General features: G+C 45.4%; 2 protein-coding genes across 12 annotated transcripts; both read right to left on the bottom strand.

The window, feature by feature from the left end:
* Positions 1–24,676: 24,676 nt before the first annotated feature.
* On the bottom strand, positions 24,677–76,109 carry IPO8 (importin 8). 4 transcript variants are annotated; one of them, XM_037514088.2, is made up of 25 exons: positions 75,942–76,109; positions 71,675–71,756; positions 68,034–68,190; positions 66,089–66,247; positions 64,412–64,568; positions 63,085–63,174; positions 62,400–62,494; positions 61,735–61,819; positions 59,147–59,281; positions 56,887–56,986; positions 55,252–55,328; positions 54,856–54,972; positions 54,378–54,467; positions 52,772–52,937; positions 51,761–51,921; positions 50,765–50,890; positions 47,318–47,384; positions 46,143–46,268; positions 45,476–45,573; positions 42,373–42,468; positions 34,957–35,177; positions 32,939–33,144; positions 30,618–30,818; positions 28,250–28,366; positions 24,677–26,882 (listed from the first exon to the last, which is right to left on the bottom strand). In XM_037514088.2, the coding sequence occupies exons 1-25, from the start codon at positions 76,023–76,025 to the stop codon at positions 26,785–26,787; spliced, it is 3,111 nt and encodes a 1,036-aa protein (XP_037369985.1). In that variant the 5' UTR covers positions 76,026–76,109; the 3' UTR covers positions 24,677–26,784. The 4 variants fall into 4 exon arrangements, with proteins under 4 accessions (XP_037369985.1, XP_037369988.1, XP_037369986.1 ...); XM_037514091.2 differs by lacking the exon at positions 75,942–76,109 and adding an exon at positions 74,006–74,059; XM_037514089.2 differs by lacking the exon at positions 75,942–76,109 and adding an exon at positions 73,888–73,993.
* A 9,494-nt stretch (positions 76,110–85,603) lies between these two features.
* On the bottom strand, positions 85,604–132,297 carry CAPRIN2 (caprin family member 2). Of its 8 annotated transcripts, none has more exons than XM_037514085.2 (21): positions 132,222–132,297; positions 131,300–131,544; positions 128,862–128,924; positions 119,232–119,318; positions 112,565–112,803; positions 110,797–110,879; positions 108,746–108,913; positions 108,604–108,648; positions 107,674–107,717; positions 106,160–106,816; positions 102,540–102,659; positions 101,038–101,119; positions 99,569–99,624; positions 97,238–97,342; positions 96,215–96,277; positions 95,863–96,009; positions 92,816–92,987; positions 90,705–90,884; positions 89,904–90,004; positions 87,667–87,730; positions 85,604–86,557 (listed from the first exon to the last, which is right to left on the bottom strand). In XM_037514085.2, the coding sequence occupies exons 2-21, from the start codon at positions 131,528–131,530 to the stop codon at positions 85,992–85,994; spliced, it is 3,273 nt and encodes a 1,090-aa protein (XP_037369982.1). In that variant the 5' UTR covers positions 131,531–131,544; positions 132,222–132,297; the 3' UTR covers positions 85,604–85,991. The 8 variants fall into 8 exon arrangements, with proteins under 8 accessions (XP_037369982.1, XP_037369978.1, XP_037369981.1 ...); XM_037514081.2 differs by having other exon boundaries at positions 97,238–97,285; positions 132,222–132,254; XM_037514084.2 differs by having other exon boundaries at positions 106,160–106,561; positions 132,222–132,254.
* Between the last annotated feature and the right edge of the window lie 11,882 nt (positions 132,298–144,179).

Below are 144,179 nucleotides of genomic sequence, written 5' to 3'. Positions count from 1 at the left end.
GCCACTGCAGCACGGGTTTGATCCCCAGCCAGGGAGCTACCCACATGGCACAGCAGACCTCTCCTGACTTGCCTACTGTTCCCCTCAGCAGTGTATTTCAGTCAGTCTGCCTGTTCTGTTCGCCACTCTGCTCTGGTGAATCCTCTCATCCCCCATACCTCTGGCCTGTACCCCAGTTCTTGTATGCACAAGTAAATAAATCTTTAAAAAAAAAAGAAAGAAATACAATGGGGCCTCCCTGGTGGCCTACGGGTTGAGTCTCAGCGCTGTCACCACTATGGCCTGAGTTCGGTCCCGACCAGGGAGCTGACCCACATGGCGCAGCAGAACTCTCCCGTCTCGCCCACTGTTCCCCTCAGCAGTGCATTTCAGTTCATCTGCCTGCTCTGTTTCCTACTCTGTCTCTGGTGAATCCTCTCACCCCTCCCACACACACACACCTCTGGCCTACACCCCATTCTTCTACGCATAAATAAATTTTTTTTAAAAAATAGAAATGCAATGAAAGTTTTCTTACAAACACATTATGTGAAATACACAAAAAAGTTATTCAGCTCTGACTCTAGGTCATGATCCAATATAGATAACTTTTTATTTGTGTGGGTTTCTCTTGGCTATCCTTACTAAGACACACACATACACACACACATGCCCATAATCTGTGGTACATACCACCCAAGCTGCATGCTACTAAGTTGATGCTAAACATTTTTGTCAGAAGAATGAATATAAAGTACCACATATACATGAATATATGTATATACACACACACACGTAGTATTATAATGTAATATGGTGCTCTGAAGGTATTTTTCCAATGCCTCTCTTCCAGGACACCTTATTCTAAGAGAAAATAACAAACTGTCTTCTAAGCCAAGGTCAGTGTGGTTTGCAGGCCCAAGTTCTGGCTGTGATGGGTCAGACACAGGAAGCCAAGAAACAGTGTCCAAGATGGCAGGTGCCTCGAGTGCTACCGCCTGCTACCTGCCATCCACAGCCAGCGCCAGCAGCACGAGAAAGCCACTCTGCAGTTGTGTTTACACTCGAAAGTAGGAAAAGGTGTGTGAATAATTCATAAATTTGCACTCTGAAAATACAGAGCAATCGTGAATCCTGTCAATTGACATTATTCCCTCTTGTGGATGCTTTTCACAGATCAGCTATCAATCCCAGATTTTCTTTTGAAATACTGAGGTTTTGCCTTGGCTCACCTTTGGGCTAGAGATTCTGTGGGACGACATCTCGTCTTGCCCTCAACAACCCCTATGGTACTGAGAGAACAACTCTGCACAATGTGGTTTGTCATCCTCCTGATGACCAAACATTTAATCTTGATAACAACCCTTCCTAGCAGATGGACCACCTTCCGAAGAAATTATTATTTATCTCTCTTTAAAAGCCACATAACAGTTTATTCATGAATAAACTCAGCAAATATTTTTTTAATATCTGTTGTGTAATAAATACTCTGTGGGTACTAGAAATTGAATGAGAAGAAATGCCTCTAAGAATAGTGAAGACAAATGCCTTTGTCCTTATAGTCCTTATAGACAAATGCCTTTGACATTTATAGTCCAGAGGAGGAGACAGTTACTAAGTGGGCACAAAGCCAGTGGAGTAGATGCCAGGCTCACTGGTCCCTACAGTTCAGTGGTCTCAAGTCCACAAAGCTGTGCCTGCTGGGCCTCCTCCCAGCTCTAGAAAGTCTTCCTCCCCCGACCTGTTGCTGTCTCTAAGGAACACCAGCTCCCCATTCTCCTTGCCCCAGGCCCCGGAACCCCTCCTCTGCTTCCTGTCCCTGTGAATTTGCCTGTGCTGGTCACCGCATGGACGTGGAATCAGATGCCATTTGTCCTTTCATGTCTGCACATTCTCTTAGCCTGGTGTTTTCAGGGTTCTTCCATATTGTAGTGTGTGCCAGGAGCTATTCCACTGTAAGGTTGAACAGTGTTCCTTGACACGTATGGCGTGTGAGGTACAACATGGTGTCCATAGAAAGTAACATGGTCCCTACGAGCACTTCAGAGATGTGAGTGGTCACAAAATGGGGTTTTCCTAGGGAATAAAACTTCATAGGTGTTTCAGAGAAAACAGTACATGCAAAGGCTCTCTGGCCACAGCAAGTAGCTATGAGGGTGACTGTGAAATTATCACCACAGTTAACATCCATTGTCTCATCTAGACACCAAAAAAAGGGAAATATTCTTTTTTTTTCCTTGTAATGAGAATTTTCAGGGTATACTCTTTCACTAATTTACAATAATCCCATACAGTGGTGAGAAGCTATGGACACCATGTTGAACCTCACACGCCATACGTGCCAAGGAACACTGTTCAACCTTACAGTGGAATAGCTCCTGACACACACTACAATATGGAAGAACCCTGAAAACACCAGGCTAAGAGAATGCGCAGACATGAAAGGACAAATGGCATCTGATTCCACGTCCATGCGGTGCCCAGCACAGGCAAATTCACAGGGACAGGAAGCAGAGGAGGGGTTCCGGGGCCTGGGGCAAGGAGAGTGGGGAGCTGGTGTTCCTTAGAGACAGCAACAGGTCGGGGGAGGAAGACATTCTAGAGCTGGGAGGAGGCCCAGCAGGCACAGCTTTGTGGACTTGAGACCACTGAACTGTACCCTGTAAGAGGGTCAAAACTGTGATGCCATATGGATTTTGCCACTACAAAATATTATTTAAAAACTGTTCCTTTTTTCTCTCTATTAATTTCAACCTCAATACAATCTTTCACTTAACAGGCCACACAATGTGGTAAATTTTTTATTGTGAAAGTAGAGTTGCAAGCACCTTTCACTGATGCTGACTATGTCAGCTTTTCCTGGCAGTTTGAGAGAGGTCAGAACACGCACCCTAATAAGAAGAGAGCTGCAGGAGAAGAACTCCAGCTGCAGCTAACAGTTAATGATGCACCCCTGGCTTCATGAACAGAGAAGGGCCTTCCAAAGGGCCCGGGAGTCCTCACCTTTGCATTCAGGGGTCTGGGACACAGCGGGAGCATGGGGGACAGCCCACAGGTAGATGTGGGACCCAGGGACTCTAGAGGAGGCAGGAAGACAGGAGGACCAGATTAAGGTGGGGAAGGGAAGCAGAAGGCAGGATGGAGATGCAAGTTGGGAGCACTAGTCAGAAATGGGACTCCTGGGCACTGAGCTTTCTTGATAACATCTAAGCAGAGGAAAGCGTGAGCCACAGACTCCTGCATCCCCATGGGAGGAGTGTCAGCAGGGCATTTCATCTAAGGGCCATGATGACAGAGATGCTCCTTAGGGCAGACAATTAAGTGCCCATCTTTTTCTAGTTTATATTTTAAATTCTGCAAATAATCCCAGAGGCCTAGTGACAGATATGTTTATAAATACAAAAATGTCAAACAACAGGCTCACAAGGACCAGCCTGTGGAAGACACCCAGACCCTCCACAGTTAACTAGTTGGATTTTTTTTTTTTTTTTTAAAGACAATTGTGTTTGGAATTTTAAACTTGGAGTTAATCAGCCTAAGGAAAAACAGGAGTTCTCCTTTTATTTCCTGCCATTTACAAGGCCGTGGATGGACCTAAAAGGTATTATGCTTAGTGAAATAAGCCAGACTGAGAAAAACAAACACTGCATGATTTCACTGGTGTATAGAGAAACCAAACAGATGAACTAAATAAAATGAAAGTAAACATTTAGACTTTAAAACAGAGTGTGCTCCAGTGACACTGCAAAAGTGCCTTCCCTCAACCCTGATTTCTACTGCATTAGCGTGCAGGGGACATGCTCACATCACTAGAAAGGGAAGGAGCCACCCCCAGTGCAGGCACAGCCAGAGGGGGTATCTGCAGAGAGACCCAAATTCCACCCAGCCTTGGTCCCTTCTCAGTGGCAGCTTGTCACCCAAGGAGTTAACCTCTGTCTGGAGCAGCAGCTGGATGGGGCAGCTGGACTCCTGAGGCTTCAGAGCCCTTCTGCTCCCTCTCTGCTGGGGGCTGCTAGCAGTGGGATGATGAAACCCAGTACCCACCCGTGGCATTGCCCTGAAGACTGAGCAAGTCAGCTCACTGACACACCTAAAGTGTCTGACACCTGTCACCCCCAAGCTCAATATGGAGGTGCTTGCAATTTTCTTTACAGTTAAAAGCGGGACACGCTCCTTCAGAGGGCACTTGTGACTGAGACGGGGAGACAGGCAAGAGATTTTACATTTCCTAAAATCCTGGCCTTCCACCAGGATTCCATCCCAAGACAGGGAGCACAGCCTTCCATCCCAAGACAAGGGAGCACAGCAGGCATGGGCCACGCGTGTGCCACACCAGCAATAGGGCTGTGTTCTCTGTCCTGCTCATTCTCACCACAGGACACTTTGCCCTATGGAGGAAAGTCCCTCTGGTCTGATGGAGTCCATTCAGGGTGGTCTCCAGAGGAGGGATGTCATGCACTGAATTGTACCCCCAAAATTCCTGGTGCCAAGACCTAAGTCCTACTACCTTAGATTGTAACCTCAGATTGTAACTGAGTAAAATGAGACTATTAGGTGGGCCTTCAGAGGGAAATTTGAGGAAATCAGGACACAGACACAAAGCCATGTGTGTGCACTGAGGAAAGACCACGTGAGGACACAGTAGGGGGACCTTCTGCAAGTCGGGGAGAGGGGAGTCAGGAGAAACCAACCCTGCCAGCACCTTCCTCACGGATGTACAGCCTCCAGGACTGTGAGAAGGCAGGTTTCTATTGTGGGGTTTTGCCTTGGTAGGCCTAGATAATAAACACAAGGGTATCAGTATCCTGCACATTTTCAGAAAAATACACTCCCACATTTTCAAAGTCCAAAGTGGGTGTTGACTTATCCTGCAAATCTCTGTTGGCCACCTGATGGGCCAGGTGCTGCTCTGGCACAGGAAGCCCCTCAGGCACCACTGTGCATTCTCAGGGAGTTCACAATCGTGGGGTGACCCAAAGAGGTAGAGGGGGAATTGCAACTCAGGGTGATAGATGGTATGACAGAGCCATAGAGAAGGTAAGAAACTGCTGCAAAGGGAAAGCCCACACCTCTGCCTGGAGGCAAGGCTTTTGCAGGCAGGGCTGTGGGGACCAGGGACAGGAGCCTTCACTCACTCCACTTCTGGTCTGTGTGCTGCCCAGCACAAGAGTCTACTCATCTAATGTTACCAAGACAATGATGCTGAACAAAATTTACTTAGAAACGTCAGTGGTGTCACCAGGCTGCCTCGTATCTGTGGCCCAGCAGCTCGGCCTAACTGAGCTAGGGGACTCCAGACACAGTGCTCCATCCTGGTGCAGCTACAGCTTCTCATCTTCCTGAGATTAGCAATCACGTGGCACACTCCTGTCACGGTGACAGGCAGGAGCTGAGGTGGGCAAGCCCAAACGTGCAAGCACGCTCCGAGTCTTCAGGGCCACTCACTGGCCTACTGGCTAAAGCCACTCAAGTACTAAGTCCAAAGCCACAGTCAGGGTGAGGGCAGCAGAGACAGCACCCACAGAGGTGGGGGGAGTGAGTACAGGAAATTTGCTGCACAGTAATCTTCTGTCCATCCTGATGAACAGAGATTCTGAAATAGAAAACAAGAAATGTGTGACCCACATAGAAATTACCAAGCTGTAACTGAAAGCCTTGTAGACTGTTGCTGGTAGCTCTGGGTCTGCGCTTGGCTGCAAACTCAGCATCCCCGCATGTCACACAGGATCACACCCCCTTGTGTTCAACTCACAAGGAAAGAGTCGTCATTCTTTCCCACAGACTCCACTTCCCTGTGGGATGACGTGGCACCTCATTTCATGACAAATAAGCACTTTCTGCCACCTGGCCCACCTTCCGGGCTTTGTCGAGTGTTTGGACATGGACACTGCTGCCCCAAGACGGCCATAAAAGACAAGAGGATGCAGAAGTGGTGGCCCAGAAAGACAAGGGCTGGAATCTGGTGCGCTAGCCACTTCTGCAGTGCTGACCCTTCATCTCACAGGCATCTGCTTTCCTGGTAACGCTGGGCACATAGTGAATCCTCCATAACTTCTAGGTCAATTTCCTGACTTCCCTGCCTTTTCAAAAAGACTGATGGAAGAGAGGGTGGTAATGCGATCAGTCAGCAGAACCCCCACAACCCCTGTTCGCAAATCACGTGCAAATTTGCTAGACCTGATGTGGCCAGACCTCCCTAGAGTGGGTTCTGTTTTGTGCAATTTCCTACATTTCTGGGATCCGTATTCAGTTGCATGCTGCCCTGATGCTTCTTCTGGTCCAGGATAAGGGTTGGTGCCAAAGGGCACTACTGAGGCCTGGGACATAACACAGCCAATATCCTTGGTTAAAAATATAATACAAACCTCACTGCCCCCTCAGTTACTAAATACCCAGCTCAGCACTTTCCTCCTCAATTCCAAAACCTTCTATTTCAATACTACCCATGCAGAAGCAGCCAATTTCCTCAGAATAGAACAAAGGGATGACGGATCAGCAAATGGCAGCTTCTGGCCCAAAATGCTAAGTTTCAAATCCACTCAGGTATAGTGAGACAGATGCCAAATGTTTATGCTTTAGTTCAATCAAATTCACTTACACAAAGATGAAATTCTCTTCTGTTTACCAGAAACCAAGCAGAATTTCTTTATTCTAATTTATACATCACTGTTGGGCATCCCTGATGATGCAGGGGTTAAAGACACAGCACTAACAAGCTGTCACCAGCCACTGCAACATGAGTTGAACCCCAGCCAGAGAGCTGACCCACATGGTGCAGCAGACCTCTTCTGTCTCACCCGCTGCTCCTCTCAGCAGTGGATTTCAGTCAATCCACCTGTTCTGCTCCCCATTTTGTCTCTGGTGAATCCTCTCACTGACCCCCCCCCCACCAGTTCTTGTATGCATAAATAAATGCATCTTTTAAAAAGAAAAGTCGCTATTGCAAACATCATCAAGATCCACAGACACCAAATCATTTTGATCTTGGTGACTCTGCCACACCCTTGCCAACAGATGGTACAGATGTGTGTTAAGCTTGCTAGGGATGCCTTAACAAAGTACCACAAGCTGAACAGAATCAACAACTGAATGTTACTGTCCCTTAGTTCTAGAGGACAGAAGTCTGAGATGGAGGTGTTAGCAAGGCTAGTGTCTTTTAGGTCTGAGGAAGAATCTGTTCAGCGTCTCTTCCAGTACTTTGCTGGCTTATTGGGCATTCCTTGGCTTTAGATGCATCACCTCAATTTCTGGCTTGGGGCCACAGGGAATTTTTCCTGTCTATCTCTATCTGTCCCCAGGTCTCCTCTCTTTATAAGGACACCAGTTGCACTGCATTAGACCCAACTCAATCATCTCATTTTAAGTAAATCACCTCTATAGTGACCCTATATCCAAATAATAAATCACTTTCTGAGGTGTTGAGTATTTGAGTTGGTGATGGAGGGAAGAGGTGACCCAACTCAGCCTATAACAGAAAGTGAGACTTAGGTAAAGATTTCCCACAAACTACAGAAGAAAATTAGTACCATCAAAAGTAAACACTATTACACTTTAAAAACACTATTAAAAAGGGCCTCCCTCGTGGCACAAGGCTTAAAGTCTTAGTGCTATCAATCTATCACCAGCCACATCAACCTGAATTCAATCCCTGGCCAGGGAGCTGACCCACCTCTCCCATCTCCATGCTGCTCCCCTCAGAAGTGTATTTCAGTAGATCCACCTGCTCTGCTTCCTACTCTGTCTCTGATGAGTCCTCTCACTCCCCGCACCTCTGGCCTGTACCCCAGTTCTTATATGCACAAATAAATAAAAATAAATCTTGAAAAAAAAAACACAATTAAGAAAATGAAAAGACAAGGCAGTCATGGACTAAGTAAAAATACCTGCAAAACACTTACTGATAAAACACCTATACCTAGGCTATCTAAAGAAAGCCCAACAGAGGATAAATAAGTAGGATAAATTGACACCAGCACACACCTAGACACATCATATTCAAACTGCCAACAGATGAGAAGCAAGTGTGAGAGAAACTGTTATACCACAAAGGAGCCTCATGAGATAAGAGCTGACTGCAGTTGGAACAGAGGAGGAGGCCAGGAGGCAGGGCCAGGGCGATGCTGAGAGAACTGGTCACTAGCACATCTTCCCCTAAAATAAATCCTGAAAGAAGTATTTCAGGTGAAAAGAAAGACACTAGACAATAACTTGAATCCACATGAAGAAAACACATGCAGATAAAAGTAATTACAAAGTCATTTCCTATGGCGGCTGTAGCAAATTACCAGGGACTTGGTAGCTTCCAGCAATGACAATGGATTATCTCAGGGTTCTGAAGTTTAGAAAATCAACATGGGTCTCACCGGGTTAAAATCAAGGTGTCACCAGGTCTGCATTCTCTTCTGAGGAAAACCTACTTATTTCTCTTTTCTAGCCTTAGAAGCTATCTGCATCACCTGATTCAAGGTTCCTCTCCTACATCTTCAGAGTCAGAATATTCTGAATTGAGTCCTCACATCATACCAGTCTAACCTCCCTCTTCTACCTGAAGAGACACTGTGATTACAATGTGTCTTTCTGGCTAATCCAAGGTCCCCTCCCCTATTTTAAAATCAAATGATTAGGGGCCTCCCCAGTGGCGCAGCGGTTGAGCGCTGGGTTGCAAAGCTGCCCGCAGCCTCTGCAGCACTGGTTCGATCCCTGGCTGCTCCCGGCCACCGGAGGAGGGTCCCACATGGCGCGCAGACCTCTCCTGCCGCCCGCTGCTCCCCTCAGCAGTGTACTTCGGTCCTTCTGCCTGCTCTGCTCCCCGCTCTGACTCTGGTGAATTCTCTCACCCTCCCACGCTTCTGACTGTACCCAGTGCTTGTATAAACAAAACAAAAACAAAACAAAACAAACAAATAAATAAATAATACATGCCTCTTATAAAAAAAAAGAAACTATAAAAAAAATAAAATAAAATGATTAGCAGCTTTTATATATATACATATATATATGATTCCAGTTCCCCACACCTAGTAAATACTTTCCAATCAAAAAAGAAAATCCACTGAAAAGAGTTCTCACAGAGCAAATAAAAATATATTCAAATAAAATCACAATTAGGAAGGAAGACAGCAAAGCAGAAATAGAAAAACTGAGGAGAGAAAGAAAGAGACAGTAGATGTGGCACTGAGAGCAGAAAGAAAAAAAAAAAAGAGGAACTAGTAGGACGTAGGTAATAAAGAAGGGGAAAAAAATCACATGAAGAATGAAAAATCACATGAAGAATAAAGTAAGGCACAAGGGAAAACAGATATTATGGAGAGAACAGGAAAGGAAAGAAATGAGGAAGGCAAGCAAAATAAAAGCAAAATAGAGAAGAGATCAAAGGAATTAGAGACAAAATCACAGGCACAGATGATTGGCCAAGGGTATCCCACAGAAGCGCACGTTACAATATAATGACATAGAAAGTGTAATTCAAGCCACAAAAAGCGGTTTTATAACCTAGCCACTTTATGGTGCCCATGCAGACACACCAAAATGAAGACGTCCTTCTAAACAACACAGGAGAAACAGATGGAAACAAGAGGGAGTGAGATCGGATGGGCAAAGATAAGGATGAATCCACATCTAGACATGATGGCATACATGGCAGGAAACACTGAAAACAGCCAAAAGCTCTAGGTACACACATACATCTAGATGCTCTTAAAATGTCTTTCCTGAGGCATTAGAGAGCTGCAAAAACAAACAGGACGAGAGGGACAGCATTCCAGGCGATAAGGAGAGAACCTTGTGTAAAAGCGCTGCCCGTCTGCAGCTGCCTCCTCCGGTATTGGCCAAGTCCACGCCCAGGGAAGCAGCTGAGGATCTGGGCAGGACGCAGACTTAGGGTCTCTACTGGGAGAGAGAGTCGCACAGCTTCTCCTGGGCTCCCAGGACTGGAAAGACCAAATCAGAAACCTGTGAGGCTCTAGCCCCGCTCACAGTCCTCCAAGGCAGTGCCAAAGACGTGCATGGTGGGAGAGCAAAGGCAGACTGAGACCCCTGAAGCAGGGCTCTAGGAGACGAGGATAGACAGTTTTTGACACTAAATGACACAGCAGAAAAACACCAAGAATTAAGACAATTCTTTCACAAAACGATAGACTCCTGTCTATGAGGGCACAATTCTCTGAGGCAACCGAGTCTCCTGCAAATCCCTGCTCTCTGGATAAAGAAACTCCATGCTAGCCAGTGTGAAAGCCAGAGAACTCGGGTTTCCTAATCTCTTTGTGAAAAAGTACCTTCTCCCGCCTGACAAGTTTGGAATATCTAATTAGTAGTGCTAACAGAAATATTAAAAACAACAAAGGGCCTCCCTGGTGGCACAAGGGGTTAAGACGCAACCTATGAGGCTATCCACAGCTCCCTGGCCAGGGAACTACCCACATGGCACAGCAGACCTCGCCTGTCTCGCTGTTGCTCCCCTCAGCAGTATATTTCGGTCAATCACCTGTTCTGTTCCCCATTCTGTCTCTGGTGAGTCCTATCACCCCACTCTCCCCCCACACACACACACACCTCTGGCCTGTACCCCAGTTCTTGTGTGCATAAATAAATAATTTTTTTTAAAAATAAAAATTAAAAAAAGATTCTGTAAAACAAATCATTCAATTACTAGCCACTGCTCCAACTGGAGGCCGTGAAACTGCTCCTTGATAAGATACGACTATGGCACTTTAGCTTAATCTCTAGGACCAAAACATGGTTGTTTCTTTCCTCCTTTGACCAGCCACATTCTGAGAGTGCCAAGCCACAAAGCTCATAGCAATTCTGGAAACAGCAAGTAGAGATAACCAGATGGTGGGTGCATACAAGTTGTTCTCTTGAGCTGCTATCAAATCAGTTTTCTAATACCGGATGTCTAAAATACTGAAATAATTTCAAGCCATCATGCAGTAATCGAGGACAGACCCCTGCACGCGTCTCCCTCCACTTCCCACTCCTAACAGTGAGATGCATCAACCAACAGCTTGGTGATGCGTTTTACCCATGAGCCTTGCAGGGCCATTCGGTGCCCAGATACCTGGATAAACAGTATATCTGAGGATGTCTGTGAGGGTGGGTAGGATCTGATTCTGGCAGATTTGAGTAAAGCAGATGTGAGTGGGCATTCTCCAATCTTCTGAGAGTCTGACTGGAACAAGAGGTGGAGCACAGGAGAACTCATGGGTGTTGTCCTACACTGACTGGAACCTATGGCCTCAGCTCTCCCAGCTTCAGATGGCAGATCATGGATGTCTCAGCTTCCACAATCTGGCGAACCAATTCCTTGTGCAGATGGATGGATGGGTGGATCAATCGATCGATCTCCTATTTCTATTTCTCAGGAAAATCTAATACAAGATGATTAAATTAACTTAAAATGAACAATAGAAAGTACATGAATACCTCAATAGATGCAGAAAAATATTTCACAAGATTTAACATCCTTTCATGTTAAAACTCTCAATGAGTGCCTCCCCGGTGGCACAGAGGGTTGAGCGCCGCATTGTGAAGCTGTCCGCAGCCTCTGCAGTGCGGATTCGATCCCAGCAGGCCGGCGAGAATCCCATGTGGTGCAGCAGACCTCTCCTGCCGCCCGCTGCTCCCCTCAGCAGTGTATTTCGGTCCTTCTGCCTGTTCTGCTTCCCGCTCCGCCTTTGGTGAATCCTCTCACCCTCCCGCGCCTCTGACCTGTACCCCAGCTCTTGTATAAAAATAAATAAATCTTGGGGCCTCCCCGGTGGCGCAGTGGTTGAGCGCTGGGTTGCGAAGCTGCCCGTGGCCTCTGCCGTGCCGGTTCGATCCCCAGCTGCTCCCCGGCCACCAGAGGAGGGTCCCATATGGCGCACAGACCTCCCCTGCCGCCCGCTGCTCCCCTCAGCAGTGTACTTCAGTCCTTCTGCCTGCTCTGCTCCCCGCTCTGGCTCTGGTGAATTCTCTCACCCTCCCGCGCTTCTGGCTGTACCCAGTGCATGTATAAACAAAACAAACAAACAAATAAATAAAACATGCCTCTATAAATAAAAACAAATAAATAAATAAATCTTTTAAAAAAAAAGGGGCAAAAAATTCTCAATGAAATGTAATATCAAAGGCCATGTACATCAAGCCCACAGCTAACATCATACTTGATGGTAAAAAGTCGAATGCTTTTCCTCAAAGATTAGGAACAAGACAAGGTTCAACAATAAGACAAGCTCCATCATTTGTATTAACAGTGTGAGAAGTCTTAGTGTAGTTCCTTGAACATTCTAGGCACTTATTTTATTTGCTAAAATAAAATGGGGCACACTGACCTACTTCCAGTATTATATGTAAATGGCTTCCCTACTGATGAAATCAATACACAATTATAGCCTTTAAATCTTTCTGTTTGGATTACATTCACTTTAATATTAAGTATATTAGCTTTCATATGAAAATTGATAATTCTGTATTATAAATATCAAAATTTTTAGTTTATTGATGTGACTAACCATAACAGCACATTACTGACTCTTAAACAAGGTATCAACTGAGTGTACTTTTTTCCTTCAGCATACAATGCATTTTATTTGTCAATAAATTAAGTTCACTTCTAGTGTTTATTTCTCTTGTATGTTTCACTTGCTTTTTAGTAAGCAAAGCCCTATAAGGGTTGCTTCTTCTAGTCCTCACATTAAGATCCATCTTCATCTTGACTAATCTGAAAGTAATGAAATTTGTAAGTTTCCTTGCAACCACAATCACAAAGATTATTCTTAAGATGTTTCTTGGGAAAATATTTCAAATACTTTTTAGAGGATTATTTCTCAGAGGAAAAAAAAAAACTGTGATTTTTATTCTTGAAGCACTCAATGTTGAACATTCTTAGAAGTTCCAGTTTTCCCATTAACTTCAACCTTTCCTGTAGAAACTGTTCCTATATTCAAACAGAAAAGATATAAAATAAATATAAAATATATAAAAGAAAAGATATAAAAAAGAAAATCCCAGATAGTCACTAGGGGAGGCACCAAAATTTCCAGAATCAAAAGTTCCATCTATTGGATAAGCATAGTCCAAACTAAACTTCCAGGCCCCCTTTAGGCTTCTTGTCTTACTGCAGCTCCATAGTGAAAGGCCACCATGGAATAAGTAAATGTATTTTGACTTTATCAGCAGCTGGGTGGGCACAATTTTTTTTTTAAAGATTTATTTATTTATACATACAAGAGCTAGGGTATAGGCCAGAGATGAGGAGGGTGAGAGGACTCACCAGAGACAGAGTGGGGAACAAAACAGGCAGATTGACTGAAATACACTGCTGAGGAGAGCAGCGGGCAAGACAGGAGAGGTCTGCTGCGCAATGTGGATTGCTCCCTGGCCGGCCAGAACTCGTGCTGCAGAGGCTGTGGATTGCTTCATAGTGTGGTACTTAACCCCTTGCGCCACCAGGGAGGCCCTGGATGGGCACAATTTAAATGTCTGAAAATCACTCACTGCTCCATTAAAATGCACGCACAATCAAGGATATTGCCAACAACATGCTAAATCATTCCCATGACTAGCCTACCTTAGGCCACATATACTAGTGTATTAACTGAAATGCTGGTTATGAAAGTGAGTGGTAAAGAAGAATGTACCATGACTCGCTTGCCCCTTGTTTATAATTGCATATAATTACACTGAGATTTTGAGTGCTCTCATTCATTAACAGAGATATACAGCAAAATAAATAATCAAACTCTGGCAGGTATTTAATGAGCTCACCATGGACACTAGGTAGGTGTCTGCTACAAACTCAATTTTCAGTTAGAGTGAGATGAAGAAGAAGCTTGAGAGAAATTAGAAATCACAGGGGAAAATAAATGAGGATGATAAAACATAACAGCTTGGTAAAAATAACCTTCAGGAGGCATACTGGCCCATAATTGTTCTTTATGAAGGCAAGAAAGGGTGTGCCAAGAACTCTGTATGAGCAAAAATAGTTTTTCCTAATTATCTCTAGAAGTTCTAGGGCTAAGAGATGTCAGCTGTCTGCTGACTTTTTTACATACACATACATACGTAAGTAAACGCTTTTAACCTCCAAACTTTGCTTTGAAAATGTCATGAATTAAAAGTAATTATAACCCCTAAGTTGTAAATTACACATTTGCAATCTTATGAAAGATTGTAGTGGGAAGAAACATACTTTATACTCTATTTACTAAGGCATACTGCAAATTACAGTTAGTGTAACTGGACCATGTTGATTACATTCCATTGCAAAATCTCATGGAGGTTCTGTCAAATCCGGCTCCTAATGTAATCTGTAACTCTAGTATATTCGTTCTCTGCATGACAGAATTAACAGTGTCACCAAATAGCCATCATCAAGTGACAGCTCATCAAAAGGCCTTGGAAGGCAAGCGCCAGTGTAATGTTCCATGAGCAACCCTGCTGGAGGCTTAAACCCCACACTCCATTCTAAACCCAGATGTCTCTGAAGTCAGATTTCCAAGTTGAATCTGAACATGAGATGGTCAAAATAGAGTGTGAGGGCCGAGAGACATGTTCAGGCTTGTGAATAAGAGTCTGAGAGAGAACTTTATAGCAATTCAAGTTCATCATACATTTTAAACTGATCTACCTAAGAACTGAATTGCCTGAATGAGCAGAGCTGATGTGGGTATAACTTGAGAGAACGCTTGCAAATGTGCAACATTAATTCAATATGGTTGCAAATGGAGTTTTATGCCCATACAAACACAGCCTATAAATGAGATCATACCTTTGCATTTGTAAGAAGTTTTGCATATTAAAAAACTAAGCTTACTAAAAATTACTGATAGTGCCCGAGAACAAATGCCTAACATTGATAAATAGTTGTAGAGCTTCTAAGCTATGGATATTGTCAGATATGTCTGCACAAACAACTTGGTTGGAAAGACAATCTATATCAATTTAGGAAAATCTGTGTTTATTCCTCAGTTGCAATATATTGTAGAATCCTGCAGTAGAGAGCAGTTTGGAGCTACATGATCCCATCTCCTCTCAAGATGCCAGTTTTCCTCTCTGTATTCCCATATGGGAACTATCTGATCATTATGCTAGCAATTTAGGGTGTATTATCTGTATTCATATTGCAAAGTGTGGGAGGGTTTTTGTGAGCGGTTTATTAGTTATCTACAGCAGCATAACAAATTATCCCCAAAGTTAGCAGTTAAAAACAATTATTATCTTAGACCATTTCTGAGAGCGAGAAACACGGGTGTGACTTAGTTAGATGATTATGACTTAATGTTTTAAGAATTCTCTCTAAGGGGCCTCCCCTGGTGGCACAGCAGTTGTGCGCTGGGCTGCGAAGCTGTCTGCAGCCTCTGCAGCGCCAGTTCGATCCCTGGCCACCGGCAAGGGTCCCACATGGCGCAGCAGACCTCTCCTGTCTCGCCTGCTGCTCCCCTCAGCAGTGTTTCATTACTCTGCCTGCTCTGCTCCCCACTCTGGCTCTGGTGAATTCTCCAATCTCCCGCGCTTCTGACTGTACCCAGTGCTTGCATAAATAAATAAATAAATCTTTAAAAAAAAAAAAAAAAAGAATTCTCTCTAAGATTTGAATGCCCCCTTTGCCATGTAAGATTACGTATGCCATATAACACACACGATTCTGGGAAGAAGAACTTAGAGTTTGTTGTCAAACTGCTAGTCAGGCCTGCAGGCTCTGAGACATAAAAGGTTGAGGAGTCCCCCTCAACCTTTATATTTCATCTCCCTAGACTCCTACATCTAGAGGAAGGTGAGGGCAGTTCCTCCCCTTGACCTCTCCCTAGGGCTCTAGGGCTTTCCATGTCCATTATTGGGCCATGGCCAAGATGTCAGTCAGAGTTTTCATAACCTAATCTTAGAATGGCAATCCGTCACTTCATCCATATGCATACTGAAACTTTCATGTCCCTTTGCCACCTCAGGTTACACATGTGCAAGTCCTGGGGATTGCAAGAGCCTGACAATGCATCTGGCTCAGGCTAACCAGATTCTTCAGATCTGGATTGAAGGTGCTGAGAGCTGGTCAGATGCAGGCACTCCAGAGGCCAGCCCACCTGCTTGGTTAACTTCGGAGACTCGGCTACTGCTAACCACACCCTTCACAAGGGCTGGTCAGCAGAGGCAGGTCATAGAAGCCCCTGGACAGAAGTATGCAGGGTGAAGACCACCCCCAAAGAGCTGACCACCCCCTAAGGAGCTGACCACGTGGAGGTGCTGTGTTCCCTCCCAGGCAGATCCCCTTCTCAAGGAAACACACACTCCCCATGGTGTCCACCCAGGCTGCAAAGCCAGCTCCGTATGAAAACACACCAAACCCGACACCACCCAAGGCGTGTGACCACATGCCATGGAGGGGAGCCCTGCCCACTGGGCTGTGGCATCACTACTGGCAATGATGTGGCCCTGGCTCCTGGTTTGGGCAGGACCCATATGTCATCAATCCCACCCAAAATGTCCCATTTTCAATGCAAATGGCCGACAGGCAGATGAAAAAATGTTCAACATCACTTGTAATCAGGGAAATGCAAATCAAAACTACCATGAGATAGCATCTTACACCAGTGAGAATGGCACATATTAAAAAAACTAGCAACAACAAATGCTGGCAAGGATGTGGGGGAAAAGGAACTCTCCTGCACTGCTAGTGAGGATACAAATTGGCCCAGCCACTATGGAAAGCTGTGTAGAACATCCTCATGAGGGAATAGAGAGCTAGCTGGCTAGGGAGCTGGCTGGCAAGGGCTGGCTGCAAGCTGGCTGGCATGGGCTGATTTTAAGATAGCAGGCTGAGGTTGGGTGCTGGGGGGAGCAGAAAGCTGACAGGCAAAGGCTGCCTGCCACTGAGTTAGCAGACAGAGGCTAGTGACCACCAGAGGCATATAGAGACACCCAGTTGCTTGTGGTACTTCACACTTCCAGGTGGCAAAGTGGGACAATGAGGCAAAGGGGGGTAGTGGAAAAGCACCAGAATGGGGAAGACCCAATGAGAAATTATAAAAGTAGACCTACCCCCAACAGCAACGGGCTCCTCCCTTGAACCCCCTCCTGCTGTGAGGAGCTTTTCTTGCAATAAACCTGAGCTTGCTGACCTCAGTGTGTCGGTGACTCTTTCTGAATCTCTTGAACACAGGAGCCCAGCCGACTGGCACACTCAGAACACTAAAAAATGGAGCTACCATATGACCCAGTGATTCCACTGCTAGGAATCTACAAGAACACTAATTCAAAAAAGAACCTGCAACCTTATGTTTACTGCAGCACTACTTATAATAGCAAAGATATGGAAACAACCCAAATGCCCCAAAACAGATGACTGGATCAAGAAGATGTGGTTTAGGGGCCTCCCTGGTGGAGCAAGCAACCTATGAAGCTGACCACAGCCACTGCAGCACGAGTTCAATCCCCAGCCAGGGAGCAACCTACATGGTGCAGCAGACCTCTCCTGTCTCGCCCACTGCTCCCCTCAGCAGTGGATTTCAGTCAATCTGTCTGTTCTGCTCTCCACTCTGTCTCTGGGGAATCCACTCACCCCCTGCACCTCTGGCCTATACCCCTGTTCTTGTCTGCATAAATAAATAAATCTTTTTTTTAAAAAAAAAAGAAAATTGTAAAAAAAAAAATGTGGTTTATACACAATGGAATACTCAGCAATCAAAAAGATAAACTCATGCCATTTGTAGCAGTGTGGATGGAGCTGGAAAGGATGATGCTCAGTGAAATAAGCCAGAAGGAAAAAGAAAAATATCGGAAGGTATCACTTATAGGAGGAATATAGGGAAACCAAACAAAGGATCAGGAAAAAAAAAAACTTGCAGACAAACCATAGATCTGAGGCATCCAGCAGGGGTGGGGTAGGGGTGAGAAGAGGGGCAGGAAGAGTGTGGGGGGCTGTGGTGATGGTCACCAGTGACGTGGCGGTGGGCAAACTCCAGGGACGACACCTGAAGGGGAAAAACCACTTTCCAAAAATGAACAACGATGTAAGAAAACAAACATAAACAAATTTTTCGTAGAAAAAAATTTGAAAGTTCCTCCTTCAAAACAGAAGCACACAACTGCTAGAGTGACGAGGCCGCTTCTCCCCAACTCCACCAAGTGCGCAGCCAATAAATATTTAAATACCCCTTGATGGGCCTCCCCGGTGGCGCAGCGGTTGAGCGCTGGGCCCGCGGCCTCTGCGGTGCCGGTTCGATCCCCGGCTGCTCCCCGGCCATCGGAGGAGGGTCCCACATGGCGCGCAGACCTCTCCTGCCGCCCGCTGCTCCCCTCAGCAGTGTCCTTCGGTCCTTCTGCCTGCTCTGCTCCCCGCTCTGGCTCTGGTGAATTCTCTCACCCTCCCGCGCTTCTGACTGTACCCAGTGCATGTATAAACAAACAAACAAACAAATAAATAAATAAAAAACATGCCTCTATAAAAATAAATAAATAAATAAACAAATACCCCTTGATGAGAAGAGAGATCGAATTATTGGCCTCTGGCTCTTGGTTTGAGCCAAGTGGCCAGCCTGCTCCTCAGAAACCTCTCCTCAGCCAGAGCGGCACGAAACAGCTGAGCAGCACAGCCCACGGGCCGATGGGCAAACACCTGCAGGTGCCCTGACCCCTCAAAAAACCCACCAGCTCCTACCAGGTACCACACGCACCGCAGCTGAGGCGCCCTCCCAGGAGAGTCCGAAGGAGAGACAGGCCTGCCGAGCTAAAGCGCGGGAGGACTCCGGGCAAGGCAGGGCGCGCACAGACGGGGAACCTGGGCACAAGCTGACTGGGGGAACGCGCGCGAGGTGCGCAGAGGTGGTGGCCTGGGCGGGGAGCACGCTTAGGGCCTGCGAAGAGGGTGGGATGGGGAGGACCTAATGCGCCTGCGCAGAGGAGTGGTTTTTAGGAGGGGAGGTCGCGCAGAGCCTACCTGTGTGCGCGCCCTCCCAGGTGAGCAGGAGCCCAGTGTCACCCACGAGGGCCTCGGCCCCCTTTGCCAGCGTGACCCATGTAGGTCCACCTGTCGTGAAAGCCCAGTGGGCTAAGGACCACCTTAGAAATCAGGGTGAGACCTGTGAACCTTAAAAGCCACTGCCAGGCCTCAAGCTTTAAGGTTAGGGATAAAATCAAGATTTGCATTTTTATTTTAAAGATTTATTATATTTACTTATGCATACAAGAACTGAGGTGCAGGCCAGAGGTAGGGAGGGGGTGTGTGTGAGAGAGGATTGACCAGAGACAGAGTGGGGAGCAGAACAGGCGCATCTACTGAAAAAGCCAGCTGAGGGGAGCAGCGGGGGAGACAGGAGATGTTTGCTGCGCCATGTGGGTTAGCTCCCTAGCGGGTGATCAAACTCATGGCTGACTATAGCTTGAAAGAACTGAGAGCTGAGACTTAACCCCTGAGCTGCCAGGGAGGCCCAAGATTTCTATTCTATAAGTCGCTCTGACCTACATCAGAAAGACTGGAAACAACAAATGTTGGTGACAGCTTGGAGAAATGGGAACTCGCATCCACTATGGGTGGGAATGTAAAGTGGTGTGGCTTCTATAGAAAACTGTATGGAGGGGCTACCAAAAATTAAAAATGGAAATGCCGTATGATTCAGCAAGACAGGCTCTAGGTGTTCGCCAACGACTATGAGAACACTGATACAAGAAGATTTATGCAGCCCTGTGTTCATAGCAGCCTTATCCACCATGAAAATCAAGACAGGGAAACAACCAAAGGTCCATCGACAGATGACTAGATAAGGCTGATGCAGCAGCAAGGGCTCTCACAACTGACTCTGCTGCAGACCCTGGTCCTATTCTCTTTCTATCTGTCCCCTCCATCACTCCAACTTAGGAGCCTAATGAACGCCAATTCCTGAGTCCGCTCTTCTTCCACCCCTCCTTGAGTGCAAAAGTCTGGCAGATAATGTTCCTGTCATCAAACCCATGCTTGCGTATCACCTCAAGGGGGAGTTCGCCCACCTTCTTCTTTTGCAGCTCACCAACTATGTGGACACTTACCCGGACAGGATTGGCAGGTTGATTTTACTCACCTCCCTACTCACAAAAAGGTTAAATATCTGCTAACAATGGTTGATACAATAACAGGTTGGGTCGAGGTCTTCCTTGCAGCTAGAGAAATGGCTCAGGTAGTAACTGAGGCCCTTCTTAACCACATTATCCTGCACTTTGGCCTCCCCACCTCTCTCCAATCTGACAATGGTCCAGCTTTTATCTCAAATTTACTCAGCAGGTCTCCATGGCTCTGGGTATCACCTGAAAACTTCACATTCCCCACCACCCACAATCCTCAGGGAAAGTGGAGCGCGCCAATGAGCTAATCAAGGATCACCTGACTAAACTCTCGTTAGAGCTCCGCAGCTGCTCTGGGAACACACAGACCAGTACTTATCCAGTCCTGCCTCGGATCTTGACCTCCTCAGCTGACCTTCCCCACCACTGCATCTGGGAAACCAAGTCCTGCTCAAATCGCTCCATCCAAAGCCATTGCAGCCTCCATGGACCGGTCCACACACGATCATTCTCACCACACCTATGGCAGTAAAACTTCTGGGACACCCCTCCTGGCACCATCTATCACGGGTCAAACGTAGCCAAGAAGACAAACAGTATGTATGTCATATCCTGGGTCCTACTAGAATGTGCATTTCTTGTCAAAAATCTCCCCTAGCTCAGTGTTGTGTATGGAAATTCAAAGTTAGGGAGATCTTTGTCTCAAGATCCACCGAGACTACCCACTTGGTGGGTACTGCGGAGTGTCCACAGGCCGGATGCACAGCACCTATCACTCTCACCCTAACTCTTTCGTCGATTACTAACCCTGTGAACACCTTGTTTTATTTCATTTACCATCAAACCTTAGATCACTGCAAAAATACCTACAAAGAATATGGGGGGGTACCTGCCTGTTCCTCAGGGAAGAATGTTATTACTAGTAAAAGCGGGGGCTCCAACTCTCTGCTGACATGGTTTCAAAATCCTATAGTGTCATGGCTCATCCCACTCTTGGGGGTCAATATTAATGATAACCTTATTTTTTCTTTTCGCTCCTTGCCTCCTAAAATTCATAGTGTAACAGGGTGGTCCCCAGGAAAGGGGGAGGTTCCAGGTTTCCTGCCCCACCCAAGGGAGAGTGGAGCTGAGCAGGGAGAGAAGAAGCTGCAGAGGAGACTGAGAGAGGAAGCAGGATGGAGCCAGAAGGAGACCTGGAGGAGGCACATGGAGCAGAGAGACACGTGAAGAAACTGTGCTTGTCTTTTGGTCATGGACTGGGTGACACAGATGTGGGTGAGACCCGTGGGGAGGTGACAATGGCAGCTTTTATCTTGATTTTGATTTTGCTCTTTTCCTTCCAGGTTTGTCTGGTTGTTTCTGACCCTTTTCTGTGGGTCCCCACTGGAAGATGCTTTAGACTTGTGGCAGGCTTTGGGGCCTTGTTCTGGGCCAATCCCATATGGATGGACTTTTACCCACGAGGGGACGGGTAACTTTGGGTGCTTCATTTAGAAACTAGATTCTCTGCCTTTCCTGTATTGTTTCCTAGTTTTATTAAAGTTCCTTCCCATTAAAGTCTCATATGTTTTTGTGCTGATGCGGCGGATGGCAGAACCCATTTAGAATAGGCAGGTTTGCAGGGTTTGGGCTGCCCCTCTCCCTGCCCTGTAACACTACCACCTTTAACAAACTCCTTCTCCACCCACATTCTCGCATCCCTGCAGAAGACCCTCATAACCAGGCCTGAGCCACCCCCTTGGTCTTCACCCTCTTCCAGCAGGAAGTAGCCAAAGAAAGAACCCTCGCCCTTTTTCCTACCAACAAAAGGCTGGTATGAAAGGTCCATGCAGGAGGCCAGAATGCAAAAACCCACCAGGTAGCCTACCTGGGAACAGGAATGCGGAAGCCTGCCTAGAGAATTCAGACAAAGAAGCTTCCCCCTCCCTAGGAATCTTTTCTCAGACAAAGAAACTCCCCCCCACCTACAAACTTTTCCTGCCGTAGGAACCCAGCTTCCTACCTGACCTCTCCTCACCCTATAAAAAGCCTGCCTCCCCCTGGCAACGTGCGAGGCTTCACTGACCCCCACCTTGAGTCCGTGAGTTCCGCCCGGGGCGCTTTAAGGGGCACAATAAATTTTCCCTTTGAGAAATTTAGCCGGGCTCTCCTTTTCTTTACCGGCCGAACCTTTCACACTACTCAGCTATTTAAAAAGACAAAATAGTGCCATTTGGGACGAAATGGAATAATTTTGAGGCAATTATATAAGTGAAATAAGTAAGAAAATACAAGATGATTACCAAATGGTTTCTCTCATTTCTGGAATATAAATAACCAAAGAGCATAAACTGCAAAAATGACAAAAATAACTTAGATTCTGTGAAAATGTTGTAGTTCCCTGGGGAGGTGGGAGAGCGGAGAGGAGAGGTGATGGGACACCGGCACAGGAACTTCGGTGGAGAGTGAGTGAGGTGTGTGCAGACATGGTGGGGGGGAGAGAAAGGTCCATGCAGGAGGCCTGAATGCAAAAACCCACCAGGAAGCCCACCTGGGAACAGGAATGCGCCTGCCTAGAGAATTCAGATAATGAACCTCCCCCCCCACGCCCTACAAATCTTCTCCCCCCTGCCAACCCAGTTTTCCTGCCTGACCTCTCCTCACCCTATAAAAGGGACATCTCTCCTCACAACAGGCGCGGCTTCACGGTCCCCCACCTTGGGTCCGTTTATTGCTACCCAGGGCGCAATAAAATTTCCCTTCTTTTGAGAAATTTAGCCTGGCTCTCCTTTTCTTTACCGCGCCGAACCTTTCAGGGAGGTTATACTGGTGAATTACATATGGTAAGTAAACACAAGGGAAATCAATGATATTTGATTGCAGAAACATTTTCACATCAAAAAAAGAGAAAAACCATCCTGCCCACTATGCTGGTGGAGTCTGAGATACCTGTGACGTGAAGAAGCAGCTATTGACTCTGAATCTGAATCTGAGAAGTCAGACAGGAGAGAGGGCCTAGGGCCAAGCTGGAAGAACCAGGTACAATAAGTACCTGATGAAAGAATGAACAGGCTCTTAAAAACTAAGAAGAGGCGAATGAAGCCATAAGGAGAAAGGAACAGCCCAGTGTTAGGAGAAAGATGTGCTTTGTCATGGAAGTGAAAGGAAGAAAGGCCAGGGCTTGAGGCCTGGATGGATTTAGAAAGAGGAAGATCAGCAGGGCCCACGGTGACCCACAGATGACCCCTTACCTTCTGCAGCATATGTCTGCTGCAGTCTCTACAAATTTCTCTCTTCCGGAAGCCAGGTGCCTCCACAGGAACTCTCTACCTATCAGAGGTTTTCCAGCTCCAAGCTCGTTGGCAGAACCTCAAATGTCCATTCATTCATTTGTTCATGTTAACCCTGCTTGGCACCCAGAGGCAGGGTTTATAAAGAAGACATGTAGGGCCTCCCCGGTGGCGCAGCGGTTGAACGCTGGGTTGCAAGGCTGCCGGCAGCCTCTGCAGTGCCGGTTCAATCCCCGGCCACCGGCGAGGGTCTCACATGGCGCGCAGACCTCTCCTGCTGCCCTGCTGCTCCCCTCAGCAGTATATTTTGTCAGTCTAACCTGTTCTGTTTCCTGCTCTGGTGAATTCTCTCACCCTCCCGTGCTTCTGACTGTACCCAGTGCTTGTATAAATAAATAAATCTTAAAAGAAAAAAAAAAGGACATGTACAGAATACTATGAGAGCAAAGTCTCTGCCCCCAAACTTAAACCCAAAGGCATGAACAATTAGAGGCAAAACAGAACAAGCAAATGTGCTGTGGAAGAGAGGGGAGAAGTGAACTCCTGGCCAGAGATGACACACTTTGCAGGAATTCTAACTCACTGCACGTGCGTGCGTGTATGTTGTAAGGAGAGGCCCAGGGGTGCCAGCTTGTCTGGAATCAGGGAGCCAGGAGCTGCAGATGTTCCCAGGAGAGGGGGACTGCAAAGGAAGAGAAACCAAGGGCACTGGCCTCGCTCTGAACTGGAAGAACGGAGCTGGGAGCCAGGGCCACAGCTGAGAGGTGCCCAGGAGCCTTGCCATCCTCCCAGTGTTTCCTTCATGCCCAAGGAGATCCTTAGGAGACGTTGTTGGTCATTCCTACTCCTGGTGTCCCTAAGGCTTTGAGAAAACTCCAATTTCTATGAAATCTTGTTTTCAAGTTGGCTCCCTGCTATGTGCTTACTCACTGCCCCTTGAACAGCAGACCACCCCACACATACCCCTCTAGAGTGCACGGCCCCTCTGTCCTCTGTCCCCATGGCTGTCTGGCCTGGCCTCCCTGCTGACCAGCCACTGGCTCCTGTCACACACAGGCCTGTCTCCTACAGTTACCCTTAAGTCTGTGCTTCTCCTAAAGCATGATCCAACCCATCCAAACCTCTGTGTTCCAACTGTGTGGCCATAACCACTAGCACACTGACCATAGGGTTCCAAGGCACCCAGTCGGCACGTCCACACCAATCTCAATGGAGAGAGAAGTGAAGACAGCAAGAATTACAATTTAAGGCTCGTCTGGAGTTATTCTACAGAGGAGATGCATGTTTGCATGCCTACTGGGAGTCTCAGGCCTCACTGACCTCCCCCAGGACCTTATTACAGTTCTCCATCTCCTTGGCTGAACAGAAAACTGGGCTGTAAGTCAATATTTACTTAAATGGCACCAGTTCAAATGATTTTTAATCTTGGGAATTTTTGCTGTTAACAATTTGCTGACTCGGTATGGTCTCAACATAAATTAGTAGTGGGGAGAAGTAGCTTACTGTCCTGTTAGGTGAGTATTTGAGATTCAAAAAGCTGGCTTTACAGTCCAGAGACTGGGCTGACTTGATGGTAGGTCATCAGGAAGCCTCCACTGCAGCCCCCAGTCTGTCCTTTCCAGTGCTGATGTGCTTCTGTCGCTCTCCTCTGCACCTCCAGGCCTGTGGACAGGCCCCCGCAGCCCTGCCTTGGGCTGCTCCTCACAGCGGGATTCAGTCACCTCTCAGGAAACATTCCACACAGAAGAGTCCCAGGTTTTGGAGTCAGTCCGCATTTATTTTACAGTACATTCATGTAAGTTCCTGCATTTCCAAGGTAACCAGATCACAATTGGGTTAGCACTGCTGGTAACAAAATGATATGACTACCCTGGCTTCAAAAATAAGACAGGATGATGCCCCTTCACACTTCTTTCCCTTTCGTGCTATAGGAGACAGCCATTGTGAAGGCATGTTGGGTGTATTAAAATCAAACCCTTTGGAACATGGAGAGGATAAAAAGAGTCTCGAAGCTCGAAATATTTAAAACTCCCCCCAGTACCATCCTTCTCACCGCCTTTGGCACATTCAGCGTTGTTGCCCTGGGCAAAGGTGAGTCAGGGTCGTGTGACTCTGAAACTCATGGCTTCTGAGGCTACCACTGAAAGGACAGCTTGAATTACCTAGAATTCTAAAAACAGTTTGTATCCACAAGGGAGGGTTCTGGAAGAAGCACCTGGAGAAAATTCCTCCAGTCGCTGATGGAGAATATAAGCTGCAGACATTTCACAAAAATGGAAAACTCTATCACATCCAGTTATGTGTTAAGTCATGAAAACACGCTCTCACTTTACTGAATGAAAAAGCTAGATCCGTGTTTTGGTCTTGAACAGGTTCAGAAAACAGCCAAAACTTCCATCTACAACAGGTCCTAAAGGTCCTCTTACATCACTACCATCTAAGACGGCTGATGACCAGTGTCCCCAGCCCTTGAGAAACCCAAGAGCCACACCAGTCTGTAAGAAAGACTGGTCCTCTCTAGGTAGAAAATGTAGGTGTGTGAGAAAGCCAGAAGCTACATCTATTTGGGTCTTTTCCCTACATTAAAAAATAGATATATTAGAAAATGCTTTGGACCTGGGCCCAACCGAGCTGGAATGGTAAGTTGTTGACCAGCATGCCCCTGCAGCACCTCTCTTACCGCTTCCCATGCTTTAGTGTCATCCAGTCAACCGCATATATAAGTACATGATTCAGAATATGCTCGGACTCGTTAATTCCGGTGACTAGAGAGCCCCCGCCACCTGTTGCCAACCCATGTTTGAGTCCTGAGCTTATGGGGCCATGCGTGAAATCAGTCTGCAGATTTGCAGACCCCCTTCAGGAGGTAAACAATACTATGGGAGAGAGAATAAGACCCTACTTGGGAAAGCCATGCAACAGCTTATAGAAAACCAGAGCCAGTGCATATTTTCTAAACCCTGAAGAACGTCCCCAGCAGCACGGGGCACCAAGGGGAGTGGGGATGTTTTTGAAACCAGAGTGATTTGTCATAACTGCCTAACAGTAAACTCACATAGTAAAATGCAGAATAGGTCAACATATAGCCAAGGTTTTCATTATATCTAGAAATATGTTTTATGCTTTAAAAAAAATTCCAATGCACTCCAAAAAAATGTTTCAGATAATTCATGTACAACAGAAGGCACTGTTATCCGCATAAATCCATGATTCTGCATGGCCAAACCTGAGACGTGCTTGTCAGTCCAGCCCTCCGGAACCCTCGTCAGTCTTTGGAACACATGGTTTGTTCTCTGCAGTCCAATGATCTTCTTTTTCTTTAATTTCAACCATTACAGTAGCTGCTTAAAATATATAGTTCAGGGTGAGAAGGGCCCAAAGGAAAGGGAAGAGTGGGGTAAAAGTGTCGCCTCCAGCCTGGCAGGCACTGGCACAGTGGGAGGGCCCTGAACAGCATCCCCAGTGCTCCCCTTGACCCACACCCGTGCGGTGCGAAGGAGCAGTGACTTGGCCGTCCAAGGTTCCTTCCTCAGTTGTCGCTGGGCAGAGTCCCGAAGTTAAATGCTGAGAGAACGCCTTTGTTTTCAAACGTGAAGCCTCCCTGTTGTTCAATCTTCTTCTTTGCCTCTAGAATTTGCCAAAAGAAGCGGGGTGGCGGGGGAGAGACGTATTTAAGGTGACAATGTTGGAAATAACCTCTAAGGAGTCAGCTCCTTATTTGGGGCACTAGGAGGGCACAGGATGGGTGGCATTAATTATCCTGCTGGATTGAACATCAGCCTCTAACAGACCCATGTCAGTGAGGAGTTATGTCCTCTACCTCGGAAAAGAATAAGGAAATAGTTCAGGGTGAGAAGGGCCCAAAGGGAAGGGGAGAGTGGGTAAAAGTGTCGCCTCCAGCCTGGCTGGCACTGGCACAGTGGGAGGGCCCTGAACAGCATCCTCAGTGCTCCCCTTGACCCACACCCATGCGGTGCGAAGGAGCAGTGATGGCCGTCCAAGGTTCCTTCCTCAGTTGTCGCTGGGCAGAGTCCAGCTCACTAAGAATAAGGAAAATGAGGGCCTCCCCTGGTGGCACAGGAGGTTGAGCGCCATGCTGTGAAGCTGTCTGCAGCCTCTGCAGTGCCAGTTCGATCCTGGCCAGCCAGCGAGGGTCCCACATGGCACGGCAGACCTCTCCTGTCTCGCCCTCCGCTCCCCTCAGCAGTGTATTTCATCACTCTGCCTGTTCTGTTCCCTGCTCTCTCTCTGGTGAATCCTCTCACCCTCCCGTGCATCTGGCCTGTACCCCAGTTCTTGTATAAAATAAATAAATAAATCTTTAAAAAAAAAAAGAATAAGGAAAATGAAAACAAGTCTCAAAGTCAGTTTCACTGGCCCAGTGGCCTTCCTGGGAGGCCGCTGCAGAGCCGGTGCAGGGCTGCAGTCTGAGTCCACACATAAGGACCTGGGTTTTGGCCTCCAGGTGTCTGTCCCAGGGTGTTTCCCACATTGTTATTACTCTCTCTTTGCAACTGATTTTCCAGGAGTGACCATTATAATGTGTGCATAAAATAATTTCTCCAATTCGAAAGGTGCCATCAGTGAGCATCGTATTTCATCTCTAGGAATACAAGTTGCTTGGAAAAAATCACAGGGGCCTGCAGTTCATCACAGTTAAGAGCAGCTGACTTGCTCTCCCTCAGCCAGATGCCTTCCAGACCTGCGGCTCCACGTGAGGAAGAGCACCACTGCAGACAGAGGCACCATGATATCACAAAGGCCTCGCGAGGGATGAAATGATCAGACATGGGGCCGAAACTTTGGGGGTGAGCAGACCATAGAACACACAGATGCTGATGCATAAGGCTGCACATCTATGTCAGTGCTACATCTATTTTTAAAATAGCTAAAAAATCATTAAGTGACGGTAATTTCTTACTATCTTGAAAGTCTGGCCTGTAACAATTTAGGGGACAGTGCGTGGCTGGGCCTCTGGGATGCCAGCGGCTGACCTGCCACGGTCCTGCGGTGCTCCGCCAGCGTGTACACCTCCTGCAGCGCCCGCCGCTGGTCCTCACTGAGCGGTGCCGTCAGCAGCTGGTACCACGCAGCGTCCCGATTCTGCACAGCTGTGGCAGCGCCAGGCGGTGCAGGGAGAGGAAGGACAGATAAGGGCGACAGTTATTATTTCAGAGATCTGCTCATGAGCATAGACAGCAAGAGACCAGGAGGACAGCATGGTGACAAGCACCGGCTAAGGTCCATGTGAGTCAGGGAGGCCCGAGCATCACTTGTCAGTGCCACTCTTGGAGTACCCTGAGGACGGGATCTGAGAGTCTCTGCTTGGCCTCCCTCTGCCCATCACTATCTCCCCTTCTTCCTGGAGAGCTACCGTGACCAGTCCCTAAAGCCCAGGCCTGGGAAGACACCTGGAGTCGTGACCACTCTCATCTGGACCTCCTGAGCTGCCTAAGCTTCAGCACCTCCCTGGGCCAAGAGCCCACAGGTACTCCTTTGGGCAAAACTGTTCCCTGGATGATTCCATTTACAAACTTGTCTCCCAACCAAATTCAGCATTTTGCCTCTTGATCTCCCCATAGCCAGCGTGTCCTACCAGTCTCCCCGTGGCCACTGTGGCACCCTCACCTCGCTAACCATGTCCTGCCACATCAGAGCCCCCAGCTATCTGCACCTGCAGTCTGCCCCCCACCAACAGCCACCCTTCCACTTGGGGCCTGTTACTCTTGAATTAATGGTGTCATCTCCCAACGCCAGGTTCCTAGGTCCAGCCCCCTTCAGCTCTTTTTGCACAAGTCACCTGGTAAGTCCTCTGAAGGAGACAAACACATCCCAGTGTCACCAGCTAACAGCAAAACACCCAGTGGGCGATGGGACAAAGGCCACCTCAGTCCAAAAGTCCATCTGGTCCTATCTGGTCACTTGACAGGCTTAAAATAGTAGTTACCTGACAGGCTTAAAACATGTGCATCCAAGGCCAGAAGCCGAACTATCACCTGAGCAGTATCTCACATCCTGAGATCCCACCTAAGACCCACAAGCTTCCCTGCTGGTTATGACAACACCGATTCTGGAGGCCTCGCCTGGGGCATTGCAGCTCCACAGTCAGGCTCTTGTACTCCCTGTGCGGAAGTCCCACAGGATGTGGGGCCCACTGTACCAGTGGTATTTTGGGGGATACTAGATAATGCCAGCACATTAAACGAGCTCTACTGTGCAGGGACAGCGCTTTACATGCAAGGACGTCCACTTTAATATCGCTTGTAATAGCAAAAAAAACAAGAAATACCCATATGTCCATCAGTGGAAATAAGTTATATTTTGATGCAACCAGAGAAATACTATGTAACTTTGAAAACAACAACTGATATAAAGGAGACTTTTGGGGAGTTATAATTTCTTTATAATAATTTTCTAGATGGGCCTCCCCGGTGGCGCAGCGGTTGAGCGCTGGGTTGCGAAGCTGCCCGCGGCCTCTGCGGCGCCGGTTCGATTCCTGGCTGCTCCCTAGCCACCACCAGAGGAGGGTCCCACATGGCACGCAGACCTCTCCTGATGCCCGCTGCTCTCCTCAGCAGTGTACTTTGGTCCTTCTGCCTGCTCTGCTCCCCACTCTGGCTCTGGTGAATTCTCTCACCCTCCCGTGCTTCTGACTGTACCCAGTGCATGTATAAACAAACAAACAAATAAATAAATAAATAAAAACATGCCTCTATAAAAAAAATAATAATAATAATTTTCTAGATATCTTCATTGGTTTCTTTATTTTTAATTCTGTAAATTTCTCACTTATCTTTCCATTTTTATACTGGGTAGCTGGCATTCATTGGCAGAGGTCTTGTTAACTATGGATCTTAATTTAAATCTGTGGTGTTTGTATAGCCAATATTTCCCCCAATCTCTGTGAGTCCTTGAACCATATTGATAGTGTCTGCAAGGTGGTAATTGCTCATATGGTTAAAGCTCCTGGACCTGCCACTTCCTGTGGGTACTGTGAATACTATTAAGTTTATGGCCACAATTTTTAAGCAACATATGCCTGAGACACTTCATCTTTTCTGCTAAAAGGGTGCCCATCCAAGGACTGCATGAGCATTCCAGGACGGACACCAGCTGAGGTCACCTTTGGGAGGTACCCTGCTGCCTGGCCTGCCTCTTTACAGTCTTGGAGGTTGTGGGGCTGGGTGATTCACCATGCCATTCTCTACAGTTTTGTGTATTTTGGAGAAACTCTATAATAAAAATAAATTTTTAGGAAGAATCTAAAGCACACCGGGCAGATCCCAAAACAACTTCTAATGGGAAGAAATGAAGACAAGAGTCTAGAAAACACATCTAAAGATTCAGGGAGCAAAGACATACTCAGCAGAGCCTGCGTGAAGAACTGATACTCATCCACGCTGTTGTCCAGGTCGAGCGGGGTGCTGAAGCCCTCCAGGGCCGTTTCCTCCAGCACCTCTTCATCCCAGTCCTCCTCCTGCTCCTCCTCCTCACCCCTCCCGGGGTTGGACTGCATGGCCTGGGGGGTCACATTTGTGTCCTCCTCATCACTTGAAATCTCCTCTGTGAACCCATGGAAGAATTGAAAGAAGTCAAAACACATGGGAAAATATGAAATTTCATAAAGAAAACCAAAATCATACAATGACAGTCAGGAGATAGAAAAACTACCCCGTAATTTTACATAAAGTCATAAGTCTTATCCACAGTGCAGTTTGCTAAACTAGAAATGACTTTGTTCTCCTGCATCTCCTGCTGCATTCCAGCCGAGCCTGTGCCTGGGGCCCGGGTGAGCTGACCTCTGCTATGCTGCAGCTGCCTGCTGCTAACATAAAAGTACTATTTAGCCACAGATTCCAAGATGAACATTTTTGTTGAAAAAGACAAAATGATTGTGCGGTCAGCACATGTGCTTTAAACACCAACAACTCCCACTGAGAATTCAGGCCTCTTTACAATAGGGCTGATAATGAAATGCTCAGAAGTGGTCAGGTGAAGAGGTCATTTCTGCTAATAGGAAGAAAAAATATACAGAAATGTAAAGGAGAAATAAACCGGCTGCAACAAGTGGGCTCAAAAGCTAAGAGCTAAGCTGTGCAGCGCCCTGGATTTTGTATCTATTTAAAGTGCTGCTCCAGGCCAAGCAGTTAAGTTAGTGCTGTCGATAACCAGCAGGTGGCAAATGCAGAGCCCAGCTACAAGGAAAAGCCTAGAGTGAAGCCACACTGGGCAATACTCATGCAAAACTGGTCTGTAAAACATAGATTGATTTTCACGTTGTGCCTGGATTAAAATGCTAGGTCATTTTAGGGATAAGTCTAGAAACCATAGTTTTTACCACTTAGATGAGTGAGTGTGTGTATCACAAAGGTATAATCACAAAGTCAGCAAGAAATACCTTTGCGAGTCAATCATTCTGTACTTTAGTAAGAAATACAAGGCAGTCTGGGACATTACCAGAAAAATTTCCCCCAAGTCATATAAGTTATAAGGCAGTAAAGAACGAGCAAAGTAAAAAGTTAGAAATATTATAAGACACTGAGAAAGGAATTCTAATTGTCGGCACATACATAGCCAAACAAACAAACAAACCCTCCAGTTACATGGAATTCAAACACAAACAAGCCACAATGAGGTGGGGCTTGGGGATAAGCAGCCCATGTGTTGGATAAACTGGGGTGAGGCTGCACGGCCTGACACCACACACGTTGAGGTCATAGAATTTAGTATTGAAAATATACTTTCCAGGCAAAGTTCTGATTTTTCTCAGTTAAGGAAGTCTCTGTTTTTAACCAAACAAGAAAAAAACTCCCCTTAGAGTTGGATAATGTTATTTCCTCGGCCCTACAAGGAAATTTTGCATCATTAAATAAAAGAGAGATCTAGGGGCCTCCCTGGTGGCATAAGGGGTTAAGCATCACACTATGAAGCAATCTGCAGCCTCTGCAACACGAGTTCGATTCCCGGCAGGCCAGGGAGCTACCCACATGGCGCAGGCTAGACCTCGCCTATCTCGCCCGCTGCTCCCCTCAGCAGTGTATTTCAGTCAGTCTGCCTGTTCTGTTCCCCACTCTGTCACTGGTGAATCCTGTCACCCCCCCCCCACCCCCACATCTCTGGCCTGTACCCTACCTCTTGTATGCATAAATAAATCCTTAAAAAAAAATGAAAGAGAGATCTAATAGGCTTGACGCTGACTGTCTTAACTTTAGCACTCAATGTAGCAAATCTCATTAACCACAACTGTCTTCCAATTCACATTTCTGATGAAGAGTCACTAAGAACCATTTTTCAAATACCAGGCTCTCCTAGTAACCTGCTCTCCCGACTCTTTCATCTTAACCTGATGGGTGACTTCACTCACAGCTTTGGTCTGCCCAGAACATGAAATACTGGGCCATGCATCATCAAGGCCACTCGATTCCATTAAAAATGTACTTCCTGGGGTGCCACAACATGCATTAGACTCAAAAAGGTATCATTTAAGTGTCAAATGGTTAACAAATCTAAATTTACCCCATGTGATATAATTAACGCAGCTAAACCCAAAATATTTGTTAAATGTGCAACATGTGAAAAAGAACACAAATCTGTCTACTAACTGCAAATAGACTGAGATTCAAAGATAATGTTTTTTCACATCAAGATCAGTGCTAGCACCCATCGCAAGCAGGTGGCGTTACCATTTTCTTCCACGTCGGCTTTCTCTGCCTTGGCGCGATCTTCCCGAGACCCCAGTTGTCTGGTAGCACAGACCTGCTTAAGGCCAAGAAAGAGGAAGAGGACAGAGGGCACGATCTGCCCTGCCACGGCGTCGACTGCGGGAGGGCGGTTCTGTAGTCCCAAGAGGATGCTCAGGCCTATGATGCACATCTTCCGGTCGTGATGCCTGCCCATCCCAAAGGAGACAAGATGTGCAGTGAGAAAGAGGACACGTGTGGGGGGAACTATAGAAAGAAGCATCGGGGCACCCCAAGGTTGGAGCGTGGCGGTTCTGCCGAGGTGCCCCTGATGCTGCGTGAAGTCCACGCCAACCAAGTTTTGGAAACCAGTTATCAGAGATCAACGAAGTCTGCAATTATGATAAACTTTGATACAGCATCAAATTATGTTTAATAAAAATGGTATCTCTGGTATTGGCACAAGGAGTCTTACTAAAACAGGAATACATATATTTGACAGCATAAAATTCCTATCCGGCAGAAGAAGGAAAAGTCCCTTCAACTCTGGCTCTGTTCACTTGATTTACAAGGTTAGTGGGCGCAGAGACTCCACATTAACCCCCCACCCTACTTGAAAAACTCAGCATAAGCTGAGCATGTGGCTTACAAGTAAACCTGTGAGACATCCTCTGCCATAGCAGGATAAGGAAAATTCCATTCTGAAGACGAAAAATTGGACAAAGAGATCAATACATGACACACATTTTCTGCTAAGTGTTTCTTCTAAGTCATTCACAACTAAACAGATCGAAGAATGAAAAAACTGCTGTATTGGTATCAAGGCTCTTAAAATTGCAGGAATGAACAAAACATTCAGGCAGTCAATCTATATACATAAGAGCAACACACGGCACAGGCAGTGAAAACATGTGACCGGTTGCTGCTGTTTCTTGCTGGGTGGCTCGAGCCGCAGATGTGCAGGGGGTAAGTGGGCTGAGGCTGTATGGGGGAGTCCGGCACCAGGACCTGGCTGAGGTCAGCCAGGAGGGTGATGGCAGGAGAGGTAGGAAAAGGGCTATGGGGGGGGGGGGGCGGGCTCCACGAGGCTGCTCCAGGCGTGCTCAGCCTAGCAATGGCTGCCCACCTTCAGAAAATTGCTCAGAGATACTAATGAAGAGACACCTGCGAAGGCCCCAGCCTATACTCACTGGCCCATCCTCTTTGTCACAGATAATGTTAGGCACAATATAAAATATGTTGTTCCCTTCAAGGCTTTAATGAGAAATCTACATCAGGATAAACTCCAGTCCCCTACAAGCAGGATGAGAGAGTGCCACATATCTGAAGACCCTCCGCTGTACCCACCCCACCACCCTCCCGATACTTAGCAGTGTCCCACTGATAGCTTTTCCAAACGCCACCTTGCAAATCTGTAAAAGAGCACTAGCTCCTTCTGGTGTTTCCAGCAAGTCAATCAGCAGTCGAGCTCAAGTGCTAGCATGACGCAGTCTCTAGTTTGTGTGGGGTTGCTCAAGGGCAGCACGAGCCTGCCAGGTGAACTCCCACCTCCCTAAGTTTGAAAACAAGGAGAGAGCTTCCCACAAGGCCAGGCTCTCCTCCCAGGGGGCACCTGGGCCACAATGACGACCTCCTCACTCGCCTTTGACCATCAGTTCCCCAAGATCTGTTGGGAGTTTACTATCCTGAGACGGTATGCTGGCCTTCACCAGCACTTTCCTGACAAAGGGGCCCATTTAGAATGTTTCCACCCAGAGAAATGTAATGACCTGGACGGACACTTCAAGTGGAACCTGGACAGACATTTTATCCTAGAGATGAAACCAAAACTGTAAGTCAAAAACAGCCTGTCCCTCGCACTAGCTCACACCAGCTCTCACCACACACAGCCCCAACGCCCCCCATGTGGTGTGACCAGCACACCAGGTATGAAAGCCCCTGCCACTTGCTCTGACGTGCACACGTCCAGCAGTCCACTCTCATGAAACAGAAAGGCAGTGTTAAAGCCAAAAGTCACATACCCAAGAAAACAGTCGGTGTCATTCATCCACTGGTTTATGAACTGTGCAGTCACGGGCCCTGGGTTGTGGGGCAGATGGATGCTCTCCAGCGTGTGCAGAAGCAGGTCAGGGTTGTAGTAGAGGGCAGCAATCGCCACCTGCAGACACATGGTGCGCAGCTCGCTGGTGTTTACCCCGCGGGTCAGCCTCTCCAGGGCCAGCTGGACGAAGAGTGGGATGCACTGAAGGGACGAGGACAGAGAGTCAGCCAGGCTTGGGGAGAATGGGGGTGGGGAGGAGTAGGGGCTTTGCTAGAAAGACGCATGTTGGCAAAAAGCATCATCAATGAATGAAACACACCCTGACAGAACTTCTGCTTATTTAAGTCATTTCCTGAGTTAACAGATTTCACGTTCTCATAAAATCTCAGAAGTACATGGGCAGGAAAAGGCCTTGGAGTAGTCCTGCAAGTCTCTCCCTCTCCCCACTCCCCACTATATACAGGTCCCACTAGCTGAAGATGGCCCCCCAAGAGCTTCTGCTGCAGCAACAGCAACAAGCCAAATGTGGATCAGCCACTGCCACATGCAAGGTGAAGGTCAAAGGCAATGATAAAGGAACAGTTCTGAGAATAAGCATGCCGGGATCAGGATTTCTCTTGAGAAAGAAAATTGCTATTGGTAAGCGAGAAAGAGAGAGAGAAAACAGCAGACTTGGTACATTAAAAGCTTATCTGACTCCAATTCTAGAACACAATATGGATAAATGAAATGCACTAGAAGTATTTCCTAACAGTTATACTCAAGTAAAAGCAACAGCTTGAAATTATTTGTGTAAAAAAAAAAAAAATTTTGAGGTTTTAATACAAGCTCATTTTAAAATTAAAAAAATCAAATTTCAAGGGAAGGAGGGACAAATAGGTAGAACAGAGGACTGCTGGGGCAGAAACTACTCTGTAGGATATCAGGATAATGGACACCTGAGATCAGAGTGCTTTCTCTGTACTTTCCACTCAAGTTTGTTTTGAACCTAAAACATACAAAAATCTTTAAAGTATCTATTAAAAGTAAATTTAACATCGATGTTCCATGTGGAAGTTTAAAAGTTCACTTTATTGTTTCCTTTAGTAGGAAGAATCACAAACACATTAGGATCAGAGGACCACTATACTAGCCGTGTTTAGGGTGATACATTAAATTCAACACACGGTTATGTATGGTGCTCCAAGACGGAGTCTTCCTAAAGAGAGGCCTAAGTTAACTCTGGATTTCTTCTCCTAGTCATCAGAGCATTCAGAGCAGACAGCATAACGCATATAGGACAGAGGTTACATTAAAAGTTATTACTATCATCAAATAAGTGCTGTGAATCAATGAAGTCATAAGAAAACGCAAACTAAGTTCAAAAAGCTCTTTTTCAGATCTCTTAAAAATAAAGTTTCATTTAACAAGTATTCACTACTACATGCAAAGTCAGCAAAATTATAAAGCAGCCTTGTGGTTTTAAAACTAGGAAAAATAAAATAATCCCACATGTTGTAAGAAAACAAAACTTAAGATGGGATCTTTGAACATGAGATGTGAACCCACAGAGACCCGTGGGGCCTCAGGAAGGCTGCAGCGTCTCTGCTGGCCAGTGTAAACACAGGATCACATTACTGGGGAGGGCCGTGCATGTGCTGCCACCTAAGAAGCTGAGGAGAGAATGAATATAGATCTATGTACCGTTTTTTTTTTTGTTTGTTTGTTTGTTTTTAATGAAAGAGTAACTAAAAACATGGGGAAGAATGGGAATGGAGAGTAAGAGTAGAGAGGACATGGATGGAAACTAGAATTTCCTAATTAAGCATTGTTTTGTGAATCAGAGTTTGGAATTATGTATATTTTATATACTCCTTTTAAAAAACCTCTTAAGCAATTCCTAGATATCAAAATTAATAAATGAGGGGCCTCCCTGGTTGCACAAGGGGTTAAGACGCAATCTGTGAAGCTATCCACATTCACTGCAACACAAGTTCGATCCCCAGCCAGGGAGCTACCCACATGACACAGCAGACCTCTCCTGTCTTGCCCGCTGCTCTCCTCAGCAGTGTATTTCAGTCCTGCCTGTTCTGCTCCCTGCTTTGTCCCTGGTGAATTCTCTCATCCTCCTGCACCTCTGGTCTGTACCCCAGTGCTTGTATAAATAAACAAATCTTTTTTAAAAAAATTAATAAATTAACCATACAGGAATTATTTTACTTGACTTGATATATAATGATTCGCCTGTTTTTTCACAGTACTTGTCCTGAGAGTACATGGCTATGTCCTGAAGATGGAAAGAGCTACTGCTTTTTCCATCTTCAGGACACAGCCATGTACTCTTGGGCTGTTCACACTGATGGCAGGTTGGTGATGGTGTTGGCAGTGTCATGGCAGGTACATGTTAGTGGGTGAAGCAAGTGAGTAACAATGATGACAACCAGGACTCTGGGTATGGGAGATATAGATTAAGATCAATTAGTTAAGTTGTAATAAGGTGGCCCTGTATTTTAATGGAAAGTATCTGCATGTTAATCTTAAAAAGGGTGCAATATGTATTTCCTGGTTCTTATGCAGAAACAATGACCAAGTCATCAGCAATGAACAGGCCCGGGCTGCAGACTCGGAAAGCCACTTCCCAGGGCAGGGCAGGAAATGTGCTGGAGGAAGCTGCCTCCAGAGGACAAGGAAGGGGCCAAGCACCAGAGTCCAGTCAAAAGCACTTGCAACAAATCCAAGGGGCCCCCACAGCAAAGCAGAAACAAGTCTGTAAGCCTGAAATAGACTGAATGACATCAAATCAATTTGAACCTAAAAGTAACACTACCAAAAAAAACAAAACAACAGAATAGCTCACAGGTCACTTCTCGAGGATGCCAGGGAATGAACTTATTTTGGATAACAGTACATAAAGGGAAACATTCAAGCTCTTCTTCAGAGTAACCAGATACCATGAGAAAGCTTTTCACAGAAATGTGCCAGCAAGTATATGAATGACAGAACTAGAATATCATCACCAACAGTACTATCATAAAATGAGAGACAACCAAACATTCTGTGCCTCCCGGAGAAATAAAAACCAACACCTATAAAGCATTCACTCCAAATGAATCACATGTGAATGTCCCCAAATCTCTAGCTCCAACCACCAGTTGACAGGAAACAGAGGAAGGGAATGCCAGGTAACCCCATCCTTCTGCTGCACTTGAGGGCACCCTAAGATGACCCCACTGACACCAGAGGTCCCTAAGCGGCTTGACTTTCGGGCATGTCATATGACTGTTCAATCCCTCTGCGATTCCACTGAAGGAGCAGAAACCCACCGTGTTACCTTAGGAGCCCTTATGTGCTCACCTCAAATGGGTCTAGCGGGGGAAGGCGATTCAGTCACTCGACCCTCCTCTGTTAGCCACAGTGCAGCTGCTAGACTCCTCCAGCCTCGACTCCTGAAGCCCTGACTCCTCCAGCCTTGACTCCTCCAGCCTAGACTCCTATAGCCTCAAGCTGCACCCTTTCCCACTTCCTGCACTATTTCACTGGGGAGGTAAGACACCAGACTTGGCTTCCAGGTGCCTTCTTTCCATTTCAAGGAAGGGCTGATGACAATGTCCCTTAAACATAAAGTATAAATAAAGACATCCGAATTATAAAGTAGACTCAAATGGAAATGCAGGAATTAAAAGGCATAATAAACAGAATAAGAACTTCACTAATAGGACTCAAGGTCAGATGTGAACTGTCAGAAGAGTGAACTGACAAACTTGAAGATAGAGGCAAAAGATAACACTGCAGGCCTCCCTGGTGGCGCAGCGGTTGAGCGCTGGGTTGCGAAGCTGCCCGCAGCCTCTGCAGTGCTGGTTCGATCCCCGGCTGCTCCCCGGCTGCTCCCCGGCTGCTCCCCAGCCACTGGAGGAGGGTCCCACAAGGCGCGCAGACCTCTCCTGCCGCCCGCTGCTCCCCTCAGCAGTGTGCTTCAGTCCTTCTGCCTGCTCTGCTCCCCGCTCTGGCTCTGGTGAATTCTCTCACCCTCCCGCGCTTCTGACTGTACCCAGTGCTTGTATAAATAAATAATAAAAAAAAAAATTTTTAAATTTAAAAAAAAAAAGATAACACTGCCTGTGTAAAGTCCAGAGCCAAGAAAGAATGAAGAATAATGACCAGAGGCTCAAAGAGTCATGGAAGCCGCAAAGACGGGGTGCCATTGAGTCCATCAACACATGTGCAACAAGAGGGCCAGAGAGAGAGAGAAGGGGGAGATGAGATGAAGAAACATTTTAAGAAATAACAGCTGGAAAATTCACAACTTAAACAAAAAACAAGGTAAACACCCAAGAAACTCAACAAATTCTGAGGAAGAGAATCACAAAGAAGTCCACAGAGAGACATGTCAAGAAAATTATGACAACAGCAGCAAGGGATAAATATGCACTGACACCACTCGGGGCAGGCCAGCAGAACAGGGGCCGCTCAAGGTCAGGACAGTCACCGCTTGGGTTAGGCCCCCCATGTCAGGGGCACTCAAGGTCAAGACCATTGCCACTGGGGCAGGCCAGCATGTCAGCACCGCACAAGGTTATATCTGGGCAGAACAGCAAGGCCTGAAAACTGGGGTAAGATGGTCAGGAGAAAACAAACATCAGCCAAGAAATCAAAATGGAGGTTTGAAACTTCATTCAAAAGTGAAGTAAAATAAAGACACCCCAAACAAATAAGCACAGGACTCTAGCGGGGCTTCCAATTGCCTCCCACTGTCTGCAAGCTGAAGGCAGGTGTCCTGGAAGGTGACACGAACCACACACAAGCCCACACACAACATGCACACCAGAGAGGGTGACTACATATCTATAAAAATGGTACACATATTATTTCTTGGATTTTTTTCTCTCAACTGAAGAGATGAAACAAAAACACATGATAACTGCCTTGTTGAGCCTGCAGATGTATAAAAGCAACATGTTGGACACTAACAACACAAAGAGTAGGGCTGACTGGAGAGAGGCAGTGATGCCAAATGGTAAGTCCCACCCACAGGAACAAATGAAGAAAGTGAGAAGTAAAATAAGGTTAACAAAACAAACTCGATAAATACAAACTCAGTGGATTTTCTCAGCTTTTTTTAAAAAAAGATTTAATTTATTTATTTATGCATATAAGAGCTGGGGTGTAGGCCAGAGGTGCAGAATGGGGGGAGGGGGATGAGAGGATTCCCCAGAGACAGAGTGGGGAGCAGAACAGGTGGGCTGACTGAAATACACCACTGAAGGGAGCAGCAGGTGAGACAGGAGAGGTCTGTTGAGCCATGTGGGTAGCTCCCTGGCCAGGGATGGAATTCATGCTGCAGCAGCTGCCGATAGCTTCATAGTGCTGAGACTTAACCCCTTGTGCCACCAGAGAGGCCCTTTTTTCAGTTTTTTTAATAGACATCAAATTATAAAAGTCATAATCAGGGACAGTGCACTGTGGGGTCTGTCACATACAAGGATACAGCACATGTGACAAGACTGCAGAGTGGGGAAAGGCCAGAGCCGTAGGAGTCCCTTGTCTCCCTGAAGGATATTCTGGAAAGGGAGGATGTGTGCAGTGAGCGCCAGGGCAACCACTAGGAAAATAAAAATGTATAGTGAGGCAAAAAGCTTTAAAGAGATAAAAATGTGATATTAGAAGATATTTAATTCAAAAGAAAGTAGTCAAAGGAGAATAAGGAACAAAATGACAGACACATGTAAAATCAGAAATAAAATGGCAGACTCATCCCCATGGAGCAGTAGCAACATTAATGTGAGTGGACAACAGGAAGGCAGAGAACATGGGAGCAGGTAAGAAATAAAACCAGCTCTGACTACATGCTTTCCACAGAGTCAGACACAAAGGCTGGCTGCAAAGGGGTGGGAAGGCTCACGTGAGAGCTGGCAGACCCTACCTCACATCCATAAGGGTAGTCAGACAAAAAGACAAATGAGGGGCCTCCCTGGTGGCCTAGGGGTTAAGTCTCAGCGCTATGACTGCTACGACCTAAGTTCAATCCCTGGTCAGGATGCTGACCCACATGGCGCAGCAGACCTCTCCTGTCTTGCCCACTGCTCCCCTCAGCAGTGGATTTCAGTAGATCCACCTGTTCTGCAGCCCACTCTGTGTCTGGGGAATCCTCTCACCAACCCATACCTCTGGCCTACACCCCAGTTCTTCTACACAATAGATAAATAAACAAAAGACAAAAAGACAAATGAAACAGGTGCCAGCAAGGATCTGAGGAAAGCAGAGCCTTCACTCTACGCTGGCAGCTGAGAAGCATCCAGGTAATTCCTTAGATGTTTGACGATGGAGTCACCACCACCAAGCATGTGACAGGAGACATGAAAACATGTCCACAAAAAAATTCAAACACAAGTGTTCACACGTTATTCACAGTACCCAAGAAGTGGAAACAGCGCATGTGTCCATCGACTGACAGACGGACAGACAGAAGTGACAGGTCCACACAGTGGAACCCCTGGCACCAAGAGCAGAGAAGCAGGGATGCAGTTCCCTGCATGACAAAGAGTGGGGAGTCATTCAGGAGAAACCCATACGACCCCACAAGTAGGAAAGGTCTAGAATAGGCAGATCCAAGAGAAGGAAATAGGCCAGGATGTGCTAAGGGGAGATAAGGTGTGACTACTCAGGACCAGGACTGCTGGGGGGCGGTGACAAATGTCCTGGGTGGATGGTAGGGACAGCTGTACTCTCTGTGTATGTGCTGAAAGCTCCAGAGCATGTGTCCCAAATGCGTAATTGGACAGTAGGTGAGTAAGACCTCAGTAAAGCTACTGTTAGGAAAACATGAAGCAAAATCACAGAATGGTAAGAAAGAGAGAGAACTCCAGTTTGGCATGAACACGTGACCTGTTTTCCTCAGAAGTTAAACATCATACCGCAACAGTATCAAAACTTGTCTTGAAAATTTGGAATATATTTTAAATTAGTAGAGAAACTTTTCTTTTTTGCAAGAAATGTGGGAGCACTTAACTAGCAAAACAAAGAGAAAACACAGAACAATGGAAACCCAGCTGAGCAGCAGCTGCATATCTATGTATACTTTCAGGATAGACTTGCTAGCTTCTTAAATCACTGCAGAATTTTCCATGTACATCTTTCTCAGCTAGAATTTATGATAGATCTCCAATTCGCGAATCGTGTGGGGGTTTTCTTTGTCATTTAAATACAATGTGCACCGGCAAGCACAAAGTATTTCTTTATTTTCCATCACCTTATAAATAAAATGTTGTTCATGTTCTTTTTTTTTAACATACAAAAGGGCAGGATTATTATACAAACACCTCAGAGAAGACAACTGCGTAGACACAGGTGGGCAGGAGAGCTGCCCAGAAATGCAAATGCATGATGGGGTGTCAAGCGCAAGGCTGCTATACACACGCACCTGATCGATGCCCCTGCCCTTGCACTGGAGAATGATGACTTCAAGGAGCTTGGCCGCATGACACTCTGCGTCTTCACCCGCGTCTCCACACAGGACCTGCAGTGATTACAGTCAGTTTAGTAGTGAGTGGCCCAGCAGAGAATTCAAATGAGTCCACAGGAGGCAAATAGCCATAAAAATCAGGCCATTAGAATCACAGCTTTGCTTGCTGTCTAAATTTACTTTGCCAACCCAGCAGAGGAAGGTGAAATTAAAGCCCATTTATCCTCCCTAGCCAGTGTCATTTCTTAGAAGGAGGAGTAATTCACTTACTTCACTTTGGATTAACAAGAGGGCTATGTGAGTTCATTGCCCAGATAAACAAAGCATCCCCAGACAACAAAACAACAAAATGAAATCAAAAGAAAACAAACCGGTCTTCTGATTAAACAATGAAGAAAACTCTGTGTTATTCTGTTCCTTCTGTTTTCTTGTTCATAAACATCCATTTCTCATAATAATAACAACCATAATTTGATACTATACACACTTTCGTTTCCCCACATGGACATTACAGCCATTTAGGACTGTGCAGATACAACAAAGGCCAAACTGTTCCCCTGTTGACAATTCTGTGTTTTCACTATTATAGCTCTACAATATGCGTGTGTTCAGACATAAAATCTGGTTGCCCCTTAGGACGGTTCCCAAGAGGCTCACAGAATCATGTCTGTATTAGAAGTTAAGATGAAAAAATTACTAAGTTAAAGAACCAAACACAAGACATAAGAATAAGAACAGAATTAACCCAAAGAAGATGAGAGAAATGAAAACTAAAGACAACAAAAGGTAAAAGAGAAAAATAAAAAATAGATTCATTGAGAAAAGGTTTAATGAAGAAGGCAGTTTTTGCCAAAATTATTCTAAAAAGCAAAGAAAGTAAAATTTTAAAAAAATACTAAGAACAGAAGAGACATAACTACAGATCAAGACAAGATTAAAAATAAGCGAAAAGGGCCTCCCTGGTGGCGCAGCAGGTTGAATGCAGCGCTGTGAAGCTCTCTGCAGCCTCTGCAGTGCCAGTTTGATTCCCGGCGGGCCAGAGAGATGCCCACATGGCGGGGCAGACCTCTCCTGTCTTGCCCACTGCTCCCCTCAGCAGTGTTTTCGGTCCTTCTGCCTGTTCTGCTTCCTGCTCTGTCACTGGTGAATTCTCTCACCCTCCCGTGCCTCTGGCCTGTACCCCAGTGCTTGCATAAATAAATGAATCTCTAAAAAAAATAATAATAAGAGAACACCAGGCCTCCCTGGTGGCCTACGGGGTTAGGACACAGCCTGTGAAGCTATCCACAGCCACTGCTGCACAAGCTCGCTCCCTGACCTGGGAGCTACACAAATGGTGCGGCAGACCCCTCCTGTCTCATCCGCTACTCCCCTCAGCAGTGGGTTTCAGTCAATCTGCCTATTCTGTTCCCCACTCTGTCTCTAGTGAATCTCTCATCCCCCACCCCTCTGGCCTATACCCCAGTTCTTGTATGTATAAATAAATAAATCTTTTAAAAAAAGAAAAAAAAAGAAGAGAACACCATGGAGACTATAATCCTTTTATATTTGAAAACTTACATGAATTGAATAATTTCATAGAAAAACAGAACTTAAGGAAAAATTACTTCAAAGGAAGTTCCCAATAAAGATGACACATTGAACACTCTCATTTAATTCTAGTCCTTTCCACAGGGACATTAAAGTGGTAAAATGAGACTGTGGAGGGGAACACCTGAAAGCAGAGAAGACTGAAGAGGGATGGTCACACAACCGTGGGGCCACGGCAGCTGGGCGGCGCATCGGCGCATCGCTCACCCAGGGCCCCTGGCTCAGCTCTGACTCGACACATAGTAGCTGAGACAGAGGGTGATACACTAAACACAAGGCACCAGACAATAGACTGTGCCCCTGACTCCCTTCTGACTAAAAGGTGGTCCTTCTTCAAGACGTCGTCAAGTCTAAATAACACGTACTAAGTGCTGTGGAGACACCTGGTATTAGGCGAGAGTTTAACACACACTAGTCGTTAACAAAAGTAAGAAGAAACAGATTTAACTACTTGATAAATACTAGGACATCACTCTCACTCTGCCCCCCATAATGCAGAGCGGCAGTGCGTGACCAAGGGACTTGGGCCATGAGGCTTTCCACTGCACTTTCCCTCACTGGCAGCTATCTCTGACGGGAAGGGGGCTGGAGAGGCGGGTGGCCAAGACCACCAGGTGGTTAGGCTTTATTTAACAAGCTGGGTTATCACAGACCCAAGTGAGTGGATAAATACTGATTCCGTCCTTCCCTTTACACATCAGGAAAGTCTCCCAGGCACAGAGACCTGAAGGGGAACCACTCCAGACTGAGTAGGGCAGACACAGAGGGGCTGCTGCATGTCCCTTCCCAGACAGGCTGCACACCTGCTCTCGCTCCCAGCTCCAAGGGTTTCTGGTTTCCATTTATCAGAAATTTCAACTCTGCCAGCTTTAGGTAATCATTTATATTTATAGTGTATGTATCTATGCATGGAAAGAAGAAAAACACTAGTCATCAATGATACCAAGGTCCAACCAAGGAAAAACCAAGAGCTTGTGACAAAGGTGACACAGCATATGACACTGTCTGCATCCACCACTGTGCAGCTTATAAATGACCTAGCATTGAGCTAAATTATGTTGTTTTTCCAATGATTCCAACTTTGTCTTACTTGGGTTCAACTCACCTGCACCTGGAGACTACTACTATATATGTTCAATCAAAACAAAAATTGTAAAAGACAAACTGTGTGTTAACTTCCCTAGCACTTTTCCTATTCACACAAGCAAACATGCATCTTTTTAAAGAATAATTACTGACCCTGAACATCATAAAGTACAGTGACCAAAGTGGGAAACATTCTTAAGCACAAAGCATTACATAAAATTTTCAAATCACAATCCCAAGCTGGATTTGAAAATATAAAGCAAAAAGTATGTGTGGATGAAGGTAACACAGAACTGAACACTTACACAAACTGGAGACATGCCCTCAAGTCAGACCCTAAAACTTTGCGGAGAGCCACAAGGATGACAGCTGAGGACACACTCACCTTTCTGCACATTGTGAAGAGTATTTCCAGGTGCTTTGGGCTGGAGAGCAGCGTGTTGGTGTCTATTGTCACGTAATTATGCAGGAGAGGCATCATGTCTGGGCAGAAAGTCAAAATTCCAAAAAGACTTGAATAACACAGATAGAAATAAATTATTCCCACTGAAGCACTCACACGCCACTATCTCCCCTCACAACCACAAAGTGCTACAGACCAGAGAGCACCCCAATTTACAGGAGGAGAGATGAAAACATAGCTCGCTGCAGCGATCGGTCTGAGTTTTCTTCTCTTTCTCCGCAGCATGCCACCTGACACACAGCAAGTTTTCCTGGTCTTCTGTGGCTCCCTCCCCAGAAAGGAAGAGTGGAAACGACATGGGTTGTCTACTTTGTCCCCATCCTAGTATGGAGCTGCTACAGAGCCTGGAACGCAGTTAGCTCTCAGCAAGTAGGAGCTGAATTTGGAGTGAAAACTGGCTCTGCTGGCACAAAGGAGGCCACAGTAGGCCGCTATGGCCCCTGATCTGTGTGCCCAGGGCGGAAAGAGCAGCTTCACTCCATAGGGGTAAGAACAACTATTTTCTGGTGAGTGCTGGAATCATGCACTTTGAGAGAATCACAGAAAATGCTGTCCAGATAAGGTACAGGTGTGCCTGTCGGGGCCACACCTGTGAAGTACTCAAAGCAGTCCTGCTGGAAGACCTCATACAGGATGCCCAGTAGTTGCCACATCTGAGGGGAAACGCCGTGGCAGGTCAGACTGTATGCCAGCGAGAGGATTTCCTCATAGAATTCTGGAAAGACGAGAACCCACAGTTAGAGCTCCAGCCAACACCAATGTGGAAAGACATACGAAGAAGGGCCAGGCCAGCCACACACACCAGGCCTCTCAGCACTGACTTCCTCAGCATTCTGGTTCAGTGATATGGGCCTGCCCCCTGTCCCCCCATAAGACAAGGCAAAGATCTGCTGTGACTCACCTTACTGGGAAAACTGAGAGAAAAATGTCTTTGTCATGATGTGGAAAATAGTGTTCACACTTACAAAACTATATCAGAAATGGATAAGACTATCCTGCTTCTCTCAGACAAGGACTTTAAATTTATAAAGGACTTTTTTTTTAAATTTATATAGGAACTGGGGTACAGACCAGAGGTGTGGGAGGGTGAGAGAATTCACCAGAGACAGAGCGGGGAGCAGAACAGGCAGATGGACTGAAGACACTGCTGAAGGGAGCAGTGGGAGAGGCAGGAGAGGTCTGCCACACCATGTGGGTTTTTTCCCCTGGCTGGCCAGGAATCGAACCTGTGCTGCAGAGGCTGAGGGCAACCTCACAGCGTGGCGCTCAACCCGCTGTGCCACCAGTGAGGCCCTATAAAGGACTTAAAAATTATAAAATAATTAATATTCTTTGGAGAGTTTAATGAAGCCAGGCTGAAATATCTACCTGACTCACTTATTTTCACAATCTAAAGGCTGTACAGTATTTTATCAATTTGTGAAACTTATAAAATATGTACAGCAGTGTAGTTCATTAGTCTGCCTGTTCTGTTCTCCGCTCTATCTCTAGTGAATCCTCTCACCCTCCCGCACATCTGGCCTGTACCCTGGTTCTTGTATAAATAAATCTTAAAAAAAATTTTTTTATTGGATATATTAAGTTTATGTATAAATAGAAATAGCATCTAATTATAGAAAGTATATCCAAAACATGAAGAGAATGCAAACTTCTCTTTCTCAACACTGTCCGGCTTGTTTAACTGAGGGGCTGAAAACACACTTGAAGTTCATGAAATGTTTAAAAAATTCTCAGTTTACCTTTATACTCAGCCTTTGAACTTACCAATTACATGTTTCTGTAAAACAAGATCGATGATGCGTAGACAGATATTTTCTAACTGCTGAGTAACCTAAAGACAAATTTCGAACATTTAATTTAAAATTCATCATGATGACCCCTAAATTAATCTATATATTTAATTATCCCAATAAAGATATCAATAGGATCTTTGAGAGAAGCTGATAATTCTAAACTTCATGTAAAAGTTAACACGTGCAAATACACCAGAAAATTCTGCAACGTGGACTAATGATGGAAATGTAAATTAAATGTACAATAAAATTACCAATTAAATTAGTTCCTTAACTTATGTTTTCTACCAAAATAAATTCCCAATAGATCAAAGATTTCAACGTGAAGGCCAAAACAAACCATTAAAAATACTAGAAGATTTTAAACGAATTCATATATATTCCCAAAAAAGGAAAATGGCTCAGAGTCCAGCAACCAGAAATAAATGTAGTGAGCCATGTGATTTCAAAAATTAAAAATCTCTACACAGAACAGGAGAAAGTCAAAGATACATGAAAAATTGAGTGAAACATTTTCAAGCAGTATTACAAAGATCAAATTCCCTTTTGTTGATGAAATCCAGTTGACAATAAAAAAGGCAAAGGTTACTAAAAAAAGAAACATAAACAGAACTTAAGCTTATAAAAAGGTGTTCATCCTAAGACATAACGAGTACAAAATAGAACACCCTTCAGCGATCAGTAAAGTGACAGCAACCGTTAGAAAGCAGGGTGCTGGGCAGAGACGTTTGGAGAGTGGACGCTGGTTGCACCTCAAAGGACGAGTAAGGAGTAGCCTTCTAACTGGCTCCTGGATATTTCCTTCAATTCAGCAATTCCACCTCAAGGAGCATGCCCTCCAGATTGTCACTATGGAAAGACCATCCATTGCAGCAAAGCTTGTCATCAGCAACAACCAAATGCACATGTAATAAGAGGCAGTCAAATTATATCCATGAAAGAGGCTTAAATAAATCTGACACAGGGATACCAGGCTGCTATTAAAAATATGTGACTTTGGGGCCTCCCGGGTGGCGCAGAGGTTGAGCGCTGGGTTGAGAAGCTGCCCACAGCCTCTGCAGCGCTGGTTCAATCCCCAGCTGCTCCCCAGCCACCGGAGGAGGGTCCCACATGGCACGCAGACCTCTCTTGCCGCCCGCTGCTCCCCTCAGCAGTGTACTTCGGTCCTTCTGCCTGCTCTGCTCCCTGCTCTGGCTCTGGTGAATTCTCTCACCCTCCTGCACTTCTGACTGTACCCAGTGCTTGCATGAATAAATAAATAAATCTTTAAAAAAAAAAAAAAGTGACCTTGGGCCTCCCCTGGTGGCACAGCGATTGAGCGCTGGGCTACAAGGCTGCTCGCAGCCGCTGCAGCGCCGGTTCATTCCCTAGCCGCAGGCGAGGGTCCCACGAAATAAATAAATAAATAAATAAATAGTAAAATAAATAAAAATATATGACCTCATTGACTTCATAAAAGGATCATTAAAGATACATTAAGTTAAAAAGCGCAGATGAAAACTGCCACAGTTTTCAGAAAACTAAAATATGTACTCTCACTTTTTGATCATATGTTTCAGTAGAAAAATCTCGGGGAGAATGTAAAAAACCTCCTCAAAGAGCTGAGTGAGAAGGTAGAATTTCACTGAATACTTCATTCCTTTTCAATTTTTCAATGTGTTCATACCAAATATTTCTTAAATCATCCTGAGTTATGTTTTTCATCTAAGTATTCTACTTCAATCTCAAGCATATTATTTTAAAATTCAGATAAACTTTATCTTAAAAAGCTTAGATGATCCAAAATCCCCCAGTTTAAAACCACAAGCAGGGCCTCCCCGGTGGCGCAGCGGTTGAGCGCTGGGTTGCGAAGCTGCCCGCAGCCTCTGCGGCGCCGGTTCGATCCCCGGCTGCTCCCCGGCCACCGGAGGAGGGTCCCACATGGCGCGCAGACCTCTCCTGCCGCCCGCTGCTCCCCTCAGCAGTGTACTTCGGTCCTTCTGCCTGCTCTGCTCCCCGCTCTGGCTCTGGTGAATTCTCTCACCCTCCCGCGCTTCTGACTGTACCCAGTGCATGTGTAAACAAGCAAACAAACAAACAAATAAATAAATAATGCATGCCTCTTTAAAAAAATAAATAAATAAAATAAAACCACAAGCAAAATTGCATGTGCCTGAGCTTTCGTGATGATTTCTGACTTTGCTTTTCATACTTAAGTGTTTGTGTAGATATGCAAATATGTGCAATGTTTCCTTGTAAGGAAAAGCTGTTATTAAAATTTGCTTCTAATAATTCAAAGCTCAGAATCACAGGGCATGTCGTCAGGAGACCTGGAACCCATTTTGTCTCCGGCTACTGATGACCTTCGTAAAGCCATCCAGCTGAAGGTTTTAAGCTTTCTATCTGTCAGTAAGGAAGCTTCTGGATTTTACCTGGGTCCCCTCCCTTGCTCACCACAGCAAGTTCACACACTCCTCTGTGAGACACAAAGCAGATCCAGCGTCAGGAGTGCAGTGTGGGCACAGGCACCTGAGCAGCCATGACCCTGTGCCATGGGTAGGGGGAGAACTACAGGGACCACACCCAAGGGGAGAAATCACAGACTGTCAAAAAGTTAACAAAAATGTAAGAAAAAAGTACTATATTTAAAAACTTCAAAAATAAAATAAAACACAAGTTCTAATATAAGGCGAAAGAATTCTCGATAAGCACATGTGCTGTCATTTAATTTGGACATTTCCATTGCACCACAAAGCAATGGAAATGGCAATGAAATAATGAATATGGCAATGAAAGCTCACATCAAGTCTTTTAGTTGAAGACAGGCCTGCTGGGAGGTGACCGGGTGGCCACCACCGCTGCACCACAAGCACAAGGTGACCTGCAGCCATGGGCTACACATGCTATTCAGAGAACGGCCACCTGCTCTGTGTCCCCATTGCACAGACAGCATGGCGTCTGCCACACAGAGCCTGACAGGGCCTCATCTCCCTCCTCTGCAGCCCTGCAGCCACATGCACATGAGCCACCCCTCAGTGGAGAAGCATGTGGTAAATGCCTGCATAGATTCTACCCCAAAACTGTTCTGGGATTTGCTCTAGGAAAGATGGTGTTTTAAGCTCTTCTGCTCATCCATTCCCAGGTCTGCAATGACAAGAGTTTTGCCCCATTACTCTACACAAGCCACTGAGACTGGAGGACTCACCTCTGACCAGGTACGGGTCTTATTACCCAACCCTGGCCTGCAGGCAGTGAGGAATGGACTGTATCAATGCTCCCACCCAGACCACCAAGTGACTTTCCCCTAGAATTTCACATGATTTTAAAAACCGAGCAACATAACTAAATAGAAATTTAAAAGTCAAGACATTAAATTCGCTGACCATAGTATTGTGGGTCAATGTCACTATAACGACCTTCTAAGACTTCAGAGTCCTACCTCTTTATGATCCTCTACAACAGTCAAGATGGTGTCGATGGTGTGCAGAATTCCCATGGCCATTACTGTTTTGTCTTCAATTTCTTCATATTCATCACTCTGAAGAACTTTGCCAAATATCTCTGCCTGCAAAAAGAAGCACACTCAACAATGAAGACTGTCACACCCACCCTTCATGCTCAGTCTGCAAAGGGCCGCGCATGTAAACCAGCTTCACTAAGTCATGCACCTGGAAGCCTGGACGCCTGGAGACAGGACAGCCCTGTCTCAACACAGTCATCCTTTCCTCCTAGTCACCAGGCGGGACGTGGATTAGCCACCACAGAGAGCAAATATCGACCCTCTTGGGTCATTAGGAAAAGCCCAGAAAACTGAAATCGAGTAAGACCGAAACAACAAACTTGGTAAAATGTTTAGAAGACAAAGTACAAGAATCACTTAGAAAATGAAACAAAGATAGACATGGAAAAGAGAGACTCAGTCCTGGCCCAATATTCCGCATCAGGACGATAGAGAAAAAAATGGTAGGGAGAAAGTCAAAGAAGTAACACAAACAATTGCCCAAATCTGAAGGGAATCCAGTTCCAGATTCAAAGCCCAGAAAAGGAGACTCCAGAAGGCTCACATGCAGCATCACCCTTGTGAAATCTCAGAAAATGAGGGATTTCAGTCTAACTATAGAAACTGCTAACTCAGAATTATCAGAGCAAATATTGTCATACCAGCATTTCAGTCACATAAAATTGAGCTCCAAATTCTGAATTTCATTTATTGAGGTAAGTCAAGGGTTTTCCACCAAAGGGACACAACCTCTCCAAGGGCCCCCCCACTCCTCAAGCAGGGCCATACCCCCTCCAGTGCCCCCAGGTGCCGGGTCATGACCCCTCCAGGCCATGCCCACTCCTAACCACGCCCACTCCTCCAGTCCCCTACATCCTAGGCTATGCCCTCTCCCGGGGGCAGCAGGTGCCAGACCACACCCGCTCCCAGACTTACCAGGTGCTGGGTCATGTCCACTGCGATGGAGGCCACCTCCTGGCTGTACTCGCAGATCATCTTCTGGATGACGTTCGTCACATCGTCATTCTCTGTCTCCCTGACAATATGCAGCAGCTCCTGCATCACAGGCCTCACGTGTGGCTTCATGTACTCCTTAGCTAACAGTAAGACAAGGCGAATAAAAGGAAAGACGTCCGCCACCCAGTAGTGGTAAGAGGTCAGGTAGCCGAGGGCACTGGCCAGGGACACACACTTGCCCTGTGGGAGTCACACAGCTGCAGTGTGTCACGCCTGGGGCATCAACTTGCCCTTGAGTGACAGTGGAGTCATCAGCCCACCTGACTGCACATGGAGCCATGCGTGTGCCCCCAGGCAGCAGAACACGCGTGTCGAAGTTCTGGATGCAAAGGCTGGGCCAACCTGGTGCCCACGGACCCCACATCCTGCTGCCCACCTTCCTGATGCCCAATGACCCAATGCCCACCCTCCTGCCCACACATCGTCACGCCACGTCTAGTCATCCAGTGAAAAGCTGCTGAACAAGGGAAATTGGGCTCACGTTCCCCACAAAGTTATATTTATTGTCAGAGGTTTATTTGAACTTTGACTCCCAATCTAAGGGTTCTCTGCACATCACTAGAAAGGCCTCCGCTGCTTTCAGAATCCGCAGAGCCATGGAAAGAGGGGGAGTCTTGCAGTGCCCAATCCAGCCCGCTATGCAGGAGCATGTAGGCCTCGGCAGGGTGTAGTGGTCAGGACCGGACCCCAAGTCTATCCTGTCTGCACTAGCGCCCTTGTAATTATCAAGTTGCTTCCTTGTCTAAAATTTTCAAGAAACTACACTCCTGAAAAGAGCTAGAAGAAGCTCCTATAAATTTCTGGTGGGCAATACCTCAAAAATCCGAACCCTGAACCCTAAGACCCAGAGCACCATCTTTGTAAGGAGAGGGGGTGAAAGAAACTCTGAGGAGACCATGCTGACAGCAAAGACATTGGAGCCACCCTCACCTTGCGCCTGGTTAGAAACCAGTGACTGTAGGGCAAGCGCCGCCTCCACCTTGACCGGCATCTCCTTGTCGTCAATCAGGCTCTTCTTGGCCAGCTCCACCGCGTTCCTCAGGTTGAGCTCGTTGTGAAATTTCAGGGAACTGAATGCGTGGAGCACCCAGCAGGACTGCGGTGGGGAGACAAGGGCAGGGCCCTGCTCGGTGAGCCTTGCAGCAGTCACACACAGTGCCCCTCCGCCAGCCCTCACTGCCTCAAGCAAGGGCTCTCACTGTGTTTTGGGGGACAGCTTATGAGCCCTCCTAGTCTCTTACTTCCAGATTCCCCACCTTGCTTAAGGAGGAGTCTTTCTAATTCTAAGTTAGCTAGGGACAACCACATTTTCCACAACAAGAAGAAAACAGCCAAATCTAAGTGGGTCTGAAAAAAGAAATCCTATTTATGCTTTTAATGTGATGATTCATTACTCATTGATCATTTATAAGTAAAAGCTGCTACCAACCAGTGCTTGAAATCCAGTTGCCAGTCTTCAGAGCAAATAAACAGAATATTCTTTCCCGTACACTGACTGGCCTCAAAAATTTCGTTTTTCCACTCACATGAGGAGTGAGGATTTTCTTTTTTAATCCTTGCTTATTTTTTCACAGTACAGGATTTCTCCCTCAGGCACAGGAGAAATAGTTTCCAGCCAGCCGAGAGCCCACAGTCCTCACCTCCCTCCACTACGCCTGCCTCCCCAGTTCTCCACTCTCCCCTGGAATGAGGAACTTCAAATCTGATATAGATTACCAAATTTTAAACTATTAAACCACAGAATTACACCATTACTGTACTTTTTAATTTTTCTACATGCACAAAACAATCAACTGTAATTTATCTGAATTCCTAAGGACTTTTAGCAAAAGAACCTCGATTCCTGCAGCTACAGAGGCGGCAGCCCACCTCCAGCACGTTCCCACAGCACCTCCATCTCCAATCTGACCAGATGGTTCTCCGGAGACTGTGATCTCCTGTTTACTCCATGCTTTTGAAGGCACAGGCATTGTTAACATACGTTGTTTTTTTAGCAAGACTTTTTGTGTTGACGTTGCTATGAAAATAAACACGAGGCCCTTGAATTAAAGTTCTATTTTTACTTCTCTATAAAACATATTGGTTCTTGAAATAATATACACTTGGGAAACAAATAGCATTGACATGGATTGGTACTTTCTCCCTTTCACTAAGGCATAGCTACATGCTGGAAATCAGGGTAAAGTTTTCAGACAAACCGGAACGTCACCCTGTCCTGAACACTGAAGGAGAATCCATCTGTGAATCTACACTGTATGCTACTGTGGCATCACTGCCCTCTGCAAAGGTAGCACATGAGACCAGGGTGCAAAGTGAAAACAATGGAAATTAAAAACCACACTTTCCTTATTTACAAGTTAGTTCTCTACTCAGCTTACATGACCGGAAGGGATATTCTGATAGACTTCATTTCACCACGGTATGTGGTAAAAGTGAATTTACCCAAGAAATGTGAATTTTTGCAAAAACATCTAGTTGAATGATTACCTTACAGATGAAACTTCGATGATACATAATGGAAATATGAAAAACTCACTCTCGCACGAAGATATCCCAGGTTGGACAACAATAACGGGAACACATGATTCTGCAGCAACAGCTCCATCTGGTCCTTGAATAAACTCTTCTGTTAGGAAACAGAAATTGAGCTTCACTGACTTGTCCATAACAAAGGTTACTTCTTAATTTACGTCTAGTCTGACTTCCATTGAACATACTTCTATTCATAATTCTGTGAAATTATTTGACCTCTATATTATATGCTTTAAAATAAGAAATAATGCCTTAGATATAATGTGGCATTAATTTTTGTAGAGATCAGAAATAGCACTAAAGTCACTTTGTATTCTTTTTTATATAGCAATAGATTCATACAAAAAAATGACAAAGTTAATTTTAATCAAAGAAACAGGTGACAGAAAGAAGGCTATTTACAGTCAGCTCAACTTTCATATTCTCTCATTTGCCTATGCTTCACATTTTTATTAAGTAAATTAAATTTTGAGTAGCTTAACCTTCAATAAAATATCAGCTAGGGAACCAATCACATGCAGGGCTCCATCTTTCTTCCTAGGGTCAAAGTTCGGGTCTGTTAGAATTTGATAACAGAATGCCATCATTTTTGGCAACACCTAAAGAAATAGAAGAATCCATTTTAGTCTACATGAGCTTTTACTGGCTTACTATAGTATTAACTATGGCGCATTAACTTTCAAAAGTAAAGCCATTTGATTGTTTTACCAAGCAATTATAATTAAGAAAATAAAATAACCCTTCTCCCTTATTAAGACAGAAAAACAGTCTTAAAGTGGCAGGTTAATGACAAAACACCTTTTCAAACAAATACTAGTGGTATCTGTCCAATAAGCACCAGTCGCCTTGCAGATCGGGATTTACAGAGACAACTGTACCTCTTTCCTTTTCTTTGCAGCGGTATATAAGAGGGTCTGCGCTGCTGTGGTGGGAGAAGCATAATCTTCAAAAATATCTAAGATGTTAAAAGGTTAAACCATGTTAGTAAAGACATCGTGACTTATTCTAGATCTTAAACCACTATTCCAAAACGAAGATGTACAACAGGGTGAAGATGACTTACAGCAAGAGCAGATGCAGAACTATGGCTTTAGCACCTCATTTATCCAATCCTTTACGTTGTCCTTTTGAATATTCATATTAAAATAAGCAATACATGTCAGGTAGAACTGTTACCCTGAGGACAGGAAAAGTGCTTTATCCAAGCACAACAAAAACTTGGGCGCTTGCTGTGTGCTCGGCACGGACCCAGGTTCCAAGAGGGGGCTGACTTAGTGGGAGGAGGACACACTCAGGCACACCCCGGGACGCAGTGGCAGCGACACAATGAGAGAGCTTGGGCACTAGTTTAAACAGGGAGTCATAGAGCCCACCCTGCCCCTCACTGCCCTGACACACAGGCAGGCATCAAACCAGTGGGGAGAAGGCCCATGTGAGAACTGAAGTGACACTCTCCCAGCAGAGAAACAGTTCAGTTTGATAGGTGTTCACTAGACATAGACTGATTTAAAATACATCACTTCATGTCACACAAGTTTTCAAATTCCAGAGTAGGCAATTCTATATGAGAAGTATCTGATATGTCCATATTTTAGTGTTTTTAAAAAAATTCTAAGTGTTCATCTCAAAAAATAAAATAAGAGTAGTACGGCTAATTAACATGTACTTGGTGCTTGCTCTGAGCCAGGTGCAGCAGTAAAGCCTTTACCAGCGGGTAGAACCTGCACTAAGCAACTCGTGCATGTTACCCCACCAAACCCCCGTTATCCCACCAAACCCCCCCAGAACCATCACCACTGAAAGCAGAAAGCACTGCACATCAGAGAGGCTCAGTGACTTGCCACAGTCACACGCTGGTGGGACTAACACCCAAGACTCATCTCCTATAGCTTTCACCAAATCTAAAAACACTATTATTAAATATCAGTTAAAATACAGGATTATTTTGTTCATATAAATAAATACAAGTGACAAAAATATAAAAAGAGAAGACTACAAGTCAAACCCACAGTGGGGTGCCCCCTCACCCCTGCAATAATGACCTATATTGAAAAGACTGGAAATAACAAATGTTGACAAGGACGTGGGAAAAAGAGGACAGTCACCCCTGCGTAGAATGCAACTTGATGCAGACTCTATGGAGTAGCACGGAGGCCCCAAGTGACAGGCCCGTTGGGGCTGAGCGATCAGACATGGGGCCCCCGCAGCTCTTCACTCCCTTAAAGAATATCTAGTCCCTAAAACGAGGTCAGCGACATGCAGAGATGAGAGGACCTCCTGACTGAGAAGAACCCAACCTACAAACAGCACCCCAAAAGGCCCAGGAAGGGACGCCAAGGGGTGAGTAGGCACTTTCCCTCCCACACCCAGGGCCTCAAGCCCATGGTCAGCTTCAGAGTTTGCCACGCAGAGCAGACTTGGGGAGTCTGACAAAAGTAATAAATCCGTTTAGAAACAGGAATCGTGGTATGTGACTTTATGTACCCAGGAAGGAATGAAAACATCCCTATTACCAAATTTCATCCTTATGTACTCATATGGGTCTTCTTGCCACAGCTCTTCATCCTCATCTTTATAGCACATCACAGAAAAAATCACATCTTCAGAGATATTCTGAGAAGGCAGAAGACAAGGCAAAACAAAACGACACATTAGCATGGGCAACTCCGGTTTTGTGATGTGCTGCTCATGGACCGCCTGGGGTGGGGAGGGAGGGGGGGTCTGTTCTGACTGTTTCCATCTTCCCATTAAGCTGGCATTGGGGAAAGCAGGGGAGCAGGCGGGCTAGGGTGTGCTAAAGGACAGAAGACGTCCTGACAAAGGCTCAGAGGCAGGGACATGCATGTGATCCAGTGCAGCAGCCAAGGGGACATGAAGGCTGCTAACAAATCACCTTAAACATGCCTTGACTCTTTCAAGAAGAGACTTAAAAAGCCACGGTCATGACTACTGCTTTATTTCTTATTGTGAACATTTTTACATTTCTGTGTCGGCACTGAAATGTCAAGGTATCAACAATGTAAAAATGTTACCTTTTACCATCTTCTAAAGCCTAGTTCCCTATCCTGAAAAACTGAGCTTCACAAGAAGAGAGCCCATCCCAGAGTCTCTGTAACCTGATGCCAATGCCCCACTGAGTCCACTTGAATTCCAACAACTACATATGTGAGAACAGGATTGTCTCTTATCCCTTATTCACATTTAATGATGCTAAGAGGAAAAGCTCAACCTAAAGACCACAGTGTTCTTGTCCACACACTACAGCAACGTGAAAATAAGGACAAAGATATCTAGCAGAGAAAAAATACTGTCATAACTTGCCCTAACTTCACAGGAATACATAAAGGGAACTTCATACTTTTATTAATTGTAAAGAAATGATCACTATTTGATCAAGGGGACTGGGCAGATATTATCAAAATGCTCACATAAAACAGTGGAAAGATAGTGTATTTTTTTTTTAAGATTTATTTATTTATGCATACAAGAACTGGGGTATAGGCCAGAGGTGCGGGGGATTCACCAGACAGAATGGGGAGCAGAACAGGCAGATCCACTGAGATACACTACTGAGAGCAGCAGCAGGCGAGATAGGAGAGGTCTGCTGCACTATGTGGGTCAGCAACCTGGCTGGCTGGGGTTCGAACTCGTGCTGCAGTGGTTGGTGATAGCTGGATAGTGCTGTGTCGTTAACCCCTACACCACCAGGGAGGCCCAAGATACTATATTTTAGATAACACTAAATAAAATCTATTTTGGGTACCAAGTACAAAGTAAAAGAATTTATTTTTCCTTTTTGATACCACCTTAGAGGTTACAGGATTTAAAACTCATCGTTTGAAAGAAAAAAAATTCAGTTCTTAACACCCTTGAATTATCAAAATGACCTGTATGCTAGTAAGAATTTATTAATGGCTCATAATTTTCACACTCATCCCCTCTTTAATTAAATAACAATGTTGAATTCTACTGTTTAGGTAAATTATTGATTTAAAAAAAGACAGAGGGCCTCCCTGGTGGCTCAAGGGGTTAAGTCTCATTACTATCAAGCTACTGCCAGCCATTGCAGCATGAGTTCAATCCCCAGCCAGGGAGATGACCCACATGGTGCAGCAGACCTCTCCTATCTTCCCATTGCTCCCCTTAGCAGTTTATTTGAGTCAATCCACCTGTTCTGCTCCCCACTCTGTCTCTGGGGAATCCTCTCACCACCACCCCCCACCCCGCACCTCTGGCCTACACCCTGGCTCTTATATGCATAAATAAATAAAATATTTTTTTTAATTAAAAATAAATAAAAGACAAAGAATGTGAACTTCTACTATAGCACTTAACAACCAAAAAAAAAAAAAAAGTAATAAAGAATTTGTTTGCTCATACTGACAAAAGAAAATAGTTATTTCCTGCAAAATAACACTATCTTAATACAGTAGTGGTGGCTGTTTTCAACATACTTCCGCACAAGATACCTCACCTGAGCTGAGCGACCTTTAGAGAAAAAAGAAGGGTAGAACACATCAGCTGACTCAACAGAGGAGAAACTGAGGCTATAGGGAGCCCAAGCAAGATGAACAGAATCAACCCCCAAACCAGAAAACCCGAAGGTCCCCTCTTCTCCAAGTCTAAAATAGCCAGGCCTTTTCCAGAAGACAGAGGATGACACGTGTTTGAAACTATGAGTGGAAAGAGAGATAGATGAAATCCAGATACAGGACTAGCCACAGCCCTGTATCTTTCGCCCAAGAGCACAGTGCAGAGCCATCCCACGCCCACCTGTATGTGAGGCTTCAGCTGCTTCCAGGTGACGGAGTGAACAACGCCTTGGTTGAGATAGTTGAACGCCTGCTGAAGAACACGGGGGGCTACATATTCTTTCTGTCTGTACTGGTCTAAAATTTTAAGTAGTACCTATTGGAAAATAGGAAGAGAAAATGTAGAATGTAAACAATCCTACAGTTTCAGGGGAGCTCATTCGAGGAATGACCTAAAACCCAGAATCCATGGAGATTAACGCTGGCAGGGTTTTAGGGGACCTTGGGGGGTCAGTACACTGCTCGTGGCAGAGAGCTCCATGGAGGCGTGTCCACCCACTGCTCAGTCCCTGTTCTGTTTCTGACTGGGGGGGCTACTCAGGACAAGTCCACGGTCTACTTCACGGACAAGCTCCTCAAATAAACTGACCTCTGCCGAAAATAACTACAACAGATTGGACTGACATGGGCATCAAAAACCCCATACATCAGGGCCTCCCCTGGTGGCGCAGCGGTTGAGTGCTGGGCTGCAAAGCTGCCCGCAGCCTCTGAAGTGCCAGTTCGATCCCGGCCGCTGGGCGAGGGTCCCACATGGCGCGCAGACCTCTCCTGCCGCCCGCTGCTCCCCTCAGCAGTGTACTACGTCAGTCTGCCCGTTCTGTTCCCCGCTCTGGCTCCAGTGAATTCTCTCACCCTCCCGTGCTTCTGATTGTACCCAGTGCTTGTATAAATAAATAAATAAATCTTTAAAAAAAAATACATCAGAGAAACTACAGACAGGCCCCAGCGCTCAATAAAGAGGAGTACTTCAAACCTGGGGTGGGCACTGGAGTAGGTAAATGTCAGTCCAGCTCAGGAGAAAAATTGCAAGTTCTCCAAAAATTAGTATAAATAAAACAGTCTAGAGGAAACCAATCAGCACCCAGAAAACAGTCAAGTCAGCTCCCGAACTAAATCTCAGAGCAAAATAAATTCCAGATGGGAAAATATGTCAAAAAAAAAAAAAAAAAAAAGCAAGCATAGAATTACTAGAAATAGGGAAGAATTTTATTTTATGACCTCAGACCACAGAAAGTGTAAATGCAACACAAAACTATAAAGTTCTTTCTTAAAAGTTTTTTTAAAGTGGTTGTTTGTAAGGACAGAACCACACCCACAGTCACTGTAACCCACCAGACCACAGTTGGGGGCCCCGGAAACCCCTGATCTGCAGAGCCTGCCCCTACGGCTGCTCAGAACCAACAGCTGATACATAAGGTACATTCTTTCAAAACATGGGGGGAAATTCATAAATTCACAATGTGAATTCCCTTCAAGTTTGTTAAACCTGTCAGACATCCTTCCACCGCCTGGAAGCCCCACTGGCAAGCTAAACACAGGCTGAGCACGCTCGTCCCAACCGAGCCGCTTCACACAGAGAGGAGGGGGTGGAGGCAAGACAAACAGGAAAGGAGAGAACCGTTGTTGATTAGAAAACTGTTTTTAAGTACCAGAAATGTACACCTTAACCAAGGTGCACACACTATGGCACAGATGCCATGGAAGGAAGTATAAATGTGTATGTGTATGCATCTGTATATGTACATACACAAACAGGTGCGCACACACACACACAGGTGTCTGGTGACACTAGAGAAACTTCACTGACCATTGAGCACAGTTCTCGAGGGCACTAACTTGGGGGTGGGCGGTGGGACTCAGGCATGCTGGGAAGGGCAGCAGGCAGTGCTGGCCAGCTCCTAACTGTCCCAGGAGTAACAGCAGTTGCTGAGTCAATAGTCTGATTCATGATTCTGTAATTTTGCCAAGAGACTATCTCATGGGACAACACAGTGATCGGCAAGATCTTTATCACCATGCTTTCTATAACTGTTGCAAAGCACTTTTTAGAAAAGAGAACCCATAAAATAATACTAGACCAAAAGGAAATGTTCCATGAAAGGAAGCAATCTACCTATGATGACAGGTTTGGAGTATTTTATGGCACTGACACTGAAAACAATAAGTCTGCATAGATCTGCAAAGATCCAGAAACGCCTGCTAGACCAATAAAGGCTTTCACTGCATCTGCTGAGTCTTCACTGCAGGGCGGGCCTGCTGCCCCTGGCTGCCTCATCACCATGTCATCGCACATGCTCTGGGTCCCAGCAGCAGCCCCGTAGACAGCTTGCCTTCTACGAGAACAGGTAAGTCCTGGGCAGAATGTCTTAACACCTGAGCTCACGTCCTCTTGAGATGGATCCATTTGTATTCTGTAAGTCTTCAGATATAAAGCTTATGATAAAACAGTGAGCACCTAAGAACCCAAGAGCGAGACACTCAAAAGAGGTCGCAGGGAGGCAGTAACAGCTGCCATCCTAGCACCGTTCCTGCGTGTCACCAGACGTGAGAGGTGTGAGCAGAACCAGGCATCCAGGGGCAATCCTGACCAGGGAGCCCCTGGGACATTCGCTTCTAAATTGACTGCACATAAGAGATTCGCGGAGCTGCTACTTTATCATCTATAAACACACAATGTACTAAAATGCATTTATAACGTGCTTTTAAATGGATGGAAATCACCACTTTTGGCAGTGAAGACCCTCTATTCAAAAAGCGCAAGTTTATTACCTGCTGGATTCCAACAGCATAGGTTTTCAAGAAGAATTCAGAAAATTCAAAGTATTCTTTTGTGACATTCCCTGGGCTTCCATATCTTAAAATACAAAGAGAAAACGTTTAAACACTGTGAATTTTAAAAACAAAGCATGCTCACTAGTTGAAATACAGACCCTGGTGGAAAAGGCTACTCTACTAGCGCTGAAAACTCACACTTTTCCCCACTTTCACAAACCCCAAAATGAAAAAATGAGTAGTGTACTTAGCCTCTGGCCCACATGTACATTTCAAACAGAAGCCTTCGCCTAGAGCTTTGACCAAGAGCAACTAATGGACAAATAGTACAAATAAAAATACATTATAGCTGATATCATGGTTGTTTCTTTCAACAAATGCTTCTAAGATTAGACCTAAGTTAGGCTCCTAGGGGGCTGAGTGCCAAGCATCTACCTGCACAACTCCTGGCCTTTGCCAATGTGCTAAACAATGTCACCTGCCCATCTTTCCACAGAAGAATAGACAAGATCCTCCCCCCAACCCAGGATCATCCTAGAGCACCCTCCCGCCCCCAGCCCCCAACGCACACTTGCAGGCCTTGGGGCAGCAGGGCTGTCAGGCCCAGAGAGCCAGCACCACTATCCTGACCACCAGGCCAAGAAGGGGTGCAGCAGAGTTACCGTTCAAAGAGCCGGGCCACAATATGCAGTGCCCACTTCTTGCACTTCCACCAAACCAGCTCAGGCCTGTCATCCTGGTCAATCTGCAGCGTCTCCTGGAGGACAGAACAGCCAGGTGAAGCCTCTCGGGAGGAGCAGCAGAGAGACCAAACCTTGGTACAAACTAAGTCAGATTGAAATGTGAATTAAGGTGGCCAAGCGCTTGCCTTATGGGTCACAGGTAGGAGATAAGTAAGCAAAGCAGATATCAATTAAGCAACACTATCGGTCACACCTATCTTTAAAAAATCCAAGGCCTCCCTGGTGGCCTAGGGATTGAGTCTCAGCATTATCATTGCCGTGGCCTGAGTCTGATCTCCAGCCAGGGAGCTAACCCATATAGAGCACGACAGACTTCTCCTGTCTCCCCCACTGTTCCCCTCAGCAGTGGATTTCAGTGGATCCACCTATTCTGCTCCCCACTCTGTCTCTGGGGAATCCTCTCACCCCCATATCTCAAGCCTAAACCCCAGTTCTATGCAAAAAAATAAATAAACGATACAAATAAATGGGAAACAAGATACAAAACATCATCTCCCTTGAGGAAACTCTGGGGTGACAGGAGTTTCTATGTCCCGATCTGGGTGACACTATCACACCTAACCCAGACGCTCTGGCATTTCTGAGGACCAGAAAGAACTCTTACTGGGGGAACTGTCCGGTCAATGATGGTCCGGAAGATCTCCATCCACGCAGTCATGGTTTGGTTGTTCACCAGCTGAAGAGGCAATGCGTACTGGAAACAAAAGAACAGCATCAAGCACCGCTCCTCCCCTCCAAAGCAGCCACAGCTTTCTCTACTTTGGGAGACAAAAGGGCCTAAGAGGGCACTGGGTGACATAGAAAGTGATTATGATTCTGTGAGCATGATGAACATAAAGGATGTTTTCAAAACCTATAAATGTCTGTGCTATGAATTGCTTCTCTGGGCTCTTCTTTTTAATGAAAAAAATTAATAAATTCTCTTTCATTTGGCATGAAATTATAGGTAAGGAATATTAACCACTTACCCCCATACCAATTTCCCCATTTTATTGAGCTCTGTTCAACATGTAACGCTGTGAAAGACTAAGATATGTCGTGACTCCATGCAGACATTGAAAGTGATGCCCACTGTGAGGTTACTTAGCAGTCCCCCACTTCCCAGAATTACCTATTTCCATGGTGAGAACTTACTCCTGCCACCCTTTTCTTTATATTTTATTTTATTTTACATAATTCTTAGATCATTTTTCATTTTTGCACAGTGTATGCATTTTCATTTTGTTTATATTCCCCGTACAATACCCACTACTCTTGCCACTTTAATGGAAATCTTTTCAGTGACTTTGTGTCTGTCAGTGCCCTGCTGCACTTCGAGGTGCAAGAGAAGGCACAGTACCCCAGTACCCCGACTTCCAAACCTGCCACCTGCTGTGCCCCTAGGAAGCCAAAAGAGGCCCTGCCCTCTGAGGTGGGGAAGGGGTGGGGTGACAGTGGAATGACACACAGCAGGGATAAAGGAGGCACACAGGAGTATCCAGGATGCCTTCTTAGAGGAAGGGACGTGTAGGCTGAGGCTCGGGGCAAGCACAAGCTGAGCAGGGCATATAGGGAAGGCATGCTTGAGCCAGAAGAGAGCACTTTAAAGGCTCAGAAGTGAGAGAGGGTGGACCAGGAACCAGTTCATGAGGCCAAGAGGATTTCCTCACAGCCAGGTGAGAATGACAAGGGGCAAGGTGGAGAGACAAAGGGTGTTTTTAGACATGGAGCGAAGGCCATGTGGATACTGAACCTCAGCCTGCCCTGCACATAACCTGGACGAGTCAGTGAGATTCTGTGGCCTGCTTCCTCATAAGGATTTTTTTTTTTTTTAAAAGAAATACATGTGAGGACATGTGATCGTTTCTTCACGGTGACTAACGTTCACTGAGCCATTGCTGCAACCCAGGCAGAGGTGTGAGGCCCCAGTCTGTGAGGGCAGCAGAGACTACCTGGACAAGGGCGTAAAAGATCTTCAGGATCTGCTTCTGCAACAGCACCGAGTAATGCGAGGGGTCTGGGAGCAGCTGCAGGGCCCGCTGCTGCACACGGGGCAGGAAGATGTGCATGGCGGCCACCAGGGGCTCTCTCTCCTCCGCCTTCTTGTACCTACAGAGCCAAGCAGAGAGAGGGGTCACTTCTCCCCGCCAAAGAGTAGCCCACACTGACTGAGAAAAACATTCTTTAAAAACCAGAATAAGCTAGCAAAATAAAAACATTCCAACTGTTCCATATAGAGAGTAAATTAAACTTTGAGCGTAGATCCCTATTTTCAGCAAATAATTAAAATCTCCCTAGAAAGAGACTAGTTTTAAAGACTCTAACTTCCCTACATAGATTTTTTTTTAGTATATAAATTACTTTTTATACCACAATTCTTCCTCTAAAATACAAGCTGACATGCCAATTAAATATCCCTATCACACAACAAATAATGTTTTCCTCTCCCATCTTCTTATATTATCCTAAATTAAGCCAGTTTGCTAAAAAGTTTGTGGGCCTCCCTGGTGGTGCAGGGGTTAAAGTCTCAGTGCTATCGTGCTAACGCCAGCCACAGCAGCATGAGTTCAATCCCCTGACAGGGGGCTGACCCACATGGCGCAGCAGACCTCTACTCTCTTGCCTGCTGCACTACTTTGAGCAGTGTATTTCAGTGGATCTGCCTGCTCTGCTACCCACTCTGTCTCTGGTGAATCCTCTCAAACCCCCCCACCTCTGACCTATACCCCATTTCTTGTATGTATAAATAAATCTTTATAAAAAGTTTGTGAATAGTTTACAAACTACTGAAACACTGTAACAGGTCTAAAATGTTCTCTAAAGGGGCCTCCCTGATGGCGCAAGGGGTTAAGTCACAGCACTATTAAACTAAAGGCAGCCATTGTAGCATGAGTTCAATCCCCCGCCAGGGAGCTGATTCACATGGTGAGGCAGACCTCTCCTGTCTGGCCCACTGCTCCCCCCTGAGTGGATTTCAGTCAATCTGGCTGTTCTGTTCACCACTCTGTCTCTAGTGAATCCTCTCAAAAACCCCCTCTCTCCCCCTGCATTTCTGGCCTGTACCCCAGTTCTTATATGCATAATAAATCTTTAAAAATAAACAAATAAAATGTTATCTAAAGATTTTGCAGCATGGGGGAAGTCTGTGGAACCAACTCTGCTCTCATTCACAAAGGAAATGTCTGGGCATTCCCTACACCAGCAGGACCCTCTAGTTTGAGCCCTGGATCCCCCAGCTCCCAGCAAGTGGGAAAAAGCATCACTTGCCAGGAAACTAACATTTTCTACCTCATGTTCAAAAATGGTAACGTCCAGCCCATTTAACAACATGCTCACATCTATGTGACATCCAAAGGGAAATGTGGGGGCGCCTTTGCCTTAGTGCGCCCAGGACAGCCGATGGTCAGGCTTGACACAGTGCAGGGGGCCGGAAGGCCCACCCAGAGGGTCCAGGCTGCAGAGACTGCAGAAGCACAGAGGAGGGGCCAAGGAGAGGCTGAGGGGCTGTGTGTGTGGATGTACCCAATCGAATGTGACCCACATTTCCCAATCGCTGGGCTCTGCAGAGCCACCCACAGGTAGCACCTCTGTGCAAGCTGCTGGTCCGGGAGCCTGGCGGGGCCACTTACTCATAGGTCTTCACCAGCTGGTAGAGACAAAGCAAGCTGCCGAGCCAGCTGCTACTGCTCTGGGACCGCAGGTAGTGGTCTATTCGGTCCACGACGGTGGGCCAGTGGCCAGGGAAGTCGTACTTAATGATGGCACGTAGGCACATTGTCAGCTGGACCCTGGAAGGCAGGCAAAGTCCAGAAACTGAGTGGTGGCTGCAGCAGCATGCAAGGACCATAGGCGCCAGCCATACACATGGGCGTGGTAGAAGAGCAGCCCGGAGAGGGCCCCCCTCAACTCAGCTCTTTGAAAACACAGAATCCTGGCTTCCTAAAGAGTGAAACCTTTCAACAGTCTTTCCTCAATACAGCTTTAAAAAAAAAAAAAAAAAAAACAAATTTACAAATAAGTTCATTCCCAAATTTAAAAAAAATAGGCCTCTCTGGTGGTGCAGGGGTTAAAGTCTCAGCACTATCAAGCTAAGGCCAGGCACTATGGCCTAAGTTCAATCCCCAGCCAGGGAGCTAACCCACGTGCAGCAGACCTCTCCAGTCTCACACTCTACGCCCCTCAGCAGTGTATGCCAGTGGATCCGCCTGTTCTGGTCCCCACTCTGTCTCTGGTGAGTCCTCTCACCCCCCACACCTCTGGCCTACACCCCAGTTCTTCTAAAAACAATTATCAAAAAAAAAAAAAAAAAAAAAAAAAAGAAGACAGTGAATCAATCAAATCCTACAGGGAAACAAAAAAAAAACCCAAACAGATAGCCGTACTGGACCATTTCAATAGAACAAACAGCCTAAATATGATCAAAGTGAAACTTTGGGCTGTTTAATGCAGGAAGCTCTCTTTGAGCCAAAATCTCAAGCCATTGTTACTAGCCAGCGGCTAGCCCCAAAGCGGCGCCTCAAAGCTGCCCACAGACTGATGCCTGCGCTTTAACAGCTGCACTCTCCGTGTAGGGAGAGAAAGGCCGAGCAGGATGCATGTGAAGCAGCCTGCTATCGCACTCTCCAGATGCGTCGCGCAGCTCCCAGAGGCTTGACAAGTCACAAAGCTCTTGACAAGAGGTGGACATACTTCAAGAACGCAAAGACTTCTCCTTAGCAAGGAAGCAGATTTCCACAGGAATGGCACCACAGGGGCGCCAGTGCCAGGCTGGCATTCAAGCCACCAGTGAGGAAAACGGGACTTTAATGAGCATACCTGCTGCTCCTCTGCACCCCAGGACACCCCACATGGAGGAGTTCGGCCTGTTCTCCTCGTTCACCCTGGTCTCGCAGCTTCCTTTCCTCCCACTCCTGCATCTGCTGCTGTGGTACAGCCTGACCGGCCCTGACGTCCCCCTCTCCCCAATCTCACCACCTGCCCCCTCCACTTCAGAAAGGAAGCAAATGACTAGCTCATGTCCAAGAGAGTTTGTTAATTTGTTTCCCGTTTTAGGGCCACAAAGTGTAGTGGCTCTAGTCCCGCCGGCCCCCAGCGATCCTCCATGCTGGCAGCACCCACAGGGCCCTTGGCTGGGCCAAGGAGCGTCCCTTGGCAGGAAGCTCCTGCAGTGGCCACTCAGCTCCCCTCTGGATCTGACCAACTGGAGACCATTCCAGGGGGTTATACCTGCTCTGTCTGGCTTCCCCAAAGGAAAACACACCCAGGAGGCATAAATTAATAAAAAGATAAGTAAATGGTCAAAACTACCAGAAGTGGATTTCCCTGCATGGGAGCAAGAAAAGCAGGAGGCCAAAGTCAAAAGATGGTAACACAGTGCAGCACTGACGCTGTGAATCCAGCCATAGGGGGCAAGTCTGACTTTTGCAAAGAATTACATGTGCAAAGACAAATAACTAGCGCAGTGTCTGCTGAGCACCCACCTTTATTACTTTGCCTCTTTTGAACCAACCGCCATTCAGGGGACCATCCTGTGTGACGGGCTCCCACCGGTTCTCCCCCCAACACGGGGCGTACCTCACTAAGTCAGGAGACCGGACGATCCCTTCCACAATGTTGTCACGGATTTGCTGGCGGTCGTTCTCATGAATGTTGAATGGAAATATCACTTCCCCCGGGGGAGGCTCGCGGTCTGGCCAGTACTGTGTCACCATGTTCTTCAGGTAGATGGCGGCTGAGTGAGAGAGGGAGGACACCCAGCAGGGCCACCGCTCACACCAGCACCCAAGGCAGAGCCTTCCATGCCCAACCCAAGCAGGAAAGGGCTCGCTTTTCGCTTTGGGGCATTTTTATTTAACCCCTTTGAAGTACTTACTACTTGGTGATCACAGGGAAAAGGACATCAGACTCCAGACATTTTTTAGAAAACTGTTAAATTTGTTTCTTTCAGTCCAAACATATAATCAATGATTTTGTTCTATTCTTACTAAGCAGCTTCAACATGTAACAAAAAACTTATCAAGCAGACCTCTCCTATCTTACCTGCTGCTCTCCTCATCAGCGGATTTCAGTAGATCCACTTGTTCTGCTCCCCATTCTGTTTGTCTCCCCATTCTGTCTCACCCCCTGTACCTCTGACCTGCACCCCAGTTCTACACACACACACATGCACACACAAACACAGATTTAAAAAAAAAAGAAGAAACATCAACCATATTATGCACACAATTGTTTAATCCCCATAGGACTAGACTTCAAAGTAAAAAGCTACCTTCAGATAGCAAAGAAACAGAGGTGGTGAACCACAGACCTACTTATTCAGGCACAAATGCATGGCACACTGACTAATTTGTTTATGCTGAAATAAATCTGCAATTAGTTGAAATGAAATGGAACTTAATGTAATAATCTGAAAAGAGAATATTAATTACTCTTTTATATAAGCACAAGTTACTAAGTATAATATAGGATTTCACACCATGTACTTCAGATCTCTGATAGAACGGTGCAAGAAAGTTTTCTTAACAAATTAGACATGATCAACCACCAACATAAACTTGTCTTTTGGCTAACAGATTTGACATCTACAACAATTGTGATGGGGAAACATGCCTTTAAATGCTGCTTCCATTTTATATCAAAATCTAACTACGTAAATTAGTAAAAAGCAAAGTAGTATCAAGTCAGCAGGAATGGGGAGCCCAGCATTGGAATGCACTATTGATCAAGAAGTAAGCACAAGTGACTTGGAGGTAAGAGTCAAAGTTCCACTGATTGAGCACTGTCATTACTTATGATTTATTCTATTAAAAGCTTCCCACGAACATCCAGGGATAGATTCCAGGATTCCAAGGACGCTCATTTTAGTATTGCTTCTACCCATGACTGAAAGGGTCAATGCAGGAAAAGCCCATCAATATCAAGTTGTTTAAATAAATGATGTCGTTCTGCACAAGGAGATACTGATGGCTGGTATAAAGCACAGGTCTGGGGGCCTCTCTGGTGGTGCAAGTGGTCAAGTCACAGCACTGTGAGGCTGTTCACTGCCACTGCAGCACGAGTTCGATCCCCGGCCTGGGAACTGACCCATATGGCACAGTAGACCTCGTCTGTCCGGTCCGCTTGCTGCTTCCCTCAGCAGTGTGTTTCAGTAGGTCTGCCTGTTCTGCTCCCCACTCCATCTTTGGTGAATACTCTCACCCCCTGCACCTCTGGCCTACACCCCGGCTCTTGTATGCATAAATAAATAAACCTTTAAAAATAAAAAAACACAGGTTTTTGTGTGGGCCCTGACATGAATAATTCCTGAGTACATGGGTGGGGAGGATTGTAAACTAAGATTTCTTTTTTTTTTTTTACCGACTCTACAGAAAAAAAGGAAGAACTGAAGAGCCATGCACCACAGTACACTGCAACTACCTTTGAGAATGGAGTTACAGGCACTCTAGCATGTAAAATCTGTGCTTCGGTAAAGTTTATGTCATATGGAGAAAATGTTAATTAAAAAATTAAGATGTTGGGCCTCCCCGGTGGCGCAGCGGGTTGAGCGCAGCACTGTGAAGCTGTCCGCAGCCTCTGCAGTGCCGGTTGGATTCCCGGCCAGCCAGGGAGCTACCCATATGGTGCGGCAGACCTCTCCTGTCTCACCCGCTGCTCCCCTCAGCAATGTATTTTGGTCCTTCTGCTTGTTCTGCTCCCTGCTCTGTCTGGGGTGAATTGTCTCACCTTCCCGCACCTCTGGCTTCTACCCCAGTGCTTGTATAAATAAATAAACCTTAAAAAAAAAAAAAAAGAAAATTCCTTAAAATAAAAAAAAATTAAGATCTTTTAAAATATGATTTCTAAAAGATTTCATAGGAACTTTGCAAAGGCAGGAAAACATAGGCACTGAACTTATATTCCATTTAATAAAATGTGATTCTCAGAACTGCCCTCTCTCACAGGCCAGTGAGCACACACGAACCTCGTAAAGTAGAAAGTCAAGCTTTGTAAGCCTTACTTAACTTAAAACATGTTTCCCCATAGGTTTTTCTTCTCTTAACCACAAAGGGAGCTTTCAGAAATTAGATGCAGTTAATTTAAAATACAAAGTTAAAAAAACTTTCCCAAATCTTAGGGGATTCCTACTTTTTCACTTAGTTATGTTCAAGCAAAATTCCTCTCGTCAGCATGCCGAGCTCCTCTGTCCTGCCTGAGCACCCGCAAAGGCAGGACAAATGCAAAAGTTGAAGCTTTCCTCGCGTTAACAAGGCCACTTCACAGCCACTGGGGCTGGGCAATTTTTTAGTTCTTTGCAGTCTCCCACATTTATTTGTAATGAGTGTATTGCCCACATTTATTTGTAATGAGTGTGTTTCCCATAAGTCCCTTAGAGTGTGCGCTTTCAGCCACTGTTGCCATGGTACCCGGGTCTCATCACGTCCTTTTAGGAGACGGATCACCAGGCCCTAAGAAAAGGCAGGTCACGAAGAACAGGCCTCACTGTGGAGCCTCAACCAGGTCAGCATCCTGTTTAAGACTAGGAGGGCTGCCCACACTCATGGGCAGTTAGGGGTATCTGTTAGCACAGCGCCTCCGTGTTCTCACAGGGTGAGAACTGCATTTACAGCTCATGGGGTTCGCTGATGTCCTCCAAAAGTGAGGCCACCAGGAATCAGAAAAAATTGGGGCCATGAAGTCCTGAGAATTAGGAAAGCTAAGGGGGAAGATGGCAAAGGTGCCAAGGTAAGGAATCAACAGGTGGGAGGTAGAGACGGAAAGGAGCTAACTAGCTATCTCCAGGTCTCTGGGGAAAAGACAGCAAGTGTGTAAGCCATTCAAGATATTTCATGTTTGCTTCCGATCTTTTTAAAAAATCACAGATATTTAGAAATGAAATAAAACTGAGGGGCCTCCCCGGTGGCGCAGCGGTTGAGCGCTGGCTTGAGAAGCTGCCTGCAGCCTCTGCAGCGCCGGTTCGATCCCCGGTCACCGGGTGAGGGTCCCACATGGTGCGCAGACCTCTCCTGCCACCCGCTGTTCCCCTCAGCAGTGTACTTCCTCACTCTGCCTGTTCTACTCTCCGCTCTGGTGAATTCTCTCGCCCTCCCACGCTTCTGACTGTACCCAGTGCTTGTATGAATAAATAAATAAATCTTTAAAAAAAAAAAAGAAAGAAAGAAAACTGAGTTCTACTTTCCCCTATAAAGATACTTCCAAAGAACAAAGCAGCAACTCACCGGCCTGGCGCACAGGGAACTCCACGTGGTCAGAGACTATGATCCGGAGTAAGCTGGGGGCAAAGTTGATGATCTTGTAGGACTGAAATCACAAAGAAATGTCTGACAAATTTGGCCATATAAACTAAAAATCCTTCGCACATGTGACTGAACATGATGCCATCTAAGTAACAACTTTTTTCCTTGAATTTGTAAAAATTTATTTATATATATGTATTTATATAAATATATACATCTTGCATCATTGTTCATTTTTGTACAATGTTTGCTTTCTCCTCTCAGGTGTAGGCCCTGTAAAATTCCCACCACCAAGTCACCCGTGCACCATCACCATAGTCCCTTGTGCTCTTTCCTCCCCGTTTTGATCCCTCCCTCCCCTCCCCCTTCCTTGCAGAATGTCTCTGATTTACAGTTGTCTGTTAGTTTAGTTTTCTTATTTATTTTTTTTCCTGACCCCTTGTATGGTTTCCCTCTATATTCCTCCTATAAGTGAAACCATCTGATATTTTTCTTTCTCCTTCTGATTTATTTCACAGAGCATCACCCCTTCCAGCTCCATCCATGTTACTATGAATGGCATGAGTTTATCTTTTTCAATGGCTGAATAGTATTCCATTGTGTATACAGACCATATCTTCTTGATCCAGTTAATCCATTTTGGGGCATTTGGAGAAATAACAGAAAAGCTTTTTAAGTCAGAGAACCCTGTGAGGCCTAAAGATTACTAAATAACCTGCAGTCAAAAAAAAAAAAACTGACTAGGAAAAAAAATGAGTGACTAAAACAATATGCCTCTCTGACCAATGCTGTGAAAATGCTGCTCAGAAAGCCCACAGCAATTCCTACTCTCCAAGCGTGGGCCTGTGTCCCTGTTCTGACACAGGGGTTGACATTACCACCCCTTCGAAACTTTGTGATCTCATTCACATTTCAGTCACATCTCTCGGGAACCCCAGGACTTGCTCTCCTGTCCTGCTAGCCTGAGGCCTCTCCTGCAACCACACTCCTCCAGGTCCTCCATCAGGCCAAGCACTCCAGCTTGGCAACCCTCTGTGTATTTATTGGAGCTGCAGGGACTGGACCAGCTCTGTTTGTCACACGTCTGGCTTTGCTCCATCCTGATGCAGTTGGGACACAAAGAATCACCCAGAACTCTGGAACAGACTGGGTTCCCATGACAGACACAAGTCCTGCTCCCTGAATGTCAGTGTGAGCAAACTGTTGAAATGAAGAAGTTTCATTATAAAGTGGCCTCAATGGAGGCCTTCAGAAGCCACCTGCATAACTCCCCACCGACCAGCTACTTCTGTTAAAAATCTTATTGTGTGTAAATACAAATTCACCTTTATGCCAGAACAAGGCATACCTACTGCAAGCACTGTTCCAGAGACCACTTTGACATCAACACGGCTGACCACATCTTTGAAACTCCTCTTTCTGCAACTGTTTGCCATTTCTAAGACCTCGGGCCACCTTCCATCTCATTCTCCCAGCCTTCTACCTAGCCAGCCCCACCGTCAGGCAACCTAGCCAGCCCCACCGTCAGGCACATCCTCCTCCTGCTCTCCCACAAATGTTTCTCCAATTTTACTTTTCCAGTTTCTAAGAAATAAATGAATAAGACATTCCTTGCTGAATTCCTGAGCCTATTTACATGGGAGAAGTTTTCTGAAAATACAGAATTGACCTGCTTAGCTAAATTCCACATTTTATGAGAACTCACTAGAGACAAAGAGCTGGCTTTCCCCCCACTCCCGACACCGTTCCCTCCTCCTTAGCTTCTTGGGTCCTCCCTGGGGCCAAGCTGAGGCCCTCACTGAGCCTTCCCCAGCTCTCTTCCTCACAAGAAGACACAGTGCCTCTGCCCACTGTCATTCTTCAGAGAACGGTCACCCTATTGTACACCCAACGCCTCATGCTAGGACTGTTTCTCCACATCACTAATGACAGGAAATGGTACCAGGGACAAGTCTGCACCCACAGCTGCAGGGTACGTTCCAGAGGGCACGGTCCTTAACCCAGAGCACCAGCAACATGACTGCATGAATAGCCCCCACTACAGGCAAGCTCTCAAAGAACGATAAACAGACATCTAGAGGTTCTTGGAAAGGCAGGCACTCTGAGGCTGGGCTCCCAGATTATCTCTGCTCTGGAGGCATGTGGAGAAGGAAGGAGCACCTTGCGGGGGGGGGGCTATGAGGCAGGGTGCCCACCCTCTCGCTGCCAGCGCTGCTAGACATCTGGGCCCAGAGACGACGATTGTGTCCGGGATGCACCATGAACATCTGAGACAAAACTGAAGATGCTTTTTCCAACAGAAGCAATACACACACAGGGAGCGGAGAAGTCTTGGATAAAGAAGATGGCTGCAGGATGAGATGGATGAGATGTTATCCTTCAGAACACACGTTGTCACGCAGGAGCTGCCTCCTCTTCCAAATGGTGCTTGATGAGTCCATCAGAACCCTGCAGAAGCTGTCCCAGCTTCCCATGGGCAAACATCTGCTGGGGGAGCACCAAGACTGAGCTAAGCCAGATGTCCCCGGGCAGCATCCGGCAGATGACCCACCTGTTATCCAGTGACTGAGATGTCACAGAGGGGCATACAAACCCCAGTTCAGCCACCTTACACTTACTACAAAGCATGAGACCTTGTATTCTGATCTTGTACATACAATGAAAAAATACCTGAAGAGAGAATACTGCAATCCAAAGCATTACCTCAAATATTAATAAGCGACTTTGAGAGGCTGCAGTGGAAACTGTGGTCTGAGATGAGTTGGGCTGATACTGTCCAGGGCAGAGCAAGGAAGGAGTGGATGTGATACAAATCCATACAGAGAATTGGGTGCTAACAGCTGCCCCCAGCTGGCAGGCTCTCCCACCTGCCATTTCCACCTTTGTGAAGCTGACTGCACCTAGTCCCGGGTGAAGCAGAAGCTTGCAAGGGCAGCTACCATCTGGCCTCGCTGCAGCAAGCAAGTTCAGATCTGGCTCCTTCTTCCTAATTAATGCCGGGAGGGTTGTTCTCGCCCATCCACATCACGTACTTCTCTGCCAATCCTTGCCCAGGCACTGCCTTTAACTGGCCCCTAATCTGAGACAGTCCTTTTCTCTCGGAGGCACCAGCACAATTCTCAACTTTCTCTCCAGACTCTGCTTTTTCAAGCTCCTTCTTATCTCTCAGATTCGCGCTTACTCCAAACTACACGCAGATGCCCTTTCAGTCCTTTCGGAGAACCCCACGCCTAGCTGCGCTGTCCCGTCAAGTCCAAGGGAGGAAAACGCTGAGCAGCGCCGGGGTACGGGGGGGGGGGGGGGGTCCGGGGGAGAGGGGGGGCCTCACCTGCCGATGCACCGCCCCCGCCCCGCCCGCAGAACCTGGGCCCCCGGGATGGAGAGCACCCCCGAAAGAGCACGTCCTGCAGTGCCCGGGAGCGACGCCGAGAAGCGCAGCCTGGGTTTCCCCCTGCGTCCCAGCCGCAGGCCGGCAACCCGCCCGCAGGGCTGGACGCGGGGCACTCCCGCAGGTGAAGCGGAGGAGGGAAGCTGCGGTTCGGAGGGCGCGTTCTGAACCCTAGCGGGCGCGCGGCAACCAGGTCCAGATCCAGGCGGGAGGAAGCGCGGCAGGAGGGTCCCGGCAGGGCACGGGGTGAGAACGGCCCCAATCTGGCCGGCAGGGCGCGTCCCCGCATCGCGGAACCCCGGGCGCCGCACCGAAGGCGCGGGTCTGGGAAGAGCGGACCTCAGACCTGACTGTCCGGTGAACTCCCGGCCCCGCTCCCCCGTCGGCGCGCCCAGGGCGGACATCAGACCCCGGGAGCTCCGCGCGGCGGCGGCCAGCGCTGGGGCAGGTGGGCAACAGGTGCGCGAGGGGAAGGAGGCGGGGCGCGGCTGCGGGGGGCGCGCCCGTGAGGGGCGGGCGTCGGATCCCCGGGGCGGTACGGGAGGGCGGGGGTCAGACCCCGAGACGGGGAGGGCCCGCGGGGGCCTGCGGACGGGGCGGGGGCCGCACCTCCGGGAACGGAGCGGGAGGGGTGGGCGTCGGGAGCGGGGACTGGACGGGAACCCTGAGGGCGGGCGGGCGGGGCGGGGGTCCGGGCACTGGACTGGAGGGGGCGGGACCCCAGGGGCGGGGCGGAGGGGCGGCGGGCGGGGGTCGGGACCCTGGCGGGAGGGGCGCGAGGGCGGCTGCGCGGGCCCGCTGGGCCGGGCCGGGCTGGGCCGGGCCGGGCCGGGCTCGGGGGCGCCGCAGGCCGCTGCCCACCTGGTTGAGCTCGCTCTCGGCCGCGATCCGCAGCTTCGGGTCGATGGTGCCCTTCAGCGCCTGGATGATCCGGTTGAGGTCCATCTGCGCGGTGGGGGCTCCGCGGCCCCCGGCCCAGTAGGCCAGGCGGCAGCTTTAGTTGCTCTTCGGACCCGCTCAGCCTCCTGCTCCGCGGCCCCCGCACCCTCTCACTCCCCACCCCCGCCACCGTCGCCACCTGCAGCCACTTGCTGCGCCACTCCGACTCCGCGCCCCCTGTCCGCCCTCTCTCCCCCCGACAACTCGCTCTCCATTCACCCTCTCACGACAGCCTGTGGGAGGCGGGAGAAGTAAGAGGAAGCGCTGCTTTCTTTACGGCGGCCTCTTCCCCCGGGCGTGTGACCATGGCTGCTCCCGTAGGCGGCCGCCATGATGCTGTACGGAGAGTATCTAGGCTTCCCCGTCGTAATTCCCGCTCTCGCGCACCACTGGCGGCCGCCATGCTGCTGCACGGAAATCGGCTGAGCTCCTTGGAGCGAACCTGCTCTCACTACCACCACCGGCGGCCGCCATGCTGCCGTACGGTAAAACAGGCTCCCGCCTCCTTGCCGGTCGGAAAAAGGAGCTGGCGAGGTGTCTCTTTACATCTCGCTCCACATTAAGTTTACTTGAACAGAGTGACACTTTTTGTTAGTCCGAGCACTGTCTGGGCATCACAGCTGAACCTGTTATGGGACAGACTCTTTGGCACTTTGAGATCTAGACCACAGGAAAATAGCGTTCCCTCGATCTGGGAGTCCTCATTCACTCACTCACTCACTCATCCACTTAAAAATACATATATTTTTTTAAGCCAGAGTACTGAGCTATTCCCCTCTTCCTATTATAACAAGATGAATTCGAGGGAAGTTACTAGGAAGGAATTTATAATCTGCTAGAAGAATCCAATGTAAACATGAAATAAATCACAGCTTAACTGTGGGATACAGAGATCAGACAGGCTTATACCTGAGTCACTGAAAAATTTCTGAAGCGTCTCAGGAAAGTAGTGAAAGGCAAGGAGAAGAGTAATATCATTTGTACCTTCTATGACCATATCTGCCCTCCCAAATTCAATGGTATGAAAATACTAAGGATAATAATATTATTATTAATAATAATAATGTTATCTGACTAAAGACAAAATACATCTGAGGTTAACTGACTAAAGACAAAATACATCTGAGTCTGTGATCTTTCTAGGATTAGATAATCAGGATTGACCAGTTCAATAACTGGGTTCAGTCAAGAGTGGAAAGGGGGTGGCAAAGAATGTGGCTGCCTGCAGCTCCCAGGCTGCAGAATTATGACAATGCCCCCCAAATAAATGAACCAGTGTAAGACAAGGCCCCTGTCACCTGAAATAAAAGTCTCCACGACAGAGTTTATTGTTAGATAACTGAAGTGAGGATTGGTGCCTGGGAATCAGTAGGGCAGATCTTATGCCGAGAGCTGTTCCAACCACACAGGTTTGCATTCGGTGGAAGTGGTCACTAATGTCAAAAGGTGATTCTTCTTGGCAGGGTGCTTCTGGTTTTCATTCACAACCTAAAGTCTTTTGAGTTCCTGTTCTCTTGACCTGAAGAAATGTTGGTGCTGTGAAAGCAGAGGAGGGAAAGTGGTGGGTTTTAATCACTTTTCTGATTTCTAAAGAATGCACTGTAGAGACACAAAGGCTGGGTGCCCATGGTTTAAACACTTATCTGGCTCCTTAGCCCAGAGTGGGGTGAAGGGCTGGTTTAGCTGCAGACAGTAGGTTTCCGCAGAGCTGCTTCACAGGACAGGGATGAGCTGGTTCTGTGCAGATGGCTTTGCGCTCATCTCCAGGACCTGAGGTGGTGGGCGGGGGGACCTTCAGTTGGGTGCAGAAGTGGCCACAGTATGTCTCTGATCCCTTCCAGTTTTGCTCCTTTAATGTATTCTCCATACTGTGACTAATACTATCATGCCCTTCCTTGATGATTTCCCATCAGCTGCAAGATACAACTGAGCACTCCACCTCTTGTAAAGTGTCTTTCCTGTCTGCACTGTTACACTGACCTCCATTAGCAACACAATCTTGTGAGAGGGTAATGTTCTGTATCAATCTCAGCATCCCAAGCATGACACTGCACAACCGCTGGACAGTTACCACTGAAGGAAACTGCACAAATGGTACACAAAATCCATCTGTGTTATGTATTATAACCACATGAGAATCTACAATTATCTCAGAGAACTTAATGAACAAAATAATACTTAAAAAGAGGTCCCAAGAGGCCTCCCTTGTGGCGCAAGGATTTTGTCTCAGCACTATCAAGATATTGCCAGCCACTGCGGCCTGAGTTCAACCCCCAGCCAGGGAGCTGACCCACATGGCACAGCAGACCTTTCCTGTCTTGCCCACTGCTCCCCTCAGCAGTGGATTTCAGTAGCTCTACCTGTCCTGCTCCCCACTCTGTCTCTGGGGAATCCTCTCACCACCACCCCACATCTCTGGCCTATACCCAGGTTCTTGTATGCATTAAAAAAACAAATCTAAAAAAAAAAAAAAGAGGCCCCAAGAAAACTTGGCGTGCTTTGGACTCAGTAAAGAGTAGTTCCTAAAGCAACAATGCTGTCAAATCAGTGGTCACTAAGACAACAGGAAAAACCCAGAGGCATTTATGACATGCCCTCAGATTTCTTTGCAAGTGTTTTCAAATCTCTTACCCTTATCTGTACCTTCTATTTAATTTACATCTTTTCATTTTTCTATTACTTAGCATAATATGAGAGGATGTCTGAATCTATGGATACCCTAACCTTGCTTAAGGCAGAATTTGAGCCAGTTATATGGTTGTATCAGGCTGCCAAGGGCTGCCAGGAAGACTAAGGAACATAAGCCTATCAGCCACAGTGCAGGCCCCAGCAAGTCTTACACTGTGTGGCATGTGTCAAGCTGTTAAGTGTTGGTTGAATGAATAAATGAATGAATGTGAGGTAAGGGAGCTAAAATGGGTCCCCCATAGCAGCAGGAATAAAGATGGTAAAACAGGACTCACGTCACATGTTGAATACAGAATGTGCAACAGATGAGAAATACAAAGTCATTTTTACATTTTCCTTTGTATTTTATAATACAAAGGAAAGTCAAGAATGATTCTGACTTTGGAGGTAAGTTGAGTTTACCTTTGGACAGTGGAACTAGATGTGCTTATGAATAAGTTCTACAGCTAGAGATTTCCACTGACAAACAGAAAACCACATCTAGCACTTGCAAAAACTGTGTTGGGTGAGAAGGCAGGAAGCTATGACTAGGGAAAGAGGGAGGAACAAAGGAGATGGAGTTAGTGTGACTCATCAGAGTATATAGGTTACCTGACATCATAGATATGGGTGACATTACCCCAAAAATATACCAGAGACAATAACTAGCATGACTACAGCTCAAATCACAGAGAGCAATTTTTACTCCAAGCCCTGTGCCTTTTTTGTGATGTATCATTTTCCACATCTAAATGGAGTTTCACACAGCTGTGCTGCCCATCTTGGTGCTGCTGACCGTCCACTCGCATGTGATGGGCCTTGAACTTAGCTCCATCACATGGAGAAAACAAAAGTTAAAACCCAGTGGCCAGAGCCCCTCTCTTTAAGTTTCGTGAACCTCCTTTAAATCATGATAATCTGGGCCTCCCCGGTGGCGCACCAGTTGAGCGCTGGGTTGTGAAGCTGCCCAAAGCCTCCGCGGCACCGGTTTGATCCCCAGCTGCTCCCCGGCCACCGGAGGAGGGTCCCACATGGCGTGCAGACCTCTCCTGCCGCCCGCTGCTCCCCTCAACAGTGTACTTCAGTTCTTCTGCCTGCTCTGCTCCTCTAGCTCTGGTGAATTCTCTCACCCTCCCGTGCTTCTGACTGTACCCAGTGCTTGTATAAATAAATAAATCAATCTTAAAAAAAAAAATCATGATAATCTATATATGCACCCAGCAAAGCTCAGCCCCAGGGTCTCGGTGTCTCGGTAGCAGAGCTGCAATTCACAGCCCCTGGAGGACACACTGGCAGGGTGCTGTGAGAACCTTGGTTCCCTCCTTACTAAAGTCATGCTAATCTCCTCTGAAACACATAACCAAGAGCCCCCAGAGACTGTTCCAAAAGAGTATGACAGACCTTTCGGTTAACATTCAAAACCAAAGTAATGATGTATCAGTTGAATAGGGAATCAAGAAGCCAGAAATCCTTCTCCAAGAGTTAAATTAGGGAGGGGTGGGGAGGAAGCTGCAGGTAGTGATATAAGCTGGGACTAAGGCAGTGTGAACTTTGAACTAGTTGTTTCCCTTACAACATCCTGCGTCTTCCTTTCCTCGGCTTCCTACTCTGGGAACACAGTTGCCCTGCCTCAGCTTGAAGCTCTGTGGGAAACTAGTCTCACTGGCTGCCTCTGAGTGGTTCAGTGTGTCTGGTCTGAGGGTCCGGGCTGCCTAGTGCTCCCAACACCCCTGCCTGCGCACCTAGTGGGAACCTGGGTGGAGGCAGCCCCACTGGCAACTGCGAGTTGTTTGGGCCTGGGAGAGCCATATCGGGTCCCAGCTTGGCGAGTAGTACCGCACCATCCACCTCCCAGTCTCCTTTTTCCTTAGTCCCTGAGAGAGGCCTGGCCTCACTGAGGCCACTGTGAGGACCACAGAGGATCACAGAGCTGAGATAACTCTGTAAACTGTGAGGTGAAACGCAAGTGCCCATGAGAGGTAGCAGGTCTGTAGGTCACTATGTGAAAGCTCTTCCCAGTGTGAACCCAGGCTTAATCATAATGAATCTTCAAGTTCTACCCAAGGAAAGGCAAGGCCATAAGTACACTAGCCATCTAACATTTTATCTTTTCTTTAAAAAAATCTTTAAAATGTGACATACATTTCAAATTCAGTAGTAAGGTTAAGAATGAAAAGTATATCTCTGCTGCGCCCCCATAAACTTTCCTTAAACAACACTATCAAATTCCTTTTCTATGAGTGACATAATCACATACAGGCTTCCACAACCATCCAAAAGTAAATCATTCTTATTTGGTCTGAGTTGGTGGGGGTCTAGGAATGCTCAAAAGTTTTCCACAAAAATTAATTTTCCAAACCCTAAAGCTAACCTACCAAATCAGACCAAACATAAGTATTCTACTTTCAGATTGCAAGGGAGACCTTCATACTTACAAAACCTATCACACCAATGATTTTTACTTTTTGCTCTGAACTTTGCTTTTTTACTTACTTAACAATTTTCTATTGATTGGCACCAAGGTTGTTTATCCAGTTTTTACTATCATAATTAATGAGACACAAAATATCTATGTGCATCTAATTTAGAATAATTCCAAAAATATTTGCAGGGTAAATTTTTAGCCATGGAATTTTGGGTCAAAAAGCATGTACTTTTATGTTTTACACCTGAAACCAACAAAATATTATATGCCCATTATATCTTAATTTAAAAAAGCAAAAGAATGGGGCCTCCCTGGTGGCGCAAGTGGTTAAGCACAGCACTGTGAAGCTATCCGCAAACTGCAGCATGAGTTCAATTCCTGACCAGCCAGGGAGCTACCCACATGGCGCCTCTCCTGCCTCGCCTGCTGCTCCCCTCAGCAGTGTATTTCAGTCTGTTCTGCCTGTTCTGCTCCCCATTCTGTCTCTGGTGAATCCTCTCACCCCCGCCACCACACCTCTGGCCTGTCTGTACCCCGGTTCTTGTATGCATTAATAAATCTTTTTAAAAAAGCAAAAGCAGCAGCAAATATTGGGGTACACATTGCTTAGTTTCCTGGGTCTGCAGGACAGATTCCCTCCTGTTAGAGAAGGATGATTACAAGTTTCTGTTTGGGAGATAAAGAACATCAAAAAATAATACTTGCAATCATCAAGGAGTTCTTAAAAAAGGGGGTGGGAAAGCATGTACATTTTATCTTAATTGTTATACCAACTTGCCACCCCCAAATATACCAATTTTATTCCCATCCACAGTAAGAACGTCTACTTCCTCCACAAGCTTGTAGCCAAAATACACGTACTGAAATCTCCATATCTGCCCAGTGATGACGGGTTTTAGTGTCTGAACAGGTTACCTCGTCTTGGCCTTTCTTACTCATTTCCTCCCATGGCAGATGGGTCCATGTTTGGACACAGGTCTCTCCCCTCATTTCAGGGGGGAATCCCATGTTTCTAACTTAGCCATCCCTTCTGGCTTCTGGGCTATGTCCCCCTCAGAATGTTCTTCCAAAATCACGCCACCTCCAGCCCAAAGCCAGTCAGTCACCTTCACATTCAGAGCCTCCCACTGCTTTCCCCCATTCTTATGGATGAACAGTCTGCCAATTATCACAAGGTTCTGAGCCAATATAACAATACAGATAAGAGCCCAGGACAGTGTCAGAAACAGGCTACAGAGGGAAGATGATGATGGAGTCATAAGACTGTGATCGGGGACACAAGTGTCCTTACAAACTTGAAACCTAGGGCCTCCCTGGTGGCACAAGGGGTTAAGCACAGCACTATGAAGCTATCCGCAACCTCTGCACATGAGTTTGATCCCCTGCTGGCCAGGGAGCTACCCACTACCCACATGGTGCAGCAGACCTCTCCTGACTTGCCCACTGCTCCCCTCAGCAGTGTATTTCAGTCAGTCTGCCTGTTCGGTTCCCCACTCTGTCTCTGGTGAATCCTCTCACTCCCCACACCTCTAGCCTATACCTCAGTTCTTGTATGCATACATAAATAAATCTTTAAAAAAAAAACTTGAAACCTAGCCAATTTTAATTTTAAATTCTGCAGAAATGTAGGAAGACAAAATCAAGGCCATCTCCCAGAAAATGATACTTGAAGATAAGAGTAGAAAATTAATCTGCTCCCCAAAGGTCTGACTTCTGATACAACTCCAAGCACAGAACAGAAATCAGTGAGACAGAAATCAAAGACGTACTTAAGACTGGCTCTGCACTGAGCAGTGGGTGAAGCTGACGTCCCCAAACCCACCTCACCTGGGGCACCAGAGCCCCACAGGGCACATAACAGAACCTACGCACTACAAATGCTACATTAACCATCTAACTTACCCCAAGTACAACAAGGTTCTAGAAATAAAAGGATGATGTTTGAGAAGCAGAATTAGTGAGTCTAAGGCCACTTGTCATTGATAAAGGGGAACAATATTCTGTAACCTGACATCGAGCACCATGCACCGATAACACGCGAGCTGTACCTGTCAGCAGTCAACAGCCAGCCACTGGCATTCTAATCAGGTGAGCAGAGTGGTGCTCATTTGGGAAAAACTCTCATGTCTAAATGCCAACAATTATTTCGCCTTGTAAATACATAAACTATCATAATTACTATGGAGGAACATCAGTGATTAAAACTAATGAGTTCAACTTTGCACACAGGAAAGCTTAAAATATGACAACACAGTATGTGATGTTAAAGCACCGTAAAAGTACAGCTGATGAGTTGAAAGGTCAAACCAAAAAATGGCATGGCCGACAGCTGATGCAGGAGGCAAGGGATATAGCCTTCTGCTAAATCATCTCAGGGGAAGTAAGAGTCTGTGGTTCACAATTCATGGGGGAGAAATCCCTTAAGGTGAAGGGGAAACTCAAAGACTTCAGGAAACAGGAAACTTACTCTACCTACTCCAACTCCACTCCCATAAGACACGGCATACATTTGTGTCCAGAGACTGCATGTCATTATATGGAATGTCCTTCTACTTCAGGCAGAGGTACAAGGCCTCCCCGGTAGAAAATAAGCTCCTTATAGGAGGTCCATAAATGGTCTTCATATGCATCTCCACTCATAGCTCGCAAACCTAAAATCTGCAGATATCTGGACTTTTACTAAAAGCTTCAAGAAGAACTGTTGTCTTCTAAATGCTATAGTTTCAGAATGAAAGCTCTTGTGCACTCATCCCCCTAAGTTAAGAATAGTTCGTTTCTAGTTCACCGTCTTCACACTTGGGAAAATAGTGTTTCATTCAAAATACTCTCCAAAAACATGACTATTATCAGGAGGCGCCCTAGGTAATGAATTTCTTGTTGGACAGCTACCCTACAAAACAAAGTCACAATATTTTAAGTAAACATTGTGTGCAGAAGAGACTAAGCTAAAGAGGGTAATACAGCAGAAAACCTAATGGCTACAACAGGCTGAAAAAGGCCTCATGAAACTTGGTCAACAACAGCAAACTTTCCCTTCAAGATTTAACCGTATTTCTGCATGCTTCTTGTCAAGAACTTAGTAAAGAACTAATTTAACTAGAACATTAATTTACCTAACCCACAAAGCACCTACCATTAAGTTGGAAAGCTGTGTTATGTTAAATAGCCCATCATACTGCACCCACGTTTTTGACAACACGAAGAGTTACCACCAGAGAGTTCGTTCATTCAGTTTTGGGGTTTCATTGCTGAACCCATACCCAGCTCAAAAATAGTAACAGGGCCTCCCTGGTGGCACAAGGGGTTAAGACTCAACCTATGAAGCTATCCACAGCCACTGCAGCATGAGTTCATTCCCCAGCCAGGGAGCTGCCTACATGGTGCAGCAGACCTCTCCTGACTCACCCGTTGCTCCCCTCAGCAGTGTATTTCAGTCAATCTGCCTGTTCTGTTCCCCACTCTGTCTTTGGTGAATTATCTCCCCCACCCCCACCGCTGTACCTCTGGCCTGTACCCCAGTTCTTGCATGCATAAATAAATCTTTAAAAAAAAAAAATAACAGTAACAATGGCTTAATGCCTATACAACCTTCCTCAGATTACTTAGTACCTTGAGTGGAAGATGGGTCAGAACAAGAAGTATCTGCCTCTGCCAGCGACTTGTCCCAATGGCTGGGCAATGAGGCCCTTCTCCAGCCCTTGAAATATTCCAGAATACTGCCATCAAACTGCTTCCTTTAAAAAGTATTTTTTAAAGCAATTAAGAAATAGAGTATTAAGTTCTTGGTTAATGAGGCTCCAACTGTGTGAGGGAAGGAGATGACAGGCCTAGAGTTAACATTAACCCCTGACAGTCCCTGGGAGCCTAAATCCACTGGTACAGACATACGTGGAGCCCTGAGGCTTCAGGGGGAGGAAAAGACAAGCAGCCCAGACAGTTAACACACACCAATGTGCTGGGAGCTCAGCACAACCAAGGTGTATTCTCAGTTGAGCTTCCCAGCTGACAATCACCATCCCCATTTTGTATCTCGGGAACTGGTCTTTGAAAAAAGAGATCTTAGTGGTAAAATAACACTCAGAATCACTCACTGGGCTGCAGAAGCAGGACTTGGGAACACAGCCCTGGTTGAGCAGACCTGTACTTGCTGATGACTGAATTCTGCCTTATCATGTTGAAACTCCAGGAGCGTGTGTGGGGCTCAGTGGTGGAGCAGTAGCACTGCAGTGTCACCGCTTCTGTGTCCTCTGTGGTCCCGCACGTGGGCCCTGAGACCCACACGCTCTGCTACATAATCGCTTCACAAGGCTTTATCAGCCAACACAAAACAGGTGAGGTCTTGTGTTTGATGACATGGACATCAGAGATAAGTGATGCTAAAAGGAAGCTTTACATGTAAGAGGCTTCCTATTTTAGATAACACGGATCCACACACACACTCCCACTGGAAAGTTATCAGTGGGGAAGAGTAAAACTTAGGTATTTTCCCTCCAACTAAGTGGTTAATCAGTAAGAACACTGGAGTTGCACGAAACTTTTTATTGAGGCACAACAAGGCGTGGTAACTCGCCTGAACTTGAGGCAGTCAGTTTAGTAAGCTGATACAGTTAAGGGCTAAGTGCAAACAAGGTACATTCACAACTTGACTAGCGAGGCTACGTCACAATTAATAAAGTGCCAGATTAGTGCTCATTTTCATTCAACCTGCAATTTTTCACCTTGGAGAGGCAACAAAAAAAAAAAAAAAAAAAAAAGGACCTCCTCATTCCTCTACAAATGAAAACATTTTCTTCAACCGACCAGCCTAGGGTAAAGCCTACATTTCCTTTAATCCCACTAACGAGAACACCGCCCCTTTACTGTCGACACTGTTCTGGCTCTCAATCTTGATAAAGGAGGTAGCCTGAAAAGGTGGAATACTTCCAGCTACTTCCATAGATTGCCCCCCTGTGTAGGCGCAGCCAAATCTGGTCTCCCTGGAAGAGCTGAAGGACTGCGTGGTTGCTGGCTGTCTCGTGGTCCGGGGCACCGTCATTGGCATAGGCAGACACCAGGACCTCTTCGTTCTTCATGAGGTTGACGTACAGTGGCACGTTCACGGCCAGCTTCAGCATGTGAAAAATGAAAACATATGTGCCGTTCACTGGGCAATGAAACCTGCCAAGCTGCAGGTCAAAGGTCTCTCCCAAGTTGTTCAGGAGCAGGTCAAACACGATGGGCTGGTCCAGTGTTCCCGGGGCCAGGTTAGAGGTCCTGGCTGCAGAGAAGGCCACACGCATCTGCTGTGGCAGGGGGTACACATGCACGGGCAGGACTGCTGCAGGGCCTGTTGTCGGCACATCCACGGGAGTCATGCTGCGGGAGTCTCCGTGTCCAGAGTCACCACTGTTAAAGGTTTCGGTGTCTCGTTCAGGGCTGCTCATCTGGGAAGAGTCACTCCACCCTGCTGTTTTATTAGCAACAGTGAATTTTGCATAATGAAGCAGTTAGCTTTGAACACAACACTTAATGTTAGTCGGCTACTAAAACACAGAGAAACACACATTTTATAGTAAATTTCAAAACAAGCAGGGTTAAATAGGGCTAAGTATAAATTTCTAGAGTTTTCTGGCAACATGCTTTAATACCCTCAGGCTAAAGCTGGAAGGACCTCAATGATCTTGCCTGGCAGCCTCACTTTTTTTTTTAGAGGGTTGGATAACTAAATACTAAGCAGCAAAGCACCAATCCAGGTTTGAGCGATTTTTACCTCTTAATCTTTCATCCATTTCCCTCACTCATGTGAATAGAGTAATGAGCAAAGTAATGAGCATGGAAGTACTGAAGGAAACAGATGACACGAAAGAACCAACTTTTTGAGCTGCTAGCCACCAGCCGCTCAGGGGGTTCTACTGGGTCCCAAGATCCTCAATGAAGGCTTGTTCTTTATCTCCATGTTAACGGGGAGCATGAAACCCCACAGAAACTCATGCACATGAGGCAAAGGCACCGCCACAGTAGCCACGTTCACACCAGGAAAGGACCCTGTTTTCCTGTGACCAAGTTAGTCCCCAGAAAGCTTGGTTTTCTCAGTTACACTAAATCCGTTAATAGTCCTTTACATTTTAACAAGTACTGTAAGCTTCCTGCTTTTATTTCCACTTGTCTTAATTACTGCTTATTCCTATTTAGCAATGCATTGAACTAGTGTGTCCCATCATCACCGAACCGTCATCCTGACACAGCACATCAAACTCCCTGAAATCAGCAGTGAGTATGATCTATGGTCTCATCACACTCTGCTGGCAAGCAGGCTCACATGCACACATGCTCTCTCTCTCTCTCTCTCACACACACACACACACACACACACACACACACACACACACACACTTTCAATTACATCAACATCAGACATCCCCACCTCCTGGTGGTCGACCATGTCCCTCTGTCCTTCAGCACTGCAGACTAAAAGCCTCACCCAGGTAAATGGGAAAACAATGTGCTCTGGGCATGACAGGATGCGCAGTATCTAGACGGATGTTCTGGGTGAACTACTCAGATAACTGTCCTTACCTCTTGAATTCGCCCGAGGACCACCAGATGTTCCTCCTCGCTTGTAGCACTGCTGGAAATGATCCTAAAATGGACACACAATATTTACCATGGCACCAAAAATATAAGATGGTAATTATTTATTACTCAGGATTGCTAGCTGATAAAATTGTGAGACTGAGTCCTCTTCACTTGGTATCTGGTCTTCTCTAGTGCCCAAAGTATCAAAAGTTTCCAAATACCAAGAAAAAGCAGAGAAGCAAGAGCAATGATTTATAATGACCAATTGTAAATACTTGCAAAAACAATACCGTGTTCAGAGCATGTTGTGTACAAGATACCAGGCTAAGTAATGAAGGAAAATCAGAAACACAGGCATGGTCCTCTGCTCCTCATCTCACTAAGCTCTCAAGAGTCAAGCAAGGAAACAGATTATTTCAGTCTTGCTCTATTTATAAGCCAAATTGTAAAAATGATTAGAAAACATTTTACAGTTTTTTTATGCTTTGACAGGGGAATTGGTAAGATTTATACCACATCAATTCAATACTGCCTGAAATGTAATCCATTTCTTTAAGAAAAAGTGTTTAGAAGGCAACATTTCAAGCTGATTCCCAAGTATGGTAAAAGTCAGCCTGCACTGTGCCCATGACAAGAAGAACTAACGGTAAAAGACAAAAGTGTATTAGGAAATTTATTTATTTATTTATTTTTTTAATTTTATAGAGGCATGTTTATTTATTTGTTTGTTTGTTTGTTTGTTTTTTGTTTATACAAGCATTGGGTACAGTCAGAAGCACGGGAGGGTGAGAGAATCCACCAGAGCCAGAGCGGGGAGCAGAGCAGGCAGAAGGACCAAAGTACACTGCTGAGGGGAGCAGCGGGCGGCAGGAGAGGTCTGCGCGCCATGCGGGACCCTCCTCCGGTGGCCGGGGAGCAGCCGGGGATCGAACCGGCACCGCAGCAGGTTCGCAACCCAGCGCTCAACCGCTGCGCCACCGGGGAGGCCCTGTATTAGGAAATTTAAACAGGACAAGAAAGTACACGACAAGAACAATAGTTAAATCTCCACGCCAGCCCCTCGCCCCCTTCCAGACATCAGCCACTAATACTGCCTTATGTCTCCTTGGGAAAACTTTAAAGAGGCAAAGAAAAACACTACAAGACTGCTGTGACAGATTCTTCCATCACCGACGTCTGTGTGAGTACTCTGAAGCTGAGGATCGCGTGGTAACAGCCAATGTTTGCGTACTTGATATGTACTGCTACTGCGGGGATGAGCACCTGTGTGTGTCTCATTTGATCTTCAGAGTATCTCGGGCATCCTCACAAGACCTCAGAGTAGGACAAGTGACTAACAAATGAGTCCTCCTCTCTCACGTGAGGAGCTGGATGGAGCTCACAATTCTAAGTGACATGCCCAAGGTCATACAATGAGAAGGGTGAAATCAGGGATGAAGCCATGTCACTTAGACAAGGGATCTATTCTTTACCCCTTTCCAGCAACACCTCTACAGACATGTGTCACTTCCCAGACCTGTTAAGTTCTCAAGTGCAGGTACTTCCTATAGCACAGCACAGTTCACCATGATGTCACACACATTCTCACACACATGTGCACACAGGCCTACATGCATGCACAGGCCCACCAGCCTTCCACGCTGAAGGTGCTGGCAAGGTCAGTGCAGAGTCACACATGGTCTCTGACAGGAGTGCCGAGGTTTAGTCAAATGGAACATCTAACATCCTATCAGCCGCTTATTATATATAGCAAAAAAAAAAAAACAAAACACCACAATCTACAGAGCTCTTCAAACCAGAACAAAAAATGACACTATTAAAAAAAAGGGATCTACTATACTTGTGTCTAGGAAAGTCAAGTGAATGCCATATGGCGGAATGAAGACCAGCAGACCCTGGAGGTTAAGAACTACCTCTGGCCTTTGCTCGACCATTTCCTTGTAGATGAACCTATGACCAGTGATTTAACTTGCTCCTTAGCCCTGGTTTCTCTTGCAAAAGTTAAGTGAGCTCATGCAAACAGCTGGCTGCAAGTCCTTCAGGCCCGCTGAGTTCTGGGTAATAGATGACTGTCACCTGGGGTTAGTGTACATCCTCCCACCTCAACTCTCCATAGCACTTACAAGCAGTTCTAAAAGGAAGAGTGCCTTCTACAAGATAAACCAGGACTAGTGCAATTCAGTCACAAGCTTAACATCAGCTACTGCATGACCGCTTGACTACACGGCTCTTCTTACCCTTTGGGAGTAAGGAGTTCCAGGGTACTCTCTAGCTTGGGACTGTAGCTGGCTGTAATTTCCATTGGAAACTGAAGGAGGTCCTCGGTAAGTATCGAAACCTAACAAATAAACAACTCACATGAAATTACAGGCAAAATTATAGCAAACATCTAGTCTAGGTCTATGCCACATCAAAAGTTACACAGATCCTATGATGCCATCATTTGATTTATGCTTCTTTAAGTGAGTGCTACTAATATTGCTTCCACAGTAAAACACACATTCATAAAATGTTGCTAGCTTCACGTCAGCAAAGCGCAGAAATGCTCCACTGTTGGAATGCAGGCGTAAGGGCAGTTAGGCCTCTGTCAAGAGAGTACTTGCCAGTAACAAGCAGCAACTGGAATACCAGAAACCACATCGAAGACTTAAGATAACATCACATCAAAGTTTATGTTTTTATCTGTGGAAGACACTCTGATAGGCAAATAACTGGAAATGGGGCACTATTGTGACATATTTTGAGAAGTCAATGAGAGAAATTATTCAAATATGAAAACCAAAACTCATCCCTAGAAAAACAAAATTTTCAACCATTCTACTTCAGTAAGTCATAGGGTCATCTGCTTTTCATACAAAAAGTTCACTGTTATGGAGAATAAGTATGTGAAAAATGCTGTATTTTACAGAAATAGGGAATTCTCTACTGTGTTATAATTGGAACCCACAAAAAAAAAGAATAAGATAAAAACAAAGTTTGAGTCAAGTAAATATAGAGAACAAGTAATTCAGTACAGTTAAACTGTACTCAGAGCCTACCTTTATAACCACCAGGGGACCGGTAGGAGTTGGTTAACAGCAGCCGGCCTCCTCGAGGACAACCTCTAGCAGACCCCCGGCTGCTGACAAATGGCTGCGAGGGCCTGGGAAACACAGTCTGCTGTGTGGGGTAGAAGGCGAGGCCACCACTTACTTGAACAGCTCCTTCAGGGTAACCTGCTGCTTAGGGAAACAATTTGAGTCCAAGAGTCAAGTAGTCATAAAGATTTCAATGTCTTTATTCTTATAAGTCACTGTATCAAAACCTTTAATAAAAAAAACCTTTAATAAAAAACCTTTAAAACCTTTAAAGGGCCTCCCCGGTGGCGCAGCGGTTGAGCGCTGGGTTGCGAAGCTGCCCGCGGCCTCTGCGACGCCGGTTCGATCCCCGGCTGCTCCCTGGCCACCAGAGGAGGGTCCCACAGGGCGCGCAGACCTCTCCTGCCGCCCGCTGCTCCCCTCAGCAGTGTACTTCGGTCCTTCTGCCTGCTCTGCTCCCCGCTCTGGCTCTGGTGAATTCTCTCACCCTCCCGCACTTCTGACTGTACCCAGTGCTTGTATAAACAAACAAACAAACAAACAAATAAATAAATAAAATACATGCCTCTTTAAAAAAAAAAAAAAAAAAAACTTTAAAAAAACCTTTAAAACCTTTAAAAAAACCTTTAATTAAAAAAAAAATAAAATACCAGGGCCGTGTGTGTATGTGTGTGTATTTATATATGTATATTATGAAAATATGTGTGTATGAATGTATATATAGGACCTATATATGTATGTGTATATACACATATATGAATGTATATGTAGGCTCTCTCTGCATAACATTGTAAGAGATCACTCAGCCTTCCATGTTACCACTCAGACACCTACTGCAGGTCATGTGCACTGACACAGGTAGTCATAGGAGGCAGACACCGTGCAGTCCTACTCATGTGCACTAAGTGTGCAGCTGTCAGATTCACAGAGAATAGAATGATGGGGGCTGAGGGGGTCAGTGCCAAACAGAGACAGAGTCCCCGATGGGGAAGATGAAGTCCTAGAAATGACAGCAGTGCTGGCCACACAAGATAGGCATGTACTTAATCCACAAAACCACATATCGACAATGCTCAATCTTATTATGTATATTTTACTACAATTAAAGAAAAAAAGACTAAACATTCCCAATCAAGGAGTAAAAGAAAATGCATTTTAATTAATATTCCAGAGGGGAAAGCATGTGGCAAAAATATGCTTTTATGTCAATAACCTGCCCTGTACTGGCACAGCACAGCTAAGACAGGCCAAGGTCAGTGCTGACTAGGTCCGGGGAGCTACATCTTTTCATCCTTTGGTCACCCAAGAGCTCAGAATGCTCAGTTCATTTGCTCAGGCTTGGGATTTAGAACACAAAATGCCTCTGCTTTCATAATAGACTCCTGTCCCTAAATTAAACCTTCATTTTTTAAAAAAGATTTATTTATTCATACAAGCACTGGGGTACAAGACAGAGCCGCGGGAGGGTGCGAGAATTCACCCCAGACAGAGCAGGGCGCAGAACAAGCAGAAGGACCGAAATACACTGCTGAGGGGAGCAGCGGGCGAGACAGGAGAGGTCTGTGGTGCCATGTGGGAATCTCCCTGGCCAGCCGGGAATCGAACCAGCTCTAGAGAGGCTGATGCGGACAGCTTCACAGTGGTGTGCTCAACCCACTGTGCCACCGGGGAGGCCCCTAAACCTTTACTTTAATCAGTGTTTCACGGTAAGGAAGAGAGAGAGAAGACATCCCCCTGTCCACAGTGAGAGTCACAAAATGGCTCCAACACCATCCTAAGGCAGCAAGCCAGGGCCCAGTCTGCCTCTCACTGTGTATGGTCAACAGAGCAATCAGATTTGAAGCTATGGGCTTAATTCAAGGTTCATACAACTGTCTCAGTTCTACCTTGCAAAAGTTAAAATTAACCGATAAATGTAAGAAAATAGAGGAAAGATACTGAGTGTTCCTCAGTACTTGAGCATGTGAGGGGTAGTGCTCATTAGTCAGGAAAGAGCCTCTGAAGGGCGATATGACTTCGCTTCCCATTCATCCACACCCATGTTGTCAGCGTGTGCAGGGCACAGGTCTCACCTGGCTCCTGAGGAAGGGCAGGCGGCTCCAGGTGCATGGCCGGCAGCTGGCCCTGGGGTAGCGTCTGTGTACTCGCTGTGGTATAACTCTGACTGCAGTCCGCAGGATATGGGGATGCTTTCATCTCCTGTTCTTTTCGTAAAGGCGGCAGAGGTGCATTAACATTAAATACCTGAGAAGACAAGAGTATACTAAACTGTTTATGAAGTTTCATAGAAAATGACAAAGGGTGACATCCAGCAAAACGCCAACACTCAAAAACTATTTGATGGGTAGAGGACCTCAATAGACATTTCTCCTATGAAGACAAATGGCCACTAAGCACATAAGAGATGCTCAACATAACTAGTCAATGAGGAAGTGTAAGTCAAAACCACAATGAGATACCACTTCACATCCACTATGATGACTATTACTTAAAAAAAGAATTTAAGTGTTGGTGAGGATGGAGAAAATTAGAAGCCCTCATGCACTGCTGGTGGAAATGTAAAATTGTACAGCCCCTGTGGGAATAGTATTGTGGGTTTCTCAAAAAAGTAAACATACCATTACCACAGGATCTACCAATCCCACTTCCAGTATATACCCCAAAGAGCTGAAAGCAGACTCGGATAGTTATTTGTACACTACTGTTCATAGCTGGATACTCATAACAGCCAATAGTAAAGGCTGTGGTACTTACAACCCAAGTAAACATCAACATGTGAAAGGATAAAGAAAATGTGGCAATTGCATACAATGGAGTACTACTGATTCATTAAGAAGGATAAAATTCTGGTCCAGCTACAATAGAGCTGAAACTTGAAAACATTAGGCTAAATGAATGAGCCAGATACAAAAGGACAAATATCGTGATTCCACTTGAATAAAGGGCCTAGACTCAGTAAATTCATAAGAGACAGAAAGTAGAACAGAAGTTTACCAGGGGCCGGGGAGAGGGAGGAATAAGGAGTTAACGGTAGAGTTTCTGTTTATGATGATGAAAAAGTTTTGTAAAGAGTGGTAGTAGAGTATAATATTGTAGATGTACTCAATGCCAATCATTATACACTTAAAAAGGGTTGAAACAGTAAATTTTATGTTGTGCATATTTTACCATAACAATAAAACATATTCAATAAAATTGCAGAAAATTAATCTTCCTGCTATTGTGTATCAAAATGATGCTTATGAAGATGGTATCTGTGTCAGGGAAGAGGATTCTTTCCAAAAACAAAAGACAAATGAAGAGTCTGCTGGCTTGCAGAATCTCTACCACATGGAGACACTGACCTGCGGCCTGGCCAGAGTGTATAAACAGCACTCCCTGCTCTTTAGACCCCCGAGCCTGCCCACTGTTCCTACATCACAGAGGACCTGACACAACACACGAGGACCTTTCTCTCTAGTCGGGCCACTGCCAAGATAGAAATGTCAGCTTCTGAGCACTCAGACTTGTCTTTTCTTCCCCAGGACAACCCCAGTGACTAAACCCCAGTGGCTAATTCCTAACTACCTGCCTGTTGAATGACTAAATGAATGAACACATAAGATCCAATTTCAACTGGAAAAGTAGAAAAGACAGACTGCCAACAGCAGAAGAGGTATGGGGACAAGAATGGCAGGCAAGCACAGGCAGAGCTAGCAGATCACACCTGACTTCATACGTCACATTGTGTGTCAGGCAAGGGACTCTCAAATTCATTCCATAAGCAATCAATGCTTGCTTTTAACTAGTATTAAAAAAAGTTAGTACATGATGTGAAAATAACGATGTAGGATGGACGCACAGACAGGAAGAGAAAAAGCCAAAAAATTAAGTGTTCTAAGTGGCCAAGCAGGAGTGATATAACATTGGTGAATCCAGTGTCTTGAGTTCACAGCCCATTTTCCAGGCTGCCCTGTCAGGCTGCACTCTTCTGCCGCCACTGCCACTACCTCTACCACCTCTACCACCACCACTGTTGGGGGAAAGGATGTCCTGAGCAAACTCCATACAGGCTTTGTAGATGCCACCCCCACTCCATCAACACACTGAGAACTACAAATCCCATGATTACCAAAGGGAAGGTTGCGAGGACCTGAGGGTGGCATTAAGCAACTATGTTTTCTGTTTGAGTATTTAACCGGCCATGTGGACAGGGGTCACTCTCTTGGCCACGCGGCATGCTCGGTTTTTTACCAGCTCGGAGGGTCACTGGGATTCCAGGTCAGCAGAACAGGTAGGACGCATTTACAAACTTATCTCCCTCTTTTTCTCCCTGAGTTATTCATTTCCCATTTCCCCTTCCCTTGTAAATAAACCTTTTAGCAACCTTTTGTATGTGTCTGCAGTTTAGCATTAATAAGTCCCCTTTAAGCGCGCAGGTGAGGACCCACAGTTAGGCAACCCATTTTATATCAGGGTTGCTATGCAACACTACAACCACCACCACCACCTCCACACCAAAGCAGCGGAGCATTACATACCATCCTGTAAGGGCCTATGGGCTAAGGATTTTTGGGTTTTTTCCCTAAGTAACTGCTTCATATGAGTCTGTGCTTAGACAATATACATACAATCCTAGTTGTCAAGTCATAAAAGGATGTGTAATTCAAAATAACCACACAAATCTGAACAATTCTCTGAAAATAGGCAAAGATCATGGAAATCAAATGTGAATTTGAGCAATGACAGAACACCCAAAGGATATGTCTGGATTTCAGGTCACTAGTGCTAAGGAAATCACTAGTGTGGTGTAAGTGTTGGTTAGTGTTATTAAGTTGTTACCAGAAAACTGTTTCTCACCCACATATTTCTCATGTGCTTACAGTGGCCCTCAGTTTTGCCTGCTACTAATTTTCAGACAGGGGAATATGCTGATAAAACACCCACCAAAATCTCAAGGCTGTGGATTTAACACTTTTCCACTATCAACACTATTTCCATTAGACAAGTATAAAATTAACCAGTGCAAAGAAAAACATGACAAAAGGTTGAGACTTTCACAGTGCCCAGGCACAGATGTGAACACAAGGAGAGTTCTTTACCAGAACGAGACTTGTCACCGCCCCCATCTCATACTTACTGTCTGCATGGCTTGGAAGGGCACTGTGTCAGTGGCCACTGAACTACCACTTGCTGCAGGTGACCGGAAGTCCCGTTCACAGCCCTCTGTCACAGGAGGGTTTAGGGAAGCCAGTGGAGACGGCTGAGTGCTGGAGGGGACTGCTGCCTGGGGAGGAGAGAGGCAGCATCAGCCCATCAGCTGCCCCGTAACCAGCAGTCAACACACACTGACCCAACCGGCAGAGTCAGCAAGTTGTCCAGGGCGACATCTGGACACAGGGATGCAGAAGAATCACTTCTGCTTAGTTTCAGATCTCAGCTGGGAGGGTGCCCCAGTCCCTGCTCTGCACAGCTTGCTGAGTGAGTCTTACATCATCAGGCCAGGGCCAGCAGATGAGGGGCTGAATTTTGGAGAACCCAGTCCTTTTCAAATCCTGCAAAGAATTTTCCAGTTAAGAGCCTGTATTATTTTAAATTATACAGCAGAATCAGGCTTAAGAAAACCCATGGGTTAGTTGCTTAGTCAATGTCAATTTTTCTCTAAAGTCTTACTAGTGAATTTCTAAGTCTGTTCAAACCAAACCTGATCTAATTTAAGTAATTCTTACCTACAGGAAGCAGCAAGGTTCTTGATATAAAAGATTCTAAATGCAAAGACTTGAAAAGATACCTAATATCAGTCCCAGTGAGATTATGCAGCTGAATCAGGTTATGTGACTTGCTTGCTAACAAATGTTTCCTTTTCTTAAAATGAGGAATCTCAATTTAGAACAAGTCAGCACCATAAAAACTAATCCATAATCTATATTTTCTTATATTCTATAATGAATATATATTCTATACAGCAGTGACCAAAAAGTTAAAAATAAAAAAACCTAAATGTTACTAAATTAATCATTCTATCAATTTCTACCTCAAGGAAACTTAGCAAATTTGGCAGAAACTCTCTTAGAATTGAAAGGACAGACATAATACTGTCAAATGCTTTTAAGAGTTTAGTCAAAAGGGACTGTAACACTCCAACTGAGACAGTGTGGCTATTAACACATTAAGGTTACCAAGTCTCCAGTTATATGGAATTTTCTCCTGTGGATTCCCTCAGTACCTACACAGTGAAAAACTTGATGTAATCCTGCCTAGAGCACTTCATCTCTCTTGACATTAGCAGTTGGGATATACTGATTGTATCTGACACAGCAATACTTTCTTAAGTCTACTTAGATAGCAAAGTCCCAATAAAGCTAGTGTACAGGTTTCCAGGATCATAACAGTTAAGGATGCCATGCATCAGTTAAGGACGCCATGCATCACTCACTTCTCCTGCCAGTCACTCATCAGGAAGCTGCTCTGCTGTTAAGACACAAAAGAAATGGAGACGCCTGGTCTCTGATTACCTCAGGAGCATCTGTGGTCGGAAACACTGTTTCAGATCCTGAAGAAGCCTGATGGGTGGTGACCAAGAAAGCATGTGAGTTACCAGTAACTGGAGGAGCAGTAGCCTAGACATGGGGAGACACAAAGGCTTGTCAAAGGCACATTCTGATTGCTGGAGGCTCCTGGGCCATGGGCTTCCTGAGGGAATGTGAGCACTCATGAGTGACAGCACCAGGCTTGTCACCTCAGAGTCTCATACATTTCACCTAGTAGGACCCTGAAGGGGAAGATAAATGTCCCAATTTGCTGACACTCAAAGACAGAGATAAAGTGATGAGCCCAAGATCACACCAAAACTAAGTGGCAGAGCTAAGATTCAAGTCCAAGCAGTCAGCGCCACCACCTTTTCAGAGCTCATCACCAAAGCCACCATCAAGGCCTGACCTCACTTAGCAAGTCCCTGGCCCAGATACCTGGGGCCGCACTGCTATCTCGACTCAACAGTGGTCTGCTGCGATGATGAACTCAGGGCATATGTAGCTCTGGAGGCCGAGCTCTGCCAGGGGCTATAAGGACTACGCTGGCACCCTAAGTCTTGCAGAAGTAGGCAGAAGCATAAATAAAAGAATGAACTCTACATATATCACAATGGCCCCAACATTCCAGTAATGAGCAAAGCTGATAAGATATATAAAAGCTGGGGAGAAAACATGGTGGGAACTGACTACAATAACCGACAGACACAGAGTGGCTCAGAAGGAATCCTACAGCACAACTGGATAGACCAGTCTCACATACGAATCTCCAACTGCAAAGTCTGAAGTGTCAGCAAATCTACTCCTCTGATCTAAAGGCTTCGATGTGATTTCCAGAGCCTAAGCAATGAAATGGGTGAAATGTAAACTCATTAATGGTAACAGAACATCAGTGAAAAAGAAGGCAGCCCAGTTTTTAAAAACAAATTTATGGAAAAGAATTTCTGAAATCCTTTCCAATACTTCCTATACCTACAAAAACAGGTACAATTTACATCTGACCCAAATATTAGAACTATTATGAGATGAATATTTCTAAGAGTAGGCCTTCTTTCTGGCTCTCGCACTTAGACAATGAGATGATTGCCCAAAGGCAGTAAATAATCCAGGCTGTGGAAACCATACAACTCTAGCACCCAAGGCTGGCTCACAGAGCCTGAGTCAGTGTACCCAGTCCTTCAGCAGTTAGGCTTTAAAAGATAACCGAGTTTTAGTAAAAAGGTTCACTTCACATCAAAAAAGTGAAAGACACAATCTTTACATTAGGATTAGTTTAGAAGTTTTTGGCAGTTTCTGCTTCCAAATCATAGCATGGGGAGCAGAGCAGCTGCGGATGGATTTACGTAACAGCAAATCAACATGGTGCTGGAGACCAGTAAACCCAACAATAGGCCTGCAGATCACCCAAGGAGCTTCTTAAACATACAGATCCCTAGATAACACACCAGGAAATTCCAACCCAACAGGTCTAAGGTGACATCTAGGTATATACAGATGTATTAAAGCCACCAGGTGGCCTGATGCAGCCATTCCACAGGACTGCCCTTGAAAGCCAGACCTAGGTCTGGACTTCCAAGGTAGTCCAACTTGTTAATGGGAGCCTCACGTAGAACCTCCTAGCCCAGGTAAAGGCTTTGTGAAAGCCAGGGTAGGATGAGGAACCTGCTCCACAAATACAATCTGAAAGCTGAGCTGCAAACAAATGGCCTTCACTGAGACGTTTCTGGAAGATTACAGGAGCTGAACAACCTGGTCAGAACAGTGAACTGCCTGTGAAAGCAGGCACTGTGGAGAAAGTCATCCCAAGGTCTTCAGAGAGAGCCGGAGAAATTTTTTTCAAAGGTAATGACCGGAAAAAGAGTGAACCTTGAACTTACTGTTGATGGGAATATGACACAGACTTCACTGATCTTAAGGCTGGTCCCTAAGTGCCTAGGAGAACCAGCACCTCAGAATGTCAGTGTGTAGGTGTGGGTATGTGCACACATGTGTATCTGAGGGAGGAAGACCAGCTTAAACACAATCATGTCCTCCTATAGAGCCTTTACTGTGCTGATACACTAAGCGACTTGGGTAGCTCAATAGCAAAGACTCACAGACCAGGCACCTCTGAATTCCTCCGCTTGCTCTTTCCACACTGAAGTCAGCAACCCTCTGTGGTAACAGATGGGACTCTTTTTAGGATCAACTGTACTTAATTGAAGAACATCCTTAGAACATTTTCAGTAATGTAGTTAGGTATATTAGAACCAGTTACTCTGATTATTCTTGTCAAAGCAAAGAAGTGTAAATATAAGATTAATCTGGAGATGTTACCTGTAATGGCTCTTGAAGAAAATCACTTTGACTGGATAGATTTTGTTCTGTAGATGCTGCAGAGTGAAAAAAAAACAAACAGTGAATCTCTGAGGGGGTGAAAAGCTTATGCATGTAACCGGATGGAAGCTAAGGTGTGTACTTGACAATAAAAGAAGCAGTTGGAGAGTAAAGGTCTCAAGTCCATCATGAGCCTTCTCTGAGTACTTTAAAGACTCAGAGGATTATAGAGGAGGAGACACTAGTTCCACTTGGGACACAGAAAGATTTTTCCATTGAATGGGTAGAAATGGCATTTTAAGGTTTCTGAAAGAATAAAAGAAAGTAAAAAATAAATAAAACAATCTAAAAATTGTTAAAAAGAACTAAGACTTAAAAATAACTAATAATAGTAATCTGCAAGATAAAATCTGAGCTATTATGAGCAGTTAATTAACTGATACACTTAAGTTTCACAAGTTTCAAAGAGACTCTCAGCTGAGTCATCTCCTTAGGATCTTTTTCTCTTTGATTACATTTATTAATGTTTCCCAATCACATGTGTCAGTTTGGTTTCTTCTTATTAGTGTCCATCACTGCTATTCATTCCTCCATTTGTTCTCCTGACTTCACTGGAGGGTGGCTGCGCCCCAGTCCTTGCAGGCCTACACTGATCAAGCATGGCCCACGGCTTTTCGGAGGCCACTCCTTGCCAAGGTAAACGCAAGTGTTGAAAAGCCTCCAGTTTGACGTGTCAGACCAGAGTCAGAACTAGACTCCAGCAGGAGTTACCGCTGACCGCTGGCCCCAGGATCACCGAGGCGATTTTAGTACAGTCAGGGCCCAAGCCCTCCACACCAGATTTACAGAGTTGAAAGAAGTCAACAGGTTCCAGTCAGTCACAATTCACTTATACAGAATTGTGAGGGGAAAAAAGCTATTGGGCATTTGCAGTCACCCATTTGGAGAGTTTCTCCAAAATGTTACCAGGTGAGTCGAACACATTGATAGACTGGTGGTGTTTATCCACATCCAACTCTGGTAAGAGATGCACATTTAGGGCCTCCCCGGTGGCGCACCGGTTGAGTGCTGGGTTGCGAAGCTGCCCGCGACCTCTGCGGCGCCAGTTCGATCCCCGGTGCTCCCCGGCCACCGGAGGAGGGTCCCACATGGCGCACAGACCTCTCCTGCCGCCCACTGCTCCCCTCAGCAGTGTACTTCGGTCCTTCTGCCTGCTCTGCTCCCCGCTCTGGCTCTGGTGAATTCTCTCACCCTCCCGCGCTTCTGACTGTACCCAGTGCATGTATAAACAAAAACAAATAAATAAATAAAACATGCCTCTAAAAAAAAAAAAAAAAAAGAGATGCACATTCAGAAGAAATCAGCACCCTAAGTTTCATCCTTACAGCATCTAGAGAAAAACCATCTATACAAGAAACAGGTGTTAGGACAGAGCTGTTGGCTCCAGATCTTAAGATTGATTTACTTACCTACTTGGCTCCCCGGAGTAGCTGAAGGCTGCTGTGACAATGGAATTGCACTTGAAGGTTTCTCAAAATCCAGGACAGATTCCTAAATACAACATTTTACATGAGTAGAAGTAAAGATTATTCATTTAAGAGATATCATTAAATCCCTCATTATGTTTCCCATAACTAATAACTACAGGATGGAGCTACCTCAAGATGTTAATAATTTAGTCCTTATTGAAGAAAATAAGTTAAAAATAAAATATAAAGTAACTATCAAAACTTATATTTTTGTCAGTGCTAAAACAAATCTCCATTCTTACTTGGAGGAGAAAACGCCTGACTTAAAGCCTGAAATACAAGCATTTAACCCTCGTCTAGCCTGGAAGTTCATTTCTATTGTAGCTGACCCATGAGTGGGAAGGACTAAGGGTCTTAGCTCAACCACTTAAGGAGTTCATGCTGGTAAATATTGTCATCATGAGAAATCATTGTCTTCTCACAGCTGCCTATTTTGGTTCTCCAGATATGTTCCCAACATTTTGAATACTTAAGCTACATACAAAGACCTGTTATTCTAGTTTTTATTTATCCTCAGATAATCTGAAGCTAAGAAATTCCCTCACTTTGCAACAAAGTAGAGAGTGAGAAATCTGCAACAAATTATGTAGCTGGTGAATAAAAGCAGCAGGATTTAAACACAGGTCTAATTCCAAAATTCAAAAATCTTACTTGCCTACTTCATCCCTCTAACACACTATCCTGAAATTCTGCGAAACTGCATTTGATTACAGATTCAGAACAAGTTTTTAGGCTTTTTACAAACTATAAACTCCGTGCGGGCAATGCTTTCTCTACACAATGGCAGTGAACAGAATGCCAAGCAGAGTGGGTTCTCTCAGTCTGAGTGGGTGATCTGTATCTGCAGGAATATTGGCACACTGAGAGCTTTTTATGTGTTTAATTCATTTTATTACTCAAAAATTTAGGAACAGAAAATACCATCATCGGTTTTCAAAACAAGAAAAGGGGGCACAGAATTAAGGCACGTGCCTCAACGCTTAGAGCAGAGCCAGGACCTGCCCTCTCTGGACATTAGAATCCAGGCTCTGGATTACACTACAGCTTTACTCTAGTGCTCATGCAGAAGCTGCAGCCCAGGGCCTCCCCGATGGCGCAGCGGTTGAGCGTTGGGTTGCGAAGCTGCCCGCGGCCTCTGCGGTGCCGGTTCGATCCCCGGCTGCTCCCCGGCCACCAGAGGAGGGTCCCACATGGCGCGCAGACCTCTCCTGCCGCCCGCTGCTCCCCTCAGCAGTGTACTTCGTTCCTTCTGCCTGCTCTGCTCCCCGCTCTGGCTCTGGTGAATTCTCTCGCCCTCCCGCACTTCTGACTGTACCCAGTGCATGTATAAACAAAACAAACGAACAAAACAAAATAAATAAAACATGCCTCTATAAAAAAAAAAAAAAAGAAGCTGCAGCCCAGTGAGTATCATTTAAGGTTCATCTCAGAATGACTCATACTTGCATAAAGTTACAAGTCCCTTGAATCTGGGTCATCAGATCCTGCAATTTTTCTTTTCTGGATACTGGATCCTTTGCAAGGGCAGAAGAACCTACAGGCTGAGGCATGGGCATAGGCACCTACAAGAGAAACCAATGACATCTAAGAGCACAATTCAAGTTCAGCAGCCTAATGAGGAAACTCAGCTTATCACATATTTTTTATTTTATTTTTTAAGATTTATTTATGCATACAAGAGCTGGGGTACAGGCCAGAGGCACGGGGGTTGGGGGTGTGAGAGGATTCAGAGACAGAGTAGGGAGCAGGACAGGCAGACTGACTGAAATCCATTGTTGAGCAGCGGGCGAGACAGGAGAGGTCTGATGTGCCATGTGGGTTAGCGCATCTGGCTAGGGATCGAACTCATGCTGTAGTGGCTGTGGATAGCTTCATAGAGCTGAGACTTAATCCCTTGCACCACCAGGGAGGCCCCAGCTTATCACATTTTAACAACATCAAAGAAATAGCAATGCTCACACATCAGACTCATCAAGGGCAAAGAATTTCCACATAAATGCGTTTTCCAAATCATTTAAACAAACTTTAGACAGTTTTCCTCCTTCAGTACAATTTAATGGAAATCTTTCAAAAACACGCTTTTTAAAAAGGAAGATGTGGGCCTCCCCGGTGGCGCAGCGGTTGAGCACTGGGTTGCGAAGCTGCCCGCTGCCTCTGCAGCGCCGGTTCGATCCCCGGCTGCTCCCCGGCCACCAGAGGAGGGTCCCACATGGCGCGCAGACCTCTCCTGCCGCCCGCTGCTCCCCTCAGCAGTGTGCTTCGGTCCTTCTGCCTGCTCTGCTCCCCGCTCTGGCTCTGGTGAATTCTCTCACCCTCCCGCGCTTCTGACTGTACCCAGTGCTTGTATAAATCAATTAATCAATCAACCTTGCATAAATAAATAAATAAATCTTGAAAAAAAAAAAAGGAAGATGTGTTTCACTAGAGACATTAGCTACCACATGTTCTTTGCAACAAGAGGCCACTGACAATAGGATGCACCAATGACAATCCCCCCACAGTAAAAATTATGACTAACATTTGAAACAGACATCCCAGTTCTTAAGATTTCAAAAACATTAACATGTGAAAACATTCATATATATATATACTGGAAATGAGGAAACACTGTATTTTGCTATAAAGTAAATATTCTTTGGGGGCTATAGATGTTTCTAAGCTGTCTGTCGTCATGCTAGTTGCTGAGGATTGCTGCACCCCCAAGTGAGACCTCTGGGTTGCAGACCCCTCCCTCACAGCCATCAGCAGGTTGGCCTCATCACCACTCTCCACACCTTCTAATTCACCAAAGGGCACAGGGTAAGTGGGAGGAGGTACCACGTAAACAGATAACAGTTCCTAAATGCGTATTTGAAAAGCTCTTTTAGGAGAAAAGTCTTAAGTTTTAGTGATTAACTTCCTGGTATCTAATCTTGTGGCTTTGAACTCTACTTTGCCCTTGACTGTACGTAGTCATGTTCCAGACAGCTGAGATTGCAAGAGAACAGACAGACACCAAGGTGTGTATGAGCATCCTCTCAGTCATGGAGACCCTGCAACCATGAGAAACTGTCTGCCACAGAAGTCCAGTAATCAAGCCTCCGCCTTCCTGAGCGACAGCCCTCCTGTGAGCACACCACCATGGGGTGTCCCTGCTGCAGCTGGTGGACTTGCCAACACAGCTTTCCCAAAGCATTAAACTGAGTTTCTAAATACAAGTCTCCCAATTAGTTGTCACCTTCACAATGACCATGGTGTGCCACACAGCTAATGAAATAAGGCTGCCCCATCTTCTGCAAGGTCTAAAAAAGTAAAACTAGTATTAGCATTGCAAGAAAAAAGGAAGAAAGGAGTACAAAAGCAACAAATCACTGAAATTCTCTCCCCGTGCAGCAGAACTGAGGTGAATGAAGATGTTGTACTGATTTCCCCTAGTAAAAATATTTTCACACTGTTGCCAAAAAGCCTTTGGCTCCAGTGACGGGAGCCCCGGGAGCAGGGTAGGACAGGGGATCACAGCTTAAAGTAAACACAGCATTAAGTATGCATTTAAATAACGGCAGGGCCTCCCTGGTGGTGCAAGGGGTTAAGACGCAACCTATGAAGCAGCCACTGCAGCATGAGTTTGATCCCCCACCAGGGAGCTACCCACATAGAGCAGCAGACCTCTCCTGGCTCACCCCACTGCTCCCCTCAGCAGTTTATTTCAGTCAATCTGCCTGTTCTATTCCCCACTCTGTCCTTAGTGAATCCTCTCACCCTCCACGCCTCTGGCCTGTACACCAGTTTTTGTATGCATAAATAAATAAATCTTAAATAAATAAATAAAGGCAAGTAGGGCCTCCCAGATGGCACAACGGGTTAAGTCTCAGCACTATGACACTATCGCCAGCCACTGCAGCATGAGTTCAATCCCTGTCCAGAGAGCTAACCCACATGGCACAGGCGGATTTCAGTAGATCCGCCTGTTCTGCTCCCAACTCTGTCTCTGGTGAATCCTCTCACTGCCCCACTGTCCCATACCTCTGGCCTACACCCAAGTTCTTGTATGCATAGATAAATAAACCTTTTTTAAAAACAAATAAAGGCAAGTAACTTGAATTTAATAAAGTTTAATAAAGGATCCATTAACTAGCATTGTATTCAAGAATCATTCATTATAACTCTTATCTTCCTGAAATAAGTTTTTTATCGTTAACAGGCTTTCTATTTGGACTAGTCTCATACCTTAAAACCTAATTACAAAATACATAAAGCCCATTTCCAAAAAACCTTATTTTACAAGGGAAAAAGAAAACTAATTCCAGACCTCCCTGGTGGCACAAGGGGTTAAGCACCGTACTATGAAGCTATCCGAAGCCCCTGCAGCATCAATTCAATCCCCAGCTGGTCAGGAAGCTACCCACATGTCGCAGCAGACCTCTCCTGACTCGCCCACTGTTCCCCTCAGCAATGTTATTTCAGTCAGTCTGCCTATTCTGTTCCCCACTTTGTCTCTGGGAAATCCTCTCACCCTCCGCACCTCTGGCCTGCACCTCTGTTCTTGTATGCATAAATAAATAAATCTTTAAAAAAAAAAAAAAAAACTAATTCAGATCCTACCCCAACTACTAGAATATGCGCCAACACCATATTCCTTCTCCAGAGAAGACAGTAAATCTGAGTGACTACAAAGAAGTGAGAGAAACAGGAAATGGAAAAATAGAAGTCGGCCAGGAAAAGCAGCCTGTGTGCCAAATGGAAGATGACAAATGAAATCTACCATGTCCCCCCACACTAGCCACGTTTCCCAACTGTTCATATTATGGTCTTGTCTGAACTAGCCACAACGCTGAAGTCTTACGTCATTAAAATTTTGTATTGAAACAGTATTTTCTCAGTGTAGAAATTTCACATCAGGTTGGTTCAAAAATAGACTAATTCAGGTTCTTCTAATTTCCCAATTTTCTAGAAAAGATAACAAATCTTTGCATCAAAGAGTTAAGTCAAACACTTATACTTAACATGAGTTTGCTTATTTTTAAAGAGCACTAAAAAGTTATCAATACCTATGACAGAAGCAGACTGACACAGAGCAACTCACATCTTTGGGATCTGCATTCAATTTCCTGGGCAGGAGCTGGTCACAGGGGAGGAGGCTTGCGGAAGCCACCCCCCAGGACTTTGGCGAAATCCGCGACGGTGTTAAAGCGTATTGCTGACTCTCCACCCTGCTTTCCCAGGGTGCCAGGCTCTCTGGCTTTCTGGAATCCCGATGTTCACACAGGGGTGGGGTCCAGGATGTGGCCGCTTCCTGCTCACCCCGCACAGGGGTCCAAAGCTTTGTGGTTTGCTTCTGTGGGTCCAGTTCTTTCTGCAGCTGCACCGGCCAACTCTTCCCTGGCTCCTGCTTCTGCTCCTCCTGAACCTGTTCCTCAGGTCCTGGGGTCCCTGGCTCCCACTGGCCAGATGTGGGTTTGGAGACATCCTCAGTTTTCTCCAGTTCCTGCAGAGTGGACGAGAGTTTTGGAATCTCTTGTTTCCTCTGTTTTAAGGCAACTGCAGGCTTCAGTATCTCCTGGGGCTCAGGGGAAGATTCCCATGACTGGAAGGATTCCTGTTTCTTCTCGGGACAATCTGGTTGGGTCAGCACATCCCAGCATTTGGGGAGGTTTGGTTTTCTAACATAATCTGCATCCCAGGATTGCTCATCTTGTTTGCCTGAATAATCTACTTCTGTCATGTAGCGTCTGTTAAGAAACTAGACCAGAAAAAAAAAGGTGCTTGAATCACAAAATGTGTCCAAGACCCTGAGAGCAACACTGACCTGCCTCCCTGGGTCTGAGTGCTAGCATGAAACTTCAGCTTCATTTACTCGAAAAGACTGCCCTGATCTCCTTCCCTTTCCTTTCCTTCCATTAATACAGACACAACCTTGATAACTGAAAAGGAGCAGCCTGAACCTAACTCACCTCAGAAGACTGACATCAAGGGGCTGATCTGCCTGGCTCAGGCTCTTCCACCAAGATTATACCGCCTCTGCCAGCCCAGAAATATACAGGCACCCAACTCCCTGGCAGTAAGGCTGAGGGAAGCGCGATTCCACTGCTGCTCAAGTTGCCTCAAATAACCTTAAACCTTATGGTTCCTGAACTGTCAGCCTTTTCTTTCTTTTCATTACAGTAGCAACTACACCATGCTTTTTGCCTCTTCCACTTCTTTCCAGTTTCCACGTCACTTAACAAAGATGATAAATACCCTCTTCCTATTACCAACATGAGTGAATCATGGAGAGAGTGAAATCTTACTGAATTCTAGCACAAAGGCCAAAAACAACAACGATAACCTCCAACACTTAAGTGTGCAGCAGGACAAGTCCTAAGTAATTCAGAATTTAAGTTAGCTCCTTTCATCCCCATGCAGTAGGCACTGATAGTCCTGTTTTAAGTATGCAGATAACAGACACAGCTGTGCTGTATATCCTACCCAAAGTCCTTAAGTGGGGGACTGCAAAGTCAGGGTTCAAGTATAGGCAGAGTGGCAGAGCATTGGCTCTTAACACAACACACTATACAAGTCTCACAAACCACAGTGAGCAAACTGTGCTCAGGACCTTACCTCTTGTGATTGTATCTCTGGCTGTGCATGTTCCATAAGAGATTCTGGGAAAATACAAGGAGTATTAAATATTGGTAAGTGAGAGGTTTCAAACTGCTTATAACTGTGATCTATTTTGACAGCCTATCACAAAAGAGAAACAGCAAAAGGACTATAAACTAAGTGTATCCATGGCAGGAATAATTACTTATTGGTCAAAAGCACAAGGTCTGAGGCTAGGTGAAGCTGACACTAAGTTCATTTTTAAAGACAAGTTACAGTTGAAAACTGATTTTTGATTAAGAATATGAGTATCTCTTCTCCAGTTTCTAGTGGGAACTGCAGCTGCAGTCCCATGTAAAAATTAGTGATCTCACCCTGAAATTCAGCTTCACTCTGGCCAGCTGAAGATGAAAGCAGAGGAGGAGCTGCTCAAGACACTGAAGCACTGGGCTCAGTACCAAGAACTCAAAGGAGTAAATATAAGCAATGACTTGAATTTGTCAGTGGCCACCAGCACCCTGCCCAACTACCTTCACAGAAGTGATATTTTTTAAATAAATGCGGCCTCAATGAACAAATGCAAAAGTGCTACTTCCTCTAAGGATTTCTTCCTCCCAAAAAGTGGAGTTTTGAAAAGTGTTATTCCTTCACTGATCTTGGAAATTTTTTTTCTGAATAATTACGTGAACCTTAGTTATCTGCACTCCTGTTATACCACAGTTTTGGATTCTACTTACATTTTAAATAGCATTTTATATGTAGTTATCCTACCAATAATTTTAACCAGTAGTTTATCAAAGGAATCATGCTACTAAAAGTTTAATAAGAACATTCTTTCAAATTCCACAAATGCTTCATTTTAACCAGTGTACTCCCTTGTAACAGCATAACCGAGTGTTTCTTGTAAGGTCCAATCCCAGTAACAAAGCTTAGAAATGTTTCCTAAACCTGGTCTCAGCTTGCAGCAAGTGAAAACTGCCATGCACGTGCAACCTAACGAAATAAAATAAGGTGATCATTCCACCATGACTTGACTCGTTAAGTGTTAAAAATGCAACCACAACAAAGAACTATAGGGAACACTACCAACCTGAATCCGTCACAGACTCAGTCTTCAATAATTGGTTTTTCTTGTCTGATTTTATTAGCATTTCTTCCTCCAATGGTATTTCTTTTTCCTTACCATATTTTGGAACTGGAATGCTTTCAAAATAGCCTGAGTTCAGCAATTTAGACAGCAGATCTTTCATGTGTTTGTCTAAGAAAGAGCGATCAAGACTCAGTTATCACATAACCCAAAGTACACAAAAAAATTTGAACAAAAATCCTAACATCATTTTATCCTACTCATCCTTCATCATCACAACATTCTGTACTACTAGAAGTTATCATTACAAGGTATTTGCTAGTAACATGAAAAGTAAAGATGGTCCACAGTTAGGTCATGCTAAATCAATAAAAATTTGGAGGATCAGAATCCCAAATATCAGCAAGTTAAGTTTTTCTGGGCCTTCAATAAAAACTGGCTGAAAACCAAAGATTCTAAGCAAAGCCTCTAATATATTAACAAAATAATCTATCTTTTCCCTGAGTTAGCAGAAAAGTCATTTCTTCTATCTGCCCGCCCAGACAGAACAACTAGTAATTACTCCCTCCTCCTTCCCCAAGGTTTTAGAAAACTAAAAGTTCCACAAGCATAACCACTGGAAAAACCCAATCTTAGACAATCTCAAAAGGATTATTAAACTATAAGATTCCAAGATCAAGATATTACTCCTGAGTTATGTTGTACATCACTCCTAGCACATCACTGAAGCCTATTTCATTTTTAATAGCCACTAAAACCATAATTCCCAAATTTAAGCAGAGTTTCTATATTTGATTTAGATTGCATTCCTTTTATAGGTGTACTATGACATTCTTTTTTAAATCAATTTTGAGGAATAATTTAAGAAATTCACTCATTTTTATGTGTACAGTTTTAACAGAGGTTTAGTCTGATTACCTCCACTAGAACCACGATATAAATATGTGCATCAGCCCACCAAGTTCTACCATCCCCTTTTGTAATGTCATTCTCCCGCCTCCCTGGAAACCGTATCTTCTCTGGAATTTCATGAATATGGAATCATATACGTACTCAATTTACGCCTGGTATGTTTAACTTAGTATAATTAGTTTGTGATTCATCCATGTTTTTGCATATATCCATAGTTCATTTTTTTTACCGCTGAGCAGATTACATTCTATGGCTATGCTACATGTGGGTTGCCAATTACAGGCTGATGTATTCCTAGGCTCTGTAAATAAACCTGCCACGAACACTCATATACAGGGACTTACATGAACATATGCTTTCAATGGTCTTGGGTACTACAAGTGTGACTGCTTTGTTGTATAGTAAGTATATACTTAATTTTATAAGAAATTGTTAAACTACATTCCAAGTATTTCTATCATTTTGCAACTAGCCAAGAAATAAATTTCTATAATTTAAACTTGAGAGCACTTAGAAATTTTGAAATAGCTAGACAGATTTTTTTTTTAAAGGAAGCAATCACTAGTAACAAAAATGTCTTCCAGGTTCTAGTGCACTATCTTTCCTCTAAGCTTGTTCAGGCATTTGGACTTCCTGTCCAGGCATTTGCTGTACTTCATTGTTTAGCCAAAGTCTACTTAGGAAGCCAAAGAGACTCTCTCTAGATCATTTCCAGATCGAGAGACAATGAGGCTTCAATACACCATGTAGTCAAAACTATTCGTATTTTCTTAGGCAGGTCTAGTAGGTAAGCCTTAATATTAACCACACCTGATTTTAGGATCCTTTATTAGAAAGGCACTATTATGTGGAAGGGAGAACAGAATCCCCATGTAGCCAAGTTAGTGTTGAAGTCAGCTCTAGCCATTCACTCTTATTCCCAAATCACAGTAGCTTGTCAATTCTCTCCTAAGTTGCATTTTAGTGAGAACTGTTACACAGGCACAGCTTTTGACAGAACTAAACAAAGAGATCATCCTCCTGATAATGTCAGATGTGTAAGTTCAGATGGACTGACCTAGTTTCGGCTCTCATCCTCATATTAAACTTCTAGCTATACAGTTTAGTATTTGCTGTTTAAGCCCAAAGTAAAGAAGACTCACATGTTGTTCCTACCACTGCTTTCTCACTACCTTCCAAAAGGTCCCAAAAGTAAAGGGATGACTGTTCCATCTGGTCTTCAACACTGAAAAGGAAAAGCAGCAGCTTTAGAAGAACATACATATGGAGCAGCACAACATACACAACAGAACCCGTTACCAGTCAAAACACTCACTGTTTGCCTTTGCACTCTTTGGAACTTAAAAACTGAAAATTCATAAAAGATGAAAAAAAAGTCCATTTACGGATTTAAAAGGTAAGTATTATTCCTTAGAACTAAAAGTTTACCAAATCAGTCATTAAAGCATACACCAAAGGGCCTCCCCTAGTGGCGCAGCAGTTGAGCATTGGGCTGCGAGGCTGCCCGCAGCCTCTGCAGCGCTGGTTTGTTCTCCAGCCGCCGGCAAGGGTCCCACAAAAAAATAAATAAATAAATATAAATAAATAAAGCATACACCAAAGAGTTTAAAGTTACAAATGCACTATCCTTCATTATCAAGTATATGTCCTAGATGAAAATACAGCAGAATGGAGATATTAAAGAGATGCATTTGACTTTAAAGAGAGAAACTGATTTTTCAAGTTGTTTCACTAAAATTTCACATATTAAAGTAAACTACATTCCCTGCACCCACTAAAGTGAAGGAGAAGGAAGCCAAACAGGCAATGATAGTGGAGTAGATTTTCAGAATGGGAATTAAAAACACACACAGACACACACACACACAGATGGCTATATCTTGGTAATTAAGAGCTTTATTAGGTCTCTTCTTAATACAGGGATTTTTGTTTTGTTTTGTTTTTTAAAGATTTATTTATGTATGCAAGAGCTGGGGTACAGGCCAGAAATGCAGGGGTGGGGGGTGGTGGTAAGAGGATTCGCCAGAGACAGAGCAGGGAATAGAACAGGCAGACTGACTGAAATACACTGCTGAGGGGAACAGCAGGTGAGACAGGAGAGGTCTGCCTTGCCAGGTGAGTTTCTCCCTGGCTGGCCGGGGATTGAACTGGTGCTGCAGAGGCTGCAGATTGCTTCATAGTGCAGTGCTTAACCCCTTAAGCCACCAGGGAGGCCCCTGTTTTGTTTTTAATGAGGTAACATGGAACTGAAAGAGGTTCCAAGATTACATGTTCTCACCACACCCACCACCAAATATCCAGAGGGCTGATTTCTAGGTACAACTGACATTTGACTCTACGTTAGCATGGCTAACAGACATGAAATTGGAACAACCTCTTCCAAACAAAGCAAAAACAGTGATCTGCTCATTAGCTGATTTACTCTATCAAAGTAAAAACAGCGAATGGATGAGTGCAGTTTAAAATACTGGTCAGTCCCCATCTGGTTATGCAATTTATATTACCAGATTTACTTCTCAGTATCATTTACAGCGTAAAAAGAGCATCAGATAATGATGATACCAAGAAATTAATGACTCTTGTGTAATACAACAGTCTGAAATAATTACAAAAAAAGTAAGAGTATACACCATTCGTGTTGTGGTTAATATTTGTATAGGGCTAAAACTTGATCAAACGTTATTCTTAAAATTATAATTTAGCAGCAGGTTAATGAGGTCACTGAAATTCACTTTCCTTCTAGATAGCTGATCAACTCTGTCAGTCTGGGCTGGCTACTTTCCAAGCTGAATGATATTAATATTTTCTTAATGAGTTACTAAACACACACAAACACGCACATGCACACTCACAGATGTGAGATTGAAGAGTTATGTGCTCTAGTTCAGGAGAACATTTTCATTTCCTTACCTCAAATTTTCATTTCTCTCAGGGCAGGTCAGTTTTGAAAACTGAATGAGGTAGTCAAGTTCTCTTAAAGGCAGGTACATGGCACCATTCAAGCCCCCTTGGAAGTCTCTCTGTACATGTTCGCGTGCCAGGTTCTGTAACACATACTGAACTTGCAGTATTGTGCGGAGGTTTTTCTTCTCGGCCTCAAGCTTCAGTATGTGCTCCCTTCTCTGGGCCTTCTTCTGCGCTTTAAGTAGCTGTTAAAACAAATACTGATGAACAGATGCAATCAAACTTTACCAGCCCAAGTTAACTCATACTCCACAAAGTCAACTCCAATGAGCTGAAGTTAGGTGACAAATCTCTCTTGTAGTATTGAGTGAAACTGACTTCACCCAACCCCCACAAGTTCTTGCACAAGTCCTGAGAATCAGGGAACCAGAAGCTGATGGGTCTGAGTGCCCAGTTCCTAATGTATCTAGTACTTCCAGTATCACCATGAGATAAGCAAAGTATCTATCACTGATGCAACTGACCCCATGGTTGTCATTTTCCCTATTCGTGTGTATCAAACCATTTTAGGTCAAACATTTAAGAAAAAGTATCAGTTTAGTTTTGGTGGACCTTTTAAAATCTCATGTCCCAGGGGAAGAGTATTTAAACTGAAATGGTTAGTTTTCGACCAAAGACTGGCTAAAGCACAAGGAACTGAAAACCAAACACATGTCTTAGAAATGTAATGCCAGGGGGCCTCCCTGGTGGCGCAAGGGGTTAAGACGTAACCTATGAAGCTGTCTGCAACCTCTGCAGCACAAATTCAATCCCCTGCCAGGGAGCAACCCACATGGCGAAGCAGACCTCTCCTGACTTGCCCATTGCTCCCCTCAGCAGTGTACTTTGGCCAATCTGCCTGTTCCCCACTCTGTATCAGGTGAATCTTCTCACCCCCACCCCTGTACCTCTGGCCTGTACCCCAGCTCTTATATGCATAGATAAATAAATCTCTAAAAACAAAAGAAAGAAATGTAATGCCGGAGGGCTTCCCTGGTGGCCTAAGGGTTAAGTCTTTGCACTATCACCGCAACAGCCCACCACTAAGGTCTGAGTTTGATCCCTGGCCAGGGAGCTGACCCATACAGGGAGCAGCAGACCTCTCCTGTCTCACCCGCTGCTCCCCTCAGCAGTTTATTTCTGTAAATCTGCATGTTCTGCTCCCAACCCTGTCTCTGGTGAGTCCGCAGGTCTCCTCACCTCTGGCCTGTACCCAGCTCCTCTACACAAAAATAAATTTTTTTTAAAGATTTTTTAAATTTATTTATGCATACAAGAACTGGGGTACAGGCCAGAAGTGTGGGGGGTGAGAGGACTCACCAGAGACAGAGTAGGGAACAGAACAGAACAGGCAGACTGGCTGAAACACACTGCTGAGAGGCCTCCCCTGGTGGCACAGCAGTTGAGCGCTGGACTGCAAAGCTGCCCGCAGCCTCTGCAGCGCCGGTTCGATCCCCGGCCACTGGTGAGGGTCCCACATGGCACGGCAGACCTCTCCTGTCTCGCCCACTGGTCCCCTCAGCAGTATATTTCGTCAGTCTACCTATTCTGTTCCCCGCTCTGGCTCTGGTGAATTCTCTCACCCTCCCACACTTCTGACTGTACCCAGTGCTTGTATAAATAAATAAATAAATCTTAAAAAAAAAAAAAAAAGAAATACACTGCTGAGGGGAGCAGCAGGCAAGACAGGAGAGGGTCTGCTGTGCCATGTGGGTAGCTCCCGGCCATCGTGCTGCAGTGGCAAAAGCTACATAGGTTATGTCTTAACCCTTGCGTCACCAGGGAGGCCCCACAAAAATAAATCTTAAAAAAAAATAAATAAGGTGCACAAGGGACTATGGTGACAGCACATGGGTGAATTGGTGGTGGAAATTTCATGGGGACTACACCTGAGAAAAGATAGCAAACACTGAAAAAAAAAGATGAAAAATGAACAATGATGTAAAATATATATAAATAAAAATAAATAAATAAAAATATAATGCAAAAAAAACAGACAGATACAGCAAACATTTTTAAATAAATGTTTTCCTAATAGTTTGTCAGTCTGGATAGAGCTGCATCTTCCAGCACCTGGTTGACAAAATACATGCAGAAAATTAGTGGAACCATGTTTCCCCTGCAATAAATGTGTGTGTAAATTAAACAACCATGAATGAGTCCACTCAAAACTCAGACTGGGACCTTCCTGGTGGCGCAGGAGTTAAAGTCTCAGTGCTATCAAGCTATCACCTGCGATGCCAGCCGCTGCAGCATGAGTTCAATCCCCAGCCAGGGAGCTGACCCACATGGAGCAGCAGACCTCTCCTGTCTCGCCCACTGCTCCCCTCAGCAGTGGATTTCGGTAGGTTCGCCTGTTCTGCTCCCCATTCTGTCTCAGGTGAATCCTCTCACCACTCCCACACTTCTGGCCTACGCCCCAGTTCTTATATTCATAAATAATCTTTAAAGAAAAATAGTTTAAAAAAAAAACAAAAATCAGACTGATAATACCTTTAAGTCTGGCCACAGAAGTGCCTTCCCATTAATAAAATACCAATACTAAAAGTACCATTTACTTGCACTGAAAAACCTAAAAGGTCTTTTCTCTCCATAGTTGTTTTTCTGGTTGTAATGTTTCCATCATATTGGATATTTTCCAAGGTATGAAGATTAAGGTAAAAAAAAAAATCTACAAGATTTTCCTGTACAAGGATTATTGATATACAATATCAATATTTAAAACTCTAATATAGATGCTCATAATTCCTAATATATTAAGACTGAGGGTGTGGGGAACTCAGGAAAAAAAGATCATTCTGGTATTAATTCCTTTCTAAAGGGTATTAAAGCAACTTAAAAAATCTGACTTGTGCTACTACCAGGCACAAGAGACAATATGAAGGAAGATAATATTTAGAGAATGAGAAATAATCCCAGCAAGGGTTGTATGGAAAGGGTATTTTCTTGAGGACAGCAACATGCAGAAAAGCTTTTATCCAGACTTCATTGTGGACTTGTACCAATAACCACTTAACCAAACAAAAGGATTCTACTCCTGCTAAAAGGAGAAAAGAAGACAAAAGTGGCAGCTCTAGCTCTCCCACATAGTGGAGTTCTCCTGGGCAGTTTCAGGATGGTGTGGGGAAGGAATCTTCAGGACTCTATCACAGTGACCCCAGATGTCTCCTCAGCTACCTCCAAAGGTTGGATTAGATGTTTTTTTTTTTTCTCTTGAGCAGAAGAACTGGGTGTAGGCCAGAGGTGCAGGGAGTGAGAGGATTCACCAGAGACAGAGTGGGGAGCAGAACAGGGAGATCCACTGAAATACACTGCAAAGGGGAGCAGCGAGAAAGACCAGAGAGGTCTACTGCGCCATGTGGGTCAGCTCCTGACCAGGGATGGAACTCAGGCCATAGTGGAGATCACACTGAGACTTAATCTCTAGGCCCCCAAGGAGGGCCAGATTAGATGTTCTTATGCACTCATGCCAGTCTGAACTCCCCCTATCACAGTACCTTGTTACATTAAATGGTTATGTTTTCATTTATCTGCACTCCGCGCCCCTTAATTTTAACTCCACGATGGCAGAGGCTGCCTTTGTTGCTCAGTGTATCCTAGGGCCTATTATAGACCCTGACATGGTAGGACATCATATGGTTGTTGAGTCATCAAGTAAGAAAGCATGTTATCTTCTAGATCATCACCCGCTATCTTGAAAACTGACTGACAACAGTCTATTTCTCTTTGTTGGCATGGAAGACAAGATCAGGCTACCTTTTCTTCTCCCAGCTGAGCACTGGTTTTAGCAAGATAGAGAATATTACTTGAAGCAAAGCAATATCCACCAACAATATCAGGCAACACAATCCATTTCTGAACCATGACACAGAATGTTAAGTCCCCACCCATGAACTGAGCTAATATCACAAGATGACAGAGATGCTGCTAGGCTGGACAGAAAAGCTTCCAATTACTGTTTGAAAGGAACAAACTTCAAAACTGGTTATCAGAGCAGAGGTCTGACAGAAGAAAGACTAGTAACAGAAGAGCCCAGCATTACCAAGTTGGATGGTACTGACAAGCACACTGGGGTTGTGATTCATTAAGGGTCACTTCCTAAGTACTTTCTGAAGTAAAGATAAAGCTACAGTACAAATAAGCAAAATAATCTCACACATGTCAACAAAACTTGGAGGGCGTGAGCTACCTCTAGAGTAAAGCAGAGGAAGACAGATTCACATAAAGACAGACAGATGCCATAGCCATGGTGCAAAAAACAGTTTTCAGGGGTGAAAAGTAGAAAGCCCTCACTTAATGTCCTCTATAGTTGCCTGGAAACTTCAACTTCAAGCAAAGTGAAGTATGAAACCAAGTTCCCAGAAAACATCATTTTATTCAATGTCAGTCAACTAATTATTCAACTACCTCATTCAAGGACCTGCCGCAGTTAGGGCCATATCTAAATTACTACTGTGGCAGCATGGCTTTAAAGGACTCTTACTGTTCTGAGCCTCAGTGTCCTTCACTGTAAATGGGGCCATTGATATCTACTCCTTAGACTGCTATAAAAATCTAGTGGACTTGCACAGGTGCCTAGCACATGAAAGGTGTCTTTAAAAAGATTAAGCCAAAAAAGAAAAGAACACTATATATTGAAAAAGTAAATACTTGAATGGAAAATTAAGGCTTGATAGGATAACTTTGAGCAGAAAGAGGTCATAGGAAATTTTAGCATAATAGAGGTATATTAGCAATCAACCAACCCACAGAAAAGATACGAAGATCTTTTCATCATACAATGAAAAAACTACACCAACTTAACATATGGGGAACGAGGATCAAGTATAAGAAAATACCTGAATTACAAGTATTGTATCTAGGGCCTCCCTGGTAGCACAAGGGGTTAAGCACCACACCATGAAGCAATTCGCAGCCTCTGCAGCACGATTTCGATCCCCGGATGGCCAGGGAGCAATCCACATGGCACAGCAGACCTCTCCTGTCTTGCCTATTGCTCCCCTCAGTAGTGTTTTTCAGTCAGTCTGCCTGTTCTGTTCCCCACTCTGTCTTTGGTGAATCCTTTCATCCCCCATATCTCTGGTCTGTACCCTGGCTCTTGTATGCATAAATAAATAAATCTTTAAAAAAAAATTTAAAAGCATTGTATCTAAAAAAGTCTAGAAATATTTAACCTGGAATTAACAGAACGTACTAAAATTCATGAGTGAACATGAATTAAAATATGTTTTTTAGGGCCTCCCCGGTGGCGCAGCGGTTGAGCGCTGGGTTGTGAAGCTCCCCGCGGCCTCTGCGGCGCCGGTTCGATCCCCGGCTGCTCCCCGGCCACCAGAGGAGGGTCCCACATGGCGCGCAGACCTCTCCTGCCGCCCGCTGCTCCCCTCAGCAGTGTACTTCGGTCCTTCTGCCTGCTCTGCTCCCCGCTCTGGCTCTGGTGAATTCTCTCACCCTCCCGCGCTTCTGACTGTACCCAGTGCTTGTATAAATAAATAAATAAATCTTAAAAAAAAAAAAAAAAAATATGTTTTTTAACACAACTTTAAAAGAACTAGTACCTTAGTCTTAGCAAATACTTAGCAGAAGTATGCAGAAAATAGCTGATGGTGGCTGTATCCTGGGCTATTTGAGATGTACACGCTGCCTTCCTATAGTTTTTGAAGTCAGACACCCCCAGGAGGGCAGCTTGGGCTTAAGGGGAAGAATGTCTTCAGCCAAGACATAATGTTCAAGGTTATGGGGTTTCTTTTTTATTTCATTTTTTTTGTTTTTGACACCAGAGGAACAGAAAAGAGAATTTTAGTTCACCACAGAAGAATATCCAAAAAGTAGCAGGCACTCTTACCAGGTATGCTCCCTACCCCAGAAACTGATCTACAAAAAATGCCCTCAAATGTTACAATATGATGCTTAAAAGGCCTCTAAGGCTAAGACCCTGAAACTATGAAATATATTTCACTAATGAATGCTTGAAACTTCATACTAATGATTAAATCTGTCAGAGATAAAAGTTTTGAGTCACCACACAGAAAACCTAGCAAGCAGTAAGACCGAACTTAAGTCTAACTCGAATCATAATTTTCCTAAAAACTATCAGGCTCTCAAGAAGAGTCTATCAATTCTGTTTCCTAGTATGTCAAAAAATGTTACATTTACAAGCCTGTTTTCTTTTCTTTCTTTCTTTCTTTATTTTTAAATTTTATTTTATTTTATTTTATTTTTGTGGGACCCTCACCGGTGGCCAGGGAATGAACTGGCGCTGCAGAGGCTGCAGGCAGCCTCGCAGCCCAAAGCTCAACCGCTGCGCCACCAGGGGAGGCCCTACAAGCCTGTTTTCTAAAACAGCTGTAAAAATATATCTGTGAAAGTTTTCACTGCCCTTTGCAATTGTGCCTATTTTCCACAGTGAAATGACATTAGTTAACACCTTATTCACAATGATTATATTCAGATACTATTTGGGTTCTCTTGAGACTCCAGAAATCTGAAAGTATGAGTTCTTTAACAGTTATACATAACCCCCCCAATAAAACATCAGCAGAAATTAGGTGGATGGGAACCAAATATCACATTACATATGGACATTTTCTTCAGGGTCAGTGGTTAAAATGGTTTCAGGAAAAGAAAACATACTCACATCTTGGCTCAGTCCAGAAAAGGTTTTCTGAAGCTCCTTGGCAAATTCCAAGTTATGAAGCACTTCTTCATATTTCTCTACTGCTTCCTACCAAATAGGATAGGAAAACATAATTTCTGTGAACTTCAAAATAAGTGGTGTTATTAAAAACAGTACAGGAGAATCCCAAACTTTATGAAGCACTCATTTACTATAAATACTCTAATACGACACAGCAGAATACAGACTCCTCAAAGGGACGTGAAACTGGAAAAAATGCCCTCCCTCCCAAATCTACTCCCGAAAGGTATTCTCTTCAACTCAAGAGAAGCAGCATCAAACAGGAACTGGCTCAACATTCCATTATCAAATGAGGATCCATTTCTCCTTCCTTCCTTCCTTCTTTAGATAAGGGAGGAACACCATGACCTGAGTCTTACTGAATTCTGCCTTCACAGGAAATCTCACTCTGATTCCTTCCTTAACAGCCTGAGCTTCTCCCTCTCTTGATGCTTAAACCTTCATTTGAAAGTTCAAGTCTCCCCCAACCTGAATAAGAACAATTTAAAGTTTCTATCTAGAGGGCCTCCCCGGTGGCGCAGCGGTTGAGCGCTGGGTTGAGAAGCTGCCCGCAGCCTCTGCAGCGCCGGTTCGATCCCCGGCTGCTCCCCGGCCACCAGAGGAGGGTCCCACATGGCGCGCAGACCTCTCCTGCCGCCCGCTGCTCCCCTCAGCAGTGTGCTTCGGTCCTTCTGCCTGCTCTGCTCCCCACTCTGGCTCTGGTGAATTCTCTCGCCCTCCGGCGCTTCTGACTGTACCCAGTGCATGTGTAACCAAACAGACAAACAAACAAACAAATAAATAAATAAAGCATGCCTCCTTTAAAAAAAAAAAAAAAAAATTTAAAAAAAAAAAGTTTCTATCTAGCAACCACCCCCTTCCAATCTTAGACAAATTTCAAAAGTGTCTACAGTTTCCATGTCCTCCTCTTCTCCTCCTAGCCTGGGTTCCTTTCCACCATCCCCCAGAACTGTTCAAGCCAAAGTAGCAACATCAGTCCTATCCTCTCAACCCTGGACCTTGCATAGCTCTCACTTTGGTCAACTTTTAGAAGACTTCACCAGGCAACAACAATCTCATTTTTATAACACTAAGTTTCCATTTTCCTTGTTTCTACAGCTGCTTGTTTTACCAATAACTTTTCCATTAACTTCCCTTCACTCAGTTTTCAGCACTTTTTTTAAAAAGATTTATTTTATTATGCATACAAGAACTGGGGTACATGGGGGGTGAGAGAATTCACCAGAGACAGACTGAGTAACAGAACAGGTGGAATGACTGAAATACACTGCTGAGGGGAGCAATGGGTGAGTCAGGAGAGGTCTGCTGCGCCAGGTGGGTCAGCTCCCTGGCCGGGGATCAAACTAGCGCTGGAATGGCTGCAGATAGCTTCATAGGTTGTGTCTTAACCCCTTGTACCACCAGGGAGGCCCCCAGCACTTTTTTTTTTTTAATCAAATCCGCACTTTACTTTTTTTTAAAGATTTTTATTTTTGTGTAGAAGAGCTGGGGTGTCAGCCAGAGGTGTAGGGGAGAGGGTCTGCTGTCTGTTGCACCCTATGTGGGTCAGCTCTGTGGCCGGGAATCGAACTCAGGCCACAGCAGTGATAGCACTGAGACTTAACCCCTAGGCCACCACGAAGGCCCCAGTTTTCAGCAATTTTAAAATAAAGATAACAGGACCTATCTCATAGAGATGTTATGAAATTTAAATGAGTCCACATTTATAAATCACACAGAATACCTAACCCTAAATTAAGTTTGTTATAAATATTTTTTACCATAATGATCCAAACTTTAAATGGCAAGCTCCTTAGGACTCTGCCCTAGGTTTTGCTGCTTTCTGTGGTCTCACCCAAGATCATCTCCTCTTTCCCTGGGCTTTGCCATAAAGGTGATGTATCTGAGAAATAAACTTCCATGCTCCATACCTGTATCTTAATATCTACCAGATATCAGCCTCTAAGGCTTCTCACACACATTAAAGTCACTGATCCAGAATTGAGTCATTTACCTATCCTCCTAAAACCTTCCCTCCATGCTTCCAAACCCAGTAACCAGTTCTGCCAATGGTTCAATCCAAACGTTGAAGCTGGAAACCTAGGAAGCAATCCTGGCTCCTCCCTGCACACCTAAATCCAGTGGCCAAGTGATGGTGATATTCCCATTCACCTCTCTCCAATCCAGAGACTGGCCTTCAATCCCCACCAGTGCCTCAGTACCAGCTGCCCTCATCACTGACCTAGAGGACAGCTGAGCCTTCAGTCTCCTACTACCCACACTCACCAGGTCAAAGCATCCTTCACACTGTAAGGTGTTATTTTTAACTACAGATCTATAGATATCCTGCTTAAAGCAGCCCTCTACCATTTCTGATGCCCTTAGGGAAAAGTAGTCTTAAAATGAAACAAGAGCTGCATAACACGACTGGCCCCTCCAGCTTTATCACTCTATTCATACTGGCCACCTTCCCAGTTTCTTAGAAAGGTTCTTGATAAAAAACATTTTTTTCCATCTCAGGGCCTTTACACATGCTAGCACTTGCCAGGCCTGTTCTTTTCCCTCCTCCCCCTCTTTAACTGGCTAAGTTCTATTCACTTCTTCTCAAGGAAGCAGTCCTCAACTCTCCAGACTTGGTTAGAGCCCACATCACTATAACCCATTATCATTCTGGACTTCACTGTTTTTTTTTTTTTTAAAGATGTATTTATGCATACAAGAGCTGGGGTACAGGTCAGAGATGCGGGGGTGAGAGAATTCACCAGTGACAGAGTAGGGAACAGAACAGGCAGACTGACTGAGGTACACTGCTGATGGGAGCAGTGGGCGAGTCAGGAGAGGTCTGCTGCGCCATGTGGGCTGCTCCCTGGCCAGCCGGGGATCGAACTCGTGCTGCAGAGGCTGTGGATCACTTCACAGTGCGGTGCTTAATCCCTTGCACCATTGGGGAGGCCCCTGGACTTCACTGTTTTAACATTCATCAATTTGTATTTGCTTATTCCCTGCCTCTCTTTCCCACATTATTATATCCATGAGGATAAGGATCACTTTTGCTCTTCAGGTATTATAACCCTAGTACTATGCATAGCATAGTACAGGCACTCCAGAACAGGCACTTAACATACTTTTGTTGAACAAATAAAAGGTAGCTCAGAATATAATCTAAAAGAATCTAAAATATGCTAAGGATTATGAACAGAACTGGAAATTTTGTAATATAGTCATATACTAAAATTTCTGCTAAAAGAAAAGAACATTAGCAGGAGCAGGCCTGGAGAATTGGAAATGGTCTCAGGGTCTCAAGGCAAGGTGACTCTCATAACTCTCATAACCTCATAACCTTAATTAGGTGACTCTCATAACCTTTATGCTGGCCCTGATTGTGCCAACAGCAGTGGGACTACACAGGAGAAAAGGTTCCCTATAAAGAATTTAGTGTAGGTGCATCAAATAGAACACAGGTTCAGAGTTTGACAACAAGAGGTTGGTAGTAAATCCTAGTCTTTTAATAAGAGAAACTCCAGTGGAGTCAAAAGCATCACTTGCCCCTGACCTTTTGCTTGGCACTCCCTTGAATCTCTGTTCTCCACTTCAAATCTATGTTTATGGTGGCAGTTTCAGTGAAATCTTAGAGGTCTGTAGTGTAGCCTCCACAGATTATTTAAGAGCTGATTCTAATAAAGACCACAATAGCTATACAGACCAAACAAATCTTCATTTACAATATTACAAGTATCTGTTGGGTTAAAGAAGAAATATAAGGGGCCTCCCCGGTGGCGCAGCGGTTGAGCGCTGGGTTGCGAAGCTGCCCGCAGCCTCTGCGGCGCCGGTTCGATCCCCGGCTGCTCCCCGGCCACCAGCGGAGGGTCCCACATGGCGCGCAGACCCCTCCTGCCGCCCGCTGCTCCCCTCTGCAGTGTACTTCGGTCCTTCTGCCTGTTCTGCTTCCCAATCTGGCTCTGGTGAATTCTCTCACCCTCCCGCGCTTCTGACTGTACCCAGTGCATGTATAAACAAAACAAACAAACAAAGAAAGAAATAAAACATGCCTCTATTTAAAAAAAAAAAAAAGAAGAAGAAATATAAGCTTATTTACAAAACTTCCCAGCCAACAATATTGAAAACACAGCATCAAACCCATATCAGACAGTTAAAAGCAGTCCTTGGAAGGAAAATTCATAGCCTTAAATACATCTGTAGGGAGAAAGAGCAAATGAATTAGGCACTCAACTCAAAAGTTAGAAAAAGGAGCAAATAAACCAAAGAAAAGCAGGAAGATAATAACAGAAGAGAAAAAAATAAATCCAAAAGTAGCTTACTGAAGGAAAAAAACGGGCCTCCCTGGTGGCGCAAGGGGTTAAGCACCACACTATGAAACAATCCACAGCCTCTGCAGCACGAGTTCAATCCCCAGCCAGCCAGCGAGCTACCCACATGGCGAGGCAGACCTCTCCTGTCTCACCTGCTGTTCCCCTCAGCAGTGTGTTTCAGTCAGTCTGCCTGTTCTGTTCCCCGCTCTGTCTCTGGTGAATCCTCTTACCCCCCATATCTCTGGCCTGCACCCCAGCTCTTGTATGCATAAATCTTTAAAAAAAAATAAAGGAAAAAAGCTATCTAATTAAGAATAAACTGAGGGGGCCTCCTTTAACCTAGGGGTTAAGCCTCAGTGGCATCACCACTACTGCCTGAGTTCCATCCCAGCCAGGTAGCTGACCCACATAGGGCACAGCACACCTCTCCTGTCTTACCCACTGCTCCCCTTAGCAGTGTATTTCAATCTACCTGTTCTGCTCCACATTCTGTCTCTGGTAAATTCTCTTATCCCTTCCTCCCCCACACCTCCAGCCTACACCCCAATTCTTCAAAGCAAACATTAAAAAAAAAAAAAAGAATAAACTGAGAAAATAGAACAAAAGTTCTTTGCTTCATTCAATCTGTACAAATAAAATTTTTAAACTGCATGAAATAAGGTAGAGTTTTGAAAATTTGTCCCCCCCAAAAAAATGAAAACAGAATTAGATCAATTTCTAAATATAAAGAATACGTTCAGGGCCTCCCTGGTGGTGCAAGGGGTTAAGACGCAACCCAAGAAGCTATCCGCAGCCACTGCAGCACAAGTTTGATCCCCGGCCAGGGAGCTACCCACATGACAGCACAGACCTCTCCTGACTTGCCCGCTGCTCCCCTCAGCAGTGTATTTCAGTTGATCTGCCTGTTCTGTTTTCAACACTCTGTCTCTGGCGAATCCTCTCACCCCTCCCACACCTCTGGGCCTATATCCCAGTTCTTGTATGCATAAATAAATCTTTAAAAAAAAAAAAAGAATACTTTCAAAAGTATATGGAGAGCCTCCATGGTGGCGCAAGGGGTTAAGATGCAACCTATAAAGCTATTTACACAGCCACTGCAGCACAAGTTCGATCCCCGGCCAAGGAGCTAACCCACATAGTGCAGCAGACCTCTCCTGACTCGCCTGCTGCTCCCCTTAGCAGTGTACTTCAGTCAATCTGCCTATTTTGTTCCCCACTTTGTCTCTAGTGAATCCTCTCACCCCCCACACCTCTAGCCTGTACCCCAATTCTTGTATGCATAAATAAATATCTAAAAAATAAAAAGTATATGGAGACTCTATACTTTCTGCTCAACTTCGTTGTGAACCTGTAATTGCTCAAAAAACATCTATTTTTTTTTAAAGGGGCAAAAATAAATGTTCCAAAATATGTGTGTGTATATACATACATATATATATATATAAAAAAAACACAAAATAAGTTGTATAAAAAAGGGAAAGAGGCAGCAGAAAGAAAAATATTTGTTTTCATAGGCTTAAATAAACTCTGAACAGATAAGAATCTACTAATCATATTTAGAATTAAAACTGAACAAAAGAAAGTGAAAGAAACAACTCCACCTTTTTAAATATTTTCTAATTTCTGAACTACAGGATTTTAAAAACTAAAATTTTTAACTAAATACCATACTACTAATTTCAGTCTGAGCGGTCAGATTACAAGATTTTTTTGTTCTGACATTACACTTTCCATGTCTCTAACTTAAACATATATTGGTTGTATTACATGTTATTTCTCAAAAGCACCACAAACTCCCTGCTTAATCATACATAAAACCCTAATATCTTTAGTAAATTTAGTAATAAATATTTTATAGGTCTATTATGTGCTATACATGGTTCTAAGTACTTGGAAAACAGCAATGACTAGACAAAATCTCTACTTTCATGGAACTTACGCTGTTATGGAAGACAAAATAAAACCAGTCTGTTTGATGTACTAACTGCTATTAAGGAAATTCAAGCTTGAAGGGAGGTAAAGAGTGAAAGGGGGCCTCCCCAGTGGTGCAGTGGTTAAGCGCTGGGTTGTGAAGCTGCCCGCTGGTTTGATCCCAGGCTGCAGACCCTCCCCCCGTTGCCCGCTGCTCCCCTCAGCAGTGTACTTTGTCACTCTGCCTGTTCTGCTCTCCACTCTGGCTCTGGTGAATTTTCTCACCCTCCTGTGCTTCTGACTGTACCCAGTGCTTGTATAAATAAATAATAAATAAATCTTAAAAAAAAAAAAAAGAGTGAATGGGAAAATGGAGATACAGTGTTGTCAGGAAAGGGCTTACCGAGATGACCTTCAAGTAAAATAATGAGTGAAGTTGGGAATTAAGCCATGTAGACACCTGGGAAACAACATCCCGGGTTATAGGACAGAGTAACACAAGCAGAAACCCTCAAGTAGAAGTGTGCCTGGCATGTTTGTGGAAGAGCAAGGTTAATGTAGCTATAAAGCAAGGGTGAAAAGTGCTAGATATGTAATAAAAGAGATGTAAAAGGAAGCGGGCAGCAGTTGCCTGTGCAGGGCTTTGTCAGCCATAAAAAGGACGGTGCTTTGGCCTGAGGGGAACCAATGGGACTTTTGAGCAGATGAGAGACTTGCATCTGAACAGGATTTCTGAGGCTGCTATGCTGAAGACAGACAAACTGCGAGAGTGTGCAGAAATGAATAGTCTGTGAGAAAGCTCGCACAGAATGCAGATGAATGGTATTCTTAGAACAAGATGGCAGAAGCAGGATTGAGGGAAATGGTCAGTCTCTAGATTTTGAAGACAAAATTGACTAGACTTGCTGATGGGCTAGCTGTGAGATACGAGGACAACAAAGAGAAATTTTCCACCAGCAAGTCCATCCTTCTAGTTCATCAAGCCATTAATGGACACTGTTAAGATTAAAGGAGCAACAGCTTTGAGCGTGGAGAGGTGGAGAGATGCTGACACTAGGAGATGTCAAAGAGGTAACTGGACACAGTAATCTAGAACTCCGAGGACTGATCTGCTGGCAATACATGGGCAACTGTCTGATTGTTACTGGAGAAAAGTTCACAATAAAGAACCAACATGGGGTAAAGACGGTATAACACAATGCAATGAAATGTTTGTCTGGCCAGGGTTCTGAAATACAGCATGTCCATGCATTTCTGAGAGAGCTACCATGAGAACCACTAACCCTCACCTCCACTCCCAGCAGATTCTCCAATCTAGAACACTGCTATAACGGAACACTTCCTGAAAGGATTTTTTTTTCTATAGTTACTTCAGGGATTTTTTTATTTTCAATTTATTTATTTTTAATTATTTTATATATTTTTACATCATTTTTCATTTTTGTACAATGTATGCATTTTCATCTTGATTATAGTCCCCGTAAAATTCCTAGCACCTATTACGAAGAGGCATTTTATCACTTTAGAAGTTATTAAACACACCACTACTGCTTGGGGGGAAAAAAACCAACCTGAAATGCAGGGTGTCATAGTTAAGTCTGCCGCCAGGTGAGTAAACACAGCATTCCCAGAACTCACATCTGTACCTCAGCAAAATTATTATTTACTGTATCACAAAAATTCTAGATTAGTGAAGAAGCATCAACATGGCAAGGGAGAAAGTCCTTGAATGCCAGTGCCTATGATATACAACAAAAAACCTTAAGTTGAAAAAGATGAATCAGATCTACAGGCTGGATCAAGTAATGTTTAATTAATTTTGTCCCTTTTTAGCCATGAGATGTAAACAGATTAAAATAGCAAAGGTCCATGAAGCATTTTTTTTCTTTCACATTGCAGAGTGGCAATTACCAGGTATACCATGGACAAGTTAAACAACGTTAAGAAAAACTGTAAGTAGTCTATAACTGTTATAGCAAGGTTTACACTTGATCTTAGCCAAAAGGCCGAGAAGCGATTGTTATAGCAAGGTTTAAACAAAACAAAAAAACAAACAACAAAAAAAGGGACAGCTCTCTAGCAAACAAACCTCCTCTTAAAGGGGTATGGCAATCCAAGAGAGAAACACAGGGTTAAATCATAAAAGGAATTAAAGGAAAGAAAAGGGAGAAAATCAAAGCAAGCTACACTAAATGTTCTTTTCCATTTTAGAGTAGGAAGAGATGTGGTTTAGGATTTTCCAGTGAACAGCAGGAAGCCAGAGTACTATTCCACTCTTCTTTCAGCCCACCCTACTGTACAAGTAAATTTAAATCCCTGTTAACTTTTAGCGATTATCTGCATTTTTACTCTTACTGAACAACACACATTCCCATCCACTCCACCCACTAGTGCCCAAGAAGATAGTCAAACTATGAGATTTAATAGACAAAGCTTTTTGAAGACAAAGCTCTTTGAAAAATCCAATAGTGTTGCTCTTATTTTAAGCCTATCAATTCTCTGGTCTCCATGTGGAAGGCATATGACAACCAAGAACATCTGATTAGACTATGATATGAATGAGAAGTAAACTCTTACTGGGGTTAGAATATTTAGACATGATTTGTTACAGCAGTTAGTCTATCTTAACTAGTATCTAATCATGACTAGGTATTTTGAGTTCTTAAATTTTTACTTACTTTCAATAAACAGCTTTTTTGAGATAATTTACCCATTATAAGTGTACCAAAAAAAATTTTTTTGGTATAATGAATCCCCCTAGCCTGTTTTATTAAGCAGCAGCAGCTAGGGATCTCCCTGGGGCTCAGAGGGTTAAGATACAACCTATGAAGCTGTTCGTAACCGCTGCAGCACAACTCGATCCCCAGCTAGGGAGCTAACCCACACGGTGCAGCAGACCTCTTCTGACTCGCTCGCTGCTCCCCTCAGCAGTGTATTTCAGTCAATCTGCCTGTTCTGTTCCCCACTCTGTCTCTGATGAATCCTCTCACCCCCTGCACCTCTGGCCTGTACCCCAGTTCTTGTATGCATAAATAAATCTTAAAAAAAAAAAAAAAGAGGGGGCCTCCCCTAGTGGCACAGCGGTTGAGCGCTGGGCTGCGAAGTTGCCCGCAGCCTCTGCAGCGCCGGTTCAATGCCCGGCCACTGGCAATGGTCCCACATGGTGCGCAGACCTCTCCTGCCGCACCCACTGCTCTCCTCAGCAGTGTATTTCATCAATCTGCCTGTTCTGTTCCCCGCTCTGGCTCTGGTGAATTCTCTCGCCCTCCTGCGCTTCTGACTGTACCCAGTGCTTGCATAAATAATTAAATCTTTAAAAAAAAAAAAAAAAAAAAAAGGAAGCTAGACTAAAGGATTATAAACCACTTACCAACTGGTCTGGATTAAGTTGCTCTCCATTTTTCAGGCGATCCTTATAATCTTCCAGTTTGAGCTACAAAAGAGAAACTTGTATCTATTATGACATAAAATCCTGAAGCAACTAAATTAAATAGCTGACTGTTTCTTAGGAAAACAAAATCCTTGAAGTAAGCTATCAATCTCTAAGAAAACTATATTACTACTACAAGCAGGCAGCATTTGTGACGGCGTTCCAGTCAGGGAAAAAAGCCACGCACAACCAACACTAGTCTGGAATTAGAAAAGTTAAGCAGCAGTAATACCTTTTTCTCTTAAGGAACTCTATAATTAACATACAGGGCCTTAACTGGTCTATCACGTGCCCCTAACCAGTGATGATGCTCAAATGGGGGCGATTCTGTCCTCCAAGGATGTCTGGCAAGATATCTGGTTATCACAACTTGGGAGGCTAGATGGAGGTGGAGGTGTTACTAGAATCTGGGAGTAGAGGCCAGAGTGCTGCAAAACCTTCTACTATGGATGGTACAATACCCACAACCAAAAAATTATTCAGTACAGAAACTCAACAGTGTTAAGGCTGAGAAATCTGCTCTGACCACAGGCTTATCTATTGAATTAGGTCAGCCTTGCCTGATAGGAGACTCACTGATGGTAAATAATTTCCTTTCTAGCATTTAAGCAGCTTCAACCTACAGCTACTTTTCATGTAAAAATTAATATTTAAGTAAACACATGACAGATAAATTGCATCTACCGTACCCATAATGATGACATGATCCACTATAGTGTTCTGAAAGTGATGTTTAGGCTCCTCCCATGTTAGCATATAGCTTTAAAAAGCTTTCCCAGAGGGCCTCCCCAGTGGCGCAGCAGTTGAGCGCTGGGTTGTGAAGCTGCCCGCAGCCTCTGCAGCGCTGGTTTGATCCCCGACCCCGGGTGAGGGTCCCACATGGCATGCAGACCTCTCCTGCCACCCACTGCTCCCCTCAGCAGTATATTTCGTCAGTCTGCCTGTTCTGTTCCCCACTCTGGCTCTGGTGAATTCTCTCACCCTCCCACGCTTCTGACTGTACCCAGTGCTTGTATAAATAAATAAATCTTTAAAAAAAAAAAAAAAAAAAGCTCCCCCAGAAGCTTGAAACAGAGCACTGATACTATCAGTCAGTATTCAAGATGAACTAAGAGCCCCAATTATCTGGAGCCTCAATACACATACACACTTGGTTCTGCCACCTGAGGGGGGACTGAGTCTCCACCAACAGATCCTGCTTTGACTACTTTCCCACAGTGACTAACTGCATGCCTTCAAAAGACAAGTGATGTGACCTAGGGCCACAGAGAAGCTACTAGAAATCTTTGAGTCCTTCTTCACCACCTTCACTGTCTTCCAAGCACATTAAAAAAAAGAAAAACAGAAATAGTCAACCAGCCTCTTCAGGATCTCTCCATTCACTTCCACTCACTTCTCTAAGGTGTGAATTGGTCTTGGCATTAAAAATATTTTAAGTGTCCACAGATACAGACAGCTTATCTCTCACTTTACTGTGATAAACAAAAGAGAATCAGGACACAAAGCAACATCACAGGCTCCATGACTCAGGAAATGAGGAATGATTTCCATCTTGATATTGGCATTTACTGTAGCCATAGGGTGACTGTAACCCCCGAGTTTCTTTACAAGACTCTCTCCATGTTTTCAGCTACCATAGTAAACAATCACCTAGCAACACAAAAGTGAGTGCTGAAGCATTTTCTGGCTCTACTATGAGCAGAGCTTCCAATGACTGCAGCAGCTAATGCGTGATACCAACCACTGCAGAGCCAAAAGGAAATAAGGTGAAAAACTGAGGCTATTTTCATCATGAAAAGAAACAAATGACATTCAAGGAATTAACTTGATGCTCTAAAGCAGCTAGCTCTTCAAGCATTTCAAGCGTAGCATGAATAAATTCATAGTATAAAGAATATTTTCATTCAGCTTCACACTGACAACCTTTAATATACCCAATATTGGCCTACTTGTATGTTTTTAGATAGTCAAATTCCAAAGTTAGTTCAACTTCAGTGAGGAATACTTACGACCCCCGGAAGAAAGAAAAAACACCAGTTCTTTAACCCTTATTAAGATGGTGCAGATGGGGCCTCCCCGGTGGCGCAGCGGTTGAGCGCTGGGTTGCGAAGCTGTCCGCAGCCTCTGCAGTGCCAGTTCGATCCCCGACTGCTCCCCAGCAACCGGAGGAGGGTCCCACATGGAGCGCAGACCTCTCCTGCCGCCCGCTGCTCCCCTTAGCAGTGTACTTCGGTCCCTCTGCCTGCTCTGCTCCCCGCTCTGGTGAATTCTCTCACCCTCCCACGCTTCTGACTGTACCCAGTGCTTGTATAAATAAATAAATAAATCTTAAAAAAAAAAGATGGTGCAGATGGAGGCCCGGGGGTAGGGGGCCATACCTTTTTTTTCTCGATGTTTCTAATTTTGTGCTTAAGGCATATGAGTCCATTATCAATGTATGTCTCATATGCTTGGGCAGGAGAGGCGGAGGATGGCAGGGGGCTGAGGGGTCGGTTCTCCTCACTGTGATTCCCCGGGGGCTTGGCTGACTTCATGTCCCCCGCACTTCCCTCCTCTGAAGCGCCTGAGGCTGACTGGTAACCAAAAGGAGATGAAGAAAGTCGCACCATTGAAACAGATGCTGCTGCAGAAAGAAGGGGAAACAAGTATAAAATTAATTCAGACGCAGAAGGTGACGTCCAGGCTTTAACTTCCCTCGAAGGTCTAAAGAGCGGCCTCAAAATTTTCCCTCAGAGAAGTGAGCTCCAGACCCTGAGGCGCTTTAGCGCGGGGCTTCCCGCTCGCTACCTCTCGGGCCCCGAGTGCCCAGCACCAGCGCCTCGCTGAAGCAAAGCTACCACACGGGGGACGTTTCCAGAACTCAGTTTCCACCCAGCCAAGACGAGGGGCCGCTCTCCACACGGTAAAGCGAGGACACTGAGGAGCGAGGGCCGCCAGCCGCACCCCCTCACACCGCCCCTCACCACCCGCCGCAGCTCGTCACCGACCGCGACACTGGAAAGAAACCCAAACGCCACAGTTCGCGGCTCGCTGACTGCTCCGGGCCAGCAGGTGCGCCGTCAGCACCGGACCCGGGAACCCCGCGGCGCCCCGGCCGCGCGGGCCCGAAGGTCCGAGGGTCTTCGCTGCGGCTGCGAGGAACGAGCCCGCCCCACGCACACGTCCCTGGCGGGCGCCTCCCGGACCAAGGACACCTCAGCCCCACAGGCGGCGCGGGGGCCACGAGGCCCGCATGCGCCCCGGCCCCGCCGCGCTGCCCCCCGCCCGACGCCCCCCCCGAACGGCGCCGCCCAGCTTCACCTCCGCGGGCCGCCTCAGCCCGCGCCCGCCTGCGAGAGCCCGAGGAGCTGCGGCGGGGAGACGCGCCGCCTCGCACCCGCGTCTCCTCCCCCCGAGTTCTCCCGCGTCCCTCAGCGTCCTCGCTGGCGGCGCGCTAAATCCCCACGTCCGCCGACCCCGCCGCTGCGGTCCAGACGCGCCCTCAGAGGCGCGCGCTTATAAAGGCGCGTCCCGCCTACTCAGCGCGCGGCCTCGCGCCCCGCCCTTAAGCACGCGGCTTCGATAGGCTAGTCTCTAGGCCCGCCCCCCTCCGCGCGCCACTTCTATAGGCTGGTCTTGAAGCTCGCCTACCCCCGCGCGCCGCTTCTATTGGCTGGTCTCGAGCCCCGCCTCCGCATGCGGCTTCTATAGGCTCGGCCCGCCTGCCCCGCACCCGCGCGGCTTCTACCGGCTGGCCTCACGCCGGGTCGCCCGGCTCGCAGCGTACAAGCAGGCGCCCTGCCCCGCCTCCTCCCGACGCTGGGCGCCCGCCGCCGCTCTGCCCTAGGGGGCGTCGTGAGAGGCGCGCTCTCAGGGGCGCGCCCTGGCGGGAAGCCGCTGGTCAGAGCGCGCTGGGGCGGCGGGTGTGAGGCGGGAGCGACCTGCCGCGGGAGCCTCTGCGGTCCCGGCGGGAGTCGCCGCGCGCCGCCGTCGCCGCTCCACAGACACGTGTTTCTGAAGAAAGGGACGGAGTGTCCGCCTGTTGCCTGGAGGAGCGCGGCTTCGGGTCCCGCCCCAGGCGCTGATAAAAAAAAGCGCTGAGATTAGCGGGAAAAAAAAGGGAAAAGCGGAGCCAAGGAAGGAAACAAAGGCGCCCTTTCAGCAGTTTCCCACGTGAAGCTTGAGCGCTCCCGTTTCTTGGGCCCGCGGTGGCCTGTTATCGGGGCGCTTTCTGTGCCCGCTGACGGCCCTTGACGTCGCGCCAGCCCTGGGCGCCCCGGAGCCCACGTGTGGCCTTGAGGGGGAGACAGAGAAAGCACAGAAGCTGCTGCGCCGGAGGGGAGGAAGGCTGTGCTTTCACCCTCGAGGAAAAAAAACTGTGGACATAGTGAAAACAATGTGAAGGACACACGTTTGGGTCAATGAGTCAGGCACAAAGTGATCCCACAGGTCGGGAGCTGAGCGAAAATGAGTCCAAGAATGGTCACTGCCGTCTTATTCATGGGGAAATGCTTGCCTTCCAGTTGACCAAGAAAAACTACCCCTCGGATCCTATGGATCTGATTGCAGATCCTCAGTATTCCACTGAATGGAATGAATAAGTCTGTCAGGATTTCTTTGCCAGCATAGGTTGAGAAAATGAGTCAAGAGAGAACGGAAAGCCAGTTCAAGTCCCCGTAAGGTGCAGGGTGCACAATTTGTAGGGGAGGGTACCTCAGATAATGTCTTCTGAAGAAAATAAATAGGCGATTCAGAAAAGCTTTTCTGGTAGTGAACATCCTCACTTAATCAGGCTTTATTTTGAAAGCATGTACTGCAACAACTTATTTATTTATTTTTGTCAAGTGTTTGGTTTACTTTCCCCTCCCTCACCCCCTATTTCCTGTAACATTTTGATTTGTCTTGCATTGCCAAATGTGAGGCAATATTTGTGGAAAGCCACCGCCAAACTCAGCAAGAAATTACTATATTTAAAATGATAAAAAGTGGGCCTCCCTTGTGGCGCATGGGGTTGGGCACAGCACTATGAAGCAATCCACAGCCTCTGCAGGGCGAGTTGATCCCAGCTGGCCAGGGAGCAACCCACATGGCACAGCAGACCTCTCCTGACTTCTCTGCTGCTCACCTCCTGACTTCTCTGCTGCTCCCCTCAGCAGTGTATTTAAGTCAGTCTGCCTGTTCTGTTCCCCACTCTGTCTCTGATGAATCTTCTCACCTCTCCCCACCCCCCATCTGCGGCCTGTACCCCAGCTCTTGTATGCATAAATAAATAAATCTTAAAAAAAAAAAAAGTAAAATGATAAAAAGTGCTCCAAATGAATGGCGGGGAAAAATACATTCATTCAAGGGCCTCCCCGGTGGTGCAGCGGTTGAGCGCTGGGTTGCGAAGCTGCCTGCGACCTCTGTGGCGCCGGTTTGATCCCCGGCTGCTCCCCGGCCACCGGAGGAGGATCCCACATGGCGCGCAGACCTCTCCTGCCGCCCGCTGCTCCCCTCAACAGTGTACTTCGGTCCTTCTGCCTGCTCTGCTCCCCGCTCTGCTCCCTGCTCTGGCTCTGGTGAATTCTCTCACCCTCCCGCGCTTCTGACTGTACCCAGTGCAGTGCTTGTATAAACAAAAAACAAATAAATAAATCATAAATAAATAAAAATACATGCCTCTTTAAAAAAAAAGAATACATTCATTCAAGTATTTATTATTATATGTCAATTATAGTTTAATAAAGCTGGAATGGGACAAATGCTCCTTGAGTACCTGCCTTGTGTTGGATGTTAAGGATATAACCATAAGGCCCCTTCCTTCATGAAGCTGAATCGGAATTCCATAAAAGCTGTAGGAATGATTAGCAAAAACTACCAACTTAAGAAGATAGAAAAACAAGAATGCTGTAGCCTTAAAAGGATGATTTGATCTTATGAAAACAGTCCAACTTGATATCCCCTGGAAATATGAAGATTTAAAATGCATTGTCTGATAAATGTGTATTTCCTGTAGGGAAAATTACACTGTAGTCACTTAAAACTGATGCAGCTTCATGTTCAAACTGGAAGATTAATTCACAAAGAATGTTGAAGCTTAAGGCGTATGAATGGAGATAGAAGAAATTATCTTAGATGTTTTGTTGTGAGTGATAGATACCTGCTTCTCAGGGACTTTGCCACAAAATAAAAGAAACAAGAAAAATAACAAGGAGGTTGAGAGTCTCCCAGGGAATAATTAATGTAATAAATTTGCTTAAAAAATATTATACTTTTACATACTTTCAGAATCATAGGTATGGCTTCATATATATAAAGAGAGAAACTCCTTAAAGCAAAAGACTAACCAAAAGACTTCAGGCAGAAAAAAAGTTGCCATCATGGTTCAAGTCATTTCTGAAAGAATTCCTTTGATTACTAAGATTGATTATTTGTGTGCTTTTCTCTCTCTCTCTTTTTTATGAAGTTCAGAGTGTCTCATTCCTAGTGGTTTTGTTCATACTGTTTTTCTGGTATTGGAGTAAACACATTAATACTGCTTCACCTTTTTTTAAAGATTGATTTATTTATGCATACAAGAGCTGGGGTGCAGGCCAGAGATGCAGGGGCTGAGAGGATTCACCAGAGACAGAGTGGGGAGCAGAACAGGCGGATTGACTGAAACACACTGCTGAGGGGAGCAGCGGGCAAGACAGGAGAGATATGCTAGGCCAAGTGGGTCACCTTCCTAGCCGGGGATCAAACTCGTGCTGCAGTAGAGGCAGACGGCTTCACAGTGCTGATGCTTAATTCCTTGCACCACCAGAAAGGCCCCAATACTGCTTCACCTTTAAGTCCCCTTGAAATAAATCTTCTTAGGAGAGAAGTAATCACTGTGAAACCTGTGAATGTGTGTGTTGCACTTTGAAATGTTGCAAAGTGTCAGCTGTGGAGGCATATACTTGATTTGAGTCTCCCTTCCACTCCTAGTTGAGTGACCTTGGGCAAGTTACCCAGTCTGGGCTGTTCCTTCAGCTCTAAGACAGAAATAATACCTGCTTCCCGGAGAATGTCGTCAATGAACTTTTTTTTTTTTTTTTTTAGTTTTTTTTTTTAATTTTTTATTTTTTTTAATTAATAATAAATTTTATTTTTATATTCCCCATACAATTTCAACCCCCCCATTCTGACCCCAGTCCCTCCCCTCCTGCCCCCCACCCCCCAAAAAGTGTCTCTGGTTCATAGTTTTTTGTTGATTTTGATTTTCACTTTCTTACAGTTATTCATTTTCCTGGTCCCTTATTTAAGTTTTCTAGATTCCTGCTATGAGTGAGACCATCCGGTATTTTTCTTTTTCTTTCTGGCTTATTTTGCTGAGCATGATCCCTTCCAGCGCCATCCATGTTGCTGCAAATTGCATGTGTTTATCTTTTTTATTTTTTTTTTTATTTTTTATTTTTTTTTTTTTATAGAGGCATGTTTTATTTATTTATTTTGTTTGTTTGCTTGTTTTGTTTATACATGCACTGGGTACAGTCAGAAGCGCGGGAAGGTGAGAGAATTCACCAGAGCCAGAGCGGGGAGCAGAGCAGGCAGAAGGACCGAAGCACACTGCTGAGGGGAGCAGCGGGCGGCAGGAGAGGTCTGCGCGCCATGTGGGACCCTCCTCTGGTGGCCGGGGAGCAGCCGGGGATCGAACCAGCGCCGCAGAGGCCGCGGGCAGCTTCGCAACCCAGCGCTCAACCGCTGCGCCACCGGGGAGGCCCGTGTTTATCTTTTTTAAATGCTGAGTAATATTCCATGGTATATATGTACCACATCTTCTTGATCCAGTCATCTATTTTTGGGCATCTGGGCTGTTTCCAAAGCTTAGCTATTGTAAATATGAACTTTCACTTATGAAAATGCATGAAGGAAATCACAATAGTGGTTTGGTCAATTGTATCATTTTAAATATGCAATTCTCTGGAAAACTGGTATCTTCCTTGGCCTCTTTATCACATAAGAGAGCCCAGCATTTCTCCTGGAGCCTGCAGAGAAGCAGAGAATTGCAGGATTGTGAGTTCCCCTACCCCCTTATCTTAAAGATAAAGTAAATAAAGCTACTGGACATTAGGGAGTTTTTTGAGGTGCTGAAGAACCTAGTAAGGTGTCCTGCCCACTATGCATCCAAGCTGCTTCAGCCCTTCCCTTACTGCTTCATGGAAAATAATAAAGTGCAGAAATAGGCACTTGGTTAGACTGGCAGAACCATATCCAAAAAGAATAAGCACCTGAGGGTTACTATAGCTTCAAAGGAATTCATTCAATAAGGCATTTTTAAATTTTCATAACTTTTGATCCAATAGTCCTTATTTAGGAATCTTTCCTATGGAAATTTGATTTTCTTTTATTTCATGCAGTCAATAATTTACTTATAAAAATGCTAATAATGGAAAATTGTAAACAACTTAGGGCCTCCCTGGTGGCACAAGGGGTTGAGCGCAGCCCTGTGAAGCTGTCCGCAGCCTCTGCAGAGCGGTTCGATCCCCGGCCGGCCAGAGAGATACACACATGGCGCGGGAGACCTCTCCTGTCTCACCCACTCACTGCTCCCCTCGGCAGTGTTTTTCCATCCGTCTGCTTGTTCTGCTCCCCGCTCTGTCTCTGTCTCCAGTTCTTATATAAATAAATAAATAAATCTTAAAAAAAAAAAACTTAGATATTCAGTAATAGAAAAACAGCTAAATAAAATAACTCTAACCCATGGGTTATAATTCAGGAAGCACAAATAATCTTTTTAAACACTATTCAATGATATGTTATTACAAGAAAAAACAAGAAAAAGAAAAAAGAACAAGAAAAAAGAACAGGATAAAACTGTAAAACATTATTTAGTACAACTGTGATTTTAAAAAAAGTTTAATTTTAAAAATGCATAGAAAAGAATAAACATATTTTCCTCTCTATTTTTATACCATATGTTTACTGTAAATATCAAATAAGACAAAAAATTTTTCCCAAATATGACAATTACTCTCTCCAAGATAACCACTTTTAACCTTTTGCGTACATATCCAGACTTATTTCCAAGCAAATAACTATACAATTTTTTACAAACATAGCAATTATTAAACATATTTGGTAATTCTATTGTATTCACTTAAAATATGGTGAGCATCTTTTCATTAATACAAATTTAAACTTTGGGAGGTGGATTTTCATGATATTAATTTTCTTTTCACTTTTCCTATGAACAAGTTAAAAGTAGAAAAATCAGGCCTCGCTAGTGACACAAGGGATTAAGCACAGCAATGTGAAGCTATCTGCAGCCTCTGCAGCACAGGTTCGATCCCCGGCCAGCCAGGGAGCTACCCACATTGTGCAGCAGACCTCTCCTGTCTAATCCGCTGCTCCCCTCAGCAGGTATTTCAGTCAATCCGCCTGTTCTGCTCCCCACTCTGTCTCTGGTGAATCCTCTCACTCACCCCCGCACCTCTGGCCTGTACCCCAGTTCTTGTGTACATAAATAAATAAATCTTTTTTAAAAAAGTGAAAAGTGGGCCTCGGGGCCTCCCCGGTGGCGCAGCGGTTGAGCGCTGGGTTGCGAAGCTGCCCGCAGCCTCTACAGCTCCGGTTCGATCCCCGGCTGCTCCCCGGCCACCAGAGGAGGGTCCCGCATGGCGCGCAGACCTCTCCTGCCGCCCGCTGCTCCCCTCAGCAGTGTGCTTCGGTCCTTCTCCCTGCTCTGCTCCCCGCTCTGGCTCTGGTGAATTCTCTCACCCTCCCGCGCTTCTGACTGTACCCAGTGCATGTATAACAAACAAACAAACAAATAAATAAATAAATAAAATACGTGCCTCTTTAAAAAAAAAAAAAAAAAAAAAAGAAAAGTGGGCCTCCCTGGTGGCGCAAGGGGTTAAGCACCGTACTATGAAGAAATTCACAGCCTCTGCAGCACGAGTTCAATCCTGGCCAGCCAGGGAGAAACCCACATGGCACGGCAGACCTCTCCTGTCTCGCCCGCTGCTCCCCTCAGCAGTGTATTTCAGTCAGTCTGCCTGTTCTGTTCCCTGCTCTGTCTCTGGTGAATCCTCTCACTCCCCGCATCTCTGGCCTGTTCCCCAGCTCTTGTATGTATAAATAAATAAATATTTTTTTAAAAAGTGAAAAAGAAAATTTTCATGTTGAAAGAGACTCAGCTTTATTTTATTTTTGGCCTTGAGTTGCTGGGAAATCATAAGGCTTTGCTAAAGGAAGAGTGAGAAAAATGGTGAAGGGTGTAAGCTTCTGTTCAGAAAAGAAGAGGGAATAGGAGACTCAATGAAAAGGCTTTTTTAAATCCCAGAACCTGTGCCCCCTCCTCTGCGGGTGGCTATTTGTCATCCAGTCCTGTTTCTCTTGGAAACAAAAGGGCTTCTCTATCTATGTGATCTTCCCAAGTAAGGAATCCTTGGAAAGTGAAGGAAACCTATTTCACTTTCACCTGCACAGCCCTTGGGGGTATGCCAGGGCAAGAGAGGCATACAGTGGTACTTACATACACACCCAGGAAGTCAGTCCTCAGCTCTGCAGCAAAGAGTGAACTGGGGCATCCGCTGCAGTCTGGAGAAAAAGGGCACAAGTCTCAGCTTTCGCATCCAAACACAGTTATCGCTAGTCTGTGAGTCCCTAGGTCTGGGTGGGGCCTGATAATGGGAATTCTAACAAGTTCCCACCCCATCGAAGGTTAACCCACAGACCAGACTTTCATGCCCCCTGTAGGACTGCTTCCCAGTCCTGACTCAGCATGGGAATCACCAGGAGGTTTAAAAAAAAAGTTTAAAAAAAAAAACAAAAGAGGGCCTCCCCTGGTGACCCAGCGGTTGAGCACTGGGCTGCGAAGCTGCCCACAGCCTCTGCAGCACCAGATCCCCGGCCGCCGTCAAGGGTCTTACATGGAGCGACAGACCTCTCCTGCCACGTCTGCTGCTCCTCTCGGCAGTGTATTTCCTTGGTCTGCCTTTTCTGTTCCCGCTCTGGCTCTGGTGAATTCTCTCACCCTCCCGCGCTTCTGACTGTACCCAGTGCTTGTATAAATAAATAAATAAATAAATCTTAAAAAAAAAAAAAAAAAAAAGTAGGACCTGATTCCCGAAAGCCTCCTGCCAGAACCCATCAGATAGAATCTCATGAAGGGGGCACAGAGACCCGTTTATTTGAGAGCCATCCCTTGGCTCCTAGATGTTCGAAGCTGTGGGGTTCTAGCACACAGGACCCAGAAGCTACTCCAAGCCGAGTCAGTGTCCACAAAGTTTACTGGTGGACTGATCTAGACACAGAAGGCACTTTCAGCAATTAAGTGCCAACCCTTTCAGCTGCTAATTTTTTTTTTTTTTAATATGATGATGCTATTCTTTGGAGAATATCTGCTTTGGCCTTTCAGCCACATGAAGTTCTCACAATTTTAATAGACAAAAAAAATCTGGGTTTCCCTGGTGACGCAGGGGTTAAGTCTCAGCGCTATCAAGCTGTCCACAGCCACTGCGGCCTGTCTCTGGTGAATCCTCTCACATACACTCCCATACCTCTGACCTGCACCCCAGTTCTTATATGCTTAAATAAATAAAATTGAATCTTAAAAATAAAATAGTTCTGGCCCAACCATGTAAGTCATCAGAATATCTTCATGGCTACCACATGACAACATTTTTTTTAATGCCCAAATGGAGTTATAGTGAGATTCTGTCCAGTTTATCCCTTAGTGTTCTGGTAGCAGAAAATCCTAGCAGTATAACTCAATTTGTAGCTTAGAAGCAAATCAAAGTCCAGTACATTTACCCAGGCAGCACTTTCTTTCTCAGGAAAGAATTCCTAAGGCTGGTTTTTAAAAACTGTTTTTTCTTGTTAATAACCTAAACATTCAGGGCCTCTCTGGTGGCACAGGGGTTAAAATCTCTGTGTATCAAGCTATTGCCAGCCACTGTGGCACAGGTTTGATCTCTGGCCAGGGGATTTGCCCGCATGGCTCTGCAGACCTCTCCTGGCTTGCCCACTGCTCCCCTCAACAGTAGATCCTCCAGTTCTGCTCTCCACTCTGTCTCTAGTGAATCCTCTCACCCCTCACACCTCTGGACTGTACCCCAGTTCTTGTATGCATAAATAAATAAAAAATAAATATTTTTCAAAAATAATAATCTAAATAATCAGCAGCAGTTGAAAGGAGGGCAACTATTGTTCTCATTGTTTTTATGCCTGTTGCCACTGCAGTGATCTGGAACCATAAACTGGAGATTGGATGACTTGATTCTAAAGTATCATTTCACCTTTTCTTCATTTCTATAATCACCTTACTCCTAGGTCAAACTTCTTGCTAATGAACTTCTGTATTCTCTGCAACCTATGTAGCTCAAGTAGACCATCATGCCTTGGCTTGTAACGCAATGGCCCAAATGGAGAGAAAGTGGCAGCTGAGCTTAACTCTGAATTGTGGTTCAGTTGGTTATTGTATAATTTGCAGATTAAGTTCTGAACTCATTTCTGAAATTAGATAATAGCAAGCCATTAATGACCCAAATGGAAAAACACACCCCATAGCCATGAATAATATGCAAAACAGAAACTGATCATTCTGCACGCGATGACAGAGAACACAAAGGCAATGAAAAAGTGAACTTAATTGGAAATATTGTAAAATTATTTTCAACATCATGTTAAATTAAGAAGTTGCTTTGATTGCTAAGTAGATAATAGAGAAAGTCAAAGTAGTCAGCCGGGTGAGAATTGGTTCAAATGCCTTACAAATTGCTTAATTTCTAGTACCATCACAGTACTTAATAGTGGTTGATGTAATAGGAAGGCAGTCGAAACGGAAATAGAGGACTGTTAAATAACTGACTTCAAGGGAGATAATAAATTGTTCAAAAAGCTTCTCAAAGTGATACATCTTTTATTCCACAGAACAAAAGCTATATTGCCCAGGATCTAGTGCCTTCCCTAGCACACAGCTGGCAGTTGGTGTTTGTGAAAAGAAGAAATGACTATTAGCAGAAAAGCTTTAAATCTGCTTTCTCTTATGTCCTTGCCCCTGCAGGATACTGGATGCTAGAGAGAAACAAACCTGGAGCCAGCTGTAATCCTTATCCTCGGATTAGTCCATCTTCCAAATCTCTCCTGCCATTCCAGTCCTCCAAGAAATCAATTCCAGGGCCTCCCCGGTGGCGCAGTGGTTGAGCGCTGGGTTGCGAATCTGCCCGCGGCCTCTGCTGCGCCGGTTCGATCCCCGGCTGCTCCCCGGCCACCGGAGGAGGGTCCCACATAGCGCGCAGACCTCTCCTGCCGCCCGCTGCTCCCCTCAGCAGTGTACTTCGGTCCTTCTGCCTGCTCTGCTCCCTGCTCTGGCTCTGGTGAATTCTCTCACCCTCCTGTGCTTCTGACTGTACCCAGTGCATCATGTATAAACAAAACAAACAAACAAACAAACAAATAAATAAATAAAATAAACATGCCTCTATAAAAAAAAAAAAATAAAAAAAGAAATCAATTCCAGCTTTCACCTGACCCCCTACTTCCGAATGCCACTAGCCAGATACAAATATAGAAGCTGAATATCTATAGATTCAACAGGTAAGGAAATAGGTGTTAGAGGCAGACAGATCTCCACACCCCACTGACTATAGTCATGTGACCTCAAGAAACTATTTCTTGACACCTGTGAAATGGAGACAATGAACGCATGTGTGGGTCCATTGCACTGCCCAAGATGTGTGCAGGCAAGATAAGGACTGCGTAAATTAGGGTGTGCATAGTGGTAAGGATGCCCCATGGTCTGTGGCAGGCAGACCCCAAGATCTTTACCCCTTGTTTAAGTTTGTGACAGTCCACCCCTGCCATGTGGGCACCACCTGCTGACCCTGCTTCTAGAAACAAACACGGGGGCCTCCCTGGTGGCCTATGGTTTAAATCTCAGCATTATCACCACTCTGGCCTGAGTTTGATCCCCAGCTATGGAGCTGACCGACGTGGCACAACAGAACTCTCCTGTCTTGCCTGCTGCTCCCTTTAGCAGTGGATTTCAGTAGATCCGCCTGTTCTGCGCCCTACTCTGTCTCTGGGGAATCCTCTCATCCCTGCACCTCTTGCCTACACCCCAGTTCTTCCATGCATAAATAAATAAATCTTTAAAAAAATAGAAACAAACACAATGGACAATTATTCTGTGATTAGGTCACAATAGGCTGGCTGCTCTGCCAGTACACTCTCCCTACCAGCATGTTCTCTGAGGAACTCAGCTCCCAGATCTGACCTGCTCTATAATGAGCCCATGGGGCAAAGAAGGGAGGGAGGCCTCCAGCCAACAGTGAAGATAAAGGCCAAAATCCAATAAATGGATTTTGCCAGCAACCAAAGGGTAAGCTGTGGAAGGCTCCCCATGGCCTTGTAGAGTCCAGGGCTGGAGGGCCTAGCTGACCATGGCCATAGGCCTGCCTCCCAAACTGTGTTTCAGTTGTTGTGAGGAGTGTAGAGAGGGTGTTAACAACTAATACAATACTCAAGCACCATGAATATGTGTGAGCTCATAGGACACCTTAGATTCCCTGTCTCCTTCCCCAGTGCTCAGGGCTCAGTAAATGGGACGACGAGGGCCATCCTCCAGTTAATCCAACCAAATGCCTAAAAAAAAATCCTTCATTCTCTTTCTCAATGCCTCCTCCCCTAAATAAACAAACTTCATAAATATTTGAGTCAGAATATTTCAGGAAGAAAAAGTTCAAAGGATCTCAAAGAGGAAAGAGTCTTGCAATGCTGTAAATGAGAGGGGAGAGACAAGAACCTGTGGGCTGGAGCTGCCAGCAGGGGGATATGAAATGGAGTTAGAGAGGAAAGTCAGGGGCCAGATCACTTAGAGCATTTCAGGCTCTAGTAAGAAACTTGAGATTTTATTCTGAGGCCAATAGGAAACAAGTAGAGGTGCTAAGCTGAGCTGGGACAGAGCGTCACCATTTCAGTTCTAGTCCTAGTCCTTTGGCTGCCATGTGAAATTCTGGCTCTGAGAGTGTGGTGAACGTGCCAGGTGGACCACAGCTAGGGCCAGAAGGAGCAGCAGGTGATGGTACAGCTCATCAACCTCACCTTCAGAGACCGGCAAGATCCATCTCAGGGCTCAGGCGTGGCTTTATGAGCAAGAGAATATGCAGAGAGGGCAGGATCATTAGTTTTGGTGTTTTTTGTTTTTTTTTTAAAGATTTGCTTATGTGTAGAAGAACTGGGATGTGGGCCAGAGGTGCGGGGGGTGAGAGGATCCACCAGAGACAGAGTGAGGAGCAGAACAGGCAGGTCCACTGAAATCCACTGCTGAGGGGA

Source organism: Talpa occidentalis, unplaced genomic scaffold (genome assembly GCF_014898055.3).
Source record: "Talpa occidentalis isolate TD23 unplaced genomic scaffold, MPIMG_talOcc4v2.1 talOcc4.16, whole genome shotgun sequence".
In the NCBI taxonomy this organism is placed as follows: Eukaryota; Metazoa; Chordata; class Mammalia; order Eulipotyphla; family Talpidae; genus Talpa; species Talpa occidentalis.
The sequence above is the reverse complement of the archived record's forward strand: the minus strand, read 5'-3'. Positions and strand labels throughout refer to the sequence as shown.

Excerpts from the sequence above, each read along its gene's own strand:
- IPO8 (XM_037514088.2), bottom strand. The coding sequence starts at position 76,025 with ATGGACCTCAACCGGATCATCCAGGCGCTGAAGGGCACCATCGACCCG. Across the intron at positions 62,495-63,084 it reads TTGACCGGACAGTTCCCCCA|GAGACGCTGCAGATTGACCA; the intron begins GTAAGAGTTCTT and ends TCTGTCCTCCAG. Across the intron at positions 55,329-56,886 it reads GTACATAAGGATGAAATTTG|ATATTTTTGAAGATTATGCT; the intron begins GTAATAGGGATG and ends TTAACATCTTAG.
- CAPRIN2 (XM_037514085.2), bottom strand. The coding sequence starts at position 131,530 with ATGGTGCGACTTTCTTCATCTCCTTTTGGTTACCAGTCAGCCTCAGGC. Across the intron at positions 106,817-107,673 it reads CAGAGATACAATCACAAGAG|TTTCTTAACAGACGCTACAT; the intron begins GTAAGGTCCTGA and ends TTTCTGGTCTAG. Across the intron at positions 86,558-87,666 it reads TCCTCGGGCGAATTCAAGAG|CAGGGTGGAGTGACTCTTCC; the intron begins GTAAGGACAGTT and ends CTAATAAAACAG.